General features: G+C 41.5%; 2 protein-coding genes and 4 long non-coding RNA genes across 6 annotated transcripts; 3 read left to right on the forward strand and 3 right to left on the reverse strand.

Annotated features, from left to right (window-relative positions):
• Positions 1-7,340: 7,340 nt before the first annotated feature.
• On the forward strand, positions 7,341-8,488 carry LOC116995102. The gene is made up of 3 exons (XR_004417660.1): positions 7,341-8,038; positions 8,137-8,293; positions 8,403-8,488. It is a non-coding gene; the product is annotated as an uncharacterized LOC116995102 (long non-coding RNA).
• LOC116995106 lies at positions 8,080-9,411 on the reverse strand. Its single transcript, XR_004417664.1, has 2 exons — positions 8,997-9,411; positions 8,080-8,645 (listed from the first exon to the last, which is right to left on the reverse strand). It is a non-coding gene; the product is annotated as an uncharacterized LOC116995106 (long non-coding RNA).
• A 749-nt stretch (positions 9,412-10,160) lies between these two features.
• Positions 10,161-12,122, forward strand: LOC116995105. Its single transcript, XR_004417663.1, has 3 exons — positions 10,161-10,262; positions 10,754-10,792; positions 11,535-12,122. It is a non-coding gene; the product is annotated as an uncharacterized LOC116995105 (long non-coding RNA).
• A 5,178-nt stretch (positions 12,123-17,300) lies between these two features.
• Positions 17,301-30,028, reverse strand: LOC116995107. The gene is made up of 6 exons (XR_004417665.2): positions 29,941-30,028; positions 26,963-27,381; positions 25,332-25,483; positions 23,734-23,913; positions 19,634-19,723; positions 17,301-17,543 (listed from the first exon to the last, which is right to left on the reverse strand). It is a non-coding gene; the product is annotated as an uncharacterized LOC116995107 (long non-coding RNA).
• An 88-nt stretch (positions 30,029-30,116) lies between these two features.
• Positions 30,117-37,564, forward strand: LOC116995095 (aldo-keto reductase family 1 member B7-like). The gene is given in 11 exon segments (XM_033057457.2): positions 30,117-30,261; positions 30,948-31,115; positions 32,115-32,231; positions 32,668-32,745; positions 33,185-33,307; positions 34,445-34,551; positions 34,741-34,764; positions 34,766-34,820; positions 35,772-35,855; positions 36,672-36,754; positions 37,082-37,564. Coding segments are annotated over 11 exon segments (951 nt in total). The 5' UTR covers positions 30,117-30,192; the 3' UTR covers positions 37,125-37,564.
• A 648-nt stretch (positions 37,565-38,212) lies between these two features.
• Positions 38,213-120,196, reverse strand: CALD1 (caldesmon 1). The gene is given in 17 exon segments (XM_033057465.2): positions 38,213-39,895; positions 40,783-40,816; positions 41,050-41,130; positions 43,171-43,266; positions 44,211-44,342; positions 45,655-45,733; positions 45,833-45,876; positions 52,018-52,082; positions 52,085-52,157; positions 53,272-53,313; positions 53,315-53,522; positions 57,467-57,609; positions 62,059-62,133; positions 62,750-63,737; positions 64,669-64,815; positions 118,928-119,039; positions 119,755-120,196. Coding segments are annotated over 16 exon segments (2,307 nt in total). The 5' UTR covers positions 118,999-119,039; positions 119,755-120,196; the 3' UTR covers positions 38,213-39,866.
• Positions 120,197-144,179: the final 23,983 nt, after the last annotated feature.

Raw genomic sequence — 144,179 nt, forward strand, 5'->3', positions numbered from 1 at the left:
TTCATCTGTTTACTGGAAGGCTTCTGTTCCCTTCCTTTGCAGCATAAAGAGAAAATACCATCTTTAAACAGGATGAACGAATGCTACTCATAATTCAGTAAGTAACACACTTCCTTCTGAGCCAGAATTGGAGTACTGACTCAGTACACTGTTTTAAAATGTTTCTTTTTACTGTTGCTGCCATCTTGCAAAATTATTCTTACTGGTGACCTTCTTTGCACTGGTGGACTCTTTCCTCTCAAACTGTCCATTTTATCTTTCATTCATGTAGTTATTTATTTCTTAAGCAATTTCCTAACATTTCTTGGTCATATTTTCAATAACACATAGGAAAATAAAAACAAGCAACTGTGGGTTGCTTTTAATTATTTAAATAATTTTAAATTATTATCTATTTAGTGTGTACTCCATAAAGAACTTTGCAACACTCTGCCACAGACTTGTAAAATTACCTGGCAAGCATTTCACAGTATGTAAATTGTATCAAAGGTTACTTTAAGGTTCTTTACTCATAAAGATTTCTTCTTCACAGATGAATAAAACCTAGCTACAAGAAATGGCAGACAAATTGAAAAAGGTTCTGACAGCAGACCTTTAACAGGTCATAAGCACAGCCAAACTGACAAGTAACACTTTGTCCATGCCAAAAGAAGGTTTCTGGTTCAAAGAATCACTAAAGTTCAGGGTTTGGGTGGATTTGTGAGAGTGTTGTCAGCCTCTTCTCTTGTCTGTAAACTCTCCCATAGCAAAGGTCACTGTGGAGGTCAAAGGAAACATTCAAGTCAAGATGGTGACAGCCATTCAGGATAAAGGCAGAAGGTTATAAATTATTATCTTAGCCCTACTAAAACATGTAATTCTTACACAATAAAAATTGTCAGTAAATTATATTTTTCAGAATATTTTTCAGTTAGCTAAGTTGAAATGTACTTGGTGAAGTTTTCAACTTTGCATAAACATGCACCAAGGAAATAAAACACTAAACAGGCCAGTTTAGTTGTACCTTCCATTTTTTTTTTCATATTTGTTATTTCGGCAATCATCTGTGTACATCCTTCGAAAGTCATAAGTTTGGACAAACATTCTGCATTTTTTCTTCTTTTTTTCACCTCAGAGGTCACAAGCAGTTTACTTGTTGCTCTTGTACCCTATGAATGTACAGACCTTTGAGATGTCTCCCCCTCCATCAGGCAGTCTTGCCAGTACTGCTGCAGCATCATCCTGTAGAAACAGAATGTACATGACCCTTAGCACCTGTAGTCTTGTTCAGCTTTCCTTCCTTTAGTTTATTTCTTCCCTCCTGTATTGTCATCTGCACAACCCATTTCAACTCCTTGCCTGCATTTCTCTTTTTCTGTTTTTTCATTCTATTCACTTTTTTTGTTTGTTTGTTTCTTTTTATTTGCCCTCAATTTTTAACCAGTCCTATTTGTGTTATCTCCCTGTTTTCTCAAGTATTAATTTTCCTTGGTCTTTTTTTTCACATCTTTGTCCAATTTTAAGTGCCAGGCACTTCTTTTCCCTTTTGTCTCGCAATTTAGAAAGCTCTAGAAGCCAAAGTTCTCCAGCTTACAGCTATCCTACGAGAGCATCTATTCCCTCCCAGTTAATTGTGATTTTTCACTGTTTTTCTTTCCAGAACGCTTCTGTAAATTAAAAGGCCAAGACTAGCCCATTTTATTCTTGGCTAGAAAAAAGAACAGATTCACAGCATGCAGTCTTAGTCCATTCCCATCACCAGCAAGTTCACAGGGATCATAATTGGAATAGGATTCTAGCAGCTGCAGTTGGCAAACCAGGATCCAAAATTTATATGAGCCCTGATGGACTCCTGATGGGGTGAGGCTGGCATGATAATGTATATGTCCTGCCATAAGGAGAAATATAACTCTAAAACACAGTGTTAAACATTTCATCATGGTGTCTGTCACTCTGGGCGAACTGAAGGGCTTTTTTTCTCCTCCTAGATTGTACTGTTGTGTTACAGCCGTGACAACCATCTGACCACAGCCCTTTGAGGATTTTTTCATGCAATGAATACCATTGGTGTATAATTCAGTAGAAGATACTGACGATCAGTGCTTTTTGTTTTCTTATCCTTCTACTACTATTCCTTTTCATATTTCAGAAAGAATATTAATAGATTCCTGAGTAAGAACACAGAGTAAAAGTAGTATCACTGGGGAAGAAAGTTTGTTTATTAGCATAGTCTCTGCAGATGTACATACTCTCATCAGACGCAACTGTACTCCTAACTCAGCAAGACCAGAATTTTACCATATTACCATTTACCAATTTTTGCTGCCTCTCTGTGGCCAGCTGTTCAGTAACCACAGGTCAAAGAGCCAAACATCAAAGAGGTAGGGTTGATGACAACTATATGTCGATTATGCAAGGAGCTGAGCAAAACTGTACATACAGCTCTTGCCATTCAGTCATTTCAGCAGTGTTAATGTTATCAGCTCTCTGTAACTCAGTGATACCTACAAGCAGCACCAAAGTCTCTGTGGACTGATCATACAGGATGACAGCTCTATTCTAAAGGCATTACCACATCTTTTAAGGAAGACACAAGTGACTGTCACAATCCAAGTGAAAAGATAGTGATGAATGGTTAATGCAATGCAACCATTATAAAACTACATATGCCTGAAAATAATTAATTTCTATTTTACTGATTTATTCAGATTCTATCCATCACAGAGCCTAGTCACACTGACGTGGTTGATGCACTGCTGACTGTATGCAGGTTCATTCATTTAAGCAGGAGTTACAAGCAGATGGTATCTGCTTTTAGCAAAGATTAAGACCACAGTTTTGTGCATGGCAATGTGTATAATGCTGTAAGTACATCACGTACATGAGTTCCTTAGTACGTCACATGCATTTAAGCGTGGCTTTCCAGAAATCACTTTTCCAGAACCAGATCCTTTCTATACATTTTATATAAGGGCCACAGTTTTGAAAGGAGACATTGCTTTTATTTTATGAAGCTTTTTATTCTTTTTACTTCTGTATTGCTTCTGTAGCTTTGTTTTTAGGGTATTTCTATTCCTATTAAAAGTCCATGTATATGTATTTATAAACCTGTGATAACCACACCTACCAAAATTTTACAATTATGATGAATCCTTCAGCCAAGCCTGCACACTTCCACCATCCTGGTTAGGAAAGAAATTCTCTTTCTACACTAGGTATGTGAAGCACTGCAGTTACCTCCCTGTACTTACTGGAAGTCTATCATTCTCAAATCTAAAGAGTAGGGACCTCTCCTGGGTAACTCAAAATGGTATTGTATTCCATAGCTATTGTCATATGCCCAGAACGACTACTTGTCTTGAAGACTGGCTGCCAGAAACAAACTGAGGATGTCAGGGATTGCCAGCACTTTCTTAAGGTCAGGGTCGCTCAGGCAGACCCTCTTGTATTTCTCTTTTGTTCTCACAGGGAAGGTGAGACAGTGCAAGGCAGAAACCTTTTGTTTCTCTCTGGGCTCTGGAGGAGGCTGCTTCATGAGAGGCTGCATTTTGCAAACCAAAACTGTTCCAGAATGAATTTCACAACATCTATCCCCAGTGTGGAACTGGTCAGGGCTAGGCCACCATTCCACAGTGCTTGACTGGTGGATTTTCCTCCTCCCCACGTTGAGACAGTGATCAGAGCACCAACACCAGCGGGGTCCAGCAAGCAGCAGGAGGAGGTAGCAAGCAGCAGCACTGACCTCACTCAGGCACACACCCAGAATTGGGGAGGCTGACACCACGAGGCCATGTTAGCGTAGAAACACATAACCACAGGGTGATTGTATGCAGGTGCTTTTATTGAAGAGTTCAGGAAACAGGGGTACAGACCCAAATCTGACTCTGACATGGATTCAAGAGGGACATGTTTTTGTACCCTTTTCATTATGTAACTATATAATAATTATTAAACCCATATTGTTCTATTGTATACATTGATCTTATCCAAGCATGGATTCTTGTGATTTTCATCAGGTTCCCAAAATACCCTTTCTCGTGATTCTTGTTACAATTACATCGTTTCTCATGATTCTTATTACGATTAAACAATAATATATTCAATTTACCATCAATTATTACATTTAACAATCATATTATTTATCATAAGATGATTACACAGGTGCAGTTTCACATGATTCAATAATGACAAAGCTCAACATTAGTTCCCAGGGCCTGGTTCCTTTCCAGGCCTGCCGGACCCAACCTTTCTTTCCACCCCCTGAATCTGTTGTATATAATTCCCATGATTTTAGAAACATTTTAAATCCTATGCTATCAGCCAGAGCTCCCAGGCACTGCCAGCACCCCCCATCTGGCACCAGAATGGCTTTGTAGCTCCTGCCTTCCCGGTCTTCTGTTCCAGGGGAAGGCTGAGCCCAGCAGGACTTGTCTGCCACTTTTGCCTTTGTCTCTTGGGCCATCCTGAGGGAAGGGTTTGTCCCTTTTGTGCCTTTGTCTCCTGGAGATCATCTATGGAGTGCACCACCTTGGGAGAGAGGTTTCTCCACCATTTTGTTTCTCTTTTTTCCAGGGAGTCAGGAAGGTTCAGCAACTTATAACTAGTGATTATCACCATTATTTTTCACCTGTTGCTGTTTCATCTTTAAGTAAGCTGTTACTTTTTCACTTATATCTACTCACATTTGTCTCTCCTTTTTGGTGAAAAAGGAAGGGTTAAGACTAAAAGGGGAGATGACTCATTTTAGAGCATCCTTCTCTGAAACTGTCTTAAACCAAGACAAGATCACGCAGAGAAATATCTCCCTAGCATGAGATATATGTGAGAGTGACATGTATCTTCATTTAAAGTTCCTCAAACTTCCCAAACTTTAGAAAACTCTCTTGATGCAGGTGGAAATGCATCTAGTAGTTATATCATGATGTCCTTTACCACACTACCATATCCTTTTTCAGGTATTCTCTGACATTCCCTTGCTCAATTATTCATCACAGAACATATATTATTCAGATAAGTTCCTGCTGATTTAAAAAAAAAAAAATGTTAGAAGTACACAACTTGAAATTGCACTGCTTTAAACTCTGCCATCTTAGTCAACCCATATCTGTTATCAGATTGCCACTTTAGTATTGCACATCTTGGACATCAAGTTACAAATATGATTGCCTTTTTTTTTGCCAATGGAATGATTTTTAGCAAGAAGCACAGACCCATTTTCAAGATCTACTTTTAGGTCATTAGTATGTCTTGAAACAGAAGTCCTAAGGAGGGCTATACTACCCCAAAGTTAATAAACAAATTAATTTACTGGCATCTGATTATTTCCCCTCTTCAGTTCTCTTTCTGTTGCTGCAGGGAATGACTACTTCATGGGCTCACTGTGACCAGGATATGGTGCCATAAAGCTTTACATGCTTAGCATTATTTAGAGGGAAGATTGCCTTGCAAACAATAGCAAAAACTCACTCTGAGGTTTGCCAAAGTCCTGGTTCAAGTATGTGGGCTTTCTCCAATCTTAAATTACACAAACATGTATTTAATATCCATATTTCTACAGCCTATCACTACTACTGCAATTAGTTTGCATTTATGTACATGATGCAGCGTGGAAGAAGGCAGAGACATTTATTCTCAGCAGCAGTAATGACATGTGATTATAAAATACAGATATTTATTTAAGATAGTGCTGACATGTCTTATACCGGGAGCAGCTCCGGTTCGGCCCAGGGGACAGGGGCCGGACCGCGAGCGATGGTCAGGGCGGGGAGCCGGGCCGGGCTCGGGCCGGAACCGGGGCTCTGTGAGGCGGGGCCCGAAAGTACCGGGGACGGGACCGGGCAGTACCAGGGCGGTGATTCAGGGGCGGTACCGGGGACGGGACCGGGCGGTACCGGGGCGGTGATTCAGGGGCGGTTCCGGGCGGTACCGGGGCGGTGATTCAGGGGCGGTTCCGGGCGGTACCGGGAGCGGCCCCGGCTCAGGTGCGCGGGGCCCCAGTGCGGCTTTGCCCCAGTGCGGCTGCGCGGGGCGGGGCCGAGGTGATTTAATCCCCGGCATTCCCCTCGGCCGCCATTTGCTCAGGCTGAGCACGCTGCGCACTAATTGTTGCTGTCGGGCTCCGCACAGAAGGACGGGACGGACTTCGGCTTCCCCTCTTCTCAAACCCTCTCCCCCTCCTTCCTCCTCCTCGTGTTCCCCTTCTTTCTCTTCCTTTTTCCCCCTTTCCCCTCCCCTGTCGGCCTCGCCTCCTGCTCCCCTCTCTACCTGTCCTTCCTCCTCTCCGTGTTCCTGTTCTTTCTCTCCCAAACCCTCTCCTCCTCTCCCCCCAAACCTTCCCCCCATTTTTCCTTTCCTGTCCCTACCCCGTACCCCCTTCTATTCCCCCTCCCGTGTCCACCGTCCCTCTCCCCCCCACCCGGCCGTTCCCCTCCCCTCCCGCTTCCCTCCGCAGCCCATCCCTGCTGCCCCTGCCATCCCTGCTGTCCCTCCTCTCTGTCCCCTCTCCCTTTGTTCCCCCGCAGCCGCGGGGTTCGGGGTGCCGGATAATAAAGGCCACAGAGCCCGAGCCGGCGCCCCTCGTGGGATCCCCACACAACACTGCCCTGCACTGCCGGGGGTCCGGCTGTCCCCACATCACACTGAGGGGGCGGACTGGGGGTCGGGGGGTTTAGGATGGGCCCCCTCACTAAGAGGAGCTCCTCCGCAGGCGGGGGCCGGGTGGGTGGGGTTGGGGGGGGTCAATCCCCTGGCGCCGCCCACCCCGGGCTCTCCCCGGACGGGGCCCCGGGGGGAGGCGGAGGGGGGCGTGTCACTCTGAACCGTGAAAACCCGCACGCAAAAAAAATCGCCAGACAAACGAACGGCGTCCCGCCTCTTGTTCCCCCCACCCACCCCTCCCTCCCCCCGGGGCCCCGCCTCTTGTACCCCCCACCCACCCCGGCCCCTCCCATTAACCCCAACCCCATCCCCCCGGACCACCTCCTAGTGAGGGGGCCCCATCCTAAACCCCCCTGGGGACCCCCAGTGTGATGTAGGGAAAGCCGGAGCCCCGGCAGTGTCGGGCAGTGTGTTGGACCGGAATGGGGACACCCGCAGAGCGGCCGGTCCCCGTGTGGGGCTGCAGGGACGGTGGGGGCGCCGGTCCGGCCCTCTGGGCTTTATTATCCGGCACCCCGAGCTGCGGGGGAAAGAGAAAAAGGAGGGGCTGGAAGATGGGAATGGGGGCCAGAGGGGTGGTCGGGGTGGGGGACCCAGGACGTAGGGCAGGGCAGTAGGTATGCAGGGCAGCAGGGAGAGGGGACAGGGGAAGGAGAGGTGGGGGGAGGATTGGGGGGCGGGGTGGGGGCAGGAAGGGGAGTAGGGAATGCTTCTTCTGGGATGCGGTGGGACTTGTTCTCGGAACGCTGCGCGAGCCCAACCCAGGAACTGCTCCCGGTGCCGCGCGGAGCCCAGGGTGCTTAGGTAGGACCCGGGGTCGGTTTTGGGTTTTGTCGGTACCCGCCGGGGGTTCCCAGCGGTGCCGCCTCTTCCCGAGCCGGCAGGGTGCGGAACGCAGGATCGGGACGGGACTGGGGCCGGGATCAGAACCGGGACTGGGCTTACCGCGGGCAGCCGGAGCCGCTCCGGGACGGGCGCTGGGCCGAGCCCGACGCTGCCGCTCCTGCTCCGGCCGCAGCGGGCGTGGGACTCCGGGCACGATCCCTCCTCTGCTGCAGGGAGCCGGGGCTCTGCCGGTAACTGTGCCCGAGAGAATGGCGGCGGAATCTCCTCGTGCGGACGCTGGATCGCCGCTGGAACCGGCTGGGACACCGGGACCGCCGTGCCAGCCCTGGCGCCCTGAATCCCGCCGCTCCCATCCCGCGGTACCGCCTACACCCCGCGGGTGTGCGGAGCCCCCGCAGCCCCCAGCGGAGAGCAGCGCCGAGCTCCCCTTCCCCGGGTCCGCACAGCCGCGGAGCTCCTGCCCGCCGCACCCCTGTGGGACGAGCGGGGCTGGAGCACGGCAGGAGCCGCTCGGCTGGGCACGGTTCCACTCGGGCTGCTTCTTCAGCACCGCCGGGTGAGATACTGCCCCCCTCCCTCACAACAAAAAAAGCTCTGTAATGGTAAGACCTCCTTTATTGAAAGTCAGCTATGAATTTTCATCTTTATTTCCAGGTCACAGGATATATTGGGGTCCAACTGACTGAACCAATCTCTGGGTCACAAGTATGCACCTCGCAAGCATGGGAATCCTTGGAACCAGCAAGGGAACCGCAGCTCCTTCTGTTCTGCTAAAGCTGCTTTACACACCAGCCCCTGCTGTGGCTGTAAGGTAGAACTGGCTGGCAGCCAACATAACAGCACCAATAACTCTGATTTTCCTGTCCTTTCCAGGATTTATCCAGCAGCTGTAAATTTGCTCTTGCAATGTTGTTTTGCAGAGAGAAAAGAGTAGGATGGGTCCTGAGGCTTCCCTTGCTGCATGACCAAAATTCTTCTGGAGAGAGACAGGGGGCATTTGCTGCAGGTGAGTGTTGCTAAAATGGTGGCAGCTGCTGAAGCTGGGGCTGCTTTTGTGGCCCAGAGCTGCAGAGAGGCCTCTCAGCGGCTCCTGCTCACTGCCAGCAAGGTTCCTTGGTGTCTCAGCTGGCAGGGAATGTGGGGCAGGAGGAAACCAGGAGCCCCTGGAAGGCAACCAGCACCTCTTGTCTTTGGGCTCTGTGGTGTCCTGCCTGTGCCAAACACACCCCAGGGATGGGGGCTGGGGTGCCCGTGGCTGCTGGGCCCGGGGCTGCTCTGACCGGGCACCTGGAGGTGCTTCAGCCTGGACAGAGGCCAGGAAGAGCCGAAGAGCACCCCAAGGAACAGCTGGAATTCCCTGGTGATGGCAGCACAGGCTGCCTGCAGAGGGGCTCAGACAGCAATTCCTACTTCTGACCTCCCAGAGCCTGAGGCCATCACCCAGCAGCAGCATTAAAGCCAAGGCAATCTATCCTCACAGATATTAAATCCCAAGCAGCAGCCTGAAGAGATACCTTAATCAAATGTGTGGGATGAAGTTTTGTTTGGATGAAGGTGGTAATTTCTCAGGGAACCAGCTGGAAGTGCAGAAGGGATGGAAAGCTTTTGCAGGTTGGTCCCACTGGAGGTGTGCTGAAGGCAGGGATGTGCACCCCTTTCCTGAGGGAAAAGAACTTGCAGAGGTCACTGCTGAGGCCCTGAAAGGAACTGAACTTCTGCATGGAGAGATGTCCTCCTATGTGCACGGGGCTGCCCTGGAATGGGCTGGGAGCACCTCCAGCCCCTGCCTCCTCCTGCTTGAAAACATCGCCTGGAGCCTGGGCTCAGGGGCATTAAATCAGCTGAATTCCAGGCAACTCTGTCCAGTGCCCCTCAGGGACATGGGTGGGGCTGGGGGATGTGGGTTTTAAACAATAAACTCTTTGGAATATTCACCTGTTCTGATGCTGCTGAGCTTCCTTGGAATCTCTGCCTGTTCCTGGCACAGCTGGGGTTCAAGGGGCAGCTCTGCATGGGAATATCCACACTCCGTATGGCACTGTGAGATTATGGCAGCAGGAATGGAGCAGGGAATTTTGGATTATGGGATAATTCGTGGGAAGTAGAAAAGCTGACAGGGAACCCCAAATCTGGGCACTGCACAAAGAACAATCTGTGTGCTGCCCTGTCAGCTCAAGCCCCTGGGCTGGGAATTTTTGGGAGTCAAATGTATGGAATTATACAAATCATAGCAACTGGGCTGTGATCACCCAGAGGGACAATCCAAGTCCCAGACAATTCCTCCACAATCCACTCTGGTGGAAAACACCCTGTGCCTGCCAGGAGCTCTGACTCTGCTTTTCCTACCAGCTCCTGAGCAGTGTCAGGGCCACCATGAGAGCTTTAAAATCCAGATAAACCCCAAATCCCACACACTGATAAAACCAAATGAAGAATTACACTGTTGTCATCAACAGCTCAAAACTCTGTTATGAATTCTGTGCCAACAATGTAATGGGTTCTCAAGAATTTCATTAATGCTCTTGGTTGCATCTTTATGTATTTTTAATCTCTCCTTTGGCAGCTTGTAAAACTTAACCTGGAATTCAGAGGTCAAGCAGGGTTCACTTTAGATTGACCTTCACCTCTGGTCCTTATTTATGCAAACACAATTTATGCCAGGATGAGTGAACTCTCTTTGAGCCTTTGAATTTACAGCTGTTCCCTGATGTCATTTCCCCTGCCTCACTTCTGTGCAGCTCCTAGCTGGAAAAAACTTGGACAACTTAGAGGGGAGAAAGGTGAGATTTTCAGCTGGATTTTTCTAAAATTCATAATTATACTGAAATGATTTCCAGTTCCCCAGTGAGAAAAGCACAAACTCACAGCCAGTCAGGGCTGACAGTCACTGAGGGAAATCTGACACAGCATTAAAAAGTAACCTTTGCTGCGGGCAGTCATCACCCAAGTTTTTGCAGTGAATGGACCCAAGATCTATAGCTTAACCTAAATTTCTGTCAGTTTTTGGTGGAAAGATACTGGACAGGAAATCATACAACAGACTTTAAAAATTGCACCAAGAGGCCCAGACCAAATGCAATGCAGGCCTGCTTCTGGCAGGTTCCTTGTGGTTTTTTGCACTTTGTGCAAACATAGCTTGTGGCAGAGTGAGTGAACTCCTCACCTCAGCTTTTCCCTCCAAAATATCCCCTCCTCTTTTTCCTGTAGATGAGCTCAGATCCACTCCCTTCACTTCCCTTGTTCATCCAAGTGTCCATTCTGTTCCCCACAGGTCCTGCTGACCCCAGGAGGTCTCTTGGCTGAAGCAAAGGTATTTTTAATGGAAACTTTGCAATAAATAAACAATTTGAAAACACCTCCCCACCACCCCCTTTCCCTCCAACTTTTCACTTGGAGTTATTTTCTGCTGTGCAGACACCTTCACCTTATCCCATTGGGTGTGTCAGGTCAGACCTAGAGCAGCCAGGAAGGCTTTTGCAAAGATGAAACAAAGGGAATAGAGGCATGCACAGAACAGGTAATTCAAGATGCAATACAAAAGGCAGTGCTTCAGGAATAAAATATAGCGTGAAAATATTTCTGGTCCTTCTGCTTTTCAATATACAAACTTTCTGTAACCAATACAACATTAATGGAAGCTTTTTATTCTTTCAGTGTGCTCATCTGAACAGCAGAAATTTTACACCCAGTAAAACTCTTTATGAAAGTTTGGGAGTTTTTCTGTTTTGGAACAGATGCAGAAACTTGCTCCATTGTTTTTAGAGGCACTATGACAAGGCTCAACATTTCTAGTCTGTCAGGCTGCAGGCACTGATCCAGTTACTAAGAAAAGTTCACCCTGTTAATAGACCTAATTTCTAAGCCTTAGCTCACCTTTGACATAGCAGATTAAGTGCTAGCTGGTGCCAGACTATTTGGTGCTGAGCTTTGCTGCTCTTCCCAGCACAAGCACTTATTTTAACTTGTACCACAATGTCTACAGGAGAAAGATTCTTATTGTATGGAATTACAGGCTGATGGTACAGACTGACTCTCTCCACTTTTTTCAACAGGAAAAGAAGTTGACTTCAACTTGCACTGAATCCCATTGCAAGCACTTAGAGGCAGCATTTGACCACAAAAACTTCAACCTCCTACCCTACCCCTGGTATCCCAGCCAAAGAAACATTTCAGAAGAGACAGAATTTCAATTTGCTTTCCTCTTCCTGAGATGGAAACAATTTCATGCAAATCGTTTTAACGTTTTCAAGCTTCAGTGAGGCTAAGAGCCTGCAAGGCTTTGAACATTTTACTGCCCTGCATCCAAATCCATGTTTGTAGTTATTAAAAGGACCCATTTTAACTTGAAAAGTAAGATACTTGCGAATTATATGCTATCTCACTAAAGTGATAAATAAGATGGAAAAAGTAAACCTCTTTTACAGCTCTTGTTTCTAAGTTAAGTAAGATGGAAAAAGGATGAGTTTCTGGTTGAAACTTTAAGACACCTCAAGGCCTCCACTGACTTAATAAGGCCAACTGTTTTCTCATTTCCAATTTCTTTTATTATTTTTTTCTACTTCACTTTGAGCACACAAAATTAATAACTATGTTTTTATCACAGAGAAATAAAGTAGCACTGCTGAAATCTGCAAACACAATTTGCCTTGAAAAGCCTTTTTTTTAAAATAAAAGCTTTAATAAAGATGTATGTATAAGCCTTGCAGCTCTTCAATAAAAGCCTGAGCCTGCATGATGCTACAGACCTCACATTTTTCCTAATATCCAACCTAAACCTCCACTGTTTCTATTTCCTCTTGTTTCTTTTTACTTCAGAAAAGAAACCAACTCTCAGCTGCAGTAAGCAGTGAATATGTTCTAGGAGAAGTATCTCAAAAATAATTTTGGAGCTAGTTATTTATATTTTTTCAAAGTAAATGAATCAATACTGGTAGCAAGAGATTTCTGCTTCAAAAGGGGAGATTTGATAAATGGGAAGTACCAGTTAATAAAATGAACTAGGCTAGTCAACTAGAGAAACTTGGGGATCTGAATGCCTGCTTTCAATTTCTGCAAGTTCATAAAAGACACATAAAAGCTCATAAATTCACAGCAAGTTGATAAAAAGCTTTATAACACAGAGTGCCTGTAAGAGCAAAGAAAACAAGCTGCTGTGCATTCCCAGCAGAGTTTCCCTCCCCCTCTTCCCAAAGCATCCTGCATGGTCCAGCCTCTCAAAGGGACCTCACTGCAGCCCAGCCACCAGCCCAGGCACAAGGATCCCAGCACTAGGAGCAATTCTGGCTTCAGGCCAGAGGAAAAGCTGAAATAAAATTTTGTTCCTCTTGTTTACGGCTTTGATGCGCTCTGCTCATAATGGAGCACCAGAAAATTCAACTTACTTTAGGGTTTTTTAGAAACATCTTATTTGTGTTTGTATTCAAAAGCTGTGCTCAGAGTGATTCACACAGTAATAAAGAAGTAATATTCCTCTGGCAAGTATTACAGCTAATTAGATATTCCAGTGAGCACATTGCTTTAATGAAAGCAGGAACAGTAAGAAAAACAGACAAACAATTTTCCCTGTCTGCTGAACTGTGACAACTGCTTTACTTCCTCTTGACCTTCATTAACAGGGGAAACAGTTTTATCCAACAAGCATTTACAACAAAAAATGCAGGCAGTTCCCAGTTTGTGGAGACCAAAACTTTGAATTTAATTGCAGAGGTTTTTAGATGCCTTTTGGTTAAAAAAAACAAAACAACAACAACAAAAAAGCCCCACCAAAATTAGAAGTTGTGTGCTACAAGACTGTCTCCTGGGGTGACTTTATGATGCCTGTTCTGTTTGTGCTGGATATTAAGTTCTGCACCTTTGGGACAGGTTCTGAGAGTGAAGGAGGAGAGAAGAGGCACAGAGTTTGTTATCAGAGACTGCACTTGCTGCCCCATGTCCCTCACACAGACTGGGCTGTGCTGGGGAGTGCTTTGCCTGTTAAATAAAGTTTTTTCCACTTCTCTCCGAGGAAATAGTTTCCCAAACCATTTAGGGGAGAGGTCGCTTAAATCTGAGAACTCCTTTGGAGGTTTTCTCCCAAATGTGCTCTAAACCAAAACAAAGACACATCCAATTAAGGAATAAGCAGATCAATCATTACCAGAAGAACTGATTCTGTTCTAAGACTAAGCCACACTTAACATCAGTATAAGTAGAAAAATACACAGATTTACAGATGTAGGAGGCCTGGCTGGAGGGATGGAATAGAAACAGCAATTGAAAGGATGGCTCCTTTCATGGATCACTCTGACAAGACAGACAGTTCTACTGCCTTTTACTGTCATTTTTCTCAGGTTGTAGGAAAGCTTATAGGATCAGGGTATATGAAACTGAGACTGAAAATGGATTTTAGTAGCAACCAGCCCAGACAAACGCTGCTGTGTCACAAACAGACACATTTGGGTTCAGGCATAACCAGAAATCTGCAATTCAGTACCTGAATAGGACTTAAAGATAAGGAATTGCTGTTACTGCTTGATTATAAACCTGGAAAAGTTACAGAAAATTTAATTTCTGAGACTCAGGCACACAACATGTTACAACACATCTCCCTGACTTTCTTGTGTCTCAGTCTTACCATTGCTACCAGATAACCAAAAAAGCCAAAGCTGCAGAGCTCTTCAAACTTGGATTTAATCCTCTCTTTTGGCATCTAACATAGAAACTGAGCAAAATGTGTGCTCTTCAGAATGCTGGCAACAGGACAGAAGGCACAAAACCCAAAAAGAATTTCTTGATTCACCAACTACTTAGTATCACTTTTAAGTCCAACAGGTAAAAAGTACTATCAAGAAAATGACAACCACTAAAATACAAAAGCTGGAAACAGAAGCTCTCATACATTACATAAATGTCATAATAAGCAGCCACAGTAATTATAGGCCCTGAAATGTATAGAGAAATTGTTTATAAGAATGACACTATAACTTATTTATTTCCTTAAAACCCAGACTGGATGCAAAGAAATCAGATATTTACAGTTACTGCTGATTACTCTAAGTATTAATGACAAATATTGTCTCAATGCTAACCTTTGTGTTCATAATCTTATTGCTACATAACAAAACTCAAGTATACTCAACTACAGGCCTTAGGAATAAGGGGGGAAAAAAATCATTAAACAGGAAAGAAGCTGCCTTTTATCTGTCTGAACCTATGTCTTTTATCTACCCTGCACTATGCAACAATTAAAAGGCTTGTCTAGTGTCAAATTTTATGAGTACAAAAAGCTTGCTTCTGATTTTGGGGTTTCCACAGCAAAAGCTTACCACCTTGGACATCCACAATACCCAGCTGCCTGCATGGGAGGATGTTTTTGTTGGATTTTTTGGGGGGGGGATTTTTTTTTTAAACACAGTGGGTCAGCACACAGTATAGGAAAGTTACAGCTATTTTTAGAGGGAAAAAAATTAAGAAGAAAAAATATGTATGGTAACCTGCCCTTAAGAGTTTTAAATGGGGCAGTAGATAACAGCAACAGGAAAAAAGAAAGGAACAAAACCTAACAAACAAACAAAAAACCCAAAACTACTGTATGCAGTTCTGGCACTGGCTGCTTTGAATTAAATCAGGGGGAAAGTGTGACAGAAATTTTCATTGTGGGCAGGAACAGAAGGCTGACACCATGATCAAAGCACTGGTTTCATGCCATGCAATATAAACTTTATTTTAACTGTGTTTGTCTATAAAGCTACAAGAAGCAGTGAGTCCAGGGAAGCAAATGGGACTTTAGAGGAGACGAATGCAAGTGGCAGGAGAAGAAAAAGAAGAGGAGCTGCACAGTGACCCAGGGGGAGTGCAGAGATAGGAAAGCCATGCAGCTCATGGGAACTGACTGATGCAATAGCAGGCAAGAGAAAATCTAATTCTAAAGCTATCTCACCCAGCCAGGTGAAAATCTCTTCATATCTGCTCTGGATGCCCCATTGTGAAACTCTCTACACATAAATTTCCTTTGGCTTTTCCAGTTGCAGCTGTGGCAGCTTTCAAAAGTGCTTCTTGTGGGACATAAAACAACAAGAAAAGCCACACACAGCTGTGGGACCGGGCATTGCCTAAAGGAATACCCTACACGAAGGTCATCATATTGCAGTCTGGTATTTAGACTAAATTATCAAGCCCTCAAGACAAAGAAATGTTCTGTACCTAGTCATTAGCAAACTAGATTAATACTTCATCCAGTCTCTTCCGAGCTGCACCTCCCACAGAGCACTGTTGCTTAATAGAAAGCACAGTTAACAAATCATCCTGTTTGCTTTGCTTGCAAGCTTCACCACAGTATGTCATTAAGACCATTAAGTAAAAGGAAAAAAACATCAACAGGAAAACATGATGCTATAATACAGAGTGAAAGCAGCCTGTTTTAAGTGGCAAGGAAAAGGTTTGTGTTCCTAGCCAAACATCCCTGCTCCCAAGGCCCTTCTCAAGTCAACCCTTCCCTGAAATTAAATCTGAATACTTTTGAGGGGGACTCTCCTATGTAAAAGGAAAATGTTTTGAGTGGAAAATATAGGCAGGGCTGTAGCATCATGGATCCAGAGGTCAAGAAAGACTTACTGGCTTCAGCTAGTCAAGGATCATTTTCTTCCTCATCTTCTTTATCTGTCTCCCACACCAATAGTCATCACCTCTGTAAACAGTCGAGAGTTGTGGAGGGTAGTACAGCAAAAGTTGCTATCATCAGAAATGAAAATGCACAGATTTTTCTCTACTCTCGGTGGATCTGATTGCAGCCTGTAAAGATTTGGATGAGAGAAAAAAAAAGTAAAATCACATGATGGCACATACTGAGTTCTTACAGGACTGCTGGAGAAACCTGACATGATTTCAACAGAGAGATGTTAGCATTAGAGATACTATTCAAAAGATGTAAGGAAGACTTAATAAATATTACAAGACTACTTTGTGCCACTGGCTCAAAGAAATATGAATTAGCCAAGAGAGAAGATTTATGATTTGTAGTAATATGTCAAGGATTTAAAAATCCACCAGAAAGATGGGAAAGGAAGGTGTGGGGCGGGGGAAGCAATTTCAGAAGTTTCCATACATTAAAAATCAAAATTCTTCCTTTGTGTGTGTAAGTCCAGGTGACTGTGAATCAAATAACAAGGCTATAGAAGTCAGTGAAATAGCAAATGTGACAATGTATTCTACAGCTAAGGCACAACAGCAGAATAACAGGTGTGGTCACTACTTCAGAACCACATTACAAGGGACTCCCAAAATGACACATCAGTCTCTAACATACCTGACTGTGTGGATGTCTTCCAGCATTTATATCAAAACCCTTGGAAACAGTCAAATATTTTATCTCAGCACAGTTTCTCGTCATCTTCTATGGGTCAAATTAGCAATCAGCTTTGTTTGCAAATCAGCAGCACAGAAAAAATGAATTCCACACATAAACCTAACAAGGGGGAAATAAAAGAGACAGTATAAGAAAGCTTCAATGAAACTGCATCCAGCATTTGGGGACACTAATTATTTATGGAAGAGATAGAGGAGTTTTTTCTCAAGAAGTCAGCAAAATAACATTTGTAGCACTGATAAAACATGAAGAACTGTGTAATCTTCCTTCAACCTGCTGGAGTATAAAAGAACAACATTTTCAAAAATCATTAGAACTTCAGAAGTGGATAGGAGACTTGTGATTTTTTTCCCCCCAATTGGTGCAAGATGTTAATAGCAAAATGGAAGTCCTATGAAGTTTCTGCCTCCACTACCAAGACAAAAATCATACAAGGAAAAACATCAGAGAGCTTTATGATGCCAACCCACAGCAGCAGCTCAGCAGAGACAAATTCTTCTCAGGCCTTCCAGAACACACAGCTGAGATCTCCCATTCAGGTGCATCTTCTGACTGCCAAGGAGATCAGCAAGACACTGAGCAAATCTGAATATTCAGATCATGTGCAGTAGATCTATCCTGCTTATTCCTTATGCTTTAGTATTTTGGTCTGTGGTATTTTTTCAATTTTTTTCAAGCAAATGGCTTCTCTTTCACACAATATTTAACTTTGGAATTCCTAGAGTGAAAGGGAGAAAGACAATCACTCTTTTAATAACAAAAATCTGTTTTTAAGATGAATGTTCAAAGCCCAACAGCCATGAACTTCTGTTATTCAGAGAGGACACAAAGTACCTGCACAGGTAATGGGGTTTGCCTTCAACATCTCAAGTTTTCTTCTTGTTTTTTAAGAAAACATCTCAGTGGGTACAAGTATTACTTCTACTGGGGTTAAAAAAACCCAATTTGTGTGACACTTAGAAATAAACATGCCAAATGTCCTTAGTTAAAGGCACGACAAAGAGTTTATCTTCATGAAGTTATAAAATATGTTTCATTCTAGAAAGCAAATTCAGTGTAAAAATTCAGCAAAAATCAAAGCCTGTGTTGTTTTTATGTGAGTTATTTAGTTAGGACAGCATCTATAAAGGACATGAGAATTGATCCTGACTCTGAAGTGAAAACTTCCATCTGCTCTGCATTAGGATCTTACCACCCAGTCTTTCTGAAGTTACATTTTCCTTAGCAAATCCAGTGCCAAAGGATTTTTCTCTCTCCCTGCTCTAATCCAGTTTACTTCCTCCCTGTCAAATCTGTCAAGCAGTGAATGGTTGGGACATTTCTATGCATGTTTTAATTCAGCTGGTTATGGCAACTGAACTGACACCTACCCACTTTGGGGCTACTCCCTTCTTGAGAGAGCTGCTGGGGAAAAAAAATAAAAAATTACTTTGTTCAAAAGCTGTCCTCACATCAACTCTGAATTAGCAGCTCTTCCTCCCTGCCTGGCATCAATTGTTCAATTGGTTTTGTTTCTCTTTGGTATTTTTCAGAAATAAAGGCTACTTTGGTAACACAAGCCATGCTTTCCCATGTCTCCTCCAGTTTAATTCCACTTGGACTCCACCTTTCTGAGCACAGCTGGCTGTGTATGGGATGTTTCAGATCAGGACTTGCTGCAGTATAATCCCTCAAACTTTATGAAAAATACCACACCCATCACATCACAGCTTTTATTTAAAGCCAAATGTATCACTGAACACAGACCAGACAGCAAAACTCCAATGAGAGGTTTCCAAATTAGCAGTGACTTGAGATAGTTCAGCCTATTTTTACATTTAGGGAAAAGGAAGTGAAACCTAATGTATTTTTTTTTTCCTTCTTTTTAGAGTATTCATTCTCTCCAAAGTTTTCCTAGGGAAAAGTAAAATTGCACCAGTGGGTTGGCACATTGTGGACATCAACACAGGTACTGTGCTATAACTGAGGAGCATGGTTTTGTGCACTAAGAAGTGTAAGGCAGAGAGAGAATCCTGAAGGACCAAAATTCAACAGGATTGGGCTGGTTTGAACCATCCTGGACGCTACAGTCCATGAATAAGTGAAATTTCTGGGCATGTTCCAATGCATACTCAACACAGTGGAAATCTTTGCCCTGATTTTCACAGGGTTTCAGTCAGGTCCAGGGAAAACTAAAACTCAACCTCAGATAAACCTTAAGCAAATGCAATGTAGGTGTTTAGGAGCTGCTGTTTCAGCTTCAGCTACCCATGAATCTGTTTTTCAGTAAGTATCTCAGAGAACATCTAGATTCTTAAGTTGAACAAAAATGAAAGTTTTGAAAAATATTATTGTAGTTCTGATGAGAAACCCCCTTAAGTCCTTTTTTTTTTTTTCAATTTTGTGAAGACTTGAGTATCCTGATACAGCGAAATTCATAGGCTTGTTGTATGTCAGGAACACAAGGATTTCAACTTCTCTTTATAAGGAGGTAATAGTTCACTTAAAAATAGCCAGAAAAGCATTCTGTAGTCAGAAAAGACAAAATCTTCCTTTCTCTCTCTCCCTGCCTGTGTCCAAAAATAAATCAGGAATTTTGTTCTCCTCTATACTCAGTTATTTTCTACAGAAAGAATAATAATATATCAATTTAAGATGATGCCTTCTTGAGTGAGATTTTGACAAAAGCTCTGATCTGAATTTGCAAAGAACTGCAAAAAGATAATGCCTGGATGATTTTCACCGAAAGAGCATAAAATGTTATCAAAAAATGTTGAATTTTATCCCCTGTGGATTGAATTTCAAAACCACACTGGGGAATACACTTACCTCTGCTTGGTCAGGTCACTGTGGTAATCTTCTCCCAGATTTAACTGGAAGCTCACAGTGGGGGTGACTCAATGTCATCCTAATCTGAAGCTGGTGAAAAGATTTCAGGTTCTTAGGGCTTTCAGTACAACGTTTTCATAAACAATGAAAGCTATTTTTAAAAAAAACCCAAAAAAACCCCCCCACAAAAAACCCACCCACCAAAAAAAAAAAAAAAATAAAAAAGAGAAGAGAAGAGAGGAAGAGGAAGGAGAGGAACAAAAAAAAAGAGTTTAACAATCCACACTGCTACAAGCTGACTGCAGCTGCCATTAAGAACTCCAGGACTCCAGTGGCAGCAGCACCTGCTTTTCCATGAAGTTGTCCCTCCCATCTATAAAAAAATCCCTTCACAAACACAAATGCACATGAAACATGCCTTGCATTTTTAAATGGTAAATTCATTGCAGGAATGCTACTTGAAGTACCAGAAACCGTACAGATTTCATAAATTGTTGTGATAAGAGATTTGTTGCTTAATTAAGTCCCTTGGAGGCAGCATGCTTGGAATGGATTGCAAATTAAGACCTTTATTTTCCACTGCCTTTCTTCAGGAATCCCTCACAGATCTAGTTTTTAATTTTAAAATTCTTAGTTATCCCTGTAACTAATTCCACTTCTGATGGATGTCAAATTGCCAAATTCGGATGAACCTCTATCAGTTTCTTTAGTAGAGTAAGTTTTTAATGAAAAAATGAAAGAATGAAAGACATCACCAAAAAGGACTAAAATTAATGGGGTTTTTTGTACTCTTAGCAAAGCTCTCTTTCAATTCTCATGCCCTAGGATACCTGGAAAATAAAATTAACACTACAGCCAGATTTCTAAAAGTGTCAGGTGATAATAAAGAATGCAATGACAATATTTGGAAACAATAAATTGTCCTAGGTATGGAGAATATTACCCAAGTGTGCAGAGAATCCCTTTGGCTTCCATCTTACCACTCCAAGCTTAATAAAATATTACTTACTGCACTGTTGAAATAATTGCACATTGAACTTCTCCACTCAGGCCAGGCTTAAAATTCTGGCCTGGAGCAGCATCCCACCACCCCACAGACCATGCCAGGTCTGTGTGTGCCACCACCCCCTTGCTCAGGGTGGGGATCCTCCCACATCCATGCATGTAAATCAGTCTAAGGGCACTGTTCCATCATTCATCAGGTGTAGCTGGGCTGTGCCAAGTATTTTTTTATGTATTTTTTTGATTAGTTAACAAGGACGCCTGCAAAAGAATTGCCAGATCCTGAGGCCTCCATCACTTAATGGATTGCAATAATTAGTGTTTGCTCTGCCCCATGGCATGCCTTGCCCTGCCTGCCCCTGTGAGGAACTGAACATTTTTACAGCTGGGAGCCCTCACCTTTCCCTCCCAAGGAAGGGCCACCCTGCACAAAGAGCAGGCAGCTACTCACACACCTCTCTCTAAATTACTAAAATATAATTATCACTGCTGTACAGCACAGCTGCAGATGGGTACATAATGGGCCCCAAGCCCTCAATCTTTCATTTGTGAAGAGTGGTTCTTTCTTCCCTACCCAATTATTGAATGATGCTGTGTTCTTCTTTGCAGGTCTAAACCTTCCAATTCTTGGAATCAAAGAAAACAACAAGATTATCATTATGATGTTACTACAATACTATTCTAATAATATTCTCAAATTTATAATTAATTATTTTCATCTTAGAAAACGGCGTCCTCAGACTTACAGTAGTTTCACGAATACAAGCTGCACCATTTTGACTAAAATTTTTCTCCCACACCGGAAATGCGGCTTATACTCAGGAGCGGCCAATAATTTCTGTCATTTACAACCTCAGAAGTGCCAGGCAGAGTGCTGAGCCGAGCACCTGCCAGTAAAAGCCGGCATTTCGTGATTGTTACAAATTGTTACTCTGTTGTGCCACGGGTGGAGCCTGGCTCCCTGCAGGCAGCACGGGGGGCGGGGAGAGAGGCGGGAGAGCTCTCTTCCCTCCTCTGCTGCAGCCCGGGGGAGAGATGGAGGGGACCCCGTGCCGCCATTGCCGCAGCTCGGGGAGGCGGCAGGGGCCCCGTGCCGCCATCACCGTGGCTCAGGGAGGAGGCGGGGGACTCTTCCCCACCTGCCTCCGCCGCCGCGGGAGCGGGGGGGGCTCCGTCCCTGCCTGCCACCACAGTACAATGCTGGGCCAGGGTGAGCGAGCCCAGAGGCGGCGGCCGGCCCCGAGTGGCCCCAGTGAGCTGGGCCACCTGGCCCCATCAGCAGCCCCTAGCGGGCCGAGCCTGCACAGCCTTAGCTGAGCCAGTAAACCCCGCCCTGCCGCGGCTCTGTTACTATTTGGCAACTTTGTTGCACCCGGGTCCTCGCTGCGAACGACAGAGCGGCTTCTACTCAGGTGCAGCTTATTTATGGACAAAGAACGAAATGTTTGCCAACACCCAGAGATGCGGCTTATAGTCCGTGCGGCTTGTATTCGTGAAATTACTGTAATCAGAATTATTAAAATCTCCAATTACACTATATAAGCAATTGATTTCAAAACTCCTGACCAAAAGACTTGCGATGGGTAGGTATCAGAGGCAAGATGAAATTTTCCTGTTTTCAGCAGGATCAGGACAAACCTCAAGGAAGTTTTTCTGTTCTCTCCAGTATCATCATCATCTGCAGCCACAGAAAACACGAGGCTCTGTGCTGGGCCCTGGCACAAGCAGAATTTTGTCTCTTGACATCCTTGGTTGATTTTTAGTTCTTTTGGTCGATTACCTTTTGGTTGTTTTTTCCCCCCATCAACCCAAAGATGAGATATAAGCAGGTCAATGCAAAAGAAGTTTTTGTTACAGTCAGAAAACTAATGAGACTTGCTCAAAAGGACCCCACAAAGAACTTTGACCAAAAACAGAGACCTAGATTTAAGTGCCCATCCATTCCTATATAGAGGACAATCATGTAAATCCTACCAGTCTGAAAGGCTGAATATTGTAACCCAGCCCTTTCACAGCTGGTATGGAGACTAAAACCAAACCAAACCAAAATGAACAAAAATAAACCAACTGGAAAAAAATCCTTGTTATGAAACATGGAAAGTTAGACAACTTTTAATACCACACACTAAAAACTTTCTCACCCCTCTCTTTGATGACTCAGGTTTTAGCAAGGCATCACCTTGACAGGTATTTTAAGTTTGAGGGATTCTGTCCCTGATAATGCTGCTCTAATTGAGTGGTGGTGAAGCATTTGTTTTGATTTGCAGAACAGAATGGCTTTCTTTGAAAGCAGAAAAGCTTTATCACAGAAAACTACACCTTGAAAGCAGTTTTTCCACCTAAACATTGCTGTCACACTTTCTCCCATTGAAGACCTCTGCTAAATCAGTGAAAATAAATAAAGTGAAATCATAATAATGTCTCAGATATTTAATTCTGTTATTCTAGATACTGCTGAAATAATGTGAAAATAAAATGTGTAACAAAAGCCATGTAGTTTGTCATTTACCTCCCCTGTTTCCATGATATGAAAGAAACCAGTTTAAGCTGGAAGCAAGAATTCCATCAGAAACCATTAGGCAGAAGAAATGCCCAGATTAAAATCAAGGAGAAAGCAGAAAAAGAGAAATGATAAAGAGGAAAGCACACTATTAGGGAAAGAGAGAAGATGACAAGAGAACAAATTGCACAAGGCTAGAGAGAATTCCTGAGCACTGGGCTCAGATAGTGAAGAATAAAACACTTCTGCAAATTAAATGGCAACAGCCCTAATTGCAGTAATAAATGCTTTTATCTCCTTTATTGTTACAATGACGTTTCTAGTGAGCATCTTGGTGCTGGTGAAGCATTGCTACAAGTTACCAGAGAAGCAAAATACACCAGGAGAATGAAATAATTCTGCTTCTTGTAAGCAAGGTGGGGATTCTTCACCCTCTGCAGGTCCAGGAAGATATAAAGAAGGTAGAAATATACCCATAAAGTATAAATAATTATATCAAGTAAAAATAATTATGAGCCTTCTTAAGACAAAGTTCTTTTCTTCCCTACTTGGAAATAGTAGAAGGAAGGGGTTTTAAATGACCAAACCCTAGTCTCACCTCAACATGATGCCCTTGTACTCCACTATATATTGTATTTTTTCTTGACATGCTACTTCAGACTCTTTGTCCTTCTCTGCATGACACACTTTTGACCATGACAGAAAGAACAGCAGCCATCATACAATTCCTTGTAGAAACAAAAGGCTTTCAGGTAAAGCATACCTCTTCCCAATGTCACTTGGGAAAAGAAAACAAGAAGAAAAAAAAAAAAAGGAGCCAATTTTTAAAGTTAATATATATCGATTTTATCATGTAATGAAAGTTCACTGTGTTAAAATCATCTAACCTAACACACTATCAGAAAATACCAATATAAATAGATATAAGAAATTAAATAAATGGACTTTGAACTTTATTTCCTCAAAAAAAGAGTAATCCTTTAAAATATTAAAAGAGGAAAACGTTTGACAGTGCCTGAGGAAAAAAAAAAAAGGAAAATAAATAACACTGTATTTAAGATGAAAGCAAGTTTGATGGATTTGGTAAAGCCAGTTCTGTATTCCTGTGCACCCTTATCTGATACAGCTGCTCATGTCCCACTGCAGCAAATACAAACAAAGCCAGCAACTGATGATTAAAATTTGTGATGAAAAGACACATTGGACTAGTTTCTGTTTCCAGGGAAAGACTCTATCCCACTTTTCCTGATGACTTCAATGTGAATTTGGAGCAGACAACTGCTTTCAATTGCTTTTGAAACCTCCATGGATGTCAATAAGAAAACAATGTCAGCAAAAGATCTACAATAAAATGAGATGAGCTTTAAGAGCAACTGTGCTTTTGGTCATTTACTTTTAAAGTACTTTGTTGCTTCCAGTGGGACTCAGATGAAAAACACATTTACATTTAAGAGTGTGGCTTCCCTATTTTTCTTGCCTCTCTCCTTTCTGGATCCTTCATCTCTCATGTCCAATTTCACACCCTGCACCTCCTACACAGAAGCACTCCTAAGTCTTCCTCACCAGTTACAATTCCATTTCCCTTCCAATTTACTAAAGATCAGCAATAAATTGGTTCCCCTAAAGCATTGCTATCAGGCTATTTTTATTTTTTCTTTATTTTTATTTTGATTTTATTTATTTATTTATTTATTTATTTTTAGAAAGGAATATGCACTAGGTCTGAACATCGCAATTTAATTTTCACAAGCAAAAGACCTACAAGTATAATACTCTCTTATCTATTAAAAGTCCACAGCTGACATCCAGGTAATGCTAATATTCTGTGGGGGTCACATAAATACATTAGGAAGGTTGGAACATAGCTCCAGCCTTAAGATCAAGAACAAATTATGCCAAAATTGAAGGATGAATGGCAGTGCACCCTGCCCACAATCTACGGAAATGTGGGGCTTGACATCTTCATTGTTTTATAACAGCAGACAGTTTTTCAAGCTTTCTTATACTTCTAACAGGGAAAAGCAGGAAAATTCGAAAAAACATATTTTTTCCTCTTTTTACTTAAAACACAGTAAGTTGGCTGTTTTTCCTAGAGGAATTTAAAAGGTGCATTCTTTGTAACAGGATGGTTAGCATAGTCCAGCTTTGTTAATAATTTGATTTTCTGAATAAAAGAAAATAAAATTGTCACCTTACCTGCCCTGAACTGGTTTCAGCAAGTGGTTGTCTTCCCTTGTCAAAGAAGGTTGTAAAATTCCATTTGGAAACTGCTCTGCAGACAGTTACAGCACCCCTCCTTTTTACCCACATGCACCAACCCATACTGAAAACTGCTGTAAGATACAAGTCTGTAGATAAACGAAAAAAAAAAAAAAATTGAACTTGGAGTGTAAAGAAACAAACAATTCGGTTTAGATAAATGTAGCTACTCACCATTTCTATATGTGTGAGTCAGCCCAGGCAGCTGGGACAGGCAACCTCAGAACTAAAACACAACAACTCAGAACTAAAACACTTCACCCAGCAGGGGATGCCCAAAGCAGCACCTGGGCAGAGGCACAAGACAAAAAGGCAAGGCACTGCTAAGCTCTGTCATTGCTGGAGGATCACTGGCCTGCTGTTCACACAGGTTTATCAAGAGTTATTCCCAGCTGCAGGAATAACCTGCATGTTTACAATCACCAGTATTCTGCTTTTAACTCACCCCTCCCAACATTAATATACCTCCTTCTTGACACAAGAGCATCTATTTTAATAAAATGGATTTTATAAAAAGTTAAATTAATAAACTACATAAAAGACTGGCAATTGCCTTGTAACAGCAATGACAACAGTGAGCCATCCTATGAAAACCACCCTATTTAAAAATCAACTATTCCCAGTTACTAAATGTAAATATCTTCTCAGGTAGTTTGTTGGACACCACCCTGTTTGCTCATGCTCAGAAACAAGGGCCTCTATCAACATTTCAGAGTGCAAAAAGAGCTGGATTGCTGCCAGGCCAGTACATTTCCTCATTCATCACCACTTTCCTACACTCTTCTCCACAAGCAGCCACCCCTGCCTCCTTTGCATGGCTAATCTCAGGTGATCTAAGCTGTCAAGGTTCTTATCTAGATCAAAGCTGTTGTCTCAGCTCTTTTTTAAAAAAAACTGCAATGGAAGGGCTCCAAAATTCAGAGGAGGAGAGGAAGAGGTGAAAGTAAAAATCCTATTATTATTTTAATAATAATAATAATAGGAATAAGCAGCAATCAGACTTCACAACTAGTGGACTGGAGAAAGCCCTTACAGGATTTAACTCAAGGCTCTTCTGAACACAGTTAAAGCATGTGCTTATGGATGTGGAAAAATGAGTGTTAGGCTCATCACTGTCAAAGGCGTTAATGAAAGCAGGTTTTAACATAAATTTGTTAAGATGTAATTTAACAGAGTTCAGCGGCAAGACTGACTGCATTACTTACTGCACAGGTGAAGCAGATAAAGGAAAATTGGATTAGAATCTGCTCAGAAAATTTCTGAACATGGAGACCAGAGATGCAAAAAAGTAAAGGTGCAAAGGGTAATGGTGCAAAAGAGTAAGGTGCAAAAGGGCTTAGCATCACTTAATCATTGACTAATTTAATATTTATAAAGTGATTCAATAGGATTTATTACAATTACCAGAGTGACCTCACAGCACCATTCAAGATAGCATCATTGCTATTGTACTTGAGAGGGCGTTTGAAACAATTCACATGAATGCACACACAGACACAGAGATATCTATATCTGTCTGTACAAAGGTACCTGGAAAAAATTCCCCTTGAGTGCACTGAAATACTCACACTGGATGTCTTTGCATCTTTCAATGGGTGGAGGAATGTGTCTCTTAGGACAGACTGAGGGAGATAAGGGTCTGGGGACAAGAAGGTTCAAGGAGGGTGTGGTCAGTGTGCATCAACACCTGAAGGGAAGGTGCAAAGAGGACAGAGCTCTGTTCAGCGGTGCCCAGTGCCAGGACGAGAGAAAAAGGGAACAAAGCGAGACAGAGGAAGGTCCCTCTGCCATTACAAAACACTTCTCCACCGCAGTTTGCCCAGAGATGTTGTGCTGTCTCCCATCTGAACACAGCTTGCTCAAGAAGGGAAGGGGTTCAGGATGAATTTCAGATGTCCCTTCCCATCTCACCACTCTGTGATTCTGTGCTGTGTCTCAATCTTCACCCATTGCAGATCCTGGAAAGATGCCCAGTGTGCCTTTAGACCTACAGGGAAAAAAACCCCAAGTTTTACTAAAACATAAATAGCAATACTTACCTTCTTAACAGTTAAAAAAATCACATTTGTAGTTTCACTGTTGTTGCAGTCAATACATTGCAATGTTTTGTCAGCTATGAAGGAGCAGACACTTAGGTCCTGCATTAGTTCAGGAAAATAATGCACATTGTTTCCCCAAGAACCCACTAACAGCTGGGTTGACCCAAGCTGGGACTTTCTACCTAGAAACTTTCATCTCTGAAGGCTGGACCTGATGGTCTTGGAGATCTTTTCCAACCTTAATAGTTCTATGACTCTGCCTAGACAAAACACTCCCAATAGCATTGGACTGTGCACATGAGAGATTTGCATTTTTGCATTTCAGCAAAATCTGATCAAGAAGGAGCACCATTACCCTCTAGCAAAATTCATGGGCATGATAACAAGGCTATGGACAAGTCACCACCTGTACCTGCAGGCTCTGATTCATGAAGCAGCACAGCAATGTGCCCAAGGCTCTGCAGGGAGTGAAATCACCATGACTCAGCTAAAAAGTCCAGGTGAATGGGCCCCAGCCACCACCCATATTACATTCAGCAAAACAACAGCAGTTAAAAATAATTAATGCCTTTTAAACCCTCATAAATTTTTTTTTACATGGCTTTGAATGATGAATTTCCTTCCTCCATGCAGATAAAGAAATCACAACAAAAATGCTTGAACAGAAAAGCCTGTACACATGACAGAGTCCTTCCAACAGTTCTCCTCTGCCAGCACATGCTGGGGCTGAATTGCCAAAATCTGTCCCTGCTCCTCCCTGGTCTGTGGAAAGTTCACTCCAAAATCATTAATGTCTTCAAATAAAGATTTACAGGGAGGAAAATTGTTGATGGCTTTGTTAAACAAATGGATTAAAAAAAAAAAAAAAAAGGCAATTATGAGTGGTTTATAGCTTCCAGGCCAAGATTTGTAGCAATTAAAGGTAAATTTAATGGCTCAATCTCAGCATTTCCTAGTCTATTCTCTACATAATTTTAGTCAGATCCTATTGCTGTAGCACCCAAGCAACTCTAATAAAAAAATTAAGTAATGTGGATATGACACAGGCTTGGTATAAAATCTTCTCAGTGTTATTGGAGATTAGTGTAAGAAGAACAGTGTAGCCCTTTCTGGTCTTAAAAACAATGTACCATTACTAAATTTATAAAACCTCAACAGACTTTTCTCTCTCTCTTTTTTTTTTTAGGTCTTTCTCTCTTTTCTGTCAAATTAATCACATCTCTCACAGTAGTTTTGTCTTTTGCTTTTTTTGGTTGGGGGTGTTTGATCTCTATTTTCTCATATTTGTTTTCGATAGAAGACACCTCCTCTAACTGCTCTAGTTTGACCATACTGGAGTTATCAGCCACTTTGAAAAAATTGATTCCCTGCTTCTCTGTCTCTACTGCATTTCAATTTGGGTTTTTTTCCCCATTCTGGAATGTGTGATGACATCCAAGGCAAGGGAAAGATAACAACAAAGCTTGGTTAAGCCAATGGCTTAGAAACCAGGCCAAGGAAAGCAGGAAGAGGTTTTGTTTATGTTTAAACCCAGAACATGCATTTACTAGCCAACCGAAAATACTGTCCCATAAAAGCAGTTTAAATAATGCAAATGCACATAAATTTTAACAAAACACATCAACCACAGTTAGTGGCTCAATAATTCATGGCTGCTTCTATAGCTGGATAGGCTAACATTAAAAGTCTAAGCATAAAATATTTAACTCTTGCTTACCCTGTACAAGTTACAAGATGACACCAGTGGAACTTCCACAGCATTTAAATTGCTGGTCAGGGATCAGCACTGAGCAAGAATGAGTTTATAGCAATACAAGGAGAAGAAAAAAAGTAGACTCAAGCAGCAAAGCATCCCTACTGTGACAACTAAACACAAAGTCTCTGTGACATGTAAGATGCCTAAGGTAGGTGCTGAACTCACATCAGCTTCATGGTGTGAAGCATCTTTTCTTCCAGACAGCCGCCAGCTAAGCAGCCCAGTCCCTCCAGGCTCTGCCTCTTGATTTCTGGAGCACTGCACTCTGTAAGAGCCTCCTGCCACCTTTAAATGTCATTTCTCACCCTATGCAAAAAGCAGGGGGGTTATTTGGACTAAAGAGGGGGTATTTGGACTAAAGCACTCCGTGTCAACAAGCTGTGATCACAAATCCCTTGTGCAGCACCTGACACTTTCCAGTGCTGGCTGAAATTTTAACTGGAGGCCAGGGAAGAGATTCCCTCACACAGACTGATGCTCCAGCAGGGAACCTATCCCTCTGCAAAGACAGGAAACACAGAAATGAGCCAAAAGGTGAGGCCACATTCCTTTTAATGAATTCCTCTGTGAACAAAATTCAGAGAGTGAGAAAATCCTCTAATGGACACCCATCTCCTCAGACAGAAATCCTCAGAAATTCTGAGGCTCTCTCAGCTGTACTACCATGGAATGATTAGGATTGGGAAAAACACCAAAGCTGTGGGTCCAGGCGGTCCCCACCAGCCCATGTCCCCAAGTGCCACATCCATACCCCTTCCTGGAGATTCCAGCACTGCTGAGCCCTTCTCTCTCGGTTGACTCCTCTCCCAACAAACAGCAAATCCTCAGCCAGGCTTCAGTGCCATTTAGATCCATTCCGCATCCTCTCCGTGCCCTCGAGCATCCCCGTGCGCGTCGCCGGTGACGAGCGGGGATGGAGGAGGCGGGGCCGGGGCAGCTCCGCTTCTTATAGCGGACCGACAGACGGACAGACAGACAGACGGACGGACGGACAGACAGCGCCATGGCCATCCCTTGCGTGGAGCTCGGCAACAAGATGAAGATCCCCGCCCTGGGGCTGGGCACCTGGCAGGTAGGAAGGCAGAGAGGGAGGGAAGGGATCCGAGATGGCGAAATAAAAGTGGTAAAACAGGAAAGCAAGCGCCTCTCTGGAAGCGGGGAGGGAGGGGATCCGAGATGCTGAGATGTGAAATAAAGTTAAAAACAATAAAATAGAGAAGGAAGCGCCGCTCTGGAGCGGGATCCGTGCCCTGCGTGCGGCTCGGAGCGGCCGCTTGTGTAACCGGGCGGGATGCCAGGAAACATGGGCAGCGGGGAAAAAGCAACGAAAATAAATGTAAATTAGGGGCTGGAGAAGGTGAGAGGAGGCACAAACAAAACAAAACGGAAAGAGACGAGACTAACCAAAAAGAGTTGGGATCGTGGTCCGAGAGGGGATCTGAGCGCGGACCCGCCCCAGAGGGGAAAATTTGGGAAGGTGAAGTGGCGAAACCCCTTGGGCACAAGAGGGACCAAAGAGGGGAAATGCCAGTGGATATTGCGCTGTGGCAGCGGCAGAGCTGAAAGCCTTGCATAAGCGAGCTTGGTTCTGCTCTGTGCCCACTCCCTGCACAAATGCTGCTTTGCCGTGGGATTTCAGCTAAATGTGACGAGCGAACTCCAGGAGCAGAAAGGGGGGGCTGTGAGCAGCTGTCACAGCGCTGAGCCCTGCCAGGGGGGACATGGCAGAGCTCATGGTGGCCTTCTGTTTGCTTCCAGGCTCCCCCGGGAAAGGTGGAAGAGGTGGTGAAATTTGCTATTGATGCTGGCTACCGCCACTTCGACTGTGCCTATTTCTACCAGAATGAAAATGAAATAGGGAATGCGGTGCAGCAGAAGATCAAGGAGGGAGTTGTCAAACGGGAAGACCTCTTCATTGTCACCAAGGTACAAGGATGCAAGATTGTTGGGGCATTTAGCTTTTCTTGCAGAGGAACCCTTGTTGTATCTGTAAAGCAACACAGGGAGCTATTCCCTTCTCTGACATTCACTTCATGGTTTTCTCGCTGTGTCTTAAAAGTCGCATCCTGTATTTGCAATTTGGACTTGGCTTTATCAGGAACTGCTGCCCACTTAGGAAAGTTGTCATAGCTATTACTGATCTGATAATTTCCTCACATCGATTAAGTCGATTGTACTGGATGTTCAATTGGACACACCCAAGAAAAAAAAGGACAGTTGTCTGGATTCATCAGTGCTGAGCAACACATTTGAAAACTGTATCATGTTCAAATGGTCCTGAAAGGGAACAGAAATCAAGTATTTTATGCGTGTTTTCTTCATTCCTTTGTGTCTTCCACTTGTCCCAGAAGTATTCCTTACCAAAAAGAACAGTTCAATTAATAAATTTATCACTTGGGGTTTTCACCAGCAAAATCCGAAAACTGAGTACAACTAAGACTTTCCACATTTTCCACTTCAACAAAAAAGCTTTGTTTTTGTTAAAGAACATGGTTTAATTTAATAATACTAATTCTTCTACTTAAACAACTTGAATCATGATTTCAAAAATGAAGTAAAATTGGCAACTGTTCTCAATGTGGACAGTTAAAAGGGACAGAAAGAAGGTATCTATGAGCTGCTCAATAGTCAAAACTTAGGTTTAAAAAAATAATTTTAATGCTAGCTTTGCTGTGTCAGATACACTTGCCAGAGTGTTACATTTAGAGCTGAGAATATCTTCTCCTAAGGGGGAGTGACTCATTTTCATGACAGTGGGCTTTGTGGTATGTTTGTCCTGCCTTAGCAGTGAAATGTTACATCCTCATCTTCAGCATGTCCTGGCTTCAGTGGGGAGAGAGTTTTCCTCCCAGATCTCCAGGTGAGAAGCTTCTATCCCCTGGGGGAGCTGTAAAGTGACATTTTGGGCTTGCTCTCTTCCCACAGCTGTGGAACACGTTCCATGAGAAGTCCATGGTTAAGGTAGGGTTCAAGAAGAGCCTTGCTGCACTCCAGCTGGACTACCTCGACCTCTACCTGATGCACTTCCCCATGGGATTCAAGGTAGTCCTGCCCTGCACACCTTTCCTCCTTACCTGCCCAGGAACAGGGTGCATCCTCTCATCTCTGCAGTCACCATCTTCATCACACATCTGGGGTTCAGTTGGCTCTTCCCTGATCCTGCTGGTAGCAAGAATTTGGTCACTACAGTAGTGGTGTGGTTTAGCACAGGGCTGTGGCTTTTCCTGCCTGTTGCCTGTTCCATTCTCTCCAGATCTGCAGAAGTTACATAATTATTGCTAATCCCCACACCCTTTGCGTGCATGGACTGATTTTGCAAGATATGGCCCTCATCCAAAGAGAATACCAATAGACACACATCATTTTAGTTATGCAATGTGTTTAAACAACCTGCTAGTTTGCTGCCTGTAAATGCATCCAAAGTGCTAGTACACTGTAGGAAATTCAGCTCTTTGTATTATCTGCCTTGATTTAACAGGCTGGTGAAGAGCTGCATCCTCTGGATGACAAAGGTCACAGTATTCCCAGTGACACAGATTTTCTGGACACATGGGAGGTAAGTCAATATTTGCTCCTCTGAGCAGGTATCAGCACTAAAGAGGGAGCAGAGATCTGTGTGCAAAATGAAATTGAGGGATATGTTTGGGTATGAAGGACAGCCACACACAATTTTATTTTAACCAGACAGCTGCTTGTATCTCTTGTTTGGGGATCAAGACGGGGATATTTTTAGTACAGCTAAAGAGTAGGAAGTTATCAGCACTGCAGGTGCTGTTCCCAAAATATTTGGATACACACAGTGGTAGAACCAACCCTTTAGATAAATTTAGGTGTGGCTGTTAGTTTACTGGGTGTTCATACAGCATACTTTTATGTAATCTAATCTAGCGTGAGTTGTTTGCTCATTTGCCACAAGCTAGTGAGAAACAAAATAATGCAGTTTGACAGTAATAACACCAACTCATTCCCACACCTTGCTTGTCCTTACTCATTAGGCCATGGAAGAGCTGGTGGATGCTGGTCTGGTAAAAGCCATTGGTGTCTCCAACTTTAATCATGAGCAGATTGAAAGAATCTTGAACAAGCCAGGACTGAAGCACAAGCCTGTAATGAACCAGGTGAGAATTTTATTTCCATTCCTCAGCTAACCTTGCAGTCTGGAATCATAGAATGGATTAGGATTGGAAGGTACTTTAAGGATTACCTAGATCCAACCCTTTTCCATGAGCCTTCCACTTAGAAGTATTCCTAAATATATTTAGAATGTGTGTGTGTGTATATATATTATTAGAGTTTACCTAAATTAATATAATATATAAATATACATGTTCTATATAAATAACACATAATTTAGTATAGTATATATTTAGAGTAATCTTAAATATATCCAGCAAAATCCCCAGTGGGAGTTTCTGCACCAGCATGGGACTGTGCAGGGATGCACAGGCTCATTTTTTCAACATAAAATAAACCATTCAACCTCATTATAGAAAGGAAGATGAAGAGAACATAAATTCTCATCACATACCTCATGAATGTAATCACAGGACAGCAGCAGCTTAGGGACCTTCAGATTTTCTTCCACTTCTTTGCACTCAGCTGAGGGTGCTGAATGCCCATCTCTTCCAGATGGGGAATATCCAGGGAAATCCCCACACTAGCTCAGATGGAAGTTAACTTCTGTACACATTTTTCACGTCACCATGCCTGGTAGCAAAGCTCCAGTGTTCAGAAACAGCTGTTTTGTCATAGCTTCTGCCAGCTGAGCAGCATCCCCCATGGAGCTCCTGCTGCCTTCAGGACATCTCACCCAAACATCTATTTGCAATATGAACTTGCTTCCTTAGGTCAGCTCAGATCTTCTCCCCAAGCTTCTTCAAAGGCTCTTTGAGGCAAGGAGAGGTTGGGTGCACCAGAGCAGAAAATAAACTTCAGCCATTCTGAGCTGCCCTCTGACAAAGCAATCTTGCCCTGCAGTAGTCCAGCAATTGTTTCCCAGATTCCATACAGATAACACTTTCACCCTTCTCATCTATTTTTTGCTTTCTGTGGGTAATATGCAGCATGACAAAGCAACTCTCTGCTAGCCCTCTAGATACTGCTGTGACGTGAATAAGTTTTTCATAAGATAGATTTGAAGCATGACACTGTAAGTCAAGCCTTCACATTTTCTGCCACCCAAGAGGATTTAAAATGTATTGCTCTGCAGCTCAGCAAAGTCTGCCTCTTTATCAACCATCTTTCTGTGCTTGCAGGTGGAGTGTCATCCATACCTGACCCAGGAGAAGTTGGTCAAGTACTGTAAATCCAAAGGGATTGCTGTAACTGCATACAGCCCCCTGGGCTCTCCTAACCGCCCCTGGTAAGAGATCACTACACAAAACAGTGCAGCTCAACTATGAAAACCATTAGTATTACCAGAAAATTAGGTAAATGATGCAGGTAAAATGAGAAAAGGTCTGTTGTCTTGTTGCAGATTATGTCACATGATGTAAGGCTCCTACAGGGAAGCTATCACCTTTCTACTACCACCATCTCTATTTTCTAACAGGGCTAAGCCGGGGAACCCACACTTATGGAAGATCCAAGATCAAAGAAATTGCAGCTAGACATCATAAAAGCCCTGCCCAGGTAAGCTGTCAGAGCAAATTATTCCTCCTCCTCAAATGTCTTACAAGCCAGTTCTAGCAGATGCTACTTTCTCTAGAAATACATTACAATGGGGCTGAACTTGACTCTTCATTCTGCCCAAGCTCTTAACAGCATTCATTAGAAATATCAGCTATTTTCTAGGAGGTCTTGAGTGCCAAGGTGTGGGGTGGACTGATCAGCAATGGTACATGCTTACCTCAGATATCCACCTTCCTAAATTTTTCCTTTCTCCAGCTAAGTTATTCTTCAGAAGAGTCCTGCAATTTGGAGACATTTGATTGCCTCCAATCTGCTCGTGTTCACAAAGAATTACTGAAAGCTGCTTGATTATTTAAGATTTCTTCTTTTCTCTATTAGCTTTGCTAGTCACACAAATGAGTTGTTGCCTGGGGAGTGCAGAACCTGTACTTCAGACAAAGCCACATGCTCATATGCAATGAAATATTTTAAGACAGGCAGATCAGGACTAAAACATTGTATGCAACAGCTCTTTTTGGGGGGGAGGATGACTTTCAAATTCTATAAATATGTTTTTCCTTTTATGGACTTCCAAAAGCTGAACCTTTGTGAGGTATTTACCTGTAAGCCCAAAATGATCTGTATGATCATTATGCCCATTGGGTCTGAGCACTCATATAACACAACCCAGAGCATCATCATTTTTTCCCCTCTGCTACTAACCTAAACAAAACCAAAACAAATCCACAATGTAGAAACAATATAGGCTATAAACAATTACAGTTTGCCAGTCTACTGTCAAATACATGAGCAAATCCTGGCATATCAAACTCCTGTGTGCAAACTTCCAAAGAGTGAATATGGTTATAGAAGAATAAATTGTAGATTAAAAAAAAAAAAAAAATCCATAAAATGTGTTTGAATAGATTTTTTGGGACCCCAGTGTTCATGCTCCTCGTTGCTCTTTCCTAGGTCCTGATCCGCTTTCTGATCCAAAGAGACATCATTGTCATTCCCAAGTCTGACAAACCACACCGTGTGGAGGAGAACATGAAGGTGAAGCATTTGGAAATGCTGCTGGTTTTGTGCAGGATAGGCACCCACACCCATAACCCCTCTGTGTTCCCAAGCAGCACCTGAGTTACTGGAAGGGTAGTACAGAGATTTGAGCACTGGGGCTCAGCACTGCCAAACCATCTGGGGAGAAGCCTTTTGTTCCTGCTAGGAGAGAAATGGGTTACACCAGGGTTGTCTGAGCTCTGCTGCTGCAGAAAGGGAGCCCCAGGTTTGGATTTGCCCTTGGGAAAAGCTTAGCAAGTCCTTAGGGTGTAAAGGAACAAGCTGTGAACACCAGATCTGTTGGAGTTTGTCTCACTTTGAGGCTGTGGCTCCCCTTGGCAATGAAGTTTTAGCTGATGTTTGCTCGTAAGGTGACACATCTTATGTAATACCTCTGTTTTGCTTTCAGTCCATGGTGAGAGGGTTTGGAATTACTTCTTCTATGAACCCCTAGCAAGAACTCTTAGATGATACCCAGTAGCCCTCTCTCCTAGCAGAAAATTTACCTCTAGTTTCAGTATTTGTGACACCTGAGCACCTGAACTCTTCTCTGTGTGCATTGCAACACCAAGTGCAGTGGTGTTGGCATTCAGCCACCCAGAAATGCAAGACCTTGCTATGGCCAGCACTTCAGAAAGAAAAGGACTGCCTTGATGACTTCAAGGGTTGTTATTTGCCTGAGAAATAAGAGGATTGCTTAACTATGCATAATGCATTCCTACCTCAAGTTCCAGGTGCATGAAGCACACTTAGTAGCTAATTACTCATGAACCTAACTAAAAAGAGCTTTTTTTCCCCCACTTTCTTTGCTAGGTGTTTGACTTTGAACTGTCTAAAAAAGAGATGGATGTCATCCTCACCTTTAACAGGAACTGGAGGGCAGTTCCAGTGGTGCAGTATGTTCCTTATTATCCTTACTTGTCCTATTTCTGTCTGTGTTTTCATCTCCCCTGTCTTGAAAACATACATGACCAAACCCAGGGAGAGCTCCTGCTTTAAACTTTACTGAGGCACACCCTGGCACTTCAGGAGGGAGATTGATTTGGAGTGTTCCCTCCAGCATATTGGTGTTCCAGGGGATTTCTCACAAGCCTGTGTTCAGTTTAATGACAGCTGCAAAACTTGAGCACATTGGCTCAGTTGGGAGGGAGACTGCAACAGGGAAAAATGCTGCTCAAGAAACTTTCTGCACTGCTTCAATAACAAGGTCTTTCTCTTTTCAGAGCTGTGAACCACAAGGACTACCCATTCAAAGCAGAGTATTAAAGACAAGACCTCCATTTACCTCCTTCCAGACTGGATGTACTCTGCAGCTTCATCTTGGTTTCTTCTCCTGTAATTGATAATTGTTATGAGCAGTTACTTTTTCCTCCTTTTTAAAGGAGACCACTAACTGATGTAAGAATGCAACAATATGGTTGGGTTTTTGTAAAGATGCTTAGGAGAAATCTGGTTTTGATTAGCAGTAAAAAAGACAATGCCTTTTCATTTCCTTTTTTTCTGGTGTTCCTTAATTAGAGACATGTTTAACAAAAAACTAGTGACTTCCATGGGGTTTTTTAAATCTTACTTCCAGTGTGGTCAGTCATGAGTTACTGTCAAAGAATGTTCTAATTACACGTTTTTTTTATACATCTGTGATTTTTATAGAGTGTATTTCTAATGCTTTAAAATTTTATATGAATAAAATTTTATCAATAACAAAAGTTGATCAGTTTAGTCCTTAAATTGCTTTATATAATTTGGCATGTTTTTCTAAAGTCTGAGGTTTTACAAATTTTCATACAGATAGAAAAATAAGTTTCTACAATTCCTCTACAAGGACAAGACATACAGGTTACCTTGTGGCTTATTCTTCAAAACAGGATTGTGCTCCAGCTAGGACCTAAAGAACAAAGGTGTAACTGCTGCCTCACACAGCCCTCCCTCTGAACACCTAGAAACTGAGCTCCTGTGTGAAGTCAGCATCATGGGCAGGGAAAACTCACAGTAAAACCCAGCTCTGCCTCCAACACCAGACTGGGAGTCTCAAACATAAAATTACATTTCTGCAACTCTGCTGGCAGTATCCAGAATATTACACTCAGACACTGGTTGGCTTTATAAGGAAACTCTTCTTCAAAACCACCAAAGCAAACCCTGAGACAGTTGACACAGTTCACTGACAGTCTCACAGTTAATTGCTCTAAAATATTTTCCAATAGAGTTTGCTAAGCTGAAGCCAAGCTGGTTTGTGGCATTGAGGAGAGACATCCTTAGGGGTTCTTCACCTTATCTCACAGAGATGAGTAACACATTTTCTATCCCACTTACAACAACTGGTCCATTCCTACTCATTAACAAACAGGGGCTGCTGATGGAAATATTCCATTTATTGCAGATGCAGTTTCAGAATACATTGTTTGAACAAATGTTTTTTATTGCAGCTGTCAGATATATTTGAAAGACTCAAGAGGAGTGTTTACAAAACTCCCAAACAAAAAGCATGACAACTCACAGACAATGTCAGGCACAGTTTCACCCCCTACAGATAACTTTGTGCATCTCTCTGTGTAAACAAGATGTTTCATCCAAGCAGGGGAGCCCAGCTCTGGGTTGAAATATAACATTACACTTCTTTAGGAAGAAGTCAGATGCTGTAAGGCATGGAAATGGTGATAAGGGAGGTCCTGGGGGTTCTAATGCGCAACAGAGCTGTTGACAACGTGCTCAGGGGCTACTCGAGTTGCTCAGTTTATGCCACCCATACACTGTAGGATGTAAATGCTAAACTGTATGGCATGTAAATCCCAACCAAGCTGACGTCCTAGAGCCATGTATTTACTATATACAAATGAAAACATCTGTAAATAAGATATTCAGGAGAAAGAAGTAAAAAGAAGCATCATAAAGATAGAGGTTTACTTCATTTTTGGTGGACCTGGTGTACAGCACTGATGGATGGCAAGATTTAGTGTACAGGCATTTGAAACAAGCTCCAACTCTGTTTACATTTTTTTTCTTTTTAATTATGGTAGTTTTATATAAATTAAACTACAACATTTTATACAAGTGACCTATTTTTGACCCTCTATACCCTTACCTTTTCCTCTTTTAAAAACTACTTTCTTTTTAATTACCCATTACTGGGCAACTGACATTTAAATTTTTTTAATACTTATCTCACCATACCTCTAATGACAACTATGAAATCTTACTACAGAAAAGTGTGTGATTTTGTCTTTATTTTTTTTTAAAGCTGTGATATTGGCTAATTATGTATGTTTATTGCTAAATATAATACTCTAGCACATATTAAAGCATTCTACCGTTAGTAGTGCCTTTAGGCTAAACTTTGTAAAGCTATGTGTGTATATATATTCTAGATTGCATTCAATTACTAGTTACTAACAACAAAAAGAAATACCAGTACCGCTGTCAGCTAACATAATCATCCAAATTTAGGTATTAACTTAAACTAGAATGGAAAAACTGATACTTAAAAAAAGTACAAAACAAACAAAAAAAAATTAAAACACGTTATTGATGCAGTATTTCTCATGACATGGGCAACATACAGAAAATATTACATTGTCAACTAAAGATATTTCTTCCATGCCTTAGTCTAAAGTGCAGAAAGAAAAAGACTTCTGTATTACAAAAGTAACCATTGTTTTTACAGGTTTGCTGCACACCTTTCCCAAGCAACTTCACTTTACATGAGTTTTGGGTTGACCTCTAATGCCAGCTGAAATCACTGTTCAGATACATATTTATGACTATCAGTAGGAGAGTCTACATATTTCACAGCATGGGTTTCTTTAGGAATAAAGGCTCTTGTGCAAAGGCAGTACTATTCTGATGAATGTCTAGACTGATTATTAAATACAGTGCTAATATACATGGTTTTAACTGGGATAATGCAAAAAGACATTTTGGTAAATAAACATAAATATAAAAAGAACAATTTAGCACTTTTTCCTTTTTTTCCCCCCCCAAACTGATTGGTCCAGCGTCTTTAGTGGCCTTCTACGGTTCTTTCTCAAATTGTTTCAAACCTGCTGAGAAAGAGACAGATTAAATATGGCTTGAAACAACCCAAACACATCTCTGACACTTTGGTTTAAAAAAGGACAAGAGGAGCAAGACAATTCTGCTTTGCACAGCTCTAAACCAAAAAGAAAAGTCGACAGGAATACCATACCACTGGCATTACATAAAACCATTAAAAATGTGAATGCACATAATAAAGTGCAGAAAACCAAGAGTTTTTCGATATTTGATTGTTTCACTCTTAGCAAAGAATCGAGGGATGCTGCAAAGCATCCTTAAAGTTATTAAATTGGTCAATGAACTTCCATTCTTCCCCACTGGTTCTTAGCCACGCAAGTAGTTTAATTGACTTTATTTGGAGTGCTTTAAGTTAAAATAAAAATAAAAAGCTAAGAGGGCTATTTTGCTGATTTCTTTCTGTAAAACTAGGTTGTGCTTCACCAACCAGCGGTTTCAAAATTAAAATAGCATAACTGTTTTGGCCTTGAAAATACACCAATGCACAGCTCCAGCAAAAGCAGTTTCTCAACCACTTATTTCAATGATATTGTAATGGAGTTTTTGAAAGGCAAAGGTATAAAGGGGTTTTTGGCATCAATGTGATGCCAAAATTTTAAATTTTACAATTTAAAACACAGGTACACCTATGAAAAAATGTGGCAATATTTCTATATAATAATAGGCATAAAAATACTTGCATTGTATTATTATATATATTGTATATATATATTTATACTGTATATAATCAAATATTGTATGTATTATTTTATTAAATATACATATAATAATGTATGTTAACATTATATGAATAACATGATTATATTATATATATGTAATTCTATGCATTAAACTATAGAACAAGGTGCAATGTATGCATTAAGGCACTACTTACCATTAGTCTCTGATTTTTTCCCCATAGCTGATACCTGTTTGAAAAAGCAAAAAGCCGTAATTAGAATCCCACATAGGAGAACACTGCTATTTATAACAAGCAAAAAAATCAACTCCAAGCAGAGGACAGATGTCCACACACAACACAGCTCTGCCACATAGGAATACAAAAGTGACACACTGCTTTCTGAACCTCACTGTGCTTTCTTTGATAGATAAATGGTGGGTTAGTGTCAGAATATTATCCTCTAAACAGAAATGTTGTTACCTTAGAGGAAGCAGCTGGCTTCTCCACTGACTGCTTCTCCCAGAGATTACGCTTGCCAGATACATCTCCTGGTCTTAAATCCTGTATTTTTAATGTCAGAGAACAGAAAGCAACATAAGTTCAAGTTTTTTCACTTGTCAAAGAAAAAGTTAGAACGCAACTTCCTCACAAGAGAAGTTGAGGAATATCCACCAGAGGTAAATATTATATTGTCTATCATTAGAAAGAATTATATTTCACAAAATAACTCCACACATATCCATGGTTTAAGAAAAAAACAATCCTGCTGCATCTATTTCATACGACACAGACTGGTCTTAGTATGTTCAACTTAGGGAGTGCAGTGAAGAGTTACTTGCCAATCAGATTTTTACAAAAAAACATACATAATTTTTGCAGAAAAAACCCACATTTTTTCAGGGACGGTATTTCTGCTAGGGAGGAACTCAAAAGTAGCTTGTCTTGGTTATTTTAGATCAAAATCAAAACACTTTATTTAAAAATGTGTAAAAAATAGAGCTGGACTTATAATACAACAGAAAAGCAGCTCCTACTCTGCATCCTGAAATAGAGATCAGTGCTTTTCACTGTAGTCCTTCATATCCATTTTAACTTCCATTGCATAATTTGCTACCTTATGATGTGCCAATCATAGCCTGATAGAAAAAAAAAAAAAACACCAAACAAAAAACCAAACCAAAACCCAAAACACAAGAGGTAAAGTCATTAAAAAATAGTACTATTATCTGAAAATCAGTGGAGACTTTAATAAAAACTCCAAAAATGTCAATTTTCAGTTTATTGGGGAAAACAGAGGAAGGAAGAAAGAAACCAACTTTATCACCAAGGTATTTGCAGTGGATATTATCACAAATCCATTTCCACAGTCCTGAAATAATTCGGGATCTGTGATTTCAGTTCACCATGAAACTGAAATCTTTGCACTGCCTTGAATTCAGTATTCTTCCAAAACCCACAAGAATCTTGATGGTCACAAAAACTTCGAACATTTCTTTACTTTAGCAGAATGTGATGGGGGGGGGGGGTGGTGAGAAGTTATTTGCAAAATAAGAAATTCTAGGCTTCCCTTCAATTTATCCTGACTAAAAAAATAGTAAAAATCACACATTATAGATGTATATAAACCTTCATAGTCAATTATAAACAGGTTTACCTGACCAACTTAGCAAAGAGACCCCCAAAGAAGAAGAATAGGAGGAGGGCGCGTTCCTTCAAGCAGAGACATTGAAGAAGAAAGAACAATCTATTGAGAAAGAGGGAGATTAAGACATAGATAGAAACAGTTGGCTGAGGGAAAAACAAGAGATTAGTTTTACATTACCTAAAAGATGCAACTTCAAAGAAAGAGAGAAAAATCTGGAGGCAGATTCTATAGTGGACAATGCTGCAAATTTTAAACTCCTCTTTTAGGATGCATAGGAGTGTGAATTGAGAAAGTGTTTTTCAGGCTGCATTTTTTATAGAGGGCAGGTGAAGTGGCAGAAAAACTCACAAGGATACGGGAAGAAACAAGTTCTTTAACAAAATCCTGAAGTTTAATCATTGATACACAAATGATTCTCCAATATGGACATTGACATTCCTGCTCCTCATCCTTACCCTTCCCAGCCCATGTTACCTCTTCCTGCCCCTTCCCACACGGCTGCTTCCCACATTCCCAGTTTATTACCTCCATAGCATTTGCTGCTCTGATTCTTGCTGAACTAATGGGCAGACTAAAGGGCCTTCATTAGGAGTTACATTTAGGCTCATGAAGAACTAAATTATTTCAGTTGTGTTTTAAAACATACTTGGAAGATTTTCACAGGGCAAGTGTGTAAGTATGTAATCTGGGGTCTGTGGCTGATAATTTCTAAACTAATGGTAAACCTTTTACAGGTGGTAAATTAAAGTTGTTCTCTACCAGAAGTGCTTCTCTGAGGTTTAAGGTGAGGACTGCCCTGTTTCCTCTCCCCATTTTCTGACTACCAAGAAGTCAGCACCCAGAGGAGCTCTGTGAGCTTCCAAGAGGACACAAAGCAGAGTTCCTCCAAAGGCCAGCACCTCTGCCCCAGGAGAGAATCCACCTACTGAAGCGATGGTTGTTCCAGGTTTACTTACAGAAGGTTTTGGAGCAGGGGATTTGTTGCTCTCTGGGGTCTTGGTCAACCACTCGTTGATACGACTGGAGACACCAACCTTCAGTCCAGCAGTTTCCTGCAAAATGATAAAATGCAATCGGAAGATGTTCAGAATTGCTTCTGCTCTGATTACCATGGTTTAGATTTAAAAGCAAAGCCAAGCCTGAGTTTAATAGAGAGGTCTTCACTGAGCTTATAGCTTGCTCAGAGACATCCTGTGTGCTCTGAAGGTGCTGTCCCTATGAATTACACTGTGCTACTGCCCTCTAGTTATTATATACATGGACTGACAAAAAACATCTCCACTTGACTGCTACACAGTGATAAATGTCAGACAATAAACATGCTGTTTCCACCACAAACCCAAACCGCAAAAATCTTCAGCTTAATAGAAAGAGACATCAGTTCAAATCTACCTTTTTTCTCTTCTCAAACTATTTTTTTCAATAAAAAGCTACACAACAGAGAAGTGACCTAAAATTTAAAACATTAAATCTTTAAAAGGCTAGAACAAATACTAAAATTTAATTCCTCTCTGTAGTACCCCACTTCAATCTTTTGCCTATGATAAATGCTCACATCAATTTATACAAAGAAAATGTTGCCTAAGGATTTACAAAGAAAAGATAAAGGTCTCAGAAATACTTCTATGAATTATCTAGAAAATATCATCACTATCCTGCCTATTCAAATCTCTTCTGCTCCCCAAAGAATTTTGCCCTACTCAAAGAATTTCTTTGTACTCTGCTTGAATGCCCCAGATGTGTTTTCTAAGATATCTGATGTGGCTCTGGAATGTCTCATAACTGAGCTCAGTAGGTCACTAAATTCTTCCATTATACTCAAATATTGCAGCCCACCACCATCTTGTGGATTTCTGAGGTCTCCAGGGATCCATTGGGATATTCTTCACCAGTAATGCCAAGAGGAGCAGACAGGCTTACCCAGAGGAACAGGAGCAGCAAGGTCAGGTCCAGAGCATAATTCTTTATAAGCACTAGGTTAAATTAAAACACATACCTTATTTGGTGTTCCTGCCCCAGAAGGTGATGAAAAAACATTCCCTTTCTCCCACATGCTCTTGATATTGCGGACGCCCTCAGCTGGAACGTGAAGGTCAGAAGCTTTAGCTGGTCTTGAAGCCTTTGTGCCCTGGGGGAAAAATTGGTGTTTGGCATTCAGGGCTGGATCTGCAGGGTGGTTTGACCCAGGGAATGCAGCATTTCTAGGTTGTTCTAGCAGTGATCATGCAAAGATGAGGAGGAGTACCCAGCTCCAGAAGTGCCACTGGGACTCTCTCCCCTTCTCCATTTTGCAGTCGCACCCTTGATACAGCCAGCTGTGAAAATGGCCCTCACTTTTGTTGTGTGTTTTTTACCTTTCTAAAACCATGGCAAACCACAGCTCTACACACAACAGGCTTTAAAACCTTAGTTAGTGCCTGGATCCTGGAAGCCTGGCTCTTTTGGGGACTGAGCTAGGGAAATCCTTTTGTGCAGGGGCAGGGGGAAAGGTGTTCTGTCATTCAGCGTCAGACTGCTCCATCTATCCCAGACAACTGAACCTCAGTATTCTAGGGTTAAATCTCAACAGTTACAACATGTTTGAAATAAGATGTTCTTTCAAAAAGCGGATAATTGGGTGGGAGTTTCTGTGTGGTTTTTTTTGGGAAATGTGTCTTTTGCACAGTTACTAAAATCATCAGGCCAAATTCTTCCTCTTTCTTCTTTTCAAAATTCTTGCACATTTTACATATCATAGATTTGATGAGAATAACAACCTGCATGAGTGATGCTTTGCCTCCCTAATTGCAAAGCAAGCCAGATTTGACAACTTATGGATAAATCAGAAACTCAGCAAAGGAGATATTTCAAGTCAGATGGCAGCTGGACACATTGGTATCCATCTATTTTACCTTGGATTATGGACAGAAAAAGCCCTCAGTTCTGGCTCTTAGGCACAGTTGTCAAAATCAGCCAGAGTCAAATTCTACTTTTTAATGTGATTTTTATTTCCCTTTTGTCACTGCTTAACTAGTTCTCTGCAGAGTACATCTTTGCCAAGGAATTTCAAAGTGAGGTGGTAGCCAGCAGCACAGAGCAAGTTCCTTGTTCTCCTAAATAAGCTTTGCTCAGGATGACCACCAGCTCTGTGCTGACAGGACTTCCATCAGCCAAGCAGAGGATGTGACTCACTCCAGATGCTGACTGAACCCTCCAAAGCTACTGCAACCTTACAAAACTGAGCAAATTGCAGCACAGAAGGGAAGACACAAATCTGAGGTTTTGTTTAGATCCATCTCTAGATGTTGGTAACAGATGTGCCTCAAGCATTTTGCTCTTGAAGTCATCTTAAAGAAGAGTTTGAGATCAAAAAAATCCTGCAATTCTTGAACAGCAAAACAAAGGGTGATTAAAGCCCCAAGGCCATTAGTAACTAGATCCATTTACTGGAATTAACTTACCTCAATTGCACTGGTGTATTGCTCAAGTCTACTGTCAATCTTTGAGACAACTGCTGTTGTCTGGGTGGGCTTCATACCACTATAGGGAGCAGAAAAAAAATAAAAAACCAAACAAGAATTATTATTCCCTCCATTTAAACACTGCTGTTTGAACTGAACTTACTGTTTATTGCTTTACCTCTTTTGAGCAGATTTGTTCAAAAATTCTGTTCGCTCCTCTATCTAGAAAAGAGAGGAACAAAACTTTAAGTTTAAAGTTCATAGAGCCAGCCTGTACAAGGCCAGCCTGAAATGTCATTTTAAATGTCAAATGAAGTCAATCTGAAAGAGATACAGTCCAATAGAAATTTCACGACACAAACAAAGGTTTTATGGATAGGAGCCTATTATGCTACAGATTCAGTAAAGTGGATATATTTTCTGCATGAATATTTGCATCCTACACATTTTTTCAGTGTCTCATATGTAGCAAGAGAATAAATGAACAACACAGAAAGAAGAAAAGGGAAGAAGTCTATCTCATGGAAGGGATTGACAAAAAACTATGTCATGCTCACATGTCCAACACAAGAGCAAGTATGCAGCTCTTGAGACAGACAGCAAATTTAATAAAGTTTTTTGAGCTGAGACATCAAACTAGGCCAGGTTTGGAGCTCAGCCATAAAGCCTCCCTTGCAGTTGTTTTTGGAGGACACTAACAATTTAAATTTGAGCTCCAAAAAACCCATCAGTGTAAACCCTGCTCACGTTCAGGCAGAGTCACTGCTGTATCAGTACCTACCAGCTGTTGTTATACAAACTGCTATCTGACATTTTATCATCATTTTCTACTCTGTAAATAGGAAAATATTGTGACATTTCCAGGGAGGAAGCTCACTAAAGTCTCATGTGCCTTCTGTCAAATCTCTCAATACTTCAGAGAACTCCATCCCTGAATTAAGTTTTAAAACATTTCATTTTGGAGGGTGGGGGAATGGGAGTATGTGCATCTGTACCTATTTGTATTCTGGGTCAAGAAATATTTTCATCCAACTTCCTCAAGTCTTATCCACATTTCATTGTTTCACTTCTCATCCTAGGCTGTACAGTTTCACTTAAAAGTAAAATACATGCAAGCAGTTCCAGGGGATTGAAATGATTAATAATCATCCTGGCTGGATTCCTGGGGACTCCCCAGTGTCAGCAGGGCTCTCCATTTCCAATTTACTTTAAGCTGACTGCTCTGGCACTCGTGTCTTTAAAACAAGGCAGTGACAGCCATTCCTTTAAATGGTTCTCTTCAGTGCCTTCAGCATCCCAGAATACCAACTCCCACAGCAATCCCATCAAAGGGCATGCATGGTTTGTCTCTCAAGCCTTTGCAAGCAAAAACTCAGGCAGCTCACTTGAGTGCAGAATTTGCCAAACGAGCTCACTGGAGGAACTCCAGCTACCACCCATCCAGCTCAAAGCACCTCTGAAGCTCTAAAATACACATACAACTTACAGAGTCATTTCCACTGCCAGTTTTAGCTGCCAAAACACGAGCTAAAAGCAGTCCTGAGTGCAAAGATGGGCTTTGCTAGGACAAATCCCCGATTTCAGTGGAGGGATGTCACAAGGTGGCAGCAAAAGACCAGCAGGAGCCCTGCACACTCACAGGAAAAGGTTACAGCTCTTTCAGCCAGAAATGCAGCCAGCAATGCCACAAAAGGAGCAAGTCAATGGCACAAAAAACGATGAGTTATTCCAGCAAGAGCCTCCAGTTTGTCCCCAGTCTGTGCCCAGTTGCACCAGTGAAACCCTGCTGGGCAGCAAGGACAAATGGTAAGGGCTATGTCAAAGAACCAGACTCAAGGAAACTGCCTAATAATTCATTTACAGGATCTTCACACTCTGATGTGCACAGCAGTAAAAACCAGTAGGCACTGGTGGAAGAGGAGGACAGCTGGGAGGGAAGATGGAAATTATTTTTGTGGTTGCAATAAAAAGATAGAAGTGGGGTTGTTCTTTAGCCACTGGTAACAGCACTTCTCAGAGCACCAGCTGTGGGATCAGGAAAAGGACAGGGGGTGCTCAGAAGAGGAGAGTGAAAAAGCAAAACCAGAAAACAAACAGGAAAGAGTTAGGAAGAAGCCCTCAGAGCCGAGCAAGGCCAATCTGGAGGGATAAAATACCTTCTGCACATTTATGTGAGGATTTATTCAAAAATATCCTTCTCAAAACACAGCAGAAGCAGACATGGAATACACCTAGAGCAAACCAACCTGTACACACGTGCATTCAACATGTAAGTCAAATACATTTAAACTGCACAGCAACATCTAAAGGTCATTTATCCACTGCACATCACACAAACTCCATGCAAAGAATTTAAAACGTTTGGCACATACAGTAAACAGTATGACAAAATAGATCTGTAAAAGAAACAGGCAAAGCAAGGTGGTTAGCATAAAATGCAAGATGCTTTCCCAGTTTCAGACCAGGTAATAAGAACAATTTTTCATCTTAACAGGATCTTGTTAAATAGCTTGGACTATGTTTTGTCACCATGGAATACTTTCAGAACACGGACATATCAAAAAAAGTCAGCTTCTAATTGTATTATGACCAGACAAAATGAGTTAACACACAATATGAGACCATGACTTGGGAAACAAAAAAACCACTGGATATTCCCAGAAAACTTGTTTCATAGAAAGGTATTACACGATTCTTAGGAGTCTTAAACTGTGTATTGGATATTATGCAACAGAAACTTCTAGATGGATCTATAGAAAACTCTTCTCAAAAAATATGCCAAGGAGGAAGAGGAATAAAAAATGAACACAGAGAACAGCAAATGAAAACAGTATTTTAATTTTGCCTCATATCTAGCATGTGTAAGGACCTAGTGGAAATGCATTGGAGCAGCAGTCCCTGGGAGAGGCTTCTCCTTATCCTCCCTGAGTGGCTAACACAGTCTCTTGCTTCATCAAGCACACTTATGCTTTTTCCTGCTGTCAGCAGCCTCTGAGCAGAGTGTGCCAGTTCAGCTCAGTTTACCTACCAGACTCAAGTGGTGCCATCAGCATAAAAGATGGGAAAAAACAAAGTCACAAATCCTGATCTTACCATTCTGTTTTCCCTCTGCCACAAGAAGAGCTCATCTAGGAAGAACTGATTATGTGGAGTCTAGTTCTTTCCCAGTTGTCAGGTATTGAGAGCAATAATGAGATAGGACAAGACAGGTTTTTAAGGAAAAAAAAAGTCTCTGGAAAGTCCTATCTTCTGTCTTAGCTGTCAGCAATACCTTGCAGAGAGTGCCACATCAGTCCCTGTTTCCCAGGAGACATTTTCTCCAAGGACAGGGATATCCCAGCCTCCTGCCATTGCTCCCTCCCCTCAACACCTAGTAACTGCTTTTGCATTTCTCTAGGGCTGGTGTTCATTCCCAAGAAGAGTACTGAAATATCCTGTTCTCTCCTGATTAATCTAGAGAACAGAATACAAGGACTCAGTAACCTTCCTTCACAAAGAAACACAAGGAATGAACTTGTCTAAAAAGCAAAATGATCAACTATTTTCCAGGAAATTTCATTTTTTGAATGCATTGTGTTTTACATGAACTAAAATAAGGAAAGGACAAGCTAGAGGCAAATGGGAGAGCAGCAGAGGTTGTTCCAGGCTTTGTCCTTATTTAAAAAAAAAAACAAGATAGAGGACAAAGGTTGAACAGAAGTTTGGTACCACTGCAGCCCACAGGGTGTCCCCCCAGCCCTGAGAAATCCAAGCTGCTTCTGTCCCCGAGTTAATTATGAACTGGGCTGTATCTACTAGGCACATTTTCTGTTCACTGTGCCCTCAGAAAGAACCAACCCTCGAGCTGTCACTGTGAGGACTCCACACTGTGCTAGCTCTGCTGAAGTAGTGTCTCAGGTTAGAGGGAAACACTGTTAACTGCCAGTGAAAACAACAGGAGTTGTTTTATAAAAGCATGTATGTATATTTTGACAATATTTGTGTACGTTTACATTTGGGCATCCATGAGCTGTGTCATACATGGAGAGGAGCTGCCTGCCTGATGGACAGATGCAGCATCCACAGGATGGCAATTACCTGCTCAGGTAATCTCCCTTTCCTTTGTTCCTGTAGCTCCCTTGGCAATCAGCACGCCTACTTCCCTCATATAGCCACTCCTATGAAATTATTTTTCTTCCCAAAAGCTCATCCCATCAGGAAGGACAGGGAAGGTGCTTTGCCAAGTTGTGACCCAGGAGAAGTCAGAATGTGCACATGTATCATATAGTGTTTTTATACTGAGCCTCCTTTTTTCAGTATTAATTCCAACCACGCCACCCACAGCTGTGCATTTGGGATTCTCACATGGACTCATGGCAGATCTAATAAGGTGATACATCCATCAAGGCAGCAAACCTATGCCAGATGCTTTACAAATCAAAAGATAACTTGGGCAGAGCAGAGCAGACAGTGAGAAAGCTGCGTACCAACCAGGTGAGAGCAGCCTGAGAAGTCAGTCCAAATTAAAGGTAATAAAACAGACTGTCTTCTAACAACTGGATTTTGACACCAAGTTTCACATCAGGTTAATAAACTGAGATTACTGTCCCTCAGCTCTTGACCACAGAATGCCAAGAATCAGTTTAGGGTGTGAACTCCTACAGCATATCTACACTGGCCACCCACAGACACTGGACTGGAATCTGTAAACTATCACCAATTTCTCAGAGAGCAGAAACAGAGAAAGAGGAAAAAAATGTGTTGAGTTGTGCATATCAGGTTTTGTAGCAAACAACTTCTACCTAGCAAGACACAAAACCCAGTATAAAAAAAAAAATAAAATTGTACCTTGGATGCCTAACAACATCTGAAAAAATTCATCTTTCCTCTGAAAATACACTTAGAATAGTGTAGATCCAGTATATAAAAGTATCTGAGAGCTTTTCCACCTCCTGCCAAGTCCAGTGTTATTTCACACTTCCCCAAAATTAGGATCTATATCCTTTTTACTTTGTGTTTTCAAGTACAATTTCCTCCATTCTGAACCTTCTGCAAATCAAAGCTCCAAATGTGTGCCATAAACAGCATCTCAATAAACAAAAGCAAAGGAAGTCCCTCCCAGGAGGGCAGGGAAGAAGTTGTACACTTACAGTGTCTGTTACAGACATCATCTTTAGCAACCAAAATGGCAAGACCAGGTTTAACTAATCAGAGCAAGCCATGAAGCTTTGCAATTTTTTCTCTCCACTGTGTGCATTCTGTTCCAGTATTTCAGGTTCAAATGTGTCTTAGAAGCAAAAGGCAACTCCATTCAAAAACATTTGGATTCTGTATTCGCTAGAACTGGACCCAAAACCCAGACCTGAATCCCCAGACTGGATCAAAGTGCAGCTCTCTGTGAGGGAAAAAACTGATTTTGTCCAAAAGCAGTTTTCATTCAACAGTTACAGTTTTAATCTCATGGAGATCCAGTTCATGGTTCAATGAGCTGTTACCTGGTTCTTTTCTCTCCTAGTTCCCACTAAGTGAACTTTTTGACAAACATTTGGGAATTCTTAAATGACTAATGACACAAAACAAAAAAAAGGAAAAGATATTTGAAAATATTAATAGATCTGCAGTCTGAGCTTGAGCTGAGAAAACAACTGGACTGATTTCCAAAACAATCCTCCCAATAATTTCAGTGGGGCCAGGATTCCCTCTTCCATGCCGAAAGACCATTTAATTGATTTATCACACTTCTAATATAATACAGGCCACAAAAGACCATTTAGAAATCCTGCAGCAAACTGAAGGGTGAGGTATTTCTTGTTATGTAAGAAAATGAAATCCAGCCCAGTACTTCTAGATGTTATTTTTAGGGGGATTAGACATAAGCTAGAATTCCCATACAGGTCAGTTACAATTAATGATGATTAGCCTGAATATGCTTAAGGACAGTCATCTGGCAAGCAAGAAAAATAACTGTGGATGTGGAAGGAGTGAGAGAACATTTGTGACTTAATGGTCTTAAGAGATCTTTTCCAATCTAAATGATTCTGTGATTCTACTCCAGTTCACAGAGCACTTCTATAATAAATTTTAAAAACGACAGTAATACAGCTCCAGGTTTCAAATATAATTTTTCTCTTGGAGGTGAAGATCCTTTTGGAGATTCTTTATCAAGAAGAGACAGCTGCCAGTCTAGTCTCGATTTTTAGGAAGGAACTCAAATTTCCAATCATCTCAATGAATGAAGTCTTTCAGCTAAAGGCTTCAGGCTAAGTCTAGGAAAGCATTTTCTTAGGTCTGATAACAAGTATTTCAACACTGCTTTTGATGTTGGTTTGGACTACAAACCCCATTACTTTTTATGTGCCATATAGATGTTAGTGGGGAGGTTACCTTGAGAGATGAACCTTTAGGACTGAAACATTTAAATGGTTTCTTGTCTTCAGATACACCATCCTCGGCATCTTCTGGCGTTTTTCAGCAGCTTCAGCCCTTCTTCTTTCTATTTCTTCCTTCATCCTCCTCTTTTCCTCCTTAAAAAAACATGAATGTTTACTCCTTCTTTCAGAAACTACATCACCATCACAAGGCTGTGCAGCCCTGCAAACATTTACCAGATTTTCTAAAAAGCAGATTTTTATGCCAGTCAGAAAAGTTCTGTGTGATGTATAAAGGTGTTACTGGCAATCCATCAGAGTGTTAAGGATGCCAGGAAGACAATTAGTGTGTGCTGCTCTAGTGTCTCCTCACATTCAAGTCATCAAATTTATTGTCATATAGTTCCACTTAGAGAAAAGGACACAAGCTCAGTTTCCTCTGTATTCTCATGTATCATACTGGTATTGTTCTTCTGTCCCTCTACTCTGATACTTATTGTGCCAATATTTAACGTGGAAAAATCACTAGGTGGCCAGGAAACCCAAGATTAAATGCTTGCAGATCTCCCTCCAGAGATGAGTTTTGCTTCATGAGCTACAGGTCAAACCTGAAGCCCTCAAAGCAACATCATTGTGAGCATTGGTCCAGTAAGGTATTGTGCAATTTGGCACCTACTGAGTTCTGTTGTAAAGAGCTTAGTACATTGATGAAATTGGCATTCAGCTGCCAGATACTGTCAGTATTATTCATTCACCATTTGCTTTCCAAACAACTAAGATTCCTAAATGATGCACCAGAGGCTTGGAAATCCTATTTGTAGAGTCCCTTGGCAGAGGAAGTACAAGAAAACAGATGTGTTGTCAGATGTCAATATTTAAATAGACAAGAATATCTCCCTAATGAGATCTAGCCTATTGTAAGTATATACAACATTAGCATTCCAGCCCATCTGCAGCAGATAAATTTTGACGCGCACTTTGTAATTCAAAGTGCATAATGTCAAAAAAGTCCTGTGGCTAGAGCACTGCCCCAAGATTTTGAATCCCCAAGAAGATAAGAGATGAATGAACAGATGAAATCCTGACTGGTGAAAACAGATATTAGAGCCCTGCCTTTGCTAAGGCTAGAATTAGATTATTTTGTCTACCCTGGACGCTGCATGGTTTACTTTTCACTAGGCAATGCTGAAAAGAGTCGTTGAGTAATGCAAGGAGAGTGGAAGTAAAACATGAAAAATGGAATAAACCAAGTCCAGCACTCCACACCTACCTCCTCTCTGATTTTTCTCTCAGCCTCCTCCTGCTTCTTTTTTCTGCTCCTCTTCCTCCAGGATTTTCCGGCGCTCCTCCCGCCTTTTCTTCAGCTCATCCAGCTCTGCTGCTGCCTCCTGCTGCTTCTCCTTCAGCTTCTCCAGCTCCTCGCTCTCGTTTTCGCCCCGGCGGCGCCGCTGATCCTCCAACCTCTTGAGAGCCTCCACGCCTGGCTTGGCCTCCTCGGAGCTCCCTTTGACACCAGAGCGCCTGGCAAGGCAACAAATAGAAAAAATGATGCCATGGGCTTTCCCCTTCCCAGAGCCATGGGCTTTTCCCTTCCCAGAGCCAGGCTCTCCAAGGTGCTGCCTCCCAAGCCGTTTTGCTCCTTGCAAGCTCTTGCTGGCCACAAGCGTTTCCATCAGGCGTTGCCAGGCTGGGATGTTACAAGGAGAACGTCTCCCATCACTGCCAGGGAGGAAGGAGTCTCTCCCACAAGCCTGAGAACTTGTGCCACCCCTATTTTATGTTCTGTGTCATAAAGGATGCACTAATCCTTTGTTTTCAAAGGCAAATATTTTTTTATAAACCCTCTAAAAAAAGACAAGCGTCTTTGGGGACAGAACAATTTACTTGACCCGGGAAACAGGTGGAAATAAGAGAGGAGAGGGAATCTTCCAGTTTCAACATTGTTTTTTAAAAAAAAAACCTAGTAAGATTCCTATCTCAGTTATAACACCCATCACTAACTCCTCCAGCATGTATGAAAAGAAAGGTTCATCATTTTGCTTACATTTTCTAGGGAAAATACGACTTTTTAGTAAGGAACTGGAAATTATTAATGGTAACTTTCCACAGGAGAAAAAACCAAGAGTTTTCCAAGCAGCTGTAATACATGAGACAGAAAGAAATAATGCCAAGAAAATCCCCCAAACCTGAAGAATTTGCACAGGTGAAGAGCATGCTTCCAACAGAGTCAGATAGCATCACCTTGTTAAATAATTGCCTCAAGAGTGTTTAGACAAATGTCTGCTCCTTAACTGTGTTTAATGTTACTGCTGACAAGGAGATAGGTAACTAAGATTTCTAAGCATGCTATTGACAAAAAGACACAAGATGAATGTGTTTATGGAATTTTTAAAAAAACTTTCTGTACTGTTGGCATCTAAAAAAACCCTGGGTATAAATGACTTCATTAATGCAACCAGAGTGTTGCAGAGTATAATACCACAAGACAGCATAAATCAAAGATTCCAACAGTAATTGTTAGAGATGACAATAGGAGAACCAGAATCCATATAAATTTGCAATCCTGTCAATCACACCCAATCCTGCAAAGATGCTCTTCGTTCAGACAGATGTCTCATGCAGATGGAGTCAGCCATATAAAAGAGGCTGTAAGACCAGAGCTAAATTTTTGTTGTTTCAATATCACAATAAAATCTACTAATACAGAGTTCTCTTCCTCCACATGATCTTACCAAATCGAATGAAATTTGGTTCTAGCATGGAATTAGGAATTGTATCACTAAAAAAAACATATGACAAGTTAATTTAAGTGGCCACAAATAAGGGTAGTGATGCCAAATTACAGAAAGGAACTCCTGCTTTCTAAAATGAAAAATATATATACAATTGACCAAGTATTGTGAGACTACATTGAAAATTTAATTTGAAATTTCATTTAGCCCTTTCAAAAACAAAGTGAAGAGCAATACCTGAGGTGTGATTTTGAGTGGGTGTCCAGCCTGGAATACCTCTGATTCAGTTTGCAGAAGTACTGAGAACCCAAAATATTCCAGAGGCCTCCACAAGGCACGGTGTAATTTCCAAAGATCCAATGTACCTAATGCTGCACAGGACAAAAGGAATCCCTGGCTATCCTTAAAGCTTTCCTGCTTCATTTCAAGGCTGTAGCCCCTTCAGCAAACAAACCCAGGAACCTCAATATTTTTTTTCGTTTGTCTCTTTTGTTGCCAACTCAACAGGACCTGCAAGCTTTGGGCCCAAAGAAGATGGAAGAGATCACTTCAAACTATGAAATGATCCCCCAGCAAGGCCAAAATATTTGGTCTCCAGAATTAAGAGAATGAAGAATGTTTTCCAAGATTTCCTAAGAAAGAGCCACTCTGCTGTCCATCAGCACAGAAGAAATGTTAGCCCTCAGTACCCTCAATGAATTAGCAGCTACTCAGCTTTCAGCTGATTGAGCCAGTGGCAGAATCTAGTCTGAACATTCTTGTTTGTAGACCTTGGCTGATTGTTTTGGCCTCCTTACAAAGAAAGATATTTAAAGTTTTAAACTTACTTTAGTCTCATGCTGCTCACAGGTCTTCCCTGATTGGTTCTGCATAATCCAAAATAGCAAACAATACACTGGCAGTTATTATCCTTATTTTCCTCCACTTCCAATTCCTCTGTTTTCAACAGATACTGGGAAATCTCTGTTCTCTGCTGTCAACATTGGGAAATTAGTATTGAGGTGCTGGGTGGAGGAAGAGTTTTGTAAGCACCTCTTTGGTGTTAAGAAATGAAGCTGGTTGCCAGCTTTCAGACAAGGAGGAAAAGGAAAGAAGTTTGTGGGAGCCAAAAATATCAGCACAATGTGAAAAAACATATTACATCATATTTAGGACTTCTGCAGTCCTGTATGAGAATAGAGAGGAAGGCAGGTGGGAGGGGAGGTGGGAAGGGGAAGCCATAAAATGGGATTTTATTCTGTATTTCTCTTACTGTTTGACGTAGACAAAAAGAGAGATAACATTTTTCTTTAGCCTCCATTACCCCATTTTTTTCTCAGTTGTCACCACTGAAAGTTAGCCAAGTTATATTCTTTCTAAATACCATTTGATGTGTGCATTAAAAAAAAAAAAAAAAGGAACAAAGCCCAACTCTGCAAGGGCACTTCATCAGAAAATAGGCCAAGAGCCCTAATTCATACCTAACAACCAAAAAAACACTGGCACCTCTGCTGATGGTGCCAATCCACATCATCTACTCAGCACATAAAAGCTTGTTGAACAGGCTTCTTCACAATTTCATGAAACAGTAGGAGAAGAACAGAAATAGAATAAAAAGAAAGGAGTGGAAACTCAAATCTACATTTTGTCACTAATGCCTGTCTCCCATAGGAAGTAAAGCAAATGAAAACACAACAAAAATATTTTTAGAAAGTCATTCTCATGTCATTCCTGATGTGACCCAAGTTTTGAGCAAAGCCAACTTCCTGCTGTTCCAACTCTATTGCTGCCTGTTGGCCTTAGGTCAGGGCGTCTCCAGGGTTTCTGGAACTGCATTTTATTTTGAGAAAGTTTGTTTTTCCCGGAAGAATAATGAGGGGAATGCTGAGATACAATAGCAAATCCCATCTGCCATGCCCAGATTTCTCAAAGTGCCTGGAGAGCTTAACCTTTCCTTTGCCTGTGTCAATGTAAAAGGGGAAGAGAGATGCAGAAGGAGAAAAATGTAGATTTCTAACCTACTCATTCTTAGTTTTCTGCTAAAGGGAAGAACTTAATTTCTATTTCATGTATCCCATGCTTTTAGCAGGCAGGATCCTTTTAAATGAAATTTTCACTAGAAAATTGTTCCTTTTCGAATTTCCCAATATAACCACAAGCCAAATATTCCTTATACAGAAAAATAAAAATCAAACTGTGACACAGTTCATAAAAAGGAAAGGAGGGAAAAAGAAAAAAAAATATTTTGGCTAGGAGAGGTTTTTATCTAACTGGAAAAACATTTTTCTACAGAAGCCATTAATTTCAATGTTTGCCTTGAAATAAAGAGGGAAGCTCTTTGTAGAGTTACCAACTGGATTGTGCTTTATTCTGCTTATTAAAGATAGGCGAGTAATTGGAAATAGGTTACTAGAGTAAAAATTGAGATTTGACTAAAAAAGGTAGAGAACACAAAATCTAGGGTTTCATCATTATTGGCCCCTGTGTTGATATTAGAAATAAGTAAGGATGCAAAGCAAATCCAAGCCTGGTATCTCCACTGAGGGGTCAAGGCCATTTCCATCTGCTTTTCTGGAGTTGATGTGTTACTGAAGCAGGGTGGGGACAGCTTGGGAACCACAGAAGTACAACTCAATGAACACTTGAGCTCTCGGTGCCAGCCCACTTCCTCCACTCAGCTGCCACAAGAGAGACCCAGAGGTGTCCCCTGATCTGCTGCAGCACAAACAAGTCCAGTTCTTACTGAAAACTTACCCAAAAGCATTCTCAGTGGGTTTAAGTTTGGAGGCAGGGAGTTCACGTTCTCCATTCTGTGCCTTCTGCTCAGGAATGCCCTTCTTACGATCCCAGACACTTTTCATTTCCTCTTTGGGTGCTTTACTTTTGTCATCTTTTACCTGTTCAGAAGATAGTACAAATCACAGAGCAAAACACAAGACACAAAAAAAAAAAAACAAAAAAAAAAAAAAAAAAAATAAAAAAAAGTCAGAATGAAGCATTCTACATAATAGTTGAGAAATACAAATTTCTTGACAAGACTGGGAATTGTCTTCAAACTGTTTTCGTACTTTAGGGCAGAAGTAGTCTGCAAGTCTGCAAACTCTAAACTGTGATCAACTATCATTTTGCTGTGCTGACCTGAATTCCAGGTCAAAGCATCTTGAAAATAACATCACCTTCTAGAAAATACTTTCTTCTTCACAGAAGATAATTCATATTGTCTTCTGCGAAAGTTTGCTGTGGCCATGGGACTATGCCATCACACTGCTTCACTCTGCAACTCTCCCCTCCCACTGCAGCATCATTCACCTGTTGCTTCTTAAGGTCATGGGTTGCAAATTCTCTGGGATTTGCCAATACATTTTTGGTACCCGGTTTAGGCCATTGGTGCAATAAAAATAACACATAACCTCCAACAAGTTCAGTGTCATAGCAGAGGGATACTTCATTATTGCAGGAATAATGGCCCAAACACAAAATCACCTTTATATCAGAGCAAAACTTACTCTGACAAAAAGCAGAGTCCTGCCTGGGGCTGGTCATGGATAATATTATCAGACATGAATATTTAAACCTATGAAGAAGGACATGCTCTGGAAAACACAAGTAAAAACTCCCTTTATGGTTCTTAATTGTAATCAAGAATATTTTGTGCATAAATTTCACTCTCCAGTATTTCTTCAGAGTTATGAGCTTGAAGTATTTATCAATACCACAGATAGCCTGACCCCAGCATGCTGAGTCACGGCTAGATGCTGGTAAAAGGAGAAAGTGAACTGATTTAAGTTATGTATCCTCAGGTAGAAATATTCTCTGTTAGCTAAGACTACCAGCCAAAACAAACTTTCAACAGCAGCAGATGAAATGGTTACCTCCAAAGTATTTATTGGCTTTCCCCAGCCCTGTGCTGAAGGAAGGCTCTAGCTGGCAAGCAAGAAATACCTTCTGTGTAGAATTCAAATGGAGACCTTTAGAAAATAAATACTTTGGAAGCCTGTTACAATCCCATCTGCTAACTAGAAAGATAAAGAATTTCTGTAACAGCCCTGCCTGCAACACAGCTGCTCTTAAAGGTGCCTTAAGATGCACCTTGAAATAACAAAGTAGTACATAGTACAAATCAGAAGAAATTTCTGTTCTTCCTCATCAAAAAAACTTTCTGGAGAAGCAAAAATCTTTACCTACATAGGATGAGTTCAGAGTCTTCAAAGCCAAGATCCCCCTGGATTAGGCTGGTGCAGGGTGAAGCCCCAGGGTCAGACTTTTCCTGAGGCCTGTTTGCTGCTCAGAGAAGCTGATGGGATGGACACCACCATGGTAGCACAGGTCATAAGTGACTACAGGATGCTTAAACCATTTGAGCAAATTTGCTGCTGGTGGGGGATGCTGGACACAACCAACAGGTTGCTCTGCTCTGAGAGCAGGCAGCAGTGGTGCTGACTTTTCCCATCCTCTGCTGCCAACAAGACCTGGCAGCAGCTCCCTGAGGGACAAGAGGGGAGTTCAGCCTCCCTGGCCCTGCATTCTTTGGCCGTGATGCTGCAGCTGCTGCAAGCCAGGCCATTATTTCCACTGGCCTCAAGGAATGGTTTGCTGTTTTCTAGGAGCTGGGCTGAGACAAGCAGGGCTATTCATTGGTCCTGATGGATGCCATCAGACAGCATCATCTTCTGGGTGATCATGTTCACAGCAGGCATCTCTGCTGCCTGTTAGCAGTCAGGGCGATGCTGAAGCAGGCTGCGATGATTGCTGCAAGATTTCTTGTGCCAGGATGTCTGTCCTGGGATTTTGAGAGCATAAGATTTCCTTTGCTGAGATTTTCATCAAGATCTTTCTAAGTCTTATTTAAAAAGCCATCACTTCCAGCTGTCTTATGTATTCAGGTCCACTGGGGAGGGCTGTATCTCTTACATCTTAATTGAAATCACTGAGAAAACTAATATTAAAACAATGTAGTTGAAAAAGTAATAGGTTAGGAAATAGCATTTCAGAAGCCAGTAGGATTTATGATAATGTCTCTGCATTTGAGAAAACCATTAACACAGCTTGGCCTCTTAATTCAAAAAGATGGTAAAACAAGATATTACAGAAGCATTTCACATCTTTTGGGCTCAGTCCTTGTCCTACTAATTTTAATTCCAAAGCAGAGATTGATTAGCAAAGAAGCATTCCAATGGCAGGCAACATAATTAATTCTTTCCCTTGTCTCTCTGCTTCCCTAAATTACAGACTAATTCAGCTTTGCTGAATTGATAAAAGACTCCACTTGGAGCAGACAGGTAATATTACCTGAACTGAAATAGTTCACAAATCCTGGTATCAAGACAGAACATGACCAAAGGCATGGTTAACAGACTTCCACCTCTATGTACTTCTATTTTTTATCTCTTTCTATACTGCCTCTTTTCTGTTAAGATTTTGATGCTATTATTTGAGAGCTGAGATTTCTGAAGCTTGAGTTTGAACACCTTCAGACTGAAGCAAATCTGTTGCTGAGATTGGGGCCCATCTGGCAGATTTGATTCCTTACTTGGGCTCAGTTATTTGGTGAGTTAAAAGCTGTGGGCATCTGGGTCTAGGGCTTCCCAGCAGAGCCTACTGCCATCCCCAAACACCATGAGAAAAGCAACTGCTGCAGCACATCTTGCCAAACTGGAAGCAGGAAATGCCAGGAGTCTCACATCATGAGAAAGCTTGTTCTTATGAACTTCTCAGGTCACTTTAAGAACCAAAAACTGTGCAGAAGTTCAGAAAGAGAGACAAATTTTTTCTGGCCAAATTAATCAAAACCTGAACCTTGAGGTCAAAAGCAAAACCTGATTATGTAGACACACTCTATTCTCTCAGGGTCTGTTCATGAAACACTGGCATCCTCTTAGCTGCATGCACAATCAGAAGGAGACCTCACTGAATTTGTATGTCCTGGAAAAGACGGGGGGAGAAGTGGAGATGGGAGCCTGATCTTGCCTGATCATCACTTGTTTCTCACAAGTAAAGAAACAACAATTGAGATTTTTCATTCTGAATGTTCAGGATGGGTATTCAGCATTGCGCTGGAAGTGGGATTCTATTAAGTTGTCTCAGCTTCAGCATCCAAAGATGGAAACACTAAAATCACAAGTAACTTTTATAAGTCTTGCCAATTTCCTGGAATAATCCAGCCCAGTGAGTAGGTTTTAAAAGCATGATGAGAGCTCTGGGGAGAGCTGGCCAAGCTCTACATAAGAACAAGCAGGACAACTGTGTCTCAAGTTCCCCACAAACCAAAGTCTGTGGTCAGTTACAGACTCCTCTTTACATTCACTTGTAATATTCAAAGATTGCATGCAAAAGTAATAGCGGAAACTGGTTTTGTCTTCTTAATATAATGCATCCCTTATTTTTTGTGCAGCTATTTCCTCACTGCATCTCTGAGGGTGAGCTAAGTATCTACAGCATGTTCCAAACCCATCTGCTAACTAAGGAGCCTGGAGTAGACCCTCTACAAGCCTCAGTGGTCCAAATCCACTGGACAGGCAGCAATTTAAACCACACAGACCTGCTGAACCCAAGTGGGTCCAAGCTTGCAAGGCTCTGACCCATCTCTGACCCTAATCAGAACCAGGGGCTGTTTTGTTTTGAACCAAAACCACTGCCCAGCACTGAACATAGCTCCCCATGTCCAGCTGTACCCTGAAGAGCAAATGATCCCCACATCTCATTTACTTACCATACAGTAAAACACCATGGCACCAGCTCCTGTGTTTACAGTGGAAATGCAATGCAGTAATTTGCAGATTTGGCAGATTTTTTCTTTAAAACAAAAGAAGAATCTTGGGTATGCAGAGTTTACATCATGGGGTATTGCAGCTTGCAGGGGAATTATTAAGTTAATAATTAAGACAGGTGGCCAAGGGGCCTAGATTATTGTTATCATGATTATTATTAATTATCATTATGTTGATGATGATGATTATTATTAGAGTAGGTTTTGTTCATAGGGAAAAAGTTCACAGTAAAGTGAGAGGAAACCAGGGAAGGATGATTAGTTGATACTGTCCTGAAAAATTCATCCCTAGAGGGAAAACCATACTTGTGTTGTTGACTGAGTTTCCTGAAATATTTGTTTCAAGACAAACAGGAATTGGTCCTAAAGCCCCAACAGAACAAACTACTTAAGAATTTACTTAATTTTAAGCACTTAAGGAGCTTCATCCCTATTTATTTCAGCAGGATTACCCATGTTCTTGAAGTAGAGCACAAACTTAAGTACTTTGTTGAAGAAGCAGCTTTCACTTATAGGTGCCTTATTTGTTTTCACATCTCAAGTTTCCCTATCACATCTAAATCAGTGGTTTATGAGTTACCTGATCTTTTATGGAGGTAGCTGGGAGCGTCTCTTCTGGCAGCTTTTCCTTTTTAGCTTCCACTTTTTCTTCCTCCTTTGTTTTCGGGTTTTCAATAATTGATTTATTTTTTTAGCACAAAAAAACCCATGGCACCTGTTTGCACTCTTTGTTTCTCCACGCTGTGCTCACGCGGCAATTCCAGTGTGCAGCCACAACTCCATCAGGTGCTGCTGTGCCTCCTCCACCCTCTCCAAATCCTCCCATTTCCCCCCACTTGGGCCTTTCTCCCTCCAGTGCCATCATGCTCACGTGTCCCTTCCTTGTGGTTTCCTTTAGCACACAGCATTCCCCACAGAGTTTGACAAGTGCTCATAATATTTTCTGCCAAGATGTGTCTGCCTGCACCTCGTGTGTTACTGCATTAGGCCAGGTTATAGCAGCTGAGGGGGAGAAAAGGCAGCAAAAGGACATGCAGAGGTCTGAACATGCAAGGTTTTCTCTGAAATATGGAGTGAGGTCAGGCCTGTTGTGCACTGAATTATTGGTAAGCAGGAGGGGATTTATTTTTAAAAAGAGAGAGCCACAGTACAGGTATTAGTAACTTCAGTACAGGACTAGATCTGTGAGGAAATTCCAATTCAATCTTTTCTTGCATTACATTTCACGCAAACCACAGGTGTCTTATTTTGGTGCAAAATGTTTACTGTACCTGTTTTTTTAAGAAAGCTGCTGGAGGCTTTTCATCTTCTACTTTCTTCTCTTTTACCTGTTTATCTTCTATTTTCTGTTCTTCCAACTTTTGTTTCTCCTTTAACTTCTCTGCTTCTAGTTTAGCCTTTTCCTCAGCAGCCCTCTTTTCCTCTTCTGCCTTTGCCCTCTCCTCAGCTGCCCTCTTTTCCTCCTCTGCTCTCTGTTTTTCCTCAGCTGCCTTCCTCTCCTCTTCTGCTTTAGCCCTCTCTCTTTCCTCAGCTGCCCTCTTCTCCTCTTCCGCCTTTGCCCTCTCCTCAGCTGCCCTCTTTTCTTCCTCTGCTTTTTGTTTTTCCTCAGCTGCCCTCTTTTCTTCCTCTGCTTTCTGTTTTTCCTCAGCTGCCCTCTTTTCTTCCTCTGCTTTTAACCTCTCCCTTTCTTCTGCTTCCTTCCTTTCTTCCTCAGCCTTTTCCTCCTCCCTAAGCTTCTCTTTATCTACAGCATCAGTTACACTTTGGGTCCCTTCTGGCACAGCATTTGCATCATTCTCTGCTTTGTGCTCCTCTGCATTCACAGTTACTGCCTCTTCTTTATCTGTGGCTTTTTCTGCTGTCACATCTACCTGATTTTCCTCTATGGGGAGCTCCTTTGGCTTCTCCTCCTGCACCTCCTCCTTGTCTTTTTCTTCTTTTTTTCCCTCTTCTTCCCCATCTTGCCTCCAGTTGTTCCTTTGGTACGATTTGGTGCCAGTTTCTGTCTCCTCAGTCTCATAGCGCCCTCGGCGTTTTTCAGCCTTGTCCTCTTTCCCCGTGGTCTCGTTCTCCTCCACATTGTTCACTTCTCTCCTGCTGGGCACTGACAAGCTCCCATCTGTGATCGTGGGGTCCAATTCCTTCTGGCGTTCCAGGGCTTCCTGCAGACGTTTCTGGCGTCTCTCCTCCCGCCTTGCCAGCCTCTCCAACAGTGCAGCCTCATCATCTGTAGAACGCTTGCTTTCCTCCCCTGCCACACTATGTAAAAGGGGACAGAATTGTATTAAAAATATATATATATTTCTAACAACATGTGCACTTCACTGTTTCTGGGAAAAAAGCTCATTTCAAGGTTGGAAAACATAACAGGTTACATACTTGAAAATTTAACTGTTGTTTTGCTATTATATCCATCCTCCTTGCCTTAAAGAAATTGTTTCTTGTGCTCAGTATCTACTAGTACTTGCCATCACAATTCTGGTTTCTTCTATCAGTCGTGTTATGGCTACTGGAAATCTGGGTATATTATTTGTGACTATGTGAAACTAAACAAGTGATAGATGGGCAGGAAGGGCACTCAGCTTGTGACAAGTGGGTGTATGGTATGAGTGAAACGGTGTAATGGGTTAGGGGCTACAGGGGCACTGCTGGTTTGATCGTTGGACTTGATCTTAAGGGTATCTTCCAACTTGATGATTCGATGGTTTCAGGTGTCACCTCCTTCCATAAGCTTTTCTGCTCTTTTTTCACCTGTGTGACACTGACATTGTCAGGTGAGTGCTGTGCTCTGGAGCTCACACCCAGCACCTTGCAGCCACAGTCTGAGGACTGGGTGCCACCCAGGGCTTTGGCCCCACGACGGCACGACCCCTGTGAGCAGAACAAGAGATGTGGTGTTCTGTGGGGCCAGACACATCCATGTCTGAGAGAATCTGAGAGCCCCAGATGAATTACTCCACAGACAGCCTTGAGGATAGCTGGATATGTTCCATGAGCCTCACGCCCAGTCAGTGATGCTCCCACCCGACCATGCAGACACAGCCAGCGTGATCCTCACCGTTCTTCACTTTAAGGATAGCCAAACTGAGCACTTCAAATTCAAACACCAAAGTATACCTTTTCCACATGCTTTTCTACTCTGAACAAAAATTACCCTTGGCTTTGTCAGCAAACAGCACCAGCCATGTACCTGTTTTGGGCATTAACTTCGGATTTCTCTGTTACTTCTCCTGAGAGATCTCCTTCTTCCTTTTGCCGCAGCCTCTCCTGCCGAGCCCGCCGGCGACGCTCCCGGGCAGCTTCCTCATCATCATCATCATTCCTCTGGTAGGACAGCCTGCAACAGAGAGAGGGAACACATTTGTCCTACTGGACACTGAAAAAAAAATCCCAAAAATCAGTTTTCTAGAGCGCAGTAGGCATGGCTGCAGTGGCTGCTCCACGTGCTGCTGTGAAAGTATGCTGTGAAATTGAGAGGCACAATTTCAAACCCTGGTTCGCTTTTGTTTTTCAGAAGTGAACTTGGGAAAATAGTCCCTGTGAAGGCAGCAGCCACACCACACTGTCAGCTGGCTCTCAGAAAACACCAAAACCCACAAAAGCCCAGCTCTGTAGCTGAGCAAACATCCTCCTAGCCTGCCCCATGATCCTGTCAGAGAATTCACAGCATCATTTGAGCAGACTGCTACTCAGGTCACTGAAACTGGACTCAGCAAAGCAGCTTGCCATTTGTCTCCTCTAAACATCACATGCTGAAAATGGCGACAGTATTCCACATTTTAAAGACTAGAAAGCAGGGAGACACAAGTATGACAACAGCTCTCAGTGGTTGGTTCTGAGTGCCAAACAACTGACACCCACTAAATTTTTGCGAGCCCAGAGCCCTGCCAGGCCAAATCACACAAGATCACTGCTGTGATGAAAGCCTGCAGCTGAGAACCCATTGTATTCATCTAACCCAACAGATGATTACATTTAGTTTCATCCTACTTGAAAAGGAAAGCAAGACCTTAAAATCCTAATAATCCTGTGTCCCATTCAAATCTTTGCTGAGATTATTAGTGTGTGAGATAAAGGGAGAGGCTGCATTCCTCTTAGCTTTTTGAGCAGGGGAAGTGAATTAGGAAGCTCACATGTGCCAGACCCAGTCAGGACTTTCATCTACTTTGCTCCTGGCAGTTTGATACATAATGGTTAAGAAGTCTCCCTTCTTTACATAGTCACACATTTAACTTAGCAGTGCAGCCATTTATATAGGAAAAAACCAAAGTTCTGCACTGACTAAAAACAATTACAGGTAATGTTTGTATTGCAAATATTTTAACATTAAAAGCAACTAAATTGTTTTGATTTAGCTATCAATCAGACTCTTTGGGGACAAAACTCTCCATCACTGTGTTCTGATACTACTTTTCTCCTTTGCTTAAGAAGGTGAAATATAGCTTCAGTAGGGATTCAGTTACCCTATTTTTGCTTTAAGAATTTAAGAAAGTGTAAAACATGGCTGAGCTACTTGCCAGATCTAGAACAGCATTTTCATCCTCAGTGCACTGAAGAATTTAATTTGCTACTTTCACACTCTGCTTCAAGAGCTTGCAACCTTTTTGTTTATAGAAATAACTCTTCTCAAAGAGAGGCATACCATGAGCAGCATGGCCATGAGGGTTTACAGTGGAGGATGACGAAAAAAAGCAAGGAGCTGAACTGAAAGCACTAAAGAAGATGCAGGGAAAGTAGGGAAAAACAATTCCTGCCATTTGTGAACTTCAAGGGGTATCAACATTTTGTTTAGGTCTAGAACAGAAAGGATATGAATACAATAATAAACCAATGGGGTCTTGAATTTCCACAAGAAAGAGACTCTGGAATAAAATTAGCAAACTGACCACGGACACCTCACTCATTAGTAAGATGATCTGGCTGCAAGAAGCCTGTGATCTTTTCAACTCAGAAGTCCACCTGTAAGGGCACAGGAGAGGACAGACTGCTCCTAGCCTGTGGCAGCTGGACAATGGCCACAACAGAGTCAAAACCCAGTGTCCATAGCTCAGGACTGGTATTTGCAGTGAGACCACACAAAGATGAAGTTTATTCCACTCTCTGTACTCACACAGAACACCCCCACACAGCAAGGACAACTGCTTTTAAAAGCCTCTTTAAAATGCCTTTTTTAAACCAGCAGTTGCTCAGAAAACTATAAAAGGAAATAAAAATAATACCCTGAGAAAAAAATTCCCACAAGATCTCATCCATTAAACAGATATGTACTTCCTGTCCTTGGACACTTATCACATAGATCATCTGTTAAGAAAGCTGAAAATGTCTCTTAATATGATTCTAAACACATCCATTGCCTTACTACATATCACAGCAGTTTCCTACAGTGAGCAAATACACCAGGTATGGGCTCCATCCATGAGAATCACCTTAAGTATTCATTTCTATTCACCAGCATTCATGCAATTTGCCCAGTAATCTGGAAACAGATTTTTAAAATTATTTTTATTATTTTTTAAGAGATATGTTTCTTTTTTTCCTTACTTATGTTAATACTGCTTTCAGTGTAAAGAGTGTAAAGAGCTCGTTCTCCCACTGTTACAGATCTGTGTAGCAACCCACCACGAGCAAAATCAATTTGGGAGCTCTTCAGAGCTTATCTTCCACTTTGCTACATCTTTTGACATTCTTCAGACTAAGAGCCAAAAAATAATAAAAAGCATGTCTCCAAGATTTCAGCTCTGTTTCTCAGGCAGAAGGGAATCTGATGATCCATCATGGCCTGTGTTGTTTCTCCACCCTTGGAGAGCAGCCTTGCTGCCCAGCACACACCCAGCAACTAAATTAAACTAAACTTAGATCCATTTGTCACTTTCCACATGGTTTTGCAGGCAAGTATCTCTCCCCAGTCAGCTGTTCCAGCTGTCTCAGGCAACACAAAGACAAGATCACAAAGAGGTATGCCAAGCCTGCTGATACAACAGCTCTTGTTGAATATTCAGAACACAGAATATTCTGGGTTGGAAGGGACCCACAAGGACCATCAAGTGCAACTCTCAAGGGCTGAAACCCCAGACCCGAATAACTCAACAGGAAATCTCATTATTATTTAAGTCTAAAATGTTGCCCTCAGATTGAATTGAGGGGACCTAAAGTGAAAAATAAATCTGCTGGATTGGGAATACAGGAGATGTGGCCATCTGCTTCAGACCTTCTTCAGAAAAACACTGGATTCTACACCAAACACTGAATTTATGTAAATTTATAACCAGCAAGAAACTTGGTAATAGCTGGGATGATTATGGGCTGAAACCATTTCATACAATCCAGCTTTAACTGGTTTCCACTTGAAACCATAAATCAGCCCCAGCATTATCTAAGGAACGTTGGGTTTGGAGTTCCTTGCCCAGTACTACTACATTATTATTACTGTCTGAATTATGACAGCACTGAAATTTCCTAATCAAGCTCATGGGCTTGCTACAGTAGGCAATTTATGAAGATAGGGCAAGATCTGTACCCCATTCTAAAAAGTGTGTGTTCTGATTAAAGAGAAACCTTATAATTTGTAGCACAATCTGCCCTCACTGAGTCATAAATAAACCTGATGAATCTAAATTTTTTTTTTCATTTTTCACAGGAGTAGAAAAAAACTTCCCAATTTGAGCTGGATCACATTACTCCATCCTAGAGGAGGCAGGGAGAAAGAACACTTGTGGATCTGAACTTGGACTCCAATACAGAAATACAAGAAAAAATTCCAAACAGAGCAAAAGCCTTTAAGATTTTTGAGCAGTCAGCTTATATCTGCCTCTTTTTTCTTCCATGATTCACTCAAATGTCAGTCTGGTTTCTATACCTTGCATTCTCAGCAGTGCCCTCACAACATGGACTCAATTAGACACAATTGCACTTATCCACCAAGTTCTTTCCCACGCTGCTTTATTATCCTGAAGCTTTTACATGTATTACAGATTTTGTCTGTGGTCCACCCCAAGAAATGAGATCATTCATCCTGTACCAAACTGCTGCACCTCCAGCTTGCCACCTAACCTCCTTCCAGGACCTCTGCACTTTATTACGTCAGAACACAGCAGTTGAAGTGATGTCGGCTGGTTTGAGTCTCCAAATTCATTTCAGATGGAGAATGTCAGTGAAATGTTCTCAATGACAAATTTCACTGCCAGGCTCAGTCTATAAAAGTTGAATTTGTTGGCCTTCTGTGCTCTTAGAAAGCCTTTCTATTTACCCAGGCTCTTCCTGAAAGGATGGGTGGGGTGAGGATGGACCTTGCTAAAACACCCACTGGGGAGTGCTCGTTGTGTCACTGTTGATATTCAGCCCCATTTTATTTATGATTACATGTTTTTAATCTATCTATTGTTTGCTTAATTTGTGTTATCATAGGCACACCTCAAAACCTGAATATGAACAACTGATCAATCTTCACCTCCAAAAAAAAGAAACAAAAAAATCCCATAACAAGTGCACATTCTTCCACAGAGGGCGGTGCCTCTTTGAAGCTTTGCGTGTAGATCTCAGCTGTATTTCTTTCAAGTCATATCTAAAAATGTGCTGAATGGTGGGGGGCAGTTGTGGGGAAAACTGTTCTTTCTAATCATTCCTCCATCATTCAGTGAGAGCTGCCAGCATTCTGCTCAGACCTGCTCAAGAAGATTCATTTTTATGAGGGAATGAGCAGAACTTCAGTCCAAAATGCTCATGCTTCAAAAAGATGTAGTGAGTGAAAACAGGGCATTATGCTGGAGACATGCAGACATGCCACCACAGTTCTCAGTCCAATGTTGTGCATGAATGCTGTTATTAACGCCCATATTTTTCACATATTTCTCAATTTGACATGCACCATTCTTTTTTTCACATTGAAATGTAGGAGAGACAAGTGGATAAAATTAACCAATGGCTGGAAATGAAACCCAGACTAATTAAAACTGGAAATTAAGCACATGTTTTGAACAGGGAGGATAATTACACACACAAGAAATGATGGAACATCCATCTCTTGCATCTCCACATTAAGATGGATGCCTTTTTGGAAGCTATACTACAAAATAATACTGATTTTTGGGTTCATTGTAGATAGCTTGGTTAAATTCCACTAACACTTATGTAAGGGAAATTAGACTAGTTTTTATGGCACCTGCTGGACTTAAACACTACAGCCCTCTGTTTACAAACAGGACATGTTTCTCATTTTGCTCACAATTTATCTCTGTCTTACAAGTATTTTTACTCTGTTTATCCATTCATTCTCCACAGGGGGACAGCCTGTATTTCTTGGGCAGGCAAATTACCCAGATATGCACACAGTTCTCAGGCCAAAACAGACTGATGCACCTTTCAGTAAATTATGTCCTCATTCACTTGATTTTCATACTATTTCTAATAGATTTTCTTCTTTTTCATAGCTCCAAAGATTTCCAGGATTATTTTTTTTTTCTGAAGGGTAACCACTTACCAAATTAATTTTCAGAAGAACATTCTTTCTGTCAGACCTGGCATCCTTAATTTCTTACCACACCTTTAGAAGCATTTCTTCTACCTTAAACCTTGACCTAAAACACCTAAAGGCTAAAACTTTTGGCCATTTTAAGAACACTATTTTTGTTTCAGCTGAGCAAAACCTTTAGATTATTTACTTTGGATAAGGACTTGGCTGGAAGATTGTTGTTTTGTTTACATGACAAAACACTGAAGCATGGGAAAGAAAAGGCCTTCTGAGAGGCTCAGTTTGTGCATCTTTTTTTAACGGTTTCTCTTTTTTGGATATTTTTGACATTTAGGTTTTTTATTTTTAACAGGTAAGGAAACAGCAGAATGTAAAAACATTCATCCCTCTAACAATGTGATTCTGAAATCTAAGGTGCAAGCCATCCTCATTGAAGAATGAAGGATAAAAAAATAAAGTAAAAACCACAAGGAAAAAAGACTCCATAGTGACAACAAAAATCCTTGGTGACCACCAAGCAATTAATGCCAAAACCATCCAGAATTTTCTTTGCTGGCCATGGCACTGAAGCCTCTAGGAAAGATCCTGCCTTCCTAAATTACTGGTTTCTGTTGAAAATGCAAAATTCCAGTTCTGTAGTTCTCCAATATTTACAATGCCCTCTTTTCTTTTTTTTCCCTGCCCATAACAGCACAGTTGCTTTGGTTTTAGATTCAAGCCCTAAACCTGGGCCCCGCAGCCAGCCCCAGCCTGTGCCACCCCAGCTTGCACAAAGGCAGAATGACTCATGCACGCGCGCCTATTTTTCTTTTTTCTTTTTTTTTTTTTTTCCCCTTTCCTCATGGCTTAAAACTGATGATCTGTTTCATAATATGAAATGCAAGCAGATTCTCCAACCAGAGCCACATAGCTCTGGTAAATCTCCCCTGAGCACCTCAGCATAAATCGAATGCAGGGCTGCAGACATGAAGGGTAAAACCCTCCCGCTACCGAAACAATGTCCAATTTGCCTCCAACCTATATTATATTTAGAGAAAAGTGCTTGCTGGAAATGTACCGGGGGAAGCACATAATTCTCTCAATATGTGGAGCCTAATGCTCTGCAGTTTCACTGCATAACAATAGACATGGCATTGACCTGTCAGTGAGCAGAGCAGTGTATCGAATCTGTCCTAATTTGGATGTTTCATGTGAAAAAAAAAAAAAAAGAATAACTGAGCAGAAAACAGTAATTGGCCAAGTGCCTTCTACCTGATCATTTTTTTACTGTTTTCCTTGAAGCTTGGTGTTCACCCAGATCTCTGTTTCCCTGGCAGATGGCAAAGTATACAAAACAAGCTTTCTTTTCCAAACGTGAAATAGTGGGAGCAAAACCCAATCAGTGTGCATACCACTGTGGTTAATGTGGTATTTGTTGACTCTGAAGCAAATTGCTTGCTGCCACCACCTCCAGCTTCCAGTGCTTTATTGCATATAAAATCCAGAATAATTTATGCCACAGCCTTACCCAGTAAGTAATATTTCAGGCATATGACTTGAGAACAATGGGCATCCTGCCTAGCTGAGACATAAGTGAGGCTTTACAGGATTTGCCCTAGAATGTACAATCCACAGTTTCTACAAAGACAAATAAGAAGTTTTCTTTCTTGTGGTTTTGGGCTGCTATATTTAATGTGGCTTTCAAGGCACTTTTATACCTCAAATTGCTAGCTGACTGATTGCATCCAAAATTAAGATCTAACTCAATTGTGCAGTTTAGCCCAGTAGCTGCAGCAGGCAATATTTTTTGAAAATACATAGTTTAAACTTTAAAAAATCAAATCAATTATTATTTCTGGTGTGTTTTGTTTTTATTCCAAAGCGGCAAGTTACATACTCAGAAATTAGCAAAAAACAACAAATTGATGATTTCAGGAAAGTCCAAACTGAAATATAATAAATCATGTATATATTCCTGACCTGGAAACCCAGCCTTCAACTTCATCTTGCTTATCTACTTTCACCCTGGTTACCAACTTTGAAGGCTTCTTTAATGCAGCACTCTAGGAAATAGAGAGCCTCTTAACAAACCAACACTTGCACTGCATTTCCTTCACACAGATTAATGGCACTGCTCCATTTTAAGAGCACTGTATTTTAAAAGGAAGTGCAGGTCCATGAGGATAAGATCTCATACACAGGAAACTTCTTTAATCTCAACCTGCTCTTGCTCCACTGAATATCATCTAAGGACAACGACTAAGAAAGGTTAACTCAGAGAATCACTTATTTGAGGGACAAAACATTAATATCCAAACCAGTTTCAGTCACACTCCCTAACCCTCCATCACCATGCCCAACCTACTCACAGACAACTTCCAGCATATATTTATCCACCATCCACCCTGACAAAATAAGAAATTTGTGAAACTGGAGATGGAACAAGGCTTTGGTTTTCAAAGACAACAAATTTCTGAGCAGAATTGCCTTTTGCACTCCTGCATTTTGTTCTCTTGCCTGCCAGGTTTTGCAGAGTATAATGAAGATCCAGGACTCCACAGCAGGCAAGTGCTGAAAGGAAGAAAATTCAGCCTCACATGGACTGATATCAAGGACAACTCCCACCAGTAGTGCTGGACCCACCCTGAAAGGAGTTTTTCCATCTCTTGCTGAAATGCTGCAGCACCTGGGGCAGATCAGTTTGTAGCCTTGGATGGTTTCACATCCAAACCAGTGGTCTCTGATTTAGGACTGACCCTGAAATTCATAACATTTGAGCAAGGTGGGACTTAGAGATGCTCAGTGGGACAGGAAGGAGGAATGTGGAAGCAGGTCTGTAGGTCAGGAATAAGACATCTTCCTGGACTGGGGACAGGGAGAGAGGAGACAGACAGCAGCCAAGGGATGAGGAGCCTCCATCCCTGCAGGGCACCAGATGGGGAATGGAGCAACATTGACAGAGAAATACTGGGAGAACAGGGAAAAGGGAAATAGATCCTTCTGGAAACCAATGAAAGCAGCAGGACTGGGCAAGTGGCTGTCACCAACATCCAGCCAGGTTCACAGGGCTGTCCAGGGCCTGGAAAACCAAACCCCTGCATGACTGGGAGAAGGGAAATGGAACATAGCAGGTTGTGACTACCCAGATTGCACATCACTCAGTAAATTCAGCCTAGACTGGAGTGTTCTGTGGTCTCAAACCCCTACAAACAGAACTCAGTATTTTTGTTGCTTGCTCTATTGAAGGTATAGGTCTTAGCATTAGCCTGATCTCTGTGAAGCATCAAAACTGTTCTGTCTTTCCCAGGGCATTAGAGATTGTAAGTAAATGACTTCTGCTCAGAGCCAGACAGGTCCCTGAGGATGTCTGCTTAAGCTTTCAGAAATACAGCAAGCACTGTGCTGACAAAGTACAAGGCATGTATTTGCACACAGGGAGTCTGGAAAAATAATTTTATCAGATAATTATTCAGATAATAATAGAATAATCTTTTTTTATCCACTCTTCCCAGCACAAAATATGCACTAGGAGGACACAGCCTTAACATACCACAGCAGATTAAATACTGAAATAAATGCCACAAACAGGATAGCAGATGAAATGCAAGACCAGAACATGCACCAAAACAGAGCAGACTGTGAACCCTTATGCTAACTGAAATAAACCACTTGAGGGGAAATATGGCATTACAAATACATCCAGTGCTACAACATGTGGTGAATGGGGAAAAAAAAAATTAATGAAAATCAGATGTCTCAACATTTTCTGGTACCGATTCCCCTCCACACAACTCACGGATGCTGTGCAGGTGTGGATTTTGTTTCAACGGAAATTCGTGGCTGTTTGCTTTTAACATGGGCAAGCATCTCCCTCTTTCTGAGGTGTTTAAGAAGCCTACTGTCAACAGCCAAGGTGATTAGGAGACGCTTCTGGTGAGACAGCAGAGGAATTATTAGTGCAGATCCCGTCATTTGCTAACAGGATTAGGGGCAGATACATTCCATGCATCCCTGTGGAAGCTAATCCTGATGTGTCTTTCACCTTCATGAAAGGTAAAGAACCCTTGCACATAAAACAGGTCCGTGCAGATCTGCAGGGTCACGCACAGCCCTTGGAGCAGCACGCTAATGTTACAACAATTTGCAGACATCGTATAACAGCACTGTGCAAATTAAACAGCTGGAAGTTTGAAATGCAGCCATTGTAACTACACCCACATAAACACAATAAAATATCCTGGCTTTATCCTTTCAATTAGTTTTCCCTTTTCTTCTCATATTGCTTCACTGTAATCCTTATTACAGAGAAGTTACTTGTAAGAAATGACCAAATTCAGTATTGGAGATGCTGTCTGGAAAGCTGAGTGAGCTCATTAAAGCTGATTAATCACACTGCAAATGCAACTCTAAAAGCCACTGTTCTTTAAAAAAGAGTGGGGGGTGGGGGAACAACCCTTTCCACAGAAACTCTAGCATCCAACAAAACCCTCTTCCATTTCAAAGACTCACTGACAAATTATCCACAACTCATAAGCTCTTCAGAGAAAGTATCCAAATAAAAACCAGGAATTGGAAGAAAATAACAATTTGCTTGTCCTGAAAGTCCCTACAGCCTGGAGCCTTCCAAAGGGACATAGACAGCTGTAAAGAGGCACCTAACCCAGAGAAACTGCAGTGTGGAGATACAGGGACAGGGTGAGGGGCTTTTGTGGGATTTCAAACCACAGCAGTTATTAGGGCACCCTTTTTGTTGTTGCTGCTGATAATTTCGGTTTCATTCTGGACCAGCAGTTCCACACAGGAAGCCAGTCAGTAATAGCTGTTGCAAAATGCTTTACACAGGTGGGCATCGAGACAGGAAGGACAGCAAAGAGTTGCTGTGATAAGAAAGCCACACAGCCAATGGAAACAGACTGCAAGGGCAGCCAAAAGAGGAGCTGATCCCAAAGGTGAGAGGAGACAAGCCCTGATCAGTTCCCACCACGCAGAAACAAAGCTGTCTGACAGATACAACTGACATTTTTACGGAAAGGGTAATCAAAAAATTCATCATTGAATGTACACACAGATGTTTAAGCCAAGGCTTCTGGTACAATCCATTACATTCCAGAAGTGAATGCTGACCAATGGCTATTTTCCCCTCCTTATTATACTAGCTCTTGGCACTTGTTAAATTCTTTCCATCAAAAGATCTCAGCATGTTTTACAAAGATTATGCAATCCTTGCAACTCTTCTGACTTCTGTGTGGTGGGTATTATGACTATTATAATGCAAGTTTATGGAATGGAAAAACAGATATATAGATGAATGTTCTACTTTTAGTCTAAACAACAGAGCAGATACAGTTCTCTTTTGGCTGCACTACTTCACATCTGCTCCAAAAACTTGTTCAAGCTACAAGGAGCTCTTCCAGCAGCTTCTAAAGGGAATTGTTGTAGGTTATGTGGGCTCCTTCCTCCCAGTCCCATCTCTAACAGCTGCACTATGCTGACTTGCACTGCTGCTCTTGAAAGCACATGAAAGCCACTGACAGAATTATGCTGAGATTTTTTTTTCTGGCATACCAAACAAAGTGACATGCTCCCCTGAGCTCTCTCTGATCAAGTGATGGCCTGTCTCTCCTCTACATTTTAAATAATGCCTTCTGTTGCTTGGTATTTCCAAGTCAGTAGTCTATATTTTTAAAAAAGAGGTGTGCTTACTAGGAAATAAGAAAGGAAGTTTAGCCCAGGGGGTCTTGTGGCCATGTCATTGCAAAAGCACCTCGGACTTTTCACAGGAGTCAGCAAGGCTCAATACACTCTGGAACCTTTTGAAGCACTGGGCTGTGAACTGAGATACACTTAAATGCCTCCAAGTATGAGAAATGGGGGTCAGGCCATCACCCTGCCACTGGGAAACAAGGAGCTGACTTGCTGCCACACCCTTCTGCCTTTCCAGCTTCAACAGGTACAGAAGGCTCAGCAGGACTTGGTGAGATAGGACTCCCAGAAGCTGACAGAGTGAGAAAACCCCAGCTCTACACCAGAGAGGTTTTACTCCTAGAGGAACTGTAGGAAGTCACACAGGAATGCTTCTGTGCACCACAGCTCTCACTGCTCCCTCTTCAGCTCCACAGTGTCAGTGGGACTGACCTGAATGTCAGCCAACCCTTCCAACACCAGGACTTGGTCTTGATGCTAAGTCAGAACTTCTCCCCTCTCACCTGGACTGCAAGATAGTGTTTTGAGGTGTCACTGAGATTCCCATAACATTTACACAGCACATGGATCCTTGGAAATAACACCAGAGAACAGAGCTTAGACTTGATCCAGCTGTTCATCCAATTCTCCTCTTCCCAGCAATCCATAGAAAACATTCACAGACATACACCAAGCCCCTTGCAAAGGAGATGCAGCTCCAGTTATTCTTTTATCAAAGTTCTCCCTTAATTTAAGTCATGCAGCCTGAAAGGCACTGGGAGGGGCCAAAAATCAAGCACTGGATAGCAAATTTGCATTTAATGTACTTCTGTGAAAGTACATTTGTAAAGCAAGGATTTGGCAATGTAAAATGACAAATACTTGGCACAACAAAGAATGAGAAGTGTAAGAGAATTTGAATTCCTGTTCACACAGAGTGTGATCCAACCTGTTACCACTTTTCACTGAGTAAACAAGAATATGGTAATATCTACCTGAAAAAGATAACCTTTAGCAGCTCTAAGGTAACAAAAAGTCACTGAGTAAACAAGAATATGGTAATATCTACCTGAAGAAGATAAGCTTTAGCAGCTCTAAGGTAACAAAAAGGTCTAGGGATCAGCAATACTCTAAACTGTAAGAAGAAGACCGCGCTTAATTCAAACTAACACCATGAGGGTTATGTTGCTAAATACAGGGTTTCAAAAACTTCATTTGGCTCCTCCTCTGCTATAGGTTCCTGTGTGAGCTGCTTAAACTCCCTTGTGCCCCAGTTCCCATCTGAGTAACCCTCAGGCACGTTCAGTGAGAAAAATCATGCATTTCAGGGTCCAGAGGTGCCACCTACACCAAACACAAGTGTAACTCTCAAACACCTGCAATTCTCTGCCAATAAGGTGTTCTTGGATGTTCTTTGGGTTCCTTCTGCCAGCTCAAGATGAGCAAGAGGCACACTGCCAGTGTTGGTGCATAGCTATAATCATACACAAATAGGTTTTCTGGACATTTGACCAAAGTTTGCTCAAAATACCACCACTCAAAATTGTTCCGGGGCAATGAACAGAGGACACTGTCTCCTACCTCAGCACCTCACAGGGTGCTGGGTGAGTTTGAAAGACACAGAAGAATCCAGGAATTCAGGTAATTAACCCCATGGCTTTCCCAAAATGCCAAAGGACCAAATGCAGCTCTCAGATGTACACAAGAAAGGAATATTTCAGCTGAATGGGCGGCAAACTATCACCAATACATATGCAGTCAGTGGGAAGGCTTCACAGTCATATAGATAAGGACTATAGGAACACCAAGATAGCTCTGGTAGGCATTAAGAGAGTTTAAGTTTGCTAAGCCTTGAGTAAAAGCTAAGTTTTCAGAGAAGAACAAAACTGCTTTGCTGCAGCCTTTATGGCAAATTTAACAGAGGAACAAGGAGAAAATTAATCCTCAAACTTCATTTTTTAAAGTAAAGTAAAAATGTAGCTGGTTCTGGAAACAGATGTGGTCTCTGCTAATTAGGCTTTTGGGCTTTTTGCAGTCCTGAGAAAGAAAACTGCTGACATGATGTCTCTGACCACTCCCGTTCCAGGAGGAGGGAGATGACTAAGGCCAAGATGCACAACACCACCTTACACACCCAGAGCACATGCCAGTGATTTTCCTCTTGCAGGACAAACAGAATCCTAAAAACCTCAGAGGTTTTCACAGAGGAAAGATGAGTGTTACAGAAAATACACACCCTAATTTAAAAATGGAATTCTTCTTTTATAGACATCATGGTGCAAGAGAATACAGTAAGGTCAGAACACACTTCATTTGGGCTTTGCAAAATAATCAAATAAAACATTATCAACGGAAAAATTTTTAAAAAGGGGAAACACATGACAATGGAGAATGTCACAGTAGCTCATGGGATCTGGAAAGCCAGGAACAACCTGAAAATTACCAAAAAGACTGCAAAGGTTCCACCTTGGCCATGTCAGTGTGTGATGGTAGTGGCACACATCATCTGGGGATGCTGAAACCCAGTGCATTGAGCTTGTGAAGTTCATCCATCCCACAGTCCTCTTACTGAGTCACAAAACTCCACTAAATCAGGTATAACAACAGAAGTGCAAGCAAACCCAAAACAAACCAACCCAAAAAAACCCCCAAACAACAAAAACTGACAGTGAGGAATGAGCCAGGACAGCAGCACTTGTGATGCTAGAAGTACTTCTGTAATTTCATTGCAGCAACTCCAGTGCTGAAGGAATTGCAGACGGAATCTGGCAAGCCAAGAACCTCCTGTTCAGAAACATGTAATATATTTTTATGGTTAAAAAGGCCTGTGGGCAATTTGGCTTCAGCAAACCAAACAGAAGCCAGAATTTTACATCCTGTACTGTCAAGTGCATTGGGCTCAAGGACACACCTCTAGGACAGGCCTCCACATTTCTAGAAGAATCGTGGGAAGGAAAACAAATGTACACGGATGGATTCTCCAGGGGTTGCTCTCTCAAATTTTTAAAAAAACATAGTACACCAGTTAGGAGATATTTGTGAATGATGCTCAGTCTGGAACCAGAATAATCTTTTATTTTTTGTTCCATAATACAGCAACATTTGCCTTGAGGACTCACAGCAGGACCAGATCCTGCTAAAGAGAAGTATAAAGCAGATTTTAAGTGATCTGAAAAAGATCACTCAGAGTTCAGAGTGAAACTTCTTGAAGAGGGTTAATCCTCTGCAGGTGGCATGCCAACTTCTGCTGGAGTCAGTCTTGCTCACAAAAACCTGACTATTTCTCACTCTTGCTTAGTCAAGGTATATGGAAAAGTGGTGGGTGAAAATTTGACAGGAAGACAAAATTAGCCAAGTCCCTGATCCTCTGACTTGAGGAAGAGTCTGAATACAAACAGGCATCTTGCAAAAAAACCCCAAACCCTACCAATCCCCCCAAAAGGGGTTTTTTATTAAACCCTTGGAAGTAGTCCACACCTATTAGTCCATTTGCATATCTTGCTTAATGTGAACTGGTACATCCAATACCTGCTACTAAAGCTGTTTATTTTCCTTTTCTCCTTTATTATCATCCATTTGTCTTTCACATCCTTTCCCTACAGTAAGCTAACCTCAGTAATGACAGCACATGTACTCCAGAATTACTATGGTGGGGAGCAGAGAAAAAAAAAATTGCTTCACAAGTGATGCCAGCAAATGTACAGCGTTCAGAAGAAAACAAGCAAGAGAGTGACAGAGAAAACTAGGTATTAGTGACTAAGTTAACCATTATTCCTGCTACAATCAAACACCAGAGCCCCAGGTGGGAAGGGGGCAGCCACTTTACATCAGTTTCAGTCTCCTGATGCAGCACAAAGGGAATTCAAGCAGAGCCAATACATGGCTTAGTATTCTTTTACCAAGAGATAAACAGAGACTAAGGAACAAAAACCCCAAAATACTGGCTTCTGCCCTCATTTGAAACTTTGTTCACCATAATTCAGCTTAAAAGTCAAGGAACTGCACAGACTTTAGATGTGAAGCCTGTACTTAAGCCTGGGATGTGCTGCTCCTCTCTGGAATTCAATATGCACATCCAAAGCAATTGGAAGGAAAAAACAGATGAGCAATCAACTAAACCTTGTAGCTAGTACTTTGATTCAATAGTGGGTTTTGGAGAAGAGAGAAATTGTATGGAAATACCTTGGACTGCAGTGTGATTTTTCTGACAGCTTCACAAACTGCTTAAATGCTTCAGAGGTAAAAAAGAAAAACATATGGAAAACTGTTTTCCAATGTTCCCCAAAAAGGTGATTACAGCATTGCACTGCTGGACTTGCAAAAATGTCTCATTACCACATCCAGTTTGAGTGTCAGAGTGAGATTTCACAGCAACAGCTGTGAAAAAGAGAAGGAAGAGGGAAGGGAAAGGCAGAAGGGGGAGTGGGGAAGCCCTCCCTGTCTGCTCTGCAAAGGATTTGAGCTGCAGCAGAGAGGAACCGTGTCAGCAAATGCCAAACCAATGCAGTACCTGCCAAACCGCACCTTATCCTTCTCAATCAGCAAAAAAAAATTATCCACTGCCTGATTTCTCTTACCTCACCAATAAAGGGCTGGGTTTTTTTCCCTTATTAGGACAGTCTCCACTCTGTAAAATTCCAGCTCTAATAAGTGCCTTTAACAATATGTGCTGCACATCAGCACAAAAAGACAGTAACTAATAAAAGTAAAGCACAGAAGGAGAATAAAAGGGCTGAGTCCTAAATTAAAAGGGACGACATCAGCTCAGCTTGGGCTCCAAAATTTGATCATAGATTTTATGGAAGGGAGAATTAAAATTGGAATGGATAAATGTATGAAGGCTAGCATTATACAGATATATAATTATAAACTTGGCTCTGTGGTCACTTATACATGCAAGCTGCCTTACTGAACTCAAAGACTTTTCCACTACATTTAAGAGCTTACACATCCCAAAATATAAATCAAATAGTCAGTACATGAAAACAGTACAATAAAGGGTTTTTCGAATGTTTTGGGGTTTTTTTTTTTTACAAAGTAAAATGTGGATAGAGTGAAAAGTTACAGTAAGTTGAGCCTCTATGTTTCAATTATTTCAATGACTGATGGAAGTGTTTTTCTTGGTTGCATTTTTAAGCATTTGATTTAATTTACTGGACATAATTGGCTTCATCTGCTTTATATGGACATACAGACATACATATGAACTGAAAAGAAAAGAGGGTCTAAAGTAACCACCAGAGAGTTACCCTGAGTTTTTCCTGTTTTACTCTGAAGTAGGAACAGAGTGGATGGGGAGTGCAGGTTTGGCAGGAAAGGGACAGGCAGGGGTATGGAGCAGGATAAAGCTTGACCACCCCCACCCACCACCGTTTGAACACCTATGCCAGCAGTGTGGCTGTGGAGGAGCTATCTGGATTTAAGATCTGCACTAACAATGAATTTTCTGGTTTTGCTGAAGCAGAAGCAAAACCCCTTGTCAGAGTGAAGTGATATGGAAAATGTTCAGAGCTGTTTTTTTTTTTAAATTCAGTCTGGAACAAGAAAGCAAATCCCTCATGTAAGTTTTTTTTTCTTTTTACTTTTCTCTTTGAAAGGTCGGTCAATTGGAATCAAAAGATAAAAAATATCAAAATTTTTAATTTAGAAAAACTGAAAAGGTGCAACTCAGTAGCTTCTTACCTAGAAAGCATAAAAAATGCATTTTAAAAAGTATTTCCTATTCTTTTACTTTAGACAAAGCCAGTTTCAGAAACCTGACATGAACTCCTAAGCAGCTCTGCTCTGAACCGTTCTGAAAGAGTTCTGGCCAAAACTCTCCCATATTTTCTTGGTTTTACTAAACTTACCTTTCATCAGAAGCAGTTCTCATAGCTCATTTCAGGCGTTTGGATTCACAGCAAGTTCCTAGCTTGAACCAAGGCTTGCACAGGGTGGAGAACATAGCTCAGAATTTTCATGAAACTCTCCCAAGTCACTTGTTCGCTGACAAAACTTGAGATGTTGGATGTCTCAAGGCTGAGGTGGATGCTCAGAACTCCACTCCAGCTTTGTGCTCCAATGCTTTTCTTATGCTGAAAACAACATCTCTCTCTGAGGCAAGAAGGCTGAAAAACCTCAGACATTTCCCTATAGACCTGTCCTTTCTCTGCCCACTCAAAAAAGCTTAAGTTCTTCATGTAGACTCATCATTGTTGGGGAACAGCCACTTTCAGAAACTGAGATTGGGATTCTTTGCTCCCAAAACTGAAAAATAACCTCACTATGGATCTTCCTGTGTCTATGGACAGACATTTTCTTGTGTCTTGTCTGTAGCTACTTTATGTCCTTCTTGCATTACCTCAGCAGTGTAAAAAGGTTTTTACAAATTAAGGAGTCAGGCTTTTGCCCACTGGGAAACAAGAATGAGGAGCATGGTCAAAAGAGAAGACTAGAAAAGGAGAGAGCTTCAAGTTAAAACTAACAATAGCAATTTTTGGAGCAGAATTAAGGAGATAACACAGTGCCACCAACACCACTATCTGTGGAGAAATCCTCTTAAACCCCTCTCTTCTAAGAAACTAGCTGATAGTCCTGAACATCCAGCCAAGAAACAGAAAACACAACTTACAAAGAAAACGCTGCAAAAAACTGAGCTTCCAACAACCAGAAGTTTGAACAGAAGCTATCATTTGCTGGAAGAAAATACTCTACCTGTTGGCAAAGAGAACTTCTGCTTTCTGTAGGAACTTACACAGTAAACACTTAAGTGTCCAGCACAGCGAGCCAAGCCAATCCCTATACATTTATATTTATTAAACTGAATTCATGTTTTCAGGCCAACCAGAATGATTTCTTGGCTCTGCTGACAGCTTCTGCTTTTAATTTCTAGTGTATCAAATGCTAACAGGATTATATTCAGCTCTTTAGCAATTACAAAATTTTCTACAAATACCACGAGTCCACTGAAAGTGCAGAAAATATCTTTAAACAGCACAGACTAAATGATCATATAAAGGGGCCATTAGAGGACATTTGCAAGAAGTTAGCAATCACATTGTACCTCATTCAAAATAATGCAATAACAGCCTCCTCCTTTTCCCTGGAGAGTCTCCAGAGAGTTAACTTGTAGGGATTTTAATACTCCTTTTCTTTTCCACTGCAATCTCCTGAGAAGACATGAGCACTTGGAATGATTACGTGATGCCTCAGCCTGGGAAGGGCAGGATTTCATCATGTGTTTCTCTCAGCAATGCTTTGAAGAAGCCTTTGTGGGTAATGCTAAAGGTGTCTTCCCTCTTTTGGCCTGAGGTCACAGAGATGTTTGTTACAAGGGAATAAATCAGTTTCCAAGTTCTGGCCATTCTCTTCAGAGTCCTTGCCAAAGAGAACTTTGCTTTTCTTCCCTAAGCATGCTGCTGTGAGTCTTGACAAAAGAAACCCATGTCTGGTTTTCAAGGTGTGTCTGCTCTTGTTAGGAGCTGTCACAGGACCCAAGACTCTCAAGATACAGGAAAACAACACTACAGTAGCAAATCATACTTCAAGAGAAAATTATTATTTTCACTAAGACACAATTCCAGTGAATTCACTTCATTCTCAAGCTAAGGCTTTGCTCCCAGCACTCCCCCAACACATCAGATGTGCCAAGAATAAAGGCAGCACACTGCTGGTTCCCTCTCCTGCCAGGATATCTACTGGCTCCCAGTATTTTAAACAAAACAGCCAGACCCTGACTCCTCACTAAACCAGGTCCAGCACAGACTGGAAAGGATCTCAAGGTCAGCTGAAGGTCCAGCCTGCACTCAGGGCCAGCTCCCCACTTTAGGTATCACGAATCAGGGCTTTCATCACTTATACAATCACTAAAGTGTCCAAATCTGATCCATTTTGTCCCTTCCCCTCCCTTGCTTTCCCTTTGCCTGAGTGCAGAGAAATTGCTGCTCCCTGTTCCCACGCAGAAATATGGGAGGGCTGGCTACTGTGGCTTGTGACTGCATTTCACCACAGAACAACACAAAAAAATGTCATCTGACATGCTCTTAGTTACATTATTATTTACTGTCCAATTTCTGAAATCATAATGAAGGATTTCAGATTCCTGGAAAGGACTTCTTGGAGGGGCTGAGTTTCAGAAATCCCTGAGCTCCCTCTCCCTCTAAGAGCACAGGATTTCATGCTGGAAACTCTAAAAAACACGCCTAGAAATCCCAGTTGCTCCTCAAAACCTCTCCCAAGTTTTAAACCAAACCCTTATATAAATCACAGCAATTTAGAAACATAACAGTGTCCTGTTTCCTACCCATCAACTCATAAAGCATCAAACAAAACAATATAGGACAGGAATAAAGCAGATTATATTACTGGCAATATGCCACAGGCTAATTGATTTTCTTCTCTTGCTTTCCCTTCCACATTCAGGGATGAATGTGCCATGAAGACTTTATTTGCTCGGTGAATTAAGCAATCTGAGTTATGCAAACGCTTTCACACAAACTATGAAACTACTGCAAACTTCCCACCAACAGAATTCTCATTAGAAATCAGCTCTCCCAACATATCCTGCTGCCACTGAAAAATTTGAATTCTGCAATTCAGGTAAGAGAAATGCACGAATACAAAGAGTTTAGACAATAGAGCACAATGCAGCAAAAAAAGGAAGCAAAATAATTCAATCTATATCCATTGCTCATTCTCCAGTTCAACCAGTTTCCCAGCTTGTTACACCATTCCATTCCCCTTGCCATTTCCACCATCCCAGCACCTCCTACACAACACCAAGAGGCTAAATCCACACAGACAGAATAAACTGGCAACTCACTTGGAGAGGCTTGACAAGTTCTGCCTGCAGTAGGATCTGCTGATCATGTCTGCAGCGGGTGAATCAGAGCAAACTGCTGGCAGCTCCAGGGAGCAAATGGACGGATGATCAGGGCGTGGAATGAGATAATAAAAATGCCATTATCCTTCCAGGCATGCAGACTCATTGGATGCTCTTTCCACCCCACAGGTTAACCATTTGGTTGGTGCTGTAGCTCCTGGAATGACACTCTGGGTTTGCCTGTTGTCAAGCTCATTATCTAGACTGTATCCCCTCCCCTCTGTTCTGTGATCCTATGATTTTTTTTTTTTTTTTTTTTTTACTGTATTCTCTCTAATAGACCGTCCTCATCATTGTTGACAGCTCAGGACTGAGGGTGATTGCCAAACACAAATAAATGCAAGAGGTAGGGAGCTTCTGCAAGCTCAACTGCAGTCCAGGTAAAAACATCTTTGGTTTAAAAACAGGATTAAAACCAGGGCTGGAGCACAGAGTGTCCTCAGCGCTCTTACATGTTATCCAGTGAACGGGGCAGGAAACAGAAATGCAGACAGTGATTTAAAAGGAGGCACCATCAGTGACCAGCTTCACATGCTTGGCTCTCACACCCCTTCCCCTTAAAGCCCAAAAATGTGAGCAAACTGAAACCACTCACTGTGCAGCCCTGCAGCTATTCCACCCCAGGCTGTGATCTTGTTAACCTCCACAAATTACCAGAGTGGGTGTGGATGGATCTGTACCCCAAAGGGAAATCTCTTACCCTGGAGCTCTCCTGTGTGTGGGGAGCAATGTGGGGGTTCAGCAGGTGGCACTCTTACCTTGGAGTGAGCACAAAAGCCATGGACAATGCTGCATGGCCAGGGGAGCATCAACCCTGACTCTTTTTTTCCTCAGAGCTTTCAAGAACCAAACGGCTGCACTTTGCTCAGGACACTGATATTTATTTATGCTCTGCTTAAGTCCCATAGGCAATACCCGGATCTTTTTTCCTCCCAAAAACTCCCTCTATGCTTTTGATGAGATAGATTTTTTTAAAAAAGGTAACAACCATGTGCTGTATAGTAGTTGAATGATTCCCTTGTAAGCACAAGGGAACACACACAGAAACAGGTCTGCAGTAACCCACAAAGTGCACACCTTCTAGATCCAGCCCTTTGTTCTAAAGTACACTAAACCCCACATCTTTTGGGGTATAAAATATACTAGAATCGAGGTCTGGAGCAAGGAAAGGCCAATAGTGCTGATTGTCAAGGGAGGAAAATATAAATTCCACCTCTGTGATTGCAGAGAGATCTGCAAATGAGATGAGAGTGCAGCAGGTAGGCCATTATCATTTATTTTTTTTTACCCTGCCCTTAAAGGAAGGTGAACATGTAAGGTAATGTGAATACATAGGGTCCTTAAAAATGCTGGTGAGAAGGGAGGCATATTTACTCCTGGAAAAGGCATTTCTACTGCTGAGGAATTACAGAAGCAGAATTCTTCCCTCTGGAAGAGCATTAGTTAAACAGAGATGGTATCACTGTTCTTCCAAAATACACATTTTAATCAGATGCCAGATGTAAGAGTTGATGTTTATGAAATTCTAAATTGGATTCCAAGGCAGCCATACAGATTTCTAATACAGGTCTCTACTACTGTGTTACAGAAACTTTTTAGTCCAGTTGATTGTTCTACACTCTTTTCAATCCATTCTGGAATAAATTAGATAATTGCAGTTCTCACCAACAAAATGGTTTCCATTCAGGATAGAAAAGAAAAGAAAAGAAAAGAAAAGAAAAGAAAAGAAAAGAAAAGAAAAGAAAAGAAAAGAAAAGAAAAGAAAAGAAAAGAAAAGAAAAGAAAAGAAAAGAAAAGAAAAGAAAAGAAAAGAAAAGAAAAGAAAAGAAAAGAAAAGAAAAGAAAAGAAAAGAGAAAACTAGATTCTAAAACTGTCCACTCCACATTTTCAAAGAATAGTTTCAGACTTTTAGAAAATCTGCCTGGCTCTATTTGCTGGCCTTTAGAAACAGGGGAAGCCTCTTCTACTTGTAGCAGACTCCAGAACCATTTTTAAATACTCCTCTTTGTATACTCACAAGAATCACAATTTTTCTTTCTTCACTTTTCCAAGTATTGCTTGGAATTACAGAATTCTGGAAGAGAACTTCAGTCCAGGTGAAACACAGCAGTGCAGAACTAGCTCCCCTGGAAGAAGCTGAATGAAACACACTGTGCCATGCTTGCAACCCCTTTGAAAAGAAGTGGGAGCAGGATCTGAGGCTGTTATAGATCCTTGCACTTCATAATCCCTTTAATATTTGGAAGTCAAATGTTTGTTGTTTACTTCAGCAACTTAACCAGGAGTTTCAGTACACTGTGGCCCTGAGGTGAAGATCTTGTATTTGGAGCAGGAAGAGGCAAATCACCTCCCAGATAATCTCAAAAATTCACATGGGCATCTGAAGCACAAAAAATGATAGGGGCAGCAGACATGTCTCAACCTGCATCCTGATGCTTCAGAGATCTAGGACACCAAAACCCTGAGGAGGACACCAGAAAAATACTGGAGTAAACAAATGCTAACTACACCAGAGCACTGGTGAGGTGTCCTTCATGCCAATGAACTCCAGACAAATGGCTCTAGGAGAGTGTAAGGTTATCTACTGCAGCAACAAAAGGACTTACAGGGCCCTTCCTATTTTCTGAACATTAAAAGCAGTAAAATGAGGAGGAGGAAGGAGACATGAGAGCTTTCCAAAAGGAAATTATTACTGGGAGGTTCCAATGTCTACTCATACTAACAATAAGAATGTCCAGAGGTCATCCAGAGAGCCACTTAATATTTTGTTTGTTATTTTTACTTTAACCATTCCTGCAGGCAAGGCAGAATTTTCAGTGAGCTGATCAAAAAAGTCTGTATATCTTTTTTTCTTTTGAAATGATAGTGAATTTAGGACCTGGCAGAGGCATATGCACTGTCCAGACCATGACTTTCCACATGTAGCTATTAACTTTTGTACCTATTTGTCAACAGGGAATTTGCTGTGTTGCTCAGTGTTCTTGTCCTATTATTCAAATACCTTCATGTTTCTTTAGCTGTTTAGTTCATGTTGAGGCAATTTTAAAACAGGCAACTTACAGAAACATACCTGGGTGGTTTCAGGGACAGTAAATAGCTCTCCCTGCACTGCCCCTTCTCTGTGCCACAAGTCTGACATAAGCAGGCAGACTTGCAGAGGAGTTTGCAGAGCTACTGGCATTTTGCAAGAGATCTCTGTTTTTTATGAAAATCCATTCTAGTGACATTAACATCTGCTCCTTATTTGAAGAATATTTTTAACTGTTCCCACCCTGGGAAAACCAAAGATGCCACAGTTTCTTTCATGTTCTCACGGAGTAGACAAACCCTGGTGGTTTTTTTAAGGTCTGTTCTGAAATGCCCCAATACAGTTCACTGCAGGGAACTCAGTGGATGCATCTCACAGGGCAAAAAGCATTCACTATCCTAGGAGATTTCATTCTAGGACACTGGCATGTGAGTGGGGGATTTATTTCACAGATGAACAACACTTTGTGTGTTAAATCACATGCTGAAGGTAAAGTCTGGCAGCTCTTGGAGTATATCTCTTGAGCACTTATAAAAACAAGACTATGTACTTTGTCATCAAATAATGCTGAGCTGTCTCTTACTATGTATTTTTTTTTCAAGTCAAGCTGTCATTATCTCAAGTAACACAGATTCTGCTATTTCCCAGTCATAAGTTTTCCAAACTCTTTCAGGGTTCAATACTACGAACCCATCCTACAGCTCTGATATCTATTCTTCCCTTCATTTTTCAAATCTATTCCATAGTTATAACTACCTGGGTGCCTATTAAGAGCAGCAGTGTCAAAAATTTTAACGTGTTCAATGAAACCTGGGAGTACCCAGCTATGTACTGTATGTGGATTTATGTATTAAAACACATATTCAAATTGAAATATGTAGGTTTGGGCATCTGCAAATCACAGAGCCACACAGAAGCAGAATTTGCATGTTCACACTGACACATTAACAGGTAGCAAATGCCTTATCAGATGATGGAACTATTTGCATAGACAAGTTCTGCAGGATTGGGAGCACAAGCCTTGTACCTTAGAATGCAGGAGCCTGCAGCCTGAAATTATGAACACTTCCAAAATACTCAGCTCCAGATAAGACCCATATAGAGTCCATGCAGCATCCAATCCTATTGGGTGCCTGCTTTGCTGTGACAGGATGCACTTGGATAGTGCAGGCAGGAGTTTGGTCCTCAACAGGGAAGAGAATTAAATTTTCTCTGATTGTCCTCAGGTTTTGAGGTAATACTATCCTGCTTTTCACATGGAAAAGCTACTGACTGTATGTATGGCTGTAACAGTAAACAAAAACTCCAAGGTAAATGTTAAAATCATATTCTAAGGAGAACTACCACTGTAAATTGAAACTTGATTAGAAAAACATAATTGCTTGTGTTTGCATTCTCTATCAGTCACTTATGGGGAAATGCACAATCCAGAAACAAAGCAGCAAAATATTTCCTGATATATGTGAGAGAAACCATTTCCACCAAAGCATAGCTTTTGTTTTATGTCATGCTTTCACTAATTTCAAATAAACATGGAGATGCAAATGATAGTCTGCATATAACCATGTAATTTAATTTCTGGTCACCAGACAATTGGAATGGAGGAAAGTGTAAGAGGGAAGCAATCACAAAGGATTTATCAGTTCTCCCTGTGCCCTGGCACTGCCACAGGTGAGGGACAGACTTTGGTGCCCTCCTGCTCTGAGCAGGACCCTTTTTCTCTCAGTCACCACCAGCAGCAAATGGAAGGGCTACCGTTTCCCCTCTCAATTTCACTGAGTTCTGTGCTTTATGCATTTCAAGGACACAAGCCAATTCTCACAGCAATAAAAAAAGCCATCTATTCTTTTGGCTTTGAAACTTCAGAATTTGCTGTCCCTCATTTATACCTGAATTATAATAGCTATTAATAAATTTCAGCTTTATCAGTGTGAAGGATAACACTCAAAGCCCAGACTTGTAGGACTTCTGCTCACAGCCATGTAGGATAATATTTGCAGAGCCCACAAAACACAAAGCTGCATAAAGCTGCCAATAATGTAGATGTAAGTTCTCTTTGCCCCAATTGTTTCTGGCAATAGGTACTTTCAACAGCAGGTGTTATATGAGATTATTAATGTTATTTTTAAAATATTGGAAGCATGCTGCAAAGATAACTATTCACTTCAAGCTTGGCCACAAAAGGCAGAAGGAGCTACAATGTGGTAGGTGTGATACAAACACAGATGATAGATGCATCTCCAGGCAAAACAGGCTCTGCCTTGATTTTACTGCTGAGAGGGCATGGGTGGAGGCCTCAGGTACAGCTCCAGAACACACAGATCAGTAAACAACAAAAAACTCAGAGTGTGAAATGCTGGATCTGTTCACCCCTGTGTGAATGCCAGCAAGAGCATCCACTGTCTTTCTCCAGGCTGAAGCAATGTGAGTCCAGGCTTTGAGCTTGATCCTTCACTGCTGGGGCAGTTTTAAATAAATGTGTGCACATATGCACACAGCTGTGGGAGGAGATCAGTTCCTGCTGGGCCAATCTATGGAGACCTTCCTGTACCAAAAGCTGCGATCTTAGGATACTCTGAATTTCACTGGTGAGAAACATGCAGGCCCCAGCCAGGATCTCACTTCACAAACAACCCCATAAACTCTAGCTAGCAAAAGCCATCCCAATTCCACCAAAGGCAGTAACAGTTCAACAGTTTATGCCACTTGAACAGCTCAGAAGTATTCAAAATGCAAACTTCAGCAGAAACTCTCAGTTTGGAACTTTGTTATCCCTGAACTGAAGCTGGATCCTCAGACCTGGCCCCTGCTTGGTGCAGGTTCATGTTCAGTTCTGCCCCTGTCTGACTGGACCAGTGATTTTTAATATCTGGTACTGGCCCTTAGGTGCTTCAGAAGCAGCTTTATTTCACTGGCTGCACAGGGATTACCAGCTCACCAGATGCTCCCAGGAACTTTTGGAGAGCAAACAGTGTCAGTTTATTTAATAACTTTCAAAGTGAAACTAAAATCTTGTCCGAATCATGTCTCTTCTGATTTAATTAAAAGGCACCACACATACTGCACTGCTCTGTTAATCATTAACAAAGTTAATTCAAGACAGAAGACAAGTCTTTTCTTCCCTTTCCTTCAAAAGCCTCCAGCCAGTGGAAAACTTGAAAAAAAACATTCCAAAAAAAGACCAGTGCAGTATGATTTTTGTTAGAATGGTCAACACTTCAGTATGCTTTTTCCCTTTCTTCTGTATTTCTGACTCCTATAGGAATGCATGTTAAAAGACAGGGGTTGGGTTTTCCTCTTGCTTGGCAAAATACTTTTCCCAAATTTTCTAAATATTGCCTGGTATTTGCGTCAATATGACAGTCATTGGGTTTGACAGGAATCAGATTGCTAAACCCACACAAAAATGCTTTGGAAGTTAGGGGCTAGTTATACATTCAGCTTCACTGAAATGCACTTCAGCAAACTGGCAGAGAGTGGATCTGAACTGTCCCTGCTTCCCCTTCACTTCCATGGCTCACAGCAAAGATTTCTGTGACATGTTAATCTCTACACTAACTTGGAGACTCACAGCTCCTGCTGCCTGATAAATCTCCTTTGCACCCCTACCCCAATCCGTTTCCAGTTTCCAAGATGAGCTAGCAACACATCCAACTTGTTCTCCCTGTGCAGCAAGCCTTGCCAATTCTTCCACAGAGGAACCAAAGGGGATGTCAAACTGTCTTAGGAGTGTAAGGAAGAAACAGGATCCATCTAACATCCGCTTTCCCAACAGCTCTCCTTTCTTGAAGGAGACCAAAACAAAACCACACACACAATAAAAGGTTTCTTTACTTTCTTCTTGTCTTAGGGAAATCTAAACACAAAGTCTCTCAGTCTCACCTGCACAATCTAGTGGGATTTCCCTCCTGAAAGCAGCAAAGGTAGAGGCTGAACACTTCCACAAGGACTGTCATACCAGATCAGGACTGCTCCATCAAGGCAAGATTCTTGCCTCCAGCCATGCCTCACACCTAACATTTTAGAGGAAAGCAGTGGGAAAAGAAAAAAAAAATGCAAACCCCACCACACCTGGCCCGTGGAGTAAAATTCTCCCTGCACAGCAGAATTCCTTTCTGCCTCCTGCAGGCAGGCAGCTGGGACTCTGCCACATACAGGCTTTCAAAAGAAGGAAGAAGTGATTTACTGCATGGCAATAGACATAAAAGGGCATCAAGAAGTTAAAATTAAATCACCACAGCATAGGACACAATCTCAAGCTGCACCAGGGGAGGTTTAGGTGGGACATTTGGAGCAATTTCTTCACAGAAAGGGTGATCAGACATCAGCATGGGCTGCCCAGGGAGCTGGTGGAGTCACCATCTCTGGAGGTGTGTAAGAAAATACTGGATGTGGCACTCAGTACCATGGTCTAGTTCACTGTGGTGTGTGGTCATAGCTTGGACTCCATCTCAGAAGATTTTTCCAAATTAATTAGAATTAATTAATGATAAATAGTGATAAATGTTCAGTAATTGCATCACAGCATGTGCATCAAGGGCACAATGATTTGAGGGCTTAAATTGCTCCAGTGTAATAAAAGACCCAACTACCTTTTTTTCTCTGTTATTTCTCTGCAAACCCAACTGCTAATACAATAATTTCACGATTATAAGCCGCACTGAGTATAAGCCGCACTTCCGGGTGCCAGCAACTTTTCATTCTTTGTCCATACATAAGCCGCACCTGATTATAAGCCGCAGGTTACAATACAGAGTGTGATAAAAGGTATCTATTCTGTCACCATCTGTTGAGGGTGGGGGCAGTGATCCTTATCTCTGCTGGAGATATTCTGCTAATGGACCATCCATTGAAACCAGGTTGGGCATTGTTCTTTATCTTTTCACAACCCATCCTTCCTCCAGCGAGTCATTTTCTGCTAATGGCCATTGAGTCCCACTGTGGGACTGATAAAATTACTGCATCCCATTGGAAGTTGCTCCAGCCAGGGGGAAGAGCCCAACATTTCTTACCAAGATAAAAACAGAGGTTTTGGGACACTAAGGGAGCCCCTTTCTCCACTGGACTCCAGAGGAAAACCGGATTTCTCCACATCACCACTGGACCTCCGGAGGGAAACTGCACCTTGTACAGGAGCACTGCTCCAACTGAGCCACATCTGTCACTGCAGGAGGATGCAGCCACCATTGAATGGGACTGCTACCAACACCCTGCCTGACGGGGTGTCAGGCTGTACTCTGACTTTGTCAGGGTTTGGGGTTTGTTTCTTTGTAGTACTGTATTTCTATTTTAATTTCCCTAGAAAAGAACTGTTATTCCTAATTTCCATATTTTTGCCTGAAAGCCCCTTAATTTCAAAATCATAATAATTTGGAGGGAGGGAGTTTACATTCTCCATTTCAAAGAAAAGTTCCTGCCTTTCTCAGCAGACACCTGTCCTCCAAACTAAAACAGCAACTTTTCATTCTTTGTCCGTATATAAGCCGCACCTGATTATAAGCCGCCCTTTGGGTTTGGACCAAAATTTTAGTCAAAATGGTGCAGCTTATAATCGTGAAATTACTTACTTATTTCTGCACTGAACTAGCTGGAACCTGTTGTAATGTATAGAAACAGCCTGTGAACAACTCTTTTAGGCCCTCCATATCTACATCCTAGTTCTGGAAAATGGCTCTCTGGCCATACCTTACAGGATAGGACAGGTCTGAGCCAACTCTCAATCCATTGATTTCTTCCCACCTGAAGTGACAGATGATAGCAGGAAAAGCAACTATAAGTGTTCACCTGTGTTTAAGGGGAACTGAAGAATACTGAATTACTTTCTTCTGATGAACTTTGAAACCCAGTAGCTTGACCACTCTCACCAGGATCAGCATCCCGGCACAATTCTAGGTCTCCCATGTCACTGCACAGTGTTCTTAAGGATTCGAGCTGCCTATGAAAAAAAATCTTTGCCAAACTTGCACTAGCCTGCAAGAAAGGGTCTGAACCTCAGCTCTTCTGCTCCTCAAAGAACAGGAAAATCCCCTTTGTCACCACTAGACATAAAAGAAATCCTTGTCAGCTCTCACTGGCTGTGATGGGTTTGTATTCTCTGCAACCTGCCACTAACCAATATCCTCCCTTTAAATTCAGTTCCTCATAGAAACTGAAAAAATTGGAAAAAATGACAATAAGTGGCTTAAGAGAAAAGTAGCCTTCCCCAAAACAACTGACAGACTTGTCTTCAAGGAGATTTAAATAAAATACCAATCAAAAGAGTCAGTAGCAGTCCAGTTTGCATAGAGAAATATCAACCACTATCTAAAAAGAAAAACAATTTTCTTTTTCAAATGGTAAACCTCCCCTTCAAGATCTGCCAAAAGCTGCAGCCTGAGTTTTAGAGCTGTGGTTACACTTGCATGCCCTGATGATGTCTTGTGCTGAGATGTGGCTTCAGAGTGTAACATTTTATGAATAAACCTCATGGGATGGGAAGGATTCGAGGACTCCTCCTGCAGGGGCCCTTACAGGATTTAGAGGTTCAGGAGAGATGAAAACATATGCAGTATTACAAACTTCCTCCTAAGATTAGACATTATAACAGGAACTTACCCTTCCAATCTAAACAACTTGCATTCAGAAAGTGAATTTTCTATCATTCCAAAGCACAGGCAACTGAAGACAAACCTGTTCTGAGAGCATCATCTTTGCACCTAAAGAGCTTCTGACATTTCAAGGTTTCCATAGGAATAATTTGAAATGTCTCACTAAAATGGCCACTAGACATTTTAATTCACCACAACGCTTCAAAAATATTAAAGACATGTTTCAAATAAACATTTCAGGAAAATATGAAAGAAAGAAATTAGAAACTTGGAAGGATTTCAAGCCCTTCTAATACTTGAGAGTAATTTTTTTTTTCTTTTGGGAAAGGTTTGCAGCTTTTTCCTCATCACACATTTATTTACATTGAGGCTGCTGTGAAATTCTGGGCTGAAGACTAAGAAAGGACTTCAGAAGGCAAAGAAAGTAGAAAAATCACTTCAGCTCCAAATGCCAAGGTAGAACCTAAAAACAGGATGGAAGCATTAAACTATTTGTTTAATTCAAATTCATTTTGGTCTGGCAACAAGTGAGCTAACAACTACTGATGTGATGTTCTGTGATTTAACTTAACTCTTTTTTGATGTTGGAAATACAGAGCTGGGAGAAACACTCGTGGCTGTGTGGGCTCCATGGGATTGGAGAGCAATTCCCAGTGGAGATTCCAGCCCTTCCACGATGGGAAGGGACCAGCAGCAGGTCCTGCCTCTCTGGACACCATTATGGACAAGGAATCCTGCATCACTTGGTGCAAATTAAATTAACATCTACAACACTTAGGAAATTGTACAAAAACAGCTGGTCTAGACCAATTCTGAACCCAAAGATTAATAGATAGTAGGTATTTTTGGGAGTGTAAGAAAATGTAAAGAAAAGAAACAAGTGTAGTATGATCCTTTACTGGTATTTTATTCCTATCAGCATTATTTAAAATGCATTCTTCTTAAATAAAGTCTTTTTCCAAAGCCCAACTTTGTCCACAGCCTTCCATTTGAATCCCAAACACTTTTTTTTAAAGTGTGTTTCTTCAAAACACAAATCCCAGACTACATACCTCTCAAATAACGCAATCAAATTATGGGATGTTTTCTTTATCTGTTCTTCTGTAGCAGGAAAAATATGAATAATAATATTCACTAGACAGGAGACTATTTTTATGTTTACATTTATATAATTTGCAAAAACAAAACAGGGACAATTTTTCAACCATTATAACCTTTTGTTATATTTTTTTCCTCGAAAATATTCCCTGAAAAAGACCTGTCTATGGTAAGTCATGCAGAATTTCAGGGGATACAAAATTCTTTGGAGAAAGTCAAGAGAAATTGATTCAAGTAGGAAGACATGCCTTGATCCTTAGCTGTGACTTAGTTATTCCTGATGCACATAACAAGGCTTAAGAGGTTAAATGTGGTTGTGAGATGAGCAGGGTGCGTTTTTGTTTTCTGAAACTCCACATTTAATTGAAACTGGAGATAAAGAAAATGATCCTTTGATGAACGATGAGCGGGGTCTGGCTTTAGGCATTTTCTTATCAAGATGGACATGTTGAGAACCCACCCACCAACATACCAGAAACCACAGTTGGCAAATGCTACAGCAAAGGCATTTCCTGCCTTCTGACTTTCTAGCTGAGGGCCAGATGCTTCACAATCCTTCCTTAAAAGCACAGCTAAAGGAGGGGGAGCTCAGAGCCTTGCCCAGCCTTGCATGGTGCATGGAAAGGCCAGGCAGCATCCCAGCATCAAACAGGCCAGAATTTCTACCCTGATTCTCATTTCCCTGTCCTAGTGGGAGACTGGGCTAAAGAACTATTTTTTCTACTCCATCACCTTATAAGATACGGTTTACAATTTAAACCAGCTGAATTAAGTGGTAATTAATGTGGTCCCCATCCATGTGATGTGCCAAGATACCACAAAGAAAGGAAGAGCAAACATTATTAAAAAGAGGTAAACAGCAGCTGAAGCCTAAAGAGAGGGCTGTGGTTTCCTCCTACACCACTTCCAGCAAGTTCCTTTCAGCTTTCTCTCCTATTATCTTCAATATCTAATAGAATAATTTACTTATGTGAAATTCTCCAAAAGCACTTACCTCACTTAGAAGTGAAACACTTTCAAAAGTAGGAGTTAGAACTTTGTAAAAAAGACTTTTCTGACCAAAAATTACCGCAGAGATTCTGAAAGTTATAAAAAGTATTCAGTTCTTGCCCAAATAAAAAGCAACGATAACAAGCACGGGCTGGTAATTTCAAGCCTGCAAGTACTGAATTGAGAAGGGTAGCTTTCCTCCAGAGAGGAAGAACAAAAAGCTCAAATGCCATTTGTATGTGCAGCTCTCAGATCAGAAATAATTGTAGTGTGTCTGGCTAGAGATACCAGCAGCTCTTGTCATGCACACACACAAGACCCATGCTTACAATGTGTCAGTCCATCACATGCCATTGGATGTGACTGTCTACTAGAATCAAGTACAAAGCAAAGGAGTAAAACCTCTCACAGGTTCTCATAGAAACTGAAAAAATTGGAAAAAATGACAATAAGTGGCTTAAGAGAAAAGTAGCCTTCCCCAAAACAGTTGACAGACTATTCCTTCTGCATGCCAAAAGCGGATTGCCAGAGCATCCCTCATTCTGCAGGCTTGGCCCTACGTCTTACAGTCCTTTGCTACTTGATGAGCCCAAATGGAAAAATCAGTGCTAAGGGAAAATCCCAGTTCCAGACATGGTTCCTCTATCCCTTATCTTCCTGTGGCAGTGTCATTTAGGGCACTTCTTTTACACTTACTTCAAAGCAACAGCTTTTTTCCTGTTGACTTTCAGATAGCTGGGATCAGAAAATAATGCACTTTAAACCGTGGCAGAAAGATGGACCGACCAAATGGGGAACGCCTGCCAAATTCTTTAACAATACAATTAAACTTCAGGCAAAGAAACTAGGAACTCTGCATGAAAGAAAACTGATTAATTCCCATCTTTTGAATACATCTAAACACCAAGATTTTTGTCTACATATGTTTACAACCAGGCAGAGAATTCTAAGGGAACTGCCTGAAAGGAAGAGGTCGATCATTACTTGAGTGTCTTCAGTTGTAGGAATTGTGCCATTGAATCAGGATTAAATCAGGATTAGAGACAGATCCAAGGTCTAAACAGTAAGCATAATCTTTGCTACCTTACGCTGCACCACTCCACTTGCTTTCTCACAAGAGGCTTAGAAACGTCATGGAAATCAAGAAACCATCCATTATTTAAAGTGATTTTAAACATTTTTTGATATTCTGCCTAATCTTTCTTCATTCCTGACCAGATGGCCCACAAACACAGGTGGGAAGAGAGACTGCTTGGCTCAATCAACACAAATGACCAGCTACACCCTTCCATGAGCTATGGTTCTTCCCCAAAATAAGGATAACGGCATTTCCAACCCAACCCTCCACAAAACCACAAGAATATTGTATGCTGTGCCTTGTGTCTACATGTTGCTACTGCTGTATCTGATGGGAGCCCCCTTCAAGAAAAAAACATAACCCAGCAATTAGCAAATGAATAATAATTTTCCCAATTTCACACAGTGTTTGTTTGCATCACAGATTTGCCAGCTGAATCAATCTACAACACTAAAAGGCTGGGACACATCCCTAAAGAAGGATGACAAATGTCCCCAAAGGAAATATGGTGAGAAGTGAATCCAAAGCTGGGATCAAATTGCCCTCTTGTATCTGCAGAGGAAACAGAGGAAAGAAAATGATCCTTTCCTCTTCCTGCTTTGGCTCCTTTTTTTTTTTTTTTTTTTTTTTTTTTTGTTCTTTTTAGCTAAAGTATTAGGTAGGCAAACAGAGCAGGTTATGATGGACAAGCAGATATTATTATTATTGTATTATTGGGTTTTGGCCACATTTGCCCTACACTGATCTTGGCTCCAGCCATATTATAGCTATGTTAAAAAGAAAAAAAAATAAAAAGGAAACAAGAGTTAAACAAAGACTCCTTAAGTACTAGCAAAACAGTACAATTCAGGTTCTTGTTCATGCCCTTTAAAGCCATTATTTTAAAAAATGTTTATGCAGCAGGGGTATTTCTCCTCTACATAAAAATTCTTGAAAAACAGGAAAAGGAAATTAATGCTTCCTTCAAAATTAACAACTATTGGCACAGTCTTGGGTCTCTTACTGTGATGCTCTATGGTGCCCTTACCTTTGTCCATATTTACAAGAGTCTGTGTTTATTTTGAGTTAAGATCTGAATGTTTTTACTGATGTCAAGCACTTGTTCAAAATTACCTTTTAAATTACCATCAAATCACACAAGCACTCTAAAAAAACTCTCATACTTCCAGAATTAAATGCAGAATGCAAGGAAATTTGCAATGTCTCACCATGGCTATAGGATGACACAATCAGGTACCACTACAACACAGAACAGTTAGCAAAATTTCTTGTTCTGGGGGCAATGTTTTTTCCTCTCTAGCAATTTCTATCCACTGCATAGCACTCTGTCACCTTGCTGTATTTTTGGGAAGATTCCCCACACCTCAGGTGACCTCTAGCACACCTGCGCACTACCAGAAATCATATGCCCTCCATAAATTCATTGGTGGAAATAAAATGGGACTGTTTTGATGAAAACATGCTGAGCTGACTAAAACTTGAGTCTAATCCTGTGCAGATTTCCTGCAGAAATGCAAGGGGACACTTGTAAACTGTTCAGGCTGCAACACAGCATAGCTCTTCAGAACTTCCTTAAATCCTACTGACAGCAAGGAGTGCACACAAGTCCTAGTGTTGTAGCCCACACAGCTGGATTGGAAGCCACCACATAAATTTTGAATGCATCCTTCCCCAGGGAAAACGTGGCAATGATACTGATATTTTGTGACATGCTGCAGTCCAAGGAGGCACACATCTACTTCTGCTATTAAAGTGTTGGCATTTTGACAGCAGCCAAAGGTTCAGTCTGGATTAAGAACAGAAATGAAAAACTTCTAGCAGATTTCTGGGCTGTGCTGAAGGGAGCACCTGCCATGCTGGCAATGGGAACACAAAGAATTGCAGAGACAACCACTCAAGTTACTACAGCTCATCCTAAAGAGATAACACAAACCAAGGAAAGCAAACTCCTCCTTGCTCTTCCCCATAGAGATTGGGCACAGAAGAATGGCTGCAGCACAAATTCTTACCACACAAGTGTTTAATCAACCAGGTCTAACTGCTTTGGAAGGCTTTGACAAAAGGTTTGCTGGGGCAGTGGCTGTGTTTCACAGTGCCTAGGTGTCTGCTGAAGTCACTGCTAGACAGCTCCTGACAAAGATCAAACCAAGCTCAGCCTCAGTGCACATATGACAGGGCCCCCAGCAATCACATCCTGTGTTTACTCCATGGAGGGAGCCCATAAGCACCAAGTGAGTGGACACATCTCTTTGCTTACAATAAACTGTTCAATACTGAGGGCTTAGTTGTGTTTTCATTTCAGGGACACTTGAAGAGGAGATCCCTTGGGCATCAGTTCTTCTTCCAGTGAAATTTGCACCAAAGTTTTTTGTCCTGACATCCTCTGTGAATTATCACATATGGCCTTGCAGTTTCCAAAGATCAAATATATCCCCAGCCAGAATATTTCTGATATTCTAAAAAGAATAGTAGAAATAGAGAAATATGAACAAAGAAGATGACATGAGTTTTACAGCTGGTCAGCCTCCCCCTGGGTCACCATTCCTCCACCCACAGTGAAACCACCAAAGGCACAGTAGAGCTTTTCCTCTGACATGAAGAGTTCCTGTGAGGATGATTCTGGGCTACAGATGGAGAATTGTGATGCTGAGAAGGCAGCAGGGAGGACACTGAGGCAACACAGAGAATAATAACACAAAAGGGCTCTGGGAAGACCCTCTACATCTATAAATATGCTGATTTTTAATTATATGACACTTTGGATTCAAAGCCACTTAGTGTGCATACAACAGCAATATCTAAAAATTCTGTAGTTAAAATGTTTTTCTTTCCTCAGGCTCTGGGAGAAGAAGCCCAAAGGCTTTTTACTTCTACCTCACAACTAAAAAATTTAGGATACTAAACAGCTCAATGCAATAGGTCTAAAAATGGCATCATCTTTTCTGGATCAAGTCTCATGAATTATGTGTGCAATAGCAAAATCATACAAAAAGAAAAAAAAAAAAGAATCCTGCTAGGGCAATTTCATTTCATTTCCATGACCATAGTCCTAGTAAGTAAGATGGATTCTGTTATGATTACTGTGACCTTGAATATTATATAACTACAGTCTGGGAGAGATTTTATTGTTGAAAAAAGTTTCATGTAAAAAAAATAAAAGCTACTAATGGTCATGACAGAAGGGAGAAATTTGATCTAGTCACATTCGAGACAACAGAGAAAGGAGAAGAATACTGAGATGGAATAAAGCCACAGTTTCACCAGATAAGAAAGGCAAAGTTACAGTGAAAGAAATAATTTGACTGCATCCCATAAACTGGGAATGTAAGAAACTTGGAAGTCTTCAGCCAGGTTTCTGTGGACTCATTACACCTGGCACCCTTGCAAGCCAACTCAGCAAAGGCCCCTCTGAGTCCAGGCTGTGGCACATGCAGAAAAATTCCATTTGGAGCACACCCTGCCATCCTTGGCTTGGCAGCCAAGACATCCCTGTGGCTGCAGTCCATCACCCTTCTTCTTGCTGACCTGCCATGGTTTCTGGCCTCCCTGCTGGAGTGACATGGCCAGTCCTGACTCTGCAGCAAGGCACACCACCAAGTCCTGCTTCCATCTGGACGTTGCTTTTTCTCCTGAGTTTTGCCTGCACAGGGCAGGAGTTCCCCCAGAGTCGCTGAGCCTGCTGCTTATTTCATATTGTACTTCCCAGGGTTCTTATCCAGCTGGGTTCTTGATGGTTTTCAGCAAAGACCTTCCCAGACCACCAAAAACTGCCTGGGGTAGGTCATCAGCTGCCTTTGGGCAGAAGGTGACAACCCTTTCTGGTTTGCCACAGCTTCCCCAGTGAGGCATCTGAGCACTCAGCCTCCCTCCACTCACCAAGCTCCCTTCTCTAACATTTACATAGCCTGGAAGGTCACATCTTCTGTTCCATAGTCATGTTTAACAACCCCTGATCTTCAGGCAAACAACATTATAGATGGGAAATTAAGCCCTGATCTTTGTGATCATGACATTGCTCGCTCAGCAGGCAAAACAGAGGTGCAGTCTGCAATCAATATATATTTAAAATTTTTAATTTTCCTGTCTTCACAATTCATTTTCTTTAACCATTAGTGCAGCAAATGAGCTTTGTGGCCACCAGCCCTTGCCTCCAGCACAGCAGCATTTCAAAACTGCAGGGTATGTGTGCACATCTACCTACATATTTATGTGGCAAACACAAATTAAATAGCCAAATTAACAGTGACACAAGCTGTCAAAAACATAAATGCAGTTCCCATGAAGTCAAAGTCAACAGCACTGTTTTGAAAACATGGGCAGGTAGGTTAGAGGCCACAAATCCTTAGAGAAAGAGAGGCTTGAAATATCTTTCATCTTCTAAAAAAACACCATCCCCTCATACAGGCTAAAAGATGCTCCAGGGCTGCTGGCAGGAGCAGGGAACTTGGGTGAGGTTTTCAAGTGTACACAGATTGTCTTATGTGCAGCCCCATGAGATCAAAAGAGATTTCAAAGGCAAATCTCAAGAGGTATTGAAATACCTTTTGAAATCTGGCTCTATGTATAGGACAGACCTCACATATTTTTTGCTGTCAAATAATCCTTCATACTGACAGTCTAGGCTTCCCCTGTCTAGAAGGTACCTAATTCCCATTAATTGTTAGGCTTTGCATGTGTCAGTCTCTTTTAAGACTAAAGAGAACTGTGAGGAAAGAAAAAAGGTCTGACTGGATTGCATCACCGTTAAACAGTGAGCTTCTCTCAAAGGTTGTACTTCAAATTGTGTCAAATTATACCTGCTTTAAATCTGGCCCAAAATCTGCACCTCACTTTCAATTTAACACATATTTTTGGTGATTTTGTAGATGAAAATTATGCATTGGTTTGTGCAAGAACAAGCTTTGCTATGGACCACATTTTTAAGTGACAAGTATAGTTCAGCATAATGTCTTTTTTTTTGGTCCAGCAGTAAGTATTGGTATAAGTAGCAGCTCTCACAAACTTGCCAAAAAAAAGTGGAATAGTTTCTGTGGGAGTATAAAATAGATTGGCCACTGTTATTCCAACAAGCACATGAGTTGCATGCAAGACAGAAATAAAGTGCTCATTCATTACCCAATTTACAGGGACAGCCTGGTGAGATATCTCGTTTACATTCTGATAGCCCCATGAAATGAACTGAATTCCGACACAGTCACAAAAGGCTAAAGTTAGCATTTTCCCTTAAAAAAAAAAACCAAACCAAAACTCAAGCCTGCCTCTGGAGTGGATTGGCTGTAACCTTGAACCTTAAAGGAAATGAGAGGGAGAAAGAACGAGCAAGGCACACACCATAGAGGGGGTGGGGAAAAGCTAATGGCACTGGGAATGGAAAATGTGGGCATTAAAAGAATTTCCTACTCTAAACAATGTGCAAAGTTAAAAATATCTTCTCCTGAGATTATCCTCAGCATAAATACTCACAACAGCTATTTATAGCTGTCTGGTAGCCTCCAACAAAGATTTTTATTCCAACAAAGGAGCTATATACAAATGCAGGACCTGTTTAAAGAACTATTAAAATGGAAAATAAATGACTCTTGCGTCAGCTAGCCTTACTGGTACCTGTTTCTAACTCAGTCTAAACACGGCTTTCCTGAATGCTGACAATGGAGCTGTAAGTACTCAAGGGAGGGAAGAAAAAACCTCTTGGCACATTTGCCACAGGTCAGCACCTGAGCACTGCAAGGCCAGGTGCTGAGCTGAAATAAAGTGTGCAAATTTCTCAGCCCAACCTCGATTGCCCAGGAGCTCTCTCACAGTAAGAGTCTGGAGCCAGGATTTCCTGGGATAATTCAGGAGGATCCCCACACCGTGGATGTGATCCTGCACCACTGGGGAACCACCTGTGGCAGAGTCCTCAACTCAACTCAGGAGAGATGCTTTAAAAATGTACTCTTCCTAATGTGCTCTTCTGTTGGGAAGGAAAAGGATTTGACAAGAAGGTTTTATAAATATGTGTGTATTATGGAATGGTCTTTGAATGTAGACTTTGAAGAAGGAACAGAAATGATAGCAAGTTTTGAAATAGAGGAAAAGAATTGCTGAGCCAGTCTTACTCGGCAGTTAAGAGGCAAAGAGCAAGTAAGTTGGAAGGGGCTTTTATGACTCTGAGCAAAAGATAAATTCACTTCAAACAAAAGATGTTTTTACCAAGTAAAAAGATTTTTACAGACAAACAAAAATGCTATGTTGCAAGTAGAAAAAAGATTTCGGAATTTTCTACTACAAGAAAACTGAAAAACAACTTCTAGCTTAAACTGTAACACACTAACCTTTTGTGATTAGTAACATGAATATGGTAATGTTAGTAATTGTGATAGGCTATAGGTAATAGTAAAAGTATTGATTAGTTATTATGTAGTAAAATGCACAGCAAAAAACCCCAAAACTTTATAACATAAATAAAACAAAACTTCAAAACACACTGCTTGACTATAGCCATCAGCTCTAGGCTCACCCACAACTATTATCTCGTCTATGCAATAAACAGTATCTTAAAAATGGTCTAAAGCCTCCATCTCTCCACTCTTCCTCTTTTAAATCTTGTAACTAGCATTGGTCTGATCACTCCCAGTGTGTGCCAACACAGATTCTTATTGTTTTGGTTGCCTTTAGCTTTGAACAAGGAAAAATAAAATTGCTTATAAATATACTTCTATAATCTATGGGGGGTTTCATTTAGACAACTCATGATACTGGATTGCAGGCACTGCTGGTGTGGTATTTCAGGACAAGGGATGCCTGTGATCCAAGTGGAGTAAGGGATGCCCACACCTGTACAAAGGGATGTATTCCATTATATGGGTCTAACAGGGTCACAAGTGCCCCACCTCAACTCCCCCAAGGACCTGTTCCCTTCCTTTTTGTCTCAGGTGAGCAGTAACATCTTAGAGTGTAGAAGTAGGTAAGAGATTTTGCTTTGTTCCTTTCTAGGTATTCCTATAAAACTTGTCTTTCAGTGCAATCCCTGTGTCTGGGTAACACTCATAGAGATTTTGCCAACAACTCCAGTAAAGCTGATGAGTCCTGACCACAGTTTGTGTTATCTGCAATTGCCTGACTCTGTGTTCCGCCAATTCATTGTCAATCAGCTGTGCACACCCTGTGTTAATTAAGACAGCAAGAATTTCAGAGCAGAGGTCTTTCCCTTCAGTGCACATGTGTAAGCAACTTTGCAGTACAACTCTGCTCATAAATTTCAACTAATGTATACTTTTCAGCTCAGCTTTGGTTTGGTTTCAGTTTGGCTCCTTCAAGTTAACATTTTAATTCTAAAAAGATTTTTTAAAGTCATTGTTTGGACTGAGTTGCTGTTCAGGAAAAGAATAACAGCTTAAACAAGTTTCAAGTCCACATTTAGTTTAAGTTTTTGATGTTGGTTTCCAATCTGTGACTCCAAGCAGTACTGACAAACACTGATTGGAAGTTAAATACACCTAGTAAAGTGTGTTATGACTGCTGAAGTTAAAACACTGAAGTACAGCAAAAGAGGAGTTACTAATACTGAAAAAAAGAGGAGTTACTAAGCACAGTTTAGGGACACCAGGGTCACAGCTCAGTGAAGGCAAGGTTTCTACCCTTATTTCTTAATGGAGCATCAGAGAATGTTGTACATCTGGAGAAAACCAGAGTGCTCATTGTCACCTTGCAGGAAATGTAGAATTTGTCCCCCTCCCCTTCAATTTCATACATGAAAAAGGGCTTGGGGTAAGCATTCCCAGTTTTCAGCATTCTTTCCTACCTCCCCATCAGCCATCCAGGTTTTCATGAAAAACAAGCCTACAAGCATTCCATCCAGTTTTTCTAATGAAGTCCATCAGAATTTTGCTGACAGTAGGAACAGCAAACACACACCTTGGAGTGCCTGAACTACAAGATTCTCTTCTCTTGCATGCAACTCCCAATGGAAGCAGAATAAAGTCTGTGCAGCAAAAGAAGCTCTTTTGAGACATGGAATTTTTATGGCAGTTTAATCGTGCACGGTTTAGCAACGTAATGAGGAGCCTTTAAACCACACAAGTGCTCCAGACTCACATCCACATTTCACTCATACTGTGTGGTTTTAGACACAGCAACAACCATAGGCTGGATAGTACAGCACATTCTGTTCTACCAATGGCAACTCAACAGCATCATCTACATCTGACTCTCATTCTTTCTGGTATCCATATTAGAGTTTTTGGAACAGGATAATAACCATTACCCCACAACACCCCCCTCCCCAATTTCGTGGTCAACAGCTCACTACTCTCAGCATATTTAATTGCTAAATAATGGGGAACGAGGCTAGGGAGGAGCAAGTCTAACAAATGGAGTTGGGTTTCACAAGCAACCTTTTTTTTTCCCCACCCCTAAAAGTCTTTATTATCTGTTCCCAACAGTCACTAAATGGCTCAGCTGCCACATTCCCCTCTTCTGCCTAAACAAGGTTTGCAGGCAGTTTTGTGCCCTTTGAGACTCAGACTGCTCTTTGTTACAAGATGAAGTTGCATTTGCCCCAGTTTGTGAGACCCAAAATACAGCTTGCAAGCAAACTGCAGGGCAGGCAGTTCCCTAAGAAAGCTCCCAGCTGTTCCCTGCCTTAGAGGGGTGATGTGCTCCTGTGGCTGAGACATGGTTTCTATTCCCAGGTCTGCCCTAAGTGATTAAAGATGGAGCTTGAGGTAAAAATGTGTTATCACAGCCTAAACCCGTGATGACAAAGACGTGTTTACAAGAAATAGGGTCTGGTTGAATTAAAAAAAAAAAAAAAAAAAAAAAAAAAAAAAAAAAAAAAAGAAAAGAGGAAGATAAAACAGGGAAAAAATACTATCTGATATGGTCATAGCTGCTGTCCCAGATGATCAATCCAGTTCCCAATGGCAGAAAGAGTACCTTCAGTCAAAAGGTCTGGTATTGCTCCTGCCCTATTTTCTGATTGCTTTCCCAAAAATGCAGCATCATGTTTGTTAGTTTTGGACAGAATAAGTCTCCAGATGTCTCCCACACATGCTCAGCAACAAAAAGTGCCCTGTCCACTGACCATTCAAGATGTGACTCTGAAGCTCACACAGGCATTTCAAAGACCCTTCAGCCTCCTCAAACAAAATCTGCAGCCCCAAAATCCAATGGAAAAGGATTACAAGGTGGTGTTCCTCCTCTCCAGCTTCTGAAAAGGTTTATTAAGAACACAGCTGCTCCATAAAAGCCCTGCAGCCTGTGTGTAAATCACCTCATGCCATCTCAGAGACAGCCAGTCCAGCATTATCAGGCTATCACCTTATCACCCTCCCTTGCCAGCAGAAGTCATCAGCAGACACACTGCAATATCTCCCTACCAACATCCAGCAGCCAACAGGGAGTGGCAGAGATAAGCAATGGCTCCACATGCAATTTTCCCAGCAATAAAACATACACAGAGCTCTTATTAAATATAACAGAGGTGGGCCAACCTCCAAAGACCTTAAAACTTCGGGAGACTGATTCCTGAAGTCTATGACTAAGGCTGCTTTTTGTGGCTTCTCCTTCTGGAAGTGGCCTGTACCAAAGTACAGGTGCTAGAAACTGTGGGCCTGGGCGATTTGCACATCATTCTCCAAACTCTGCTGCCTGGAGAAGATCTGATAAGCAAACAGGCAAGCAAAAAAAACCATTAATACATCCCCTCTGAGGTTTGTGGCTGAGTCCCTCCTCACTCCCCATTTGGAAAGGTAAAGGAACAACACCACTCTGGTAAAAGGATGATGCAGTGATGTATCCATTTAGTAAATAATTGACAAAATGCCAGATGCTATGGAGCATCTATCCCTATAGAGATGTACAAAGCAGCTTTCATCATGAGAGGCACTGCAGTGGCAAAAGTGGAGTAAAAGCAGTAAAAAATGGCATTACTATTCCCAACAGAAGGAATCACTCTCAGCTACCTTTCAAGCTCTGGCCGGATTTCTTCATTTTTATGTTTGCATCCTTACTTCACCTAATTAGGCATTTAAGCCTTAAAGAGTCTGAATTCTAACTAGCAAAGAGGTTTTCCTAATAGGAAAGTCTCAATTTTAAACCCATTCTGCAACTCTGTGTATCCTGTGCTGCACAAGAACAACCTGAAGGCACTACAGAAATAGGCCATGAACACAGAAACCTTTTCTCTGTGAAAGATGACATGATAACAGAAGAACAGTTCACGTTTACAGAAGCATCTTTCATATGAAAAAGCTTTACAAACTATAGAGACACACATCTCCAGCAGAATGCAATTAATGGTTGGCTAAAAGGTGGCAGCCTACAAAATCATGCACTCCAGCGGGACAAGGAAACATTTTTAGCTAAGAACACTCCATGTTGCCCATTAAAATGGCACATTCTTTACCTCAGAGGACTGAAGACCTCAGCATTTACCAAATGCAAGCCAAATAAAGGCAACATCCCGAATATTTTTATTAAAAACAATGGTCTGGAATACAAACAGTCAGATTTACAATGTGCTGGGTTGCTGCCGGATGTCACTAGAAAATGAGCACATGCTGTAAATTCAGTGCTTGCTAATTAGGAAAATGTGTATGGTTCCCAAGCCTGCTGCTCTGTAGGTAGGACTAAAGGGCAACATGATGTCATTTCCCTTTGCGCAGGACTCCCTATGGACTTCCATAAAGAATCTGGCTTGAAAACTGGTGACAGGGTACAGCCCAGGCTGAGGCAAGAGCAACCAATAAATAAATGAAGATAGGCTGGTGACGGAAAAGTCGTTCCTGGTCGCCAAGACACCTTAGCAGAATTTCTTCCAGCGGTATGATGAGGATGGGACAGAGGATCCCTGCTCTCAGTTACACCAATCCCTCAAACCCAGAGTAATCATTAAACATGCACAATCACCAAAAGCAGGACTCAGACTGAAACAAAGGCAAACCTTGGAACACAGAATGCAGCTTAACATGGAGTAAATCTCAATGTATGACATGGTCTATTAAATGGATCCCCTGAGTTTAACTGGCAGCCAAGCCTTTCCTCCTAGATCTACCCTGCTTTAAAACATATTCATTGATATTCAGAATTTCAGAATTCTTCTCTTATCTTCAAGCAAGGACAGGAATTTAAAAACTTTCATCAGCTAAATTGTATGTATTGTGGTCTTTGTTCCATTTCTGTGCATTTATGTGTTTATCTCCTCAAAGCAAGATATTATATCCAGCAAAAGCATGCAGCCAACAAACTGAGAAGTCACATTTCCTCCAAAATCAGCATAACCACAAGCATGCAAGACCTAGGATGATATCAAAGGCAGTACATCAGGATCTCATTGTAAGTATGATGTGAGCACGATAGGTGAAATCAGGATGGAGCCAGCAAAGCAACAGGGAAACAGATGAAGAAAGTTAAACTTTCAAGATATGAGTCATCAAAACAACACCTTCAAGCACTTCTCTTTACTCAAACAGTGTCAGAGCTGGTGACACAGCTGAAGTCTTTCATTATCTTCACAGTTTATTAGGTACCGTATTAGTCCATCTGATAATAATCAGTAAACGAAAAATTAGATTATAAGTCCATTGAATTTGCCTAAACATTTCAGGTTTGCCTTGAAGATATATTTTCTTCATTCCATTTATGTATATCCTGCACTTATACTCAGGTCTGAAAAAACATGATGATATTTTCATTACTTAGTAGGAGGTTTTCTCATATTAATTTAATCACCAATATATTCCTTCTCGTTAGAATATTGAAATGACTCATCTATTCCATGAAAAATTGGGGTGAGCAATGAGACTGTAGCCCTGAAGGAACTTACTCAATCCTCCAGTCTAAGATGATTACATGCTAATGAGAGAAAGAGAGAAGTACAAGAGAGAAGGGGAAGGAGGGGTGGAATTAAACCTTTTCCTTAAACAAATTCATCTTGTGGCATTCCAGCACAGACAAACCCTCCAGCTACCATAACTCACTGGTTTGAAAAGGTCATTAGCACTCTATCTCCTTTTGCTGGGAGAAGGAAGAACCAGACTCATGGCCATGACATGAAAATTTGCCCTTGGTATTGCTGTGGGATGACCTGACCCCTGAAATCATCCAGAGGAGATTCTGAGAGGCATTTTTTGTGAAATATCAGCACATGCACACACATTCTGCACGTGAGAGTCCCAAATCCATCCTGTAGCCCCAGTGAGTGCAGCAATAGCACCAATGCAAAACACACAGAACTTCAGGCCCTGCTTTTGTTCCTTCTTTCTGCACTTCCCTACCCAATTATTTCTTTCTCCTTCTCAGAACAGCCTGGATATGTGGCACCAGACACATGACTCAAAAAATAAACTGCAGTGGGAAGCACTTTGTCATCCATGTCTCTGACCTTCAGAGGAATACCCCACTGTGCAAGCTGGACCATAAAAGGAATCCATGTGTAGCCAGTGTTTAGAAAATCCATCCCCTTGTCTTTCCCAGCTCTGGTGCTGCCTTATTAAGACACTGAAATAGTAGCTGCTGGAGAATCTGGGGAATGATATGAGCAACAGTACCCAGAAAAGGTTGTCATTTTGTGTAGGCTGAAAATGAACTTGAAAAAGCTCTCAGGACTGTTTTGCTTGGTGATCAAAGAAACCTATGGTAAAGAAACTCCAGTCATCCTAATCCTGTGAAAACACACACTTTTTTTTTTTTTTTTCCTAACCAATCAAACATTTTCTACGTGGAAAAAGGGACAAAACAGACTGCAGGTTGAAGACTTCATCTTGAGGGATGGCATGATGTGACATGCCAATACAATGGTGTAATCATCTCATGAGGAGGCACAAGGACAAAAAAATCCCCTCTGTTTATGGATTATGGAAAGGGCTTTCCTCTTCAGTCTCTGCTGCTCTCTGGTCCTTTGAGGAGATGGCACACACTAAAAGTGGGAGGAACAGAGGCAGACTTTTGTGGTGGTCCACAGCTGTAAGCATTTCTGTGAAAACCTGATGGCTGAGTTTTGATTAACAGTCCTGAAATTCAGGTGAGGATCAAAACCAAATTTGTGAGGTTTGTTGCTTGTTTTAGAAATTCCCAGAATTGATACACTGAGTATCTGATCTTTTCCCTATCACTAGAGGGCTGACAGTGTTATAAATGAAACCAGCTTGCTGCTGTTAACACTGTCTGCTCATTGGAATTCTGCTCAAAAACATCCTCCCAACCCCAAAAGACACATTTCTCCAAATTCAGCTATTACACATGGGAACCTGTCTTGTAGCAGGATGATGAGTTGTGTGAACCCATGATTGAAATTGTTCTCAGTGACTTCTGCAGTGACTTGAGAAGTGCATCACAGCTAGAGAGTCCTTACTTGTGCACAGAAATAGCAGAAAATCACCTCAAACCTGGTTTGAAACCAAGGACATTAAATCTGTGCAAACTTCCCAGTGCAAATGTGACTGGGCTCAGCCTCCTGTGCTGTTTCACAGAAAGTCTTGACCTGTGAGGGGCTCAGCTGACAAGCAGGAAACTGAGTCATGGTGATTTGGTTTCCTTCTACTCTGTGCATTTAATTGACTTTGAATTTACCATGTGTCTGCATCAGGTTTAGATCATGCAGAGTGCTCACTAAGAAGGGAGAAGTTGCTCAGCTCAATCAAGCCATACACTAAAATGTTGTCTCAAGCTGGTGGAAGAGGGCAGTAGAGTATGGAAAAGTAACTTCACCAAACCTTTGAAGAAACTCTGCTTTTGGGTACCAATTTAGAGCACCTCTTGTGGTCTCAGCACAAGCACACAGCCCACCTAGAAGATAACCTTTGCTAGAGCATTCCTTGCACCTTGCTTAAATTATGTCTGAATTGAAAATGGGTCACAACCTACCCTAAAGAAAACTGAGGCATGTTTTCAGAAAAATGCCAGAGGAAAAACCCCAAAAACCAAAATGCCAAACCAAAAGACAGTCACAACTCGCTGTTGAGTTGCAGCCTTCCCTTGCTTTTCTATGTCAGCGTGACAAACTTGCTGGCCTTTTATTCAAGACTATCTAGCAAAGACTATTAACAAGCAAGTTTATTTGCACCAACCAACAAGTTTTGACATAAAAAGGAGCAAAACAGCATCTATTTATATTTCCTTAATGTCAACCAAGATGAAGCTAACCTTTAGCTGTCACATAGACTATCCACTGGTTTATACTTTCCCATAAACAAAAAGAAATGCATCCTGCTTACTTTTCCACTTCCCATCACCCTCGCTGCTCCCCAGGAAGAGGAGGGCTCAGCTGCAACACCAACACAACTAATACACAATTCCTTCTAATCTCTAGCTGTATCACCTGTGCTGACCTGATCCTCCACTCAGGCTCCATGCCAGCATTCCCAGGATTGTGCTCAGACTTTTTTCCCAAAGGTGTAGTTGCCCAGTGACCTTATTTCTGGCCAGGAATATTTCTTGAGCTGTGTGCTATGAATTAATTTGCCCGAGAAGCACAGCCTCATGATGACTTCCTTGCTATGAAACACCTTGATCACACAGGGACAATCTGCTGGCAAGAGGGATTTTCCTTGTTTAGCACAAGCTAAGGAGGTTACGATGAGAAAAATAAACATTTATCTTCAGTAATTAAAAGCTTGTTTAAAGGCACAAAGCCAAAAATGCAGAAGCTAATTGACCAAATGAGATGCTTCTGCAAGTTGAAATCAGCTTGGGGTTTCATTTGCAAATCACATTTTTCCTCTGTGGTTCTTTGAACTGAGCTGTGAAGGGATGGCTTTGCCCGGGCTGCCAGCAATCTCTTAGTGTTTACATAAATCTACTTATTCGTGTGTAAAACTTGCTAGTGTTTGACTTCATTTAATCCACTATCCCTGCAAACCAACTAGCCTCAGCTTTTTAAAGGGAAATCTCACCTTCTGATTGTCTGCTTTACTTGCAGATATTAGATCATAAAGACATTAATAAAATGCCAACTCACACTGAGAAGCAGATGCTCCTAGAAATACTCGGGCTAAATTTATTTTCATGTCACTTTTTAAAGAGTCTTACTGCTGGGCAATAACTGCAATTTCTCTCATGTCTAATAACCTCTACCATTCTGAGCCCAGAATGCCCTGAAGAATAGTAACATAATTAAGCAATAAGTTCAACAATGTTCTTGTTCTCTTAGAAGAAGGCATTTAAATGTAATAACTAAGAGACACCATTCCAAGTCTGCAAATTTGCAGTTTTAAAGGCTGCTGTTAGTTCTTCTGCTGTCCAGACCCCTGCAACACACATATGCAGCCTATAGAATGTTACTGCAGGTAAATATATCAAATATATTTGCCTGAAGAGTCCAAGAGTGCTGCAGTCTGCCCTGGCTTGCATCTAAGATACCAAATAGATGTAAATCAACATACACATGGCAGGAAAGCCATTGACACTTATTTGTACTATATCAGCTACATTACTTCAGACTTACGATTTTCTTTGTGCAGTTTTTGTTTTGGTTTAATTCTGGAAATCATGATAGAGTTCCATGTTATATTGCTCCTCACGTGGTGCTCTTTTAAGCAGTCATGCTTGTCAGAATTACCAATAATAAGCACAAAAATCTGTCTCTCCATGTCTGTATTGATTAGGTATTTAAATAAGATACAGCTCATGAGGGATGTCACTGCAGTTAAAGCTAATAAATTCACAATAGGAAAACAAAGGGCAGGTAGGTAGCTTGATTACAGGATTGGAAGGGACTCTTTTCACCCAATGATTTCCACAATTCCTCTGTGTTTCCAGGAGATGAAGGATGGGGCATTTTGCCAGCTGTCTGGGTGCTGGATTAGTGCTGTCCTCCTGAAAGCCTGGCTGGTACAGTCCATGTAGTACACAGATTACAGAGTGATTTTAACATACTAGCATCCATAACCTGGATTATCATGAAATATGATTTCTACATGAAATACTGAGGCTTTGACTTTGTTGTCCGCTTAGGAATTGCAGTGGGCTCAGCTCAGTGAAGTCTTTATTCTGGATGTCTAGCTCTTGGGAAGAACAAAGCTGCTTTTATGAACATTTCTCCATAATGACTTTAAAGAAAATGTAACCTGAAAAATACAAAAATGAGCTGCTAAATTCTACCGAGTTTTCCATACATTTGGTTATTTCCTCCACGGCATTTGAAGTGCTACAATAGCAGAGATTTGTTTAGTATCCACTCTAGAGAAGGTTTTAATGAGCCACTGGGTCATGTTTTTCTGCCAGGGTTAAAATGAACTCCAAAAACTGCACAGCAGAGATTCAGTGTGAAGGGCCAAACCCACCTCAATCAACCCAAAAATGTCCTGTCAGTCCTGGAATTCCAGGCAGCTGTGAAGACAGGTGAACAGCTGGAGCACTATGCTTCAATTTGTTCTCAACTCTCACGCATCTCTGATCTTATTTATTCAGTGCCTTAATATTTAACTTCTGGACAGAAAGTGTCATGTCTCAGCTCTAGTACAAAGTGAGTATTTTTTACAGAAAGATGAACAGAAATCCCCCAAATATTTGCAGCTTCAGGATACATGAAGTTCATGCAGAGATAGGGTTTTTTCCTAGTAGCAAAAGAGACTTGGGATAAGAAGCACAGCTCTTAAGAGGACAGAGGCTTAACTTTTGGGGAAATATAGTTCTGAAATAAAACATGAACACTGGGAAATGACATGGAACACACATGCAGCCAGCTTATGTTCAAACATGCACTCACTGAAAATTTATATTAAGATCACATTCTCTCTTCCTCAACACAAACCTGAATTGAAGCACAGTCTCTGAAAACTCTTAATAAAAACATAACCAAGATAACAAGAAATGGGCAACTCCTAGTGTTTAATGAAAAAGGAAACCAGAAAAGAACCATTTTTGTAATTCCCAAACTCTCAACTCTGTTTAACATTTCTCACTAATGTACACCCCATACCAGGGATAACTCCACTGCAGGAATGAAAAACAACTTCAAAAGTTATTTGTGGTCATTCAACATTGATCTAACATAGACACATTCTTACCCTCGCTGTCCTGGACAGGAGAAGGACCTTTCTACTTTCTGTGGTTGGCAATGATGACACTTCATTGCTCTCCAGAACCATTAAGATGTTATGGAAAAAATGTGTCCAGTCCTAACCTCTCCAGAAGGTAAGAAACACTTCTCATTGTGCTGCAAAGATGCACCCTACTGGTTTGACCTTCTTAACATGGTCAATCAGTCTTTATATGCTACCAGACCTACAACAGGCTCAACAGGAGCAGTAAAAAGCATGTGAAATGTCTTTCTGTTTCTCTACACACCTTCGCTGAAATTCACCTGACTTCTTTTTCACTTGTACAAGTTGGGATTACCAACGTGTCTTGTTTTAGCAGAAGTTGCATTAAGCAATTTAGTACCCCAGGGGACTTTGAGCCTCCTGCAGGATCTTTTTGGAAAAAAAAAAAAAGGTCTTTAGAAGAAATCTTTAACTACTGCCTTTAGAAATTAATGCTATCAGGAACCATACAGCTTTGTGACAGTGTTTTTCTCTATGTCCTACTCACGTGCCCTTTTTTAGGGTGAATTTAGTAATGTCTAAATGATCTAGATAAGCCCTTCTCTTTGCCATATTTTCACAACAGGATGACCAACACCTCTCCTTCCCCATGGTATGACCTGCAATCCCTTAGGGAAGGGCCTGGTTCAGGGCAAAACTCTGGTTCAGATTGAAAGTTAAGCTCCAGCTAAATGGAGGCCAGCCTGACAGTGACCCTAAGACCTTCCCTGAAGTCTGCAGTAGTGATGATGAATGGAGCAAATTGACAATTGAGCAAATTGGATGTGATTCTTAGTATAATTAAAAAAACAAACAAACAAAACCCCAAATATAAGCAAAACAACAACAACCACAAAGCAGAAGTGAACATTTATTGCCGGTACAATGGCAAGTCAGCCATTGTAAGATTGAGTAAAAACTAAGGCTTAAGTGCTAAATAAATTAACCTGAGAAATATTCTTTAGAGAATTCAAGGGGCTTATTTTTGCTCTCAGTTATGCTCAAGTCAACAAAGTAGGTCCATTGTCATTTCAAGAAGTATTTCACCTCCATTTCGGTGCAGCTGCAGCAGACTGAGGTGGACCAGCAAGACACTCAGAAATCACCACCCCTCCAGACACACAAACTCTACCCAGCTCCAGGCTAAATTCTTCCAGTGTCAATTACATCAAAATGACAAAACCTGATGGTTTTGTTCAAGAGGACATATTTTTCTGCCTAGGAAGAGGCACAAAGCAGCAGGTGGTATTTGTTTTTTCCCTTGCTGAAAGAAGGTGGCCCCCTGTGCTCCAATTCCACACGGGATTCTTCCTGTCAGTTCCATGCAGCTCACTCCTGTGACAGCCCTGACACTCCAGCACAGTCTGTACCCTGTGGCTGGGAAGGCAAAGTGTTCATCCAGCTACTCCAGGGCTGCCTCATAAATCAGCTGGCTGGAATAACTCAGGTAGGGCTTAATGCAAAGGGCACTGAAATCACTGCAAAGCTTCCCACTGACTTCAGCCAGCTCCAAACTGGTACCTCAGGGCTTAATAAAATCACTGTCCCCAGGCACAAGAGTCCTCCCTCTGCTCCTGGGGAGCAGGACAAAGCCTCAGCTTTGCCACAGAACAATTGAAGATTTAGTACATTCCATCACCTCAAAGTTTTCCTTTTTTTCCTTTTTTCCCCATCCTCACACCTGATCAGTCCAAAGCAGATCCAGAATGGTGGCAGATGGGCACAAGTTAAGAGTGCCATACTTTGTCCTGGGTTTCCCAGGCTGAAAAAATCTCCTTCCCCCCTGAGGTACCCGAGCTGTTGGGTCCCTGCCAGGCTGAGCACATGCAATAAATCTGACAGCCTGGGAGAAAGCTGGACTAAGTCTCATATGTCTGCTCTTGGAAACTTGCCCCCTAGACAGGTCTGCAGTGCTGCTCCAAACATGCTGATAGGCCTCCAGAGATCCAGACAAATATAAATAGTTAAAAAAAAAATCCGGTTGGACAAAATTTCTGGGTGGGCGCAGTGAGTCTGTGTGGGGAATCCAGAATGTCTGGAATACCTTGAAATTATAAGAACTTAAAATGCAAAAAAGCCCACTTTGTGTCTGAGTTGGTGTCAGTTTTTTATCTGAATTGCCACAGCATGAACTATTGGCACATAGCAGGGGTGAAATGAAATGCTGATCTTCAAAAGACAAAATGAGTTCTCAGGATCAGTCCTAAGCATATGAACCTCAAATACCAACGAAGTACTATTTCCAACAGATTCCTAATGTAAAAAAAAAAAACCCAAAACACAAAGCCTAACACCAGACCACAAGGACTGGACTTACACTAAGCTTCTCCAAAGATTAAACAGCTGGATGTCAGTGGTTCCAGCATCACAGACACTCGGGAATCTGACAGCACGTTCATCCTCACCAGTCCTAACACAGCCTCTGCCTCTGATGAAGGCATGATAACACCAAGTCACTCTCTCTACATTTTCATCCAAGTTTTTCTTGGGCACAGCTAGGAAGATGGGCTTCCCAATTATATTTGTCGCAGGAAACCAAAATGCATCAAGACAACCGGGGGAGGTTCAAGCAGTTCTGGTGGATGTGGCTGCTCGCATTTTGGGGTTTACTGTTCTACTCAAAGAAGCCTAAACAGTATATGGGAGACCTGGCAGGCATGTTACAGCCTATACAGACATCCATCTGTCCATCTCCCAGCAGAATTGCTTGCAACCAGTGCTGGATTCCCCACAGCAAGGCTACAGCCCACTGATGGGAGGGCTGGGGAGGAAAAAAAAAAATCAGCTCAGAACTTATAGAGGAACATTTTCAACCTCCATGCTGCAATTTAGGACTGCACAATCCACTTCATAAAACACCTGAAAGTGTTCAGAGGCAAGTCTGGCAAGCAGATTTCTTCAGCTTATGACAAGTGAACATGTTGTGGTTGTATTATTAAAGGCAAAGATGATCCCCAAATCCCTAAAAATCTGAATTCGCCAAAACCAATGCACCATCACACACATTAATTTGTTATTAACTGCCCCAGGGCTACTGCCCTTCCCTCTGTGTGAACACTGCAATGAGGGCAGATGCTCAGCTCAGTTCCTGCCCCACATTGTCCTCAATGGGATTTGGGAGGTCCCAGGAGGGAGAATTTGGGAGGTCCCAGCTCCCGAAGTCACATCCGAACTTGAGAATCAGACTCTGTTATTGTTAAGGCAAACCAAAAATAAAAAGGCCAGACTAAATTATTTTTAAGATCCTAAGATTTTTAAAGCAGTCTTATGACTTTTAAGGGGTCTGACTCATTGTACTTGAATGCCTGAGGCTGGCAGCAGCAAAGGGAGTACAGCAAGATTTAGTGTACAGTAATTTATTGTTGAAAGCCTTCAAATGTGTGGGAAAGGGCATGGAGCGCATCTGCAGTGACTAGGGAGAAAAAGGGACACAGGCCCAAGGCTTCTCCTCCTCCAGGCTGCCACCAAGCTACCCTGCTCCATGAAAGCACCACACTAAACCCCAACAGAGCACCCCAGGCATGGAAAAACCACTCCCCATCAGCAGGATGGGATACACATGGCACCCTGGATCTCAGCTCCAGTGATGGCAAGGGCAGAGCCCGCTGTCCCCAAGCCCTGTGGCTGTCCCTGCCTGCCCCAAACCTGCCCAAACCATGTGGCTGATGCCCAGGTCACCCTGCAGCCGCTGCACGCACAGCAAGAGCCTGGAGGTCTCCAAAGAGAAGTCAAGTGGCATTTTTCTACAGAAACTCCCAAACTACAACCCCTAACATCCTCCACAGACCACCCAGGGCCTGTATTCCCAACAAACCCTAAGGTGTCCGCCTTTCCTTTAATAGCTTTGCTTAAAGAAGAGTAAACTAAAATGAAGATCTTATTAAAAAAAAAAAAAAAGAGAACAAAATGTGCTTAAACCTAGCTTTTATTTTTGAAAACTGGTGCACTGTTAATAAACTAAATCAAATCTTTTTATCACAAAAATAAATTGAGCCTTTCTCTCTGCTTACACCAGGGTAAATCATGAATTTCCTTAAAGCAAACAGAACTGTACAAATGTAAAATGGGTGTAGTTAATGAAATGTCATTCCCAGTATTTTCATGGTATTTCTTTCACAAACTGACTTCATCATACCCACATCAAATTCTACTCTCATTTCACCAAAGTAAATCTGTAACAACTTACAGCAAATGCTGCTCTTGTTGCCCACGTAAAGTGACTGTAAATGAATAAAAAGCAAGAGGCAGAAAAACACAACAGCAACTGCAATGGCAGACAATTCACACATATGCTATACTGCATATACCAAGTGTACCCCGGCTTTCCATTTATATCTTATAACTTTAGCATATATATAAATATCTGGCAAACACAATCCCTTCTGCACAGCACTCACACAGCATCTGAGGATGAGCTTTCCTTTCTGTGGCCATATTCCACCTTTGCTGTTTACATTCATACATACAGCAAAACAACTCAAAGCCAGACATTTCCAGCAGTCTAAGGAAATCAGACAACACACACACACCCCCATCTCTCTCACAACATTAGTAAAGCTATTTTTTGGCACTTATGGTTAGCACAAGGGCTCTTTGGGACTTAATGCAGAAATTCTCATGGCCACTGCTAATGAAAGGCAAGGCACCAGCATTATTTTTCAGATGTGGTAACTCACCTCTCTGCTTCCAGGCGCATTTCCTCACGCTTTTGCCTCCTGAGCTCTCTGCGGCGTTCAAAGTCATCCATGGTGGGTGTTCAAGTGTTCCAAGCTCTGGAAAGACCCAAATCTAAAAGGGAGATGATCACTTAGGTGAGAGTGAACACACAAGGGATGCATTTAACCAACTGAGTCCGTTTAGTTCTGTTTTGCTGTCTCAACTTCGCTGTAACTATTTTCTTTTTCCATCAAAAAACTCAACTTCCTTGGTATTGTTGAGATAAACAAGATTAATGAAATGTCTTTTATGATAAACATAGCCTGTGCCTGCGTTTAGTTTCCTAGTTAAAATTAAATCAACATGCTTCAAGTAAGGACTGTACACATCTGCTAGCCGCAGACTGGCTATTTGTAACGTCACAGGTCTTTTCCACTAACAAAAGCAACAATTCAGCAGGATTTTTAACTTTAAGCTTCCAATTTTTCACCACAGGTAGTAAAAGCACTGCACAAGAGAGTTCTTATTTTCTTTAGCAGCACAGATAATTAAAAGTTCTGCAAAAGTTAGTCCCCGTCCAGCTGTTCCCACCCCCACCTTCAGAAACACACACACAAAAAAAAAAAAAAAAAAAAAAAAGAGAAAATTAGAAAAGAAAGAAAAGGAAAAAAAGAAAAAAAGAGGAGTAGGAAATAAAAAAGAGAATGAAAAGAGAAACAAGAAAAATAAGAAACTGCTTTTAAATGCCATGCAGGGGAAGTCAAACCATGTACAAACCCTGCTCAGAGAGTGAAAAGTAGCAATATTTTTTTTGTAGTTTAATCCGCGCGTTTTGCCCGTGCCCTACCTTCTTGTTTATGATTTAGTCCATGAAGTATTTTCCCCTTTACAGTTCTTCATATACAAAGCCTTCCCAGCCTCGGTTTATATCCCATCAAGCCGACTATTACAGAATTCCCCTGCAGCCCCCAAACCAAAAATGACTACCAGAAAAGGGAAAGCTGTTCTCTTTTTGTCCCTGCTTTGTTTACAGAGCTGTCAGTGGTTAGTTAAACTCTGCCTGGAATCTGGCATTTAAGGCTTGCTCTAAGATTGCTTCCTGTGCAGGGCTGGAGGCCTCAGCTTCCTCTGCAATCCCAGCCCCACTCTGCACTCCCAGCATTTCCACCCCCAAAAATCCACCTTTTCCCAGCCCATCACCCCCCAGGCAAAGCCACCGTGCTAAAACTTCCAAAGGTGGCTCAGGAGCTGCTGAAGCTGAAGGGAAACGGAGCCAAGGTGCATTTGGAGTTTATTTGAAGTGCTCTGTTTGCAGATGGAGCAAAGCCTGGTGGCTTTATATTCCAGCAGCCAAGTGCCCTCCCCATGAAATCACTGGCACCAGCAAAGCCTTGCATGGCTTCAGGGAATCCGTGGCTTTTTCTGCCCCCTTTTTTGGATTAAAACGCTGCTGAGGGCAGCGGTTTTGTAGAGGTTATTTTATTAGTTTACTTTCCCCGGGAGTATTTTTCTTTCTGATTTGTTCCCAGATTGAGGGATTTACATTTTTGTTGTTGTTGATGTGATTTTCCTTGTGTTTGTCTGGGGGTTGTTTTGTGGAGATTCAAAGGAAAAGTTAATTCATGAATCTGATAGAAACACTACAATTGCTGCTGCTTACCTCTTTTTTTGGTTTTGTTTTTTGTTTTTGTTTTTAATTCAGTTAGACCATATATCTAAAAAGCAAGTTGTAACAAGATTTTTTGCCAGTTTACTCTTAGCACCAGGTACTCCTTGAAGAACCCAGAACAGCAAATCTTCCATTTTCTCCCAAGAAATGTTTCCATCTCAGTCCACACATGCAGCTAAATCTGGCCCCAGTTTCTTTGCTGGAGGACCTGTGAGTTGCAGGACTGATGTGGTTCCCCCTGGCTGGGACACCAGCAGGCTGGGTTTCTGTGCAATGACAGCGTTCTCAAGAACTAGGACTGTACCAGAATTTAGTCTGTGGAGCACAGTCACCATCAGGGATTTAAGCAGAGTTGTTTGTTAGGATGACAACTCACATGCTAGGAAGAAGAATCCCAAAGCTTTTTCCTGCTTTATCTCCCCAAAGCAGACATGCTTTGATACCTGATTTATCTGTACCTTCATCACTTCCTCCCCAGCCAGGCACATCCCTCTCTCCACCTCTCAAGGCACATTCTTTCCTTCTGGGCTGCTCAGGCTCTGTGCACCAATATTACCCCTCCAAATGTCCTAGCCCTCCCCTTTCTCCATGGTCCTCAGCACCACCTCTCATCTCCAAAAGCTTAAGCTCTTCCTCACAAGGAAGTCTGAGGAAGATAATAACAACAACCCAGAACTATTCCTGTTCTTCCTCTTCCTCCCCTCTTTTCCTTCCCAGGAGCACTGGGGAGGTTGCCCAGCAGTGATAAGGAGTTCCCTGATGCAGCAAATTTTCCCCATCCTCAGGGTACTTTTCTGTCGTGAAATGAGGATCAGATGGATGGATACCTTGGGAGGATGACAAGGGTTTATTCCAGTTTATTCTCCTCTCAAAGGACTGGGGCACAGCCATTGCATGGCATTCAGATTCCAATCCAAATCTCTCTTTCAAAAATCAGGAGGCCACTTGGGAACTGGAGTTCAGGCCAACAGTTTGACCTTCAGCTAGCAAAGCCATACTAGTGCAAGAAAATGAGTCATCAGCCAGAAGGTTCACTTGAAGAAGTCAACTCTTCAGTGCTGTTCACTGACTTCCCAAAAATGACAAGTTGTCGTTCAGCCTCTGAGAACCACTAGAAAATAACATCAATTTACCTGAAAATTCTTCCTATTTCCACAAAAATATGCAATATATATAATAAAATTTTTCATACGTAGGATAAAACCTAAGATTCTCAGAAGACTCAAAAATTGATTTATTATTGATTTAGGTACCAATTATTACAAGTGCTTTCTACAAACTATTTTTGTAGAAACTATGTTTGTCTGAACATTTTAATGCTTCTTCCTTTAAGATTAAAATTGTTCATGAGTAAAAACATCCTGGGACAAAATGTAACACTCCACCCAGCTCCTCTCCAGGCCTGCCTTCAAAGCCTCTTTAAAAAGTTTCATTTTCTGAAAAAGGGAGAACTATCTCAAAAAACTGTTTCAAAAGCAATGTTTCATTCAACCCTTAAAAGGAAAATTCTCTAGTTTTATTTTAAATATAAGTTTTTTGGGTTCCAAATTAAAATGGAAAATATTTTGATATCTCTATTAATTTTTTTCCCCAAATAATTTCCAGGGATGTTTTTCATCTAATTCACCTAGAAGACACCAATAAATTTTAAATGGGTGCAAATACATATGTATTTATCAAATAGATGAGATGTCTGAAATTAGTTGACCAGTTCTGTTCCCCAGGCATCCGCACCTATGTGCCAATTATGGGAACATGGGCTACTCATACAGTGAAAATCCACTTACCATTTTGTTGTTTCTACTTCAAAACAAGACCCTCAGCATCTTTTCAGCTTTTTCACCACTGAAATAATCTGAAATAAATTTTGGGATGTTTTCCACCACCAGGTTAAAAAGAGTGACCCGTGGAAGAACTCACCTACATTGCCCACTGCTTGAATCAGAATCACAGCAAAGTATGTGCCCTGAAAATATACAGTAATTTCATGAATACAAGCCGCATGGATTATAAGCCGCATTTCCGGGGTGTCGGCAATGTTTAAGTCCTCGTCCATACGTAAGCCGCAATGGACTATTAGCCGCACTTTCGTTCGTCGCGAGAATCCGTGTGCAGCTTTCACAAATTTGCCAATTAGTAACAGGATCGCGGCATAGCGGGCTTTACTGGCTCGGGGCGGGGCCAGGCAGGCTCGGCCTGCTCATGGTTGCCGACGGGGCCGGGTGACCCAGTTCGGCGCCACGGCTCAGCGGGGCTGCTTGGGGCCGGCCGGGCGGTGCTGCCGCTGCCAGGCTCGCTCGCCCCGCCCCCGCCATCTGCACCACCGCCGCCGCGTTTGCTCGCCCTGGCCGGCACTGCAGGCCCCCGCACTGCCGGGCTCCCCCACTCTGCTAGCCCCGGTTCTGCTGGGCTCCCCCACGCTGCTAGCTACAGTTCTGCTGGGCTCCCCCACGCTGCTAGCTACGGTTCTATTGGGCTTCCCCACACCGCCGGGCTTCCCTGCGCTGCTGGCCCCGCCTCTGCCAGGCTTTCCCACCTCTGCCGGGGCTGGCCGGGTTCCAGCTTGGCTTGGGGCTGCCGCGGGCTCTCACTTCCGTGTTGGCAGCTTTTAGAATATTGTTAATATATTAGCCACCCCGGAGTACTAGCTGCACTTCCGGGTTTCCACCAAAATTTTGGTCAAAGTGGTGCGGCTTGTATTTGTGAAATTACTGTAATCTCTCCCCAAAAAAACCCTCATTTCAAAAGCAATACCCTTCTTCCCTCTCTGCACTTCACATCACGCCTTTGCTCTTCAGCTGACTATGGTTTATTGCTAAAATTTGATGAGGTTTTTACTCTCTTGCTAAAAAGTACTTTCTTAAGGACAGCCACGTTTAATCTCTTCCAGAAGAAAGCACACAGATGCAAATCCCACTTCCTTTATGTCTCATCCCATGAGAGACTTTGAAAAATTTTGTCTTTTTTCTTCAAGCTTTCATCCAGGTAGAAAATCAGAGGAAGGCGCACAGTGATTGCAAATATGTGACTAAATATTTTAATAGTGCTTGGTGGAAATAAGCTTTTTGAAAGCAAACAATAAATTGGCTGAGTAGAAATACACACAAAACCATGTAATTGTATAATCCAACATGGGGAGCAAAATAACCTCCTGCTCTGGCTCAGATTTAAAACTGTCCTCACCCTATTCCCAGCACGGATTTCAGAGACAACTCAGCATCCAGGGGGCCTTAAAAATAGATGAGCCAGCCTGGCAGCAAGCAAAATGCAAACTGCTACTCAGGACTTGGAACAGAAATGTCTTTCAAGACCTCCCAGTCACCTGTCCACACTGCACAATGGATAACCATTACAGCTCACAAGTGACTTTTAGCACTGGCAACTACTGATATATTGGCTTTAATTCCCACAAATAGCACTATAATAGCTGCTACCAAGTTGAAGAATTCCTCTATACAACTAAAAGTTCACTGCCTTAGAGACAGTACCTGTTGCAACTGCTAATTTATTTCTGACCTTATTTTTCTTCCCCCCTCCGTCCCCTGAAATTTGCAGTAAGAGAACAGTAAATGAAAATGGTCACTTATTCACATAGAACACATTTGCTTACACCACCCATGGGTGATGGATTATGAGTTCTTACCAAATTAATCTTCCCATAAACTCAGCCAGATGTTATACTCACCCAACAAGGCCAGTGAGGGACTGTGATGTTTAGGCTGAACTTCTACATCAGCTTCAACCTGGTTGAGGCAAGAAACTTCAAACAAAAGCAAATTCCCTGAGAAAACACAGTCATGTGTTGCACGAGGCTCTTGGTGACTGCATGGCACAAGAACATTCCATCTTACTTCCCTCTTAGCACAACAAGAAATTTCCCAATTTCCTCATTCACCTGAAGGAGAAGCAAGGGGATTTGCCCTAAGTTTCTTTGTAACAAGAGAAATCTTCTGCTGGCTTTCCCATCCTATCTGAAGACCCCTGCACACTGTGCCTGAGGTGTATCCCCCTCCTTTCTAAGCACCCTCAAGCCTCTCAGGCTGGTGATTTAAGTGGGCTACCATCACAGGCTCATCCTGCACTGCTGCAGAATCCCAGTTCTGCAGGAGCTGGTAGAAATTTCAGACCCTTTCAAGCCCAGCTACACAAAGGTTTCCCATGTGCTTGCAATTAACATTTGATTGTCCTCTGACCTGTCCTCACTGCAGCATCAGGTGATGACAGAAGTTATTGCTGTCATTGCCCTCTTTAATTTTCTTAATGCTACCACCAAAACCATCAAATTTCTCTTGGTTTAAATAATCAGATTTCTTGGTTTAAATTTCGACTTAAACCAAGACTGCATGCAGCTTTGTGACTTGTGCCCCATTAATCCAAGTGTCCCATTTTCCCTTTTGTGTCCACCTCAGGTGGCTCAAAGCCCTGCTGTCCAAAGGACCTTTCAAATGTCAGCAAAGGACTGGTCAGTGAGAAGCATAAGGGATCATTTACATTAGCTGGCTAAATGCCATGACATCTGCTGTATCCCTAAGACTATCACTGCCCTTTCTTTCCACCTCCTCCACCTCAGAAGTGAAAACATAACCTCTTTCTTGCCCCTTTTGAAGCTAAAAGCAACTCAGCAAGCAACACTCATTGTCTAAATGTGACTTGTTTAATCTGGCACCCATGAAATGCAGGTATGACAAGCATTTACTGCAATATCTGGGAGAATTAGAGTTCCTTAATCTATCTTCAGTCAAAACAAATAAATGTGTTTTTTATTAAAATCTGTCAGAAAACATTTGGAACTTATTTTCATTGCTCCCCTCTTAATTCTGCTTTAGAAGGATTCACTGCCACTCAGGTCTTTTAGAAACAGGCATGACTTCATTGAAATCAAAAGGTGGAGTTCATAGGATTGATTTCTCCTTTGTCACACCTCATGAGTGCCCCTCCTTTAGTCTGAGATGTTAGATATCACTGCAATCATATATTACGAACAGTAAGGCTCCATAAACTCATTTTCAATGTTCCTTTCATGCAAAACCACATCTGCAATTGTTTCTGTAAACTTAGCCAAGTATTCATGTTGACTGCAGAAAATAAACTCTTGTACATATATGTATATACCCATATACACACAAATCTGTATCAAGCAGCTTTGTTCCTTCCCAAACAGAATAGCTCATTTGGGACTTGTGGTAAAATAAATATACTAGGTCACATGAACACAGTTTTATTCCAATGTAGCAGTTCCTTGTTTCATCTGACCATGCTTCTTAGGACTTCCAAGGGAAATTCATCAATGGCAAACCAACCTTAGCTTAAGAAAATTCAGCTTTGGAGTTTTCTCAAGGTCCCAGTTCAGTTCTTCAAACATTTCACTTCCAGCTACATGTATATTTCCAACCAACTTACTTTGTGAGGAGAAGGCAGTGAATTACAAAGAATTTCAACAAGAAAATCAAACCCTTCCATCTGTAAAAATCTCTCTGCTTCTGGTATGAAATAAATTTTCCATTTCATCTCTCATAGGAGTGAAAAAAGCTCATGTACATTGGTGGGGCTTTTGCAAACCTGATGAACAGATTAGCAAACACCTCAGTGGCAGCCTGAGAAAAAATATGCAGTGGTTACATAGAGATTTTCCAGCTGGTGCTTTGCAAAATACTGATGGCCCACAGGACAGGTTACCATAGCATATGTCACAAATGCCAGGCCCTGTGATAGCTCCCACTGCTACAGAATCACATGAAAATGTTGACAGGGAGCTTTTTATAGGAATTTGTTCCTGCCACAGTTCACTCTTTGGGGTGATGCCTTATGGGGACTACCTAGCAACAGAAGCTAGACAGAATTAAGGGAATAAAAAGTGGTTATATTTATTGAAGGGGCTTCAGGCACACTCAGGGCAGATGAAGCCCACCCAGGGACTACACCCAAAAATAGACCATGGGTCATGGGTCTTCATATTGGGGGTTAATCCTCCAATTACAGCTTCAGGTAATGAAGTAATTTACCCCAATTTTGCTCCCCTCAACTCACTTTCGTTTCCATTTCTTGGGGCCTGAGACAGTGAGATGTCCTTGATTCCCAGGCTGGAGAGGAATTGTGTCTGACCAAACTGGGAAAGCAGCAGCTCACACTGGATATGGAGTTTAGAGTTATACACTAAAGAATTTCAGGATTACAAATGTATGAAAAATATAAAAGCTAAAATCTTAGGGCATCAGGGTCTGCAACTACAAGATGCATGGCTGGTGCATTTCTTGTACCCATGACCTAATTCAGCTCTGGGGCAGGACTGCACTCTCCCAGAGGTGCAGCAAACCATTGAGGTTGCTGCAGCAGCAGCAGCTCTCATCTCAGAGCCAGTCAGCTGCAGTGGAAATTCCCCATTTATCTCCACTCCCTTAAGCATGCTGACTCCTTAGCCATTACCACTCCTCCCCCTTCCTTCCTCTCCTTTCCTCCACTGCACATTGCCTTAGGGCCAGGCAGAGCTTTCTCCTGGGATCTGGATTTGCATCCACTGGTCCCACTCCTGATCTCTTTGACATTTGTCTATCATTTCCCATTAGCAGATGAAGGAAGAAACAAGACATAGTTGGAAGCTGCCACTGGTTCTCATGGTACAAGGATCGACCCTTGACTCCCCTCTTCAAGTGTCCTCCAAAGTATTTCAAATATGCTGTCGCCAAAGATCAGAAGATACTGAAATATTATTCATATACAAACTGGAGTTGAAGTCTTGGTCCTGTTGGAATCCTTGGCACACTTCCCAGAGACCTCAACCAGGACTGGATTCCACCCTGATGGGCCAGATTCATCTAATGCTCACAATCAAAGTTCAATGAGCATACCCTGCACACCAGGAACTGGAGTCATCTCAGATTTTGCCACTATAGGCTGCTCCATCCTCTTGTACCTTTGTGCACACACTTGCAAAGGCAGAACTGCTTTTACTCTTGCACTCCTTACTTGTGGGAAACCAGTTATTTTCACATGTGCCACACTTAGGAAACACTTTGCCTCTGCTGTAGATAAAAAGTGCAATAAAAGCTTCATTGCCCTTTACCAATGTTTAACCATAAGTGAGAATAATCCAGGTAATGACCATGAGGCAGAACAAACAGAAATAGAAGGGATTTTTTACTCCACAAAATAATTTGTAAAAATGTTTAATCCCCAAATGAGCTCAGACTAGCATTGATTTTTTCCTGCAGACAGTGGGAAGAAAGCTCATGGGCTATCATTCACTAGTTACCCGTGCCTTTTACCTGCTTCTACCAGCAAAGACTTTCATCTTAATTTGTTTAATTTAACCACAAAAATGCTCACATCATGCACTCAGTCCTGCATGCTTTGTCCCAAATCTGAGGTGATGCCCCAGTTTCATCTCCCAAACTCCAAGAGCAGCAAAACAGCACCTAAGGCCAACAACTTCCAGCCAGAAGCTCTTTGTTCTTAATAATAGGAAAGAACAATTAGCTCCGATGATCAAGACATGTTAAAGAGGAGCAAGTACTTCTGGCTCTTTTAAATGACAATGCAAATTTCTCATTGTTTTCTCTTAAAAAAAAAAAGAAAACAAACAAAAACAGAGAATGGAAGAATATCACACAGGCAGAAGCAACTGCACAACTGTGGAAAAGCTTCACCAATACATTTTCTGAATGTATTTGTTTCCAAGCAGGTTTTACAAATGTTTTATCACTCTATTTACACACTTTCTGTATCTCTCTGGTCTTGAATTAAAAGGCTAAGGCAATGCCATTAAAAATAATGAAACGTTTGAACAAATCTTAAGGTAAGGTTCCAACAGCAATATTCACTCAGCCAGGCTTCAAACTCCATATGTGTTCTGGCCTGTGTTTCAAAATACAAAATCATGATACATTAAGCTAGTCAGTCATAAAACAGCAATAGAAAATAATAGGAAGATACAATGCAGCCAGCTTACTGCGGCTTCAGTTTTGTGTTTTCAACCCTTCTTCTTTTTGCGCTAAAACATGCAGCTCTAGGATCCAGCTCTGCCTAGTGCTGAACATCATCAACTCTAATGAGAGTTGAGGGGTCTCTGTTGCTTGCTCTGTTGAGCCGACACCAAGCAACAATACTAGGTTTTAGACATTATCCCTGCATTTCTAAAGAAAAAAGAAATATGACCAAAAAACCTATCACACCTAAAGTTCTTTGGTTTGCTGATGGTTTTAGTTTTGCCCTAAGAGACACTGAGTATTTTGAATCCAACCAGTTCCTTGGAAGAAATGAATGATAAATTTTCAAGGTGTTGCCATTTGCTTTTAAACTTCAACTCATCTTGCCTCCCAATATCTTTACTCTTACACTGAAACTACACATATCACCATGATAGATACATTGCAGCTGAAAGGCCAGTAATTCAATGGCAGAACATCATGGAAATCTGTGGAATTCCACCTGGAATGGGTCCAGCTGCAGAAATTTCTGCTGGGCTTTTCCAGCTCACACTTCTGGTCATCTTTAAAAATGAAACCCAGATTGTTTCCTGCCAAGTAGGTCCATCAATTTCTCTCTAATGAGCAGCAAATCCATGTCATTTTGGTTGAAAGTTGAAGCAGGAGGTCAGTCCTGACTTTAAAGAGGCAAAAGTAAGTTACACTTGAACACTGCATAAAGCAAACAAATTTTAAATTGTTCCATTTCTTTAGGAACACTACCTCAGATATCTGTGTGGTCCACAGGCAAAAGAAAAAAGAATTGCCATCAAAAAATAGGTAGGGAAAAAATAATTTCTGTACTAAATTTTACTTACTACCTAAATCCTCTTCTCTAAGGATCCAAAACTCCTATGGGCTGTCCTCCAGCCTCCCCTGTTGCCACATAATTCCACCCAGCTCAGACTGAGACATAGAGCACACATGATTGGTCACAATATTTTATATATAAATATAAAAATAAATAAATAAATGAATGAATGAATGAATGAATGAATGAATGAATGAATAAATTTTCTGGGCACCAAAGGAACATGAAGCCACAGTCTACAGTTGGATGTGTAGAGAGAAGAATCGAACCAAAGTCTCAGGATAATTCTTGCAGACTTGCAGGATTCTTACAATTAATGCCCCAGATTAAAAAAAAATGAAACAAAAAACCACATCAACCTGAAAATAGCTTGCACCCTTAAGGAGAACAAAGAAAATAAAAGCCATATCTGAAAATCATAAATAAACAGCCAGATTTTTCAGTGGTTGCCTGAGCCAAATAAAACCTTTACAGCTTGTGTATACTGACAAGTGTCACTTCAGATCCTCTTAAAGGAGTCCCTAAACATAAAAGACAGGTTGCTCTCTTGTTAAATCCTTTCTTCCTTGCTTTTCCACTGCTGAAAGTAATTGAAAGCAGAAGGAACAGAAAGTGTAAATGTAATTATATCCATCACACTGCACATCAAGTTAGATCTCAGTTACACCCATCTACTTTCACACAAAGCCAATTAAAATCCAAAAGCATCAACTCTTAGAGTCATATAAAATAGATGTAAACTATACCCTAGAGAACGTATTAGGTGATACCACTTGCAAGGCACCCCTAATAAAATACACACAAAGACAGCACCACTTTTCTTAGCCAGAGAGTGCTGCAGAAGACACAAATTCATAATGTGCAAAGCGATAATGTTACTTCAAAGAAAATGATCACAAACAACATTATAAAAACACTGCCCAAAACACAGTGTTGGATGGGGAATACACGTGATTTCAAAGTCTGAAGGATGTGCACATACTTCAAAGAGAACAAATCTGAATTTTTGCTATCTTTGCTACTGCTTTAGGTCCATATTATTTTGGTATTTATATTAAAGAAGAGACAGAAATATCTTTGGAGATGACTAAGCAGTTTCTTGATTTCTATTAAGCACCAAAAAGCAGCCTTGCCAATTTATCCATATTTAACTTTCTACAACTTAATATAAATTCACTTCCAAGAACTACATAGGTCTTCTGAAAGTATGTGCAGCAAGGAGTCAATGCTGTGCCAGCTGGCAGATTAAACAAGCCATTAAATAGGCTCCTACTGAATTTAAAGGATTGTTTTTCATCTTTTCGTTCTCTTCTCCTCCACATCCAGATTTTTTATTTATGGAATATTTTCCAGTACTGATAGAAAAAGTAAAAGAAATGCCCGTGGCACATAATGAGTTTTTCCTCCAATGTGGTCTCCTGCTGCGCTTGGAATTTATTCCATTACTGGATGGTTTGCAATGGTCCCAAAATACCTCTGAGATGTGAAAAGATGGGGAAAATGTGTTTGAGGTAGGCATGGCTGCTTTTGAAAGCAGGACAGTCTGGGGTGATGATTTCACTCAGGCCATCACTATCAAACTAAATAATGCCCATATTAAAGTTCTCCAGATAAAATCTCCCAAAAGATCCAAGCTGTATCTGCTCCCCATGGCCATTTCAGGCTGACTGGAACTACAGGCAGCTGAAGGAGTAGCAGTGGCTTCTGAAAGTTGGCATTTTTAAGCCTCTCTCAGTATTTCAATTCCCAGATAGTAAAAATGAGTTCAGTCCCGTAAACTTGCAAGAAAACCAAGGAGGCTTTAAACCAAAGTACAGGCACACACAGGCTGAGATAGCCAGCGCTGCAACTTGCCCATGACTTGGAGCATCTCCTTTCCCAGGGCAAGAAGCTGGTCCCACAAAGACAGTGGAGCCCTTTTGCTTCCAGCCAGACCCAGAAAACAAATTGGTTCATGCAATGACTTCAGAATTTGGCTCAAGCAGGGTGTGATTTGCCAGAATTGTTCTGGGCGTCACATACATTCCCTGCTCCCTTCTTGAGGGGTACTTTAGGTATTAATTGCAAAGGCTGAAGTGTAAAAAGCTGTGTTTTGCATGTGTTCTTTTTTTCTAATCCCCAGTATCCGTAAGGGGACTCCCTCACTTGGCTAGCAGTCGGGATTCATTAGACCTTTTATGATGATTCTTTCTGTTGTGCAGATATATGATGAATCTCAGATGTTTAAATAGCATATAACAGTGCTCCATTGACCTTGCTGAGTACAGTTGGAGGGGAAAAAAGGTAATTTTCCTCAAAGAAATGTTAAAAATGTGTCTCCACTATACCACAGATGCAGAGGATAAAGAAACTCCAGAGGGATTAAAATATTTTAGATTAATTTGGAAGAAGGCCACATTGTGTAAAGCCTGGTTAGTTTGGGCCTTTCCAATTCCACGCTGTATAAACAAACCCATTTAAACTGCATTTGTTAGAAGGAATGTTTTAGGGAAAAAAAAATCCCCCAAAGCAGTTGTAACTCAAATGACCTCCAGTTCTGTATTCTCTCCTTACTGCCTAAAGAACAAACATATGTACAATATATTCTAGCCAGAGCTTGTGCAGTTGCTGCATGATTCATACTGCTTGAAAATTAAATCATTTAAGTAAAGGGATTCTGGCTCCCTCAAGCAAGGTTTTAAAACTGAAGCAAGGTTGGTTTTGGAGCTGGCTTCCATACTTTGAACAAGACCATTGCTTATAGATTTTTGCTTTCGGCTGGGTGAAAGAAATTAAAAGATGAAAGTAAATTGAAAATTGAAAGCAATGGTTGGAAACAGAGAGAAAAAGGGGCGGGTGGGGGGGTAGGTGTGGGGGGAAGAAAAGAACCTGTAAGATCAATGCAACCATTTAAGAATGAACCTAATGTTCAGCATGTCACTGACTGGCAGAAGCAAGTCCTTAAATGTTTACTCACTTTCAAGGTCAAATTTTGCCCATTTTACCCCTACAGAATAGAGTTTTTGCTCATACAGTCTTCCAAAGGGACAAAGCACAATGTGATTCTAAATAACCATAACAAATAAGGATTTGCTGACCTTCACAAATTAATCAAGTTGAGACAAAAATGCACATAAGGGTAGGGGTGCATCAGAGGGGGAACAAAATGAAACTCACACACTTAAATCATTTTGCATGATGGGCATCTGCAGAACAGTGGGAACTGAAAATAAAGGGATTTTCCTTATGATCAACCACAAATCCCAGAGTAAGTCAGTTTTAGGAATAACCTATCTTCCATGTGGATCAAGAGGTTTCTCCAGGAGCCTCAAGCTCCTCGTGTTGTTGAAAGGGGACCCATGTAATTGAGTATAACTTGGTCACTGCACAAATTCCTTGTCCCAGAGGATGGCAGGCAGCTGGCACATGTGAGTACAAAATGTTCTCTGCCCTCTCCAAACACCCAAAAGAGCCAATATCACCTCACCACTGAGTGTCAGCATCTTGGGAGAGGAATATGGCAACTTGTCTGAAGTTCAGAGCAATACAACTCAATAGTTTAGAACTCAAAATGAGGGAGAAAAAAAACGTTTTCATTAAAAGGAATGCATTTTCAGGTAATAAAAAGATTATTTTAAATTCTGGGATTTGAGGGCTGCCATCCCTTCTCATATCTTACATCATGGCTTCCGCAGCTATCACACATTTGATAGCACATAATTTTCTTGCTAAAATGCTACCTGTTGAAGTTCTCCATGCCATTTTCCCTCTTGGTTGTTTCTTCACATTTGTGATCAACACATTTCTCTAGCATCTCACTAGTCATTTTCACTTGGACTGCATCTATAGCCAGCCCTGTGCTCCCATACTTAGCCTGCTTGCATGGATGGAAGGGATGCATTAAGCTGTCCTTGGAGATACTCCAAGTTTGCAGGGATATAACCATAAGGAGAAAGCTGGCTAAGGGGACTTTTACATCAACAAAAAATTAATACAGAATGTGGAACTCCTTGTGGTTGGGTTTTGTTCTTCAAATGTCATGTGTGGACCTTTGTTTGTTGACATACCACTCTACACGTTCATGAAAACAAGATGTTCTCTTGTCACTTAGACTATCATGGTAAGACATTTAAAATAAATACTTCACATAATTTCAGAAACAGATGTTAGACAGTAAAATTGGATGTTTGCAATAGAAATGGCCAAGTCCAATTTAGTAGTGCTTGGAATTTTCTATTTTATGCTTCATATTATCACCAGTAATGCATGAAAACTCAACAGCTATTACATCCTCTACTTTTCTTCTGAAATGTATTTATCTTTAAAATTTACTCCAACAAGTTTACAAGTAGAAGTGAATATTTTCCAACATACTTAACTCTGCCTTTTCACTCACATGCCTGCTACAATTCTACATCCATGCATTTTTTATTTTCTGCATCCTCAGTAGGAAGTGGGTTTGTTTGCTCTACCACTTCTCACAGTGGCTAAGTATAAAAGATACTCAGCTTAAATTTTGCTTCTCTGGGTCCTTCTAGCCTCAATAGTCCTAGTTAAGCAATTGTGTAATACTAACATAATTCTATTGTTAATATTGATTCAAATGGAGCATGTCTGGTACCTGCAGTAATACATTTTGAAAAATTACTGGCTCTTAGTCCAGTTGGCAGAAGTAAGATTAATTTGATTTCTTCATAAATCCCATTGTTTCAGTTTATTTACAGCCAACTTTCTGTTGCCTGAGTTAGCCAAGGTTAATGTGGTGTAAAGGCCAGAGACACCCAGTAGGGACACAGATGTACAGTGACATCTCAGTGCTCATTGGCTCATTGTTACTTTTTTAGAGACTTTTTGTGGAATAAAATGAAAAATTATAGTAAGATTTAAAAAAAAAAAAAAAAAAAAAGAGCAATTAATAAAAATAACTAAATAAATGAAATTTTACATTGACATTTGTCGACTTTTCTCAGGTTTTGCTGTTCAGGATTTTCTTTGTACTTGTAAGGAAAATAGCACTTAGATTATCCTCACTTTTAACACAAGGGAAAAACATGACAGAGATTTGTCCCTCAGTGATAAAACTAGCCAAAAATAGAACACTTATGATAACCCTGACTTTGAAAAACATCAGTAAAAAGCCCCCTGAACTCCATGAACATGTTGCAGACTGCACATGTCACATAACTATGGACTACGATTTTTTTGCCTGAGGCTCCCACATTTAACACAGGGAAACACTGCTTTCAACAAAAGATGCTATTCTAGTTATGTGCCCTTTTACCCTGTCAGAGAAACAGCTGGTATCATAAAGTCACAGCTAATTTGTATCATGTCTGCACTAACAGTCAGATTTAGTTTGTATCAAACTTTCAAAGTTGGACTTAATACCAGTTGATGGATGACAGCTTTTCTTGCCTCCCCCCTTCTCAAAACATATTTAAACATTGGCTCCCACATAAAAAAAAGCCCTCCCAATATTCAAAATACAACCAGAGTTTTTAGCATGTTCGCATAACCAAAATACGTGTTAAATATAAATTGTTAAAGCTAGCAAATTGAAAAAATCCTAAAGAAGGGTGAGAATACTATACCAGCAGTTCTGAAGTTCAGTGACAAATAAATAGTGCTTTAAGACAGACATGTTGGTACCAAGTGAAATGAAAAATTATTTTCTCCTATAAAGAGCAGAAAAAAAACCCTGCTTCAGGTAATCTTTTGAAGTTTAGGGTATCTGTTCTCCTGAAAAAAATTCCAGTCTGCCTGCAGAGACTGTAAGGGTTTTTTCAAGGTCAGCACTCAACAATTTAGGGAAGACCAATTGCACTTCTTTTTTTTAGTGGTTTTGTTTTGTTTTTTGTTTTTTTTTTTTTTTAAGGGGACCTGTTTCTCATTTAAGTTATTAAATGTCATCTACTTTCATTTTAAGACCCCTGTAGCAGAATGCCTTAACTGTGTAAAGGGACTCTAGTGAAAGTGAGAATCAGGCCAAAGAGTTAACAGCTCCAAACCCACAGCACTCACATGAGAAAAAGCTGCAAAAAAACCCAGGCTCTTGTTGGAAAAGAGGCATGGGGATCTTCCAGAGATTGGGAGTTCAAGCTCAGTTCACATCAACATCTAAAAATGCTGGTGTGCTCCTGAGGCTACCCCACCACATCACCTGAGTGTACAACATGAGCTGGCAACAAGATAATCCTAAAATTTCAAAATTTCAGCCACTTCTCACTTCCTCATTATACAGAAATATTGGGCCAAAATTGGACATACCATGTTCTTAAAGTACCACCCAACTGTAGGCAAGGAAAATCTGTGCAGTGCTGCACAGTGTAATTATTATCAGGGTTCTGAACAATGGGGCCCATTTATCAGAGAGAGATTATCAGAGCAGAAAAGCAGTTTTGAAGTGACAGGAGAGCTTTTTGTGATGGAGCTGAGACAGAGCAGTTGTCCATGAAGACTGAAGAACCCCAGCTCCCTCAGCACATGCATTTCCTGACTTAGAAGGGCAATATTGCACAGAGGACAGTGTGCTGTGCTTGTGCTGTGCCTGGCACTGCTCTCTGCTGCACTCCCTGCCAGTGAGCAGAGCCAAAGTGTAACATGTTCCTGCCACCTCCTCTCCAGTGAGCTCTATCTGCTCCCTACCTGCTGACATGTCTTGGGATGCAATACAGGATGTGACCAAAAGTGTGTATTCTATCACCATCTGTTGAGACCAGGTGGGGCAGTGATCCTCATCTGTGTGGGAGATACTCCGCTAATGGGTCATCCCTTAAAAACAGGTGGGGCAGTGATCTTTATCCTTCCACAACCCATCCTCCCTCTAGAGAGTTATCTTCTGCTAATGGCCCATTGAGTCCCACTGTGGGACTGATAAAATTACATCATCCCATTGGGAGATGCTCCAGCCAGGGGGAAGAGCTAAGCCTTTCCTACCTAGATAAAACCTGAGATTTTGGGACACCAAGGTATCTTTTTCCACTGGATTTCAGAGGAAAACCAGACTTCTCCACATCATCACTGGACCTTTGGAGGAAAACTGCATCTTCTACAGGAGCACTGCTGCAACTGAATTACATCTGTCACTGCAGGAGGATGCAGCCACCATTTAATGGGACTGCTGCCAACACCCTGCCTGACAGGGTGTCAGGTTGTACTCTGACTTTATCAGTGTTTGGGGTTTGTTCTTTGTAGTACTGTATTTCTATTTTAATTTTCCTAATGAAGAACTGTTATTCCTAATTCCCATATCTTTGCCTGAGAGCCCCTTGATTTCAAAATTATAATAATTTGGAGGGAGGAGGTTTACATTCTCCATTTCAAAGAAAGGTTCCTGCCTTTCTTAGCAGGTACCTGTCCTCGAAACCAGGACATGAGAACATGCAAATAATCAACTCCGCCCTCTTTACTCTGCGCACAGCAGTGATTCGTCCCTTACATATGATTTTTCTACTTGTTCAGAATATTTCTTTTTTTTTTTTTTTGTCAAATGTTCTTAAATTTCTGCCTGACAAGGCATGCTTTATCAGAAGCAGATTTTTCTTCACCTACTTAGTGTCTCCATTTTACAATTCCTAGTTGCTGTAATTTCTGGAAAATAAAAAAAATGTTCTTCATCCAAAACTTGGGATGAGTCACAAGAGGTTTACTGTTTGGGTTCACCCTTAAGCAAAGAATAACTTTCTATAAAGGATGCTCTAGCTTTTTTTACAGACATTCAAAATAGTTCTAACACTTCTTCAGTGACCCAGTGCAACACAAAACCCACAAGGCTCTCATCTCTCACAAAAGAGCTTTTCCCAAAAAGGCCCAGCTGTACATAGAGGCCACTCGAGGTCCCAGAAGTTACAGGGAAACTTGGGCAAGATTGAATTCTACCCCTCCTTTTCCAAGTAGCAGAGGGGATGGATGAAAGAAGGAAGACCCTCTGTTCATCTAACTTTACCTTATCACATTAAAGCCATAGAAAATACCTTCAGACACTACAGAAATGCTTTCAGGCTTGATTATTTAGGACAAAAGCTGACCAAACCCATTCTTACACAATGTTTCCTAATGGCAAACATCTTTCAGTGAAACAAACATTCCCAAAGGAAAATTTTAAAAAAAAGCATCCCTATCCAGTGACTCTGAACCTTAACCTTTGAGGGTAGCACTTATTCTTGACAGTAATTCATATAAGCATAGCAGATTGCCTTCCAAAGTCAGGTTTGACTGTATTCAAGAACTAACAGAAGACTGAACAGGACTGTCATAGTGAACTGTTACTGCCTTTTATTTGCAGATAAAGAGTTGTGCCTAATTTCCAGTATGGAGATGATGCTGGGTTTTTTTCCTTTCCAAATGTATTGGTCCACAACCTTTGCTTTAATGATTTTCTGAAGGCAACTGATGGCTATTTCATGGAATTTTCATTCAAATCCTCTAAAACCCATCCTCCTGTTCAGCCAGCTTTGCCATGTCAGAGTGGAGAAGTTAAGTATGGAAAATATGATCAGGTTTTGCCTTTATTTCTTTGTGACAAAAGTCTTCTGTCACCTTGACCAGTGCTGGGCAAGCACCAGAGGGACTTCAGCATAACAGAAGTGGCATTTGCCCTGCATCCTGCACTTGGAGAAGATGGCTGAATCCCTGGAGGATGGATTTTCAGATGCAATTTATGAACCAAAATAAGGAACCAGCCCCAGTTTTGAGGGACTGAAGTGCCTCCTTTGAACACCATAGCCTGCGTGCTCAGACCTGTCTGCAGATACAACTCCAACTGGTGAGGTGTCAGAAACACTCTGGAGGGCAGTCCCTGCTCTCTTTGAATATCTGATCCTTAGCACAGGAAAAAAGGACTTACATTTATGATCCCACTTGCTTTCGGACAGCATGGCCTTCTTTGCCTGGATTCATCTTTTTAAGGAGTTGAAATACCTCATAAATGCACTACTCGTGGAAGCATGTGGGAACTTAAAGCTAGACATCTCATGGGAAGAAGCATTCCACGGGAAATTTTAGAACATTTAGGCTGGTTCTCAATCAAAAAGAAACCCTCATTTTGAAACATCAGCATTTCCTACAACTGGAATTGCATCTGGCTCCAGTTTTAAATACTCCCCCCCAACAAAGGCTCGAAAGTAACACAGAACTGCAAAACAACCAGGGCAGGGAACAGCCTGCAACGATTATCAGCCCATTCAGCACTTGCACAAACCTCCTCAGAAGTGTAGACAAAGTGAAATTTGCTTCCCCAAGGATGATGACAAAACCAGCTGAAGTGGGCTGGGACCCAGCAATCCTGATAGGGAGGGAAGGCTGCTGGAGATGAAAGGCATTGCAAGCAGTGTCCAGCCTGCTGCTGTGTGTGTCTCCTCCTTCACACTGCTCTGGCCAAAAACAGGGGCAGAGTTGCAGGCACAGAGAAAATGATCCCCCAGCAGTGACAAGCAGCTCACTGTACCCTGAACTGACTGAAGAAAATGGTATTTAAAGGACAAGACTCAATGCTGGGGCAATATTTCTGACCCATCCTTCTGCTGTCACAGGCACTGCTCAAACTTAGAGCCAGTCCACAGCTTGTCTCCAGGCTGGAATTTCCGTATATTGAGGGGCTAAAGTTTACACACATTATAAACACTTCCTTTAAATGGCTTGTGAGCCCTCGCTTGTTCTGGCAGCGAAAAAAACAATGTTTGTAAAAAAATGTCTAAGTGTTCCATGTTGTAAACACGGTTATTTGGTCTCTTGCATACTTCTCAGAGCCTGCTTGCTCTAAAAAGAAGACTCAGCAGGATAGTAGTACACCAGCATATGATCATGACACGAGTAAATATGATTCAAAACTCCCACTGCAAGAAAAAACTTGCTAAAATCCAGAGAAGAATGGCCATACACCAACAAAATGATTACTGTAAAACACGATGATTTTGAATTGAAGGTAAAATTCCATGTGAAATGCTTAAAATCAGCTATCAATTCTGAAAAAGTAATCACTGGTGTCAGTGACCCAGAGGGACCAGAGCCAAGGGTCTGCAGCAGGGTTCTCCACTGATTTTCAGAGGAATTTGGATCAGCCTCCAAAGAAACAAGAAAACACACAAGAAAAAATAAGGAAAAAAGCCTCAAATAAACCCCCCAGCTTCTGAATACCACAGGAAAGGAAGTCTGAGGTAACTTCTTTGATCATACTCACAGGAAGGCAATCAGAGGAAATATTCTGAGCTTTTCAGTAACAAACCAGCTGCCTGATGAATCAAAATGACAACTCCAGAAAAAACAAGGCAATCTCTATATAAAAAGAGAAAATAAAGAACCTTATTTAGCAAAGGCATAATTACTCTGCATTCTTCATTTTTCTTGGGTAAAGCACTGTTTAATGAAACTCCCAGAAAGTTTTTTGTTTTTTCTAAGTATGGAATAAAACTTGAAAAGTTTTAAGACACCAACAAAACTCACTTGTCAGAAGCTCTAGAAATTAGAATTCAAGCTTCAGTGAGCTGGGGAATTACAGCCCAAAACCAGGCTCTGCATCCAGCTACCTCTTTGGGGGTATAAAGACACACCAGAGCAAAAATAAAAACTGCAAGCTTTCTTCAGAGAGCCTCTCATGGTCCATTCTCTTTGCAACCAAGGACCTTCATGCTGAACAGCCTGCTGCCCACAGAGGAAATGGATTCTTTAAATATCAACCTATTTTCGGTTAGTTAAAGATAATAGTGCAGGGTTGGTACTTGCATTCATTTCTGGTTATTCCCTGGAAACTCAGACTTTTGAGGACTCAATACAAAAGACCTCTGTAATTTCAGCAACAATTTTACCTAGTCTAGGTAAAAAACCTGGTCTCTAGGTTTTAAGACACCTGTCACTGATTCACATTATTGCAAATACTGGGGTGGCCAAAGCCAAGAATTTGATCCAATGTGTTAGGAGTTTCAGCACTGGATTCGAGAGATGCCAATCTCATTTGATGCTGAGCATTAGTGTGCATGTATCACATAAGAAAAAAGAACAATATAAAGAGGACACCCCTGATTATTAGTGTATGAAAAGAACAACCAAGAGCTTTAAATCTCCCTCTCCCTGGTTACACCTGCTTACAGCAAGAGCAGACCAGGCTCTATCAGTGCAGAGCTTGAATAACAAGGTCCTCCCAGGTCACTGAATTAATTCCTGCTTTTCCACTAAATTGGAAATCTTACTTTGCTCATTTCTATTGTTTAGTGTGCCCCACTTGACTCTCAGCAGGAATAACTTCAAGACATTTAGATCATGCTTTTGGAGGGTCCTGGGCAAAAAAGCCCATTTCTGCTTCACACCATTTTGTTCTCTTTCAATCTCTTCAAGATTTCTAAAATGGAGACAACCCCTAAAATTAATTTAATTTTCTTTCTCACAGCTGTGAAGACCTTTTCTGCTGTTCTCATTGAATTTGCTGTGTTCTAAAGCAACACTTTTCTGAATCAAATTCAACATGATTTGTGATATTAATAAAATGACTGAAATAGTCTCTCACAGTGTTTCCCTTCCAAAAGAGCTTCCATCTCATAGTAACCTTACTATGGAGGGTTGCAAACAATTTAACACACAGGTAATTTCCATACAACTTAAGCATGAGGGAAGTTCAGGCCCAGGTCAAAAAACAGACTCCATAAATCCAAACCCTGCAATCCAACAAACATCCCTCAGGTTTGGACACACTTTGGGCTGCAATCTGCAGTTGTAAAATTGGCACCATTTTTACTGATTCTTCAGTGCTCTGAATTTCCCTGACCATCAACTTTGGGTTCATATTCTGCTCTCATTTGTGCAATGGCATTAACAGCATCCCAGACCTTGGCACACACCCAGCACTGCACAATCAGCACTCAATTTCCAGCTAACATGAGCACTAGATTCCCAGAAAACAGAGGACAGTAGCTATTAAACACAATTTTAGTAACAGAAATGATTTTATCGGAAGTTCTTAAAAACGCTCCATCAGAAGTGCTTTGTGGCTTGAGAAATTCAGGAGTTGCTGCTCTCTTGATTATAGAAACTGGGGAAATCAAGTCACATCCAAGGTCATTCAGCAGTTGACCTGTGACATTTAAATGAGGGTTGGGGAGGGTTATTAAAAGTATATGCATGCACAGAGAAAAACATGGCTTCACTCCCCTCTGCTCTGTTAAAGAATTTGATTGTATTACACCTGGTAGCTTTGAATGGAAATAAAGTTATGGAGCCCTGTTATCAAACTGTGTTGCAGGTATTCCATTTTATCCAAGAGATCCCAGTAGTGATCAACATCAGATGTTTAGAGTAGAACCGTAGGGACAGGGAAAGTATATAATGATGTTTCCCACAAATACTGTACAGCAGCTTGTGACTCCCAAAATGCCTGAGTTAAAGGTGGAATCCATATATTTACTGATCTCCATGGCAGCTTTTTTCTATTAAGTTCAGCAGCTGCCAACAGTGAAAAAAAATAAAATGCCATGACAGAATCCTCATTCACCTAATGCACAGTTAGCTCTGGTATGCACACAAAGTATTTAGTGCTGCATCTCAAAAAATGGAGCAACCCCAAACCTGACAGCAAGGTGCTTAAAAAGCTCTCTTGGAAATAGCACACCTGGGTTTCAGTCCCACTTACATATGTAATCACTTAGGAAAATAAAATTGCATCAGTAGGGGAGAGTGGGAACATAAAGAATAGTGGAAAAGTGCATTTGAGCATTCTGTGACAAAGGAGGTAACCCAGTCTACCTACTGCACTCCGAGTTAGCAACTTATTAGATAAAAGGACTCATCCTCTAGTCTGTAAAAATAGCAAATACTTCACAGAATCACAGAACAGTTCAGGTTAGACAACACCTCTGGAGATCACCTTCTGCAATTCCCTGCTCCCAGCACCATGTTCAGTTGGGGTTTGACTATTCCAACAAGGATAGAGACACCACAGCCTTCCTTGGAAATCTGTTTCAGTGCTGATCTCTCACAGTAATAAAGTTCTTCCCAACATTTAAATGGAACTTTAAAAATGTCAGTTTCTGTCTCTTTCCTCCTGTCCTTTCACTGGCACCTTGAAGAAGACTCTGGTTTGGTTGTTTTATCTGTCCCCACCTCCATGGTGACAGAGTCACTGTGTGTGGAGTTTTTATCCATAGGCTTCAATATTGGCTGTTGTGCAAATTCTTTTCCCTCATCTCCTGAGAATGACAGCAGGAAACCATCTCAAAAAAAATAGTCCAGGTGAAGTATTTCTTTGAACACCCACTTCTTCCAGAACTACTTTTCTCCTTTTGACTTTTACGTTGCCACTGTTGTCACATAGTTTATTTACCTGGGGAGATATTATAGAGGGAGCACTTAAAACTTTTCCTTGGACGTGCTATGGGCAAGAAGGCTTTTCAATACAGGATTTAGCAAATGAATGTTGCCAGCAGGAGAGGGCACAAGAAGCCAAAAACTCATCCACCACTAGGATACCCAAACCAGATGCCCAATGAATTTGTTTTCTGCATGGAATTTGTTTTCTAGCATGACCTAGAAAGGGGAGGTGTGTTGACACCTGCGAGCTGCTCACCCAGACACACACACACAGCTTATCAGTATAAAACAACAGTTTATAACAGATTAAAAAGACCTCACACAGCAATACACTTGATATAAATTTAAAATCCATAGTCAAATCCCACTGGCTTCAGGCTAAACACACATTTACATCCTCTGCTGAGCACAGTTTGCTGTACCTAAGATCTTCTTAATGAGAAACTCATCTGACCTTCAAAGTTTCAGAAAATGACAAATTTCCCTTCCACCACTGTAAAAATGCCAGTTATCCTTATGCTGACTTGAGTAGCAGGACACCCTGATATTTTGGAGGAACATCACTCCTGTCACATTCACAACTCTCTCAACAAAAGTGAGCATCTTTCAGATGCAGTGACTGCCCTACATGCAGGGTTTCATTCTGCACATCCTGGCATGGAACGGGAAAGAAAGCCAAGTGTTTCCTGCCTAAGATAAAACACAACCAAAAGGAGGACTACGTCCAGCTCACACTGAGTGAAAGTAGATGGTGAGATCTCTGCATGGTAATTCCTGAAAGCAGAGGCTAACAAATAATCAAAGTATGCATGCATTTGAGCAGATGTGGGCTGGAACAGCATCCCTGGCCATGCAAATCCAGCCCTTGCTTCCTTCTTTGGCCACATTTGTGCTGCTAAGCAGAAACCATTTGCTAACCACACCGCAGTGGCACTCCCATTAGCAGAAAACCAGAACTCCTTGTCTCTTCCTGCTTTGATCAGCAGTTCCTGACCACAGGAATAACCAGAGGGCTGTGTTCCTCAGCTGCTCCATGCAGGATGTGCTGCTCTCACAGGGACAGCAGTGACAGCAGAACAGACCAAGCTTGTTCAGAGGAGCCCTTTGTCCTCACATGAAGCAAACAGTCACAGCAAGAACAGGACAGCTGAAGGAGAGCATTCCCCTTTCAAATGGTCTGTTTGAAGAGCAAATATTTTAAAATTTAAAAGCCAAAGCTTGCGACATCCCTGTTTTTAATCTGGAAATTGAGCATAAGCTCCTCTACATCACTGGCAGTGGATACATGTCTGCTGCAGAACGTGCCTCTAAGGGAAACTATTTACTGCTAATAAAAAGTCCCAAATTCCTTGCAAATTTGCTGTCCCTCCCAGAAAAGGGTTCCAGAAAGCTTAGAGCTCTAATCCAAATTGTTAATAATCCATAAAGAATACTGCATAATAATTCAGAAAATAGTCTCCTCCAAAAGACAGTAAATGAAAACTGCCTGCTTTAAAGCATATTTTGACAGCTGCTAGTATCATTCAACATTTCAAATAAAAGAATCTGCTCAAAAGAAA

Source organism: Catharus ustulatus, chromosome 4 (genome assembly GCF_009819885.2).
Source record: "Catharus ustulatus isolate bCatUst1 chromosome 4, bCatUst1.pri.v2, whole genome shotgun sequence".
Lineage (NCBI taxonomy): Eukaryota > Metazoa > Chordata > Aves > Passeriformes > Turdidae > Catharus > Catharus ustulatus.